The sequence below is a fragment of the Callorhinchus milii genome, unplaced genomic scaffold (assembly GCF_018977255.1).
Source record: "Callorhinchus milii isolate IMCB2004 unplaced genomic scaffold, IMCB_Cmil_1.0 Scaffold24, whole genome shotgun sequence".
NCBI classification, from domain to species: Eukaryota; Metazoa; Chordata; class Chondrichthyes; order Chimaeriformes; family Callorhinchidae; genus Callorhinchus; species Callorhinchus milii.
Window position 1 is genome coordinate 4,281,042 of NW_024704765.1, and position 144,179 is coordinate 4,425,220.

Sequence of the window (144,179 nt, forward strand, 5' to 3'; positions counted from 1 at the left end):
GAGTGGAGGGAGGGGAGGGAGTGATGTTATCCCGGAGGGGAGGGGGGAGAGGGGGGGAGGGGAGGAGTGATGAGTGATGTTTCCCGCGGGGGGGGGGGGGGGAGGAGTTATCTATTTGTGGAGTCTGTACTCAGTGGTAGAGCATCGCTTGCAAGTGAGAGACCTGAGTTCATTCCAGGCAGGGGCGAACTTGGGCAGTTCCTTACTCACACAGAGCTAATAAAATCCTCCAAACCAAAACAATAATAAATGGTCATTTTCAATCACGACTGTGTGGGACATGCTGGCGCAATGGCTGCGCGTTCGCCCACAAATATACAGTCAATTCACTTACAGTGTGTTCTGTGAAGCGCTTGGGACGTCCCCGACGTGAAAAGCGCTATATCAATGCAAAGATTTATTATATTATTATCCCGCGCGGGGGGGGGGGTAGTGGAGGGGAGATGGTCGGCCGGGGGTAGCGGGAATCTCACCGCAGCCCCGCGGGAGCTTTAATATCCCTCTGAACAGCGCAGCCGGGACTGACGCCTCACCCCGGGCCCCGGGCCTGACCCGGACAGCACTGAGTGAGTGAGTGAGCGAGTGAGAGAGGGAGGGCCTGAGGCCCCGGAGCCCAACGCTGCCGTTACCTGAGAGCGTCCGTCCGCCATTGTCCGGGAGGGGCCTTTGACCCCGGAAGCGAAGAGCTGGTGACCGCGCCCCCCCCGGGAGCTACTCCTGAGCATGCGCAGTCACGCCTCCACCTGCGCAGCGCTCACGCCGCTGCCGTACCGCACATGGCCACCAGGTGGCGCCGCACTGACCCTCACCCACTGCACCCAATCGCCAATGCCCAAAGGCATTTGGATTTTCTTGTACCTTTTAATAAATAAATAATAATAATAATAATAATCCTCGCATTTGATATAGCGCTTTTCACGTCGGGAGGACGTCCCAAAGCGCTTCACAGAACACACTGTAAAGTGAATTGACTGTATATTTGTGGGCGAACGCGGCAGCCAATTGCGCACAGCAATGTCCCACAAACAGTCGTAGATTGAAAATGACCAATTTATTATTGTTTTTGGTTTTGGAGGGATTATTATTAGGCTCTGTGTGGAGTAAGGAAACTTGCCCGAGGTTTCGCCCTCTGCCTGGAATTGAACTCAGGTCTCTCACTTGCAAAGCGAGTGCTCTAACCGCTGAGCTACAGGTCTCCACAATAATCCTTTTGCCTTCGATGCAGCGCCTGAGCGCGTCTTCGAGACCGCCTCAAAGTGCTTCGCTGCAGACGCTGCGAAGTGCATCGCGCGGGCGAAGCGCGGCAGCCGAGTGCGCACCGCACCGCAGCGTCCCGCAAACGGTCGTGGGTTGAGCGTGACCGAATTATCATTGGTCTAATAATAATCCTTGTATTTCACGTTCAGCGCCGCGTCGCGCCCTCGAGATATTTTTTTAGATCTCTGTTGGAAAGCCTGATTCCAGTGGCTACTGGTGAAAGGTGCCCGGCCTTTGGCAGATGCTGTTCGGGCGGATGTTAAAGATCACACAGCCCCATTTGAAAAGAAAAGAGGGTTTCTCTCTCCCGATGTCCTGGCCAAAAATCCCCAGATAAAACAGATTATTCACTTCATAGCTGTTTTAGGCTATTGCTGCGAATAAATCGGTTGCCTCGGTTACCTGCAAAACACAGTCACTACATTTTACAATAAATCCTGTGAAGGCTTTGAGATGTGTCTCCCTGCTCACTCCTTAACATGAAAGGTTCTGTATCAAGTGTGTGGATTATTATATATGATTAAAATTGTTGATTCTCCCACATACAGAACTTTGCAAACATTCCTTCCTGGCATGCAGCTCATCATCTACAAACTCAGAACTCTTTTCATTGCCAGGAACTTATCAAGTTCCTTCCTGGTTCTTTATTCCACTTTTATGCCTTCCCAGCGTATCTGCAATCATTTTTTTCGAAACTTTCATAAATTCAAGCAGAATAACAATAAAAACAAACAAAAAAATTGCATTTATAAAGCACCTTTCACATCGGGAGGACATCCCATTGCGTCAAGAGATTACAACTAAGTTTGGGGTTGGATTCAGGAGGGGAGGGGTCAAGGGGGACTATTAAATCCTCTCCGTTCCTCTTTTTATGTATACATCCCAAAATTTCCTTCTCTCTACTTGGGACCCTCATATCCAGTGCTGGTGTCTAACTGTCCCTGAGACAGTGGAAAGGACTCCAGGCGTATGTTGTATGATCACTGCTCTCTGAGTCTGCCCCACACACTGCATTATCAGATGATTAAATAATTTCGCCTGAAGTAGGTTTCAAATGAGAAAATAGATAAAGATGTTTCATAACCATATTCAGCCCCAGTTCTGATTGAAAAATCACAATAATTGGGGAACTTTGGGCACAGTGAGCAGAGAGGAGGGGTAAGGAGAATTCCATGGCCTTTGATTGCGGGCAGAAAGATGGATTTTTAAGAGAGTTTTACAGTCAGGCAGAGAAGATGAAGGAATTTGGATACGAGTCTTGATTTGAATTCAAGTCCCAGAGGTAAGCCCCAGCCACCTGCCTGTCTCCATTAGTCCATCACAAAGCTACTATTGGATTCAACAGCAGCACCTGCCGTCTGGCCAAGCAGAAGCCAGTTTCTTTCTATCAGTGGGAGCTGGAAGAACTGAAACAAATGGTGATTTATTGAGGGCTCTCCTCCTTTAAACCCATTCCAGATGCAAACGCAAAAATCAGAATGGTTTTCTTCAAGAGAGATGACAGCGTTGCAGACTGGGAATGCCACTGTCTCCTATTTCACATGACTGTAAATACAGCAAGCAGGAATTCCCATATTTTACTGAGAACGTATGGTGGCACAATGGGTATGACTGACTCCGAGTGGGAGCTCATCCCAGTCGCTCTGTTTGCTCACGCTCTAGGTCTCAGTCTAACTCAGTCGGTCATGTTCTCGGCTCGAGGTCAGAAGGTTCTAGGTTCCAGCCCCCGTATAGGGACTGGAGCACACAGTGCAGGCTGACCCTCCAGTGCAGTCCTGGGTAACATCTTTTAGTTCCCACTAAACAAACTCAGGGTATCAGGTTCATTACTGCCCAGCTCTCAGCTGTTGCTCTTTGCTATTGATTACAACAAAACTTTAACATTCACGTTTAGCTTCAAAAACCTCAATTGCGAGAGGTTATTTTTCGCCATTCTTTTCTCTAGTTGCTGTATAATTTATGGACTTGGCTATTTTTACAGCATGGTTTATGTGTCCGCACACATGGCATGAAAAGCAGGCCACATCCGGTGAGGCACAAGCTACAACACAAGAAGGATGCACAGATACAAAAGGAATGGTGAAAAAGAAGATATATCTGAAACCACTGCCGATATAATAACCTCAGAGAATGTTACAGCACAGAAACGGGCCCATCAAAACTAGCTGATAACAAGGGTATCATTTCATATGAATGAATGAAAGGGTATCAGTCATGGGACGGAATCAGAGGCGAGACTTAGACACTCAGAGAATTGGGCCATTTAGTTTTGACTGGTGATGTTTGTGTAATTTTGAAGCTGAAGTGAGACCAATCCACTGGCATGTTTGGGGGCTGCCTGGCAGTGACTGAGAGCCACTGGAATTCTCGAGTCGGGGGGTGCATGTGTCACATGGCCATCCTGACTTTACATGGCAAGAGAATATTTGGGTTGTTTATGAAAGAGGCGAGTAGCTGAGCTGTCACGAGGGGATGACCTTGTGCTGATGTTGTGAATGACAAGGGATCTCAGCGAAAAAACCTTTTGCTCCTTCGAGGGCTTTGTTGCCAGTGCACGGAGCTACACAGACCAGAGGTCACAGGTTCAATTCCCTCTCCGCTCTGTGCTGAGTTACTGAAATAGAGCAGGTCCACAGAGACAGAGACACAGGGCGAGTTAGCAACTGATTGAAAATACAGAACTTGAGAAGGGAGAGGAGAGAATTAAGTCTCTCCTGGATGCTGCCCTGTGTGAAGGGTGCTATATAAATGCAAGTTGTTGTTGATGGTGATGGCGGTTTCATGGCCGGCAATCCCCGAGACATAATAGGTCATTCACTTTGTGGCTGTTTGTGGGATGTCGCTATGTACAAGTTGGCTGCCATATTCGTCCGCAAAGCAGTAACTATACTTTACGGAGAATCATGCGAAGCTCTCCCAACATGGAAGGCGCTGTAACAAATGCGAGAATTGTTATTTTTCGAAAATATATCTGTGCGATGATTTCACTGGAAATGTTATTGAACCAACGCGACAGGTGGGGGGAGTGGGGTTGGGGAGGGCTGGAGGAAATTTCCGGAGATGTTTCCTATTCCCTCCCACCGCTCTCCCCCACCCCTCACCTTGTTGGACGCTGGCACTGTCCCCATTGCTATGCCCCGCGGAGTGTGAGGACCGCGTCAGCACAGCTAGACATTACCCACTGTCATTACCCGTGCAGCCATGCCCTAGCCCAGCCATCCATACCATCTGCCACAGGAGAGGAGAGAGCAATTGACTTCACCTGACTTAATTACCCCCAAAATGTGAGAACAAAACAGAAAAAAAATTCCCCCCAAATCTCCAAGTGTTTCTCCAGTTACTGAGGAACAAGTGCGGAAATCAGGTTGTCGTCTTGGCAGGCTTCAGGCGAGTCAGCCACACACGGTCACTGTGTGCCCTGCTGCCCGGTCTGACTGTACAATAAAGAGGCTGATTTGTCACGCAATTTAATCAGTTAAAAAGAGGACACGATGCATCTTGTGACTGCAGTGAATCAGCCTAAACACAGCTCTCACTTCACTGAGGAATGAGGAGGGAGGGAGAGCGCATCAGAAAACAATTGCCTCTCGCTCGCTGCCACACTCAGTCAAGTCAGTGATCTAACGCTCTCAGAGTTCTCTATATTCTGGGATAGAAACCCCACATACATTCAGCCCCCTCCACCACTCTCTCTCACACACACACACATACAAAGCAAAACATATAATATACGCACATATCCCCGATCAGCACAGGTTAGAGACAGAGTAAAGTCCTCTCCACTGTTCCTCCACATTCCCAGATCAACAACAACAACAACACATTACACAAATAATCCCTCCAAAAACCCCCAAAAAAAAAAAATTGGTCATTTTCAATCTAAGACTGTTTGTGGGACATTGCTGTGCGCAATTGGCTGCCGCGTTCGCCCACAAATATACAGTCAATTCACTTTACAGTGTGTTCTGTGAAGCGCTTTGGGACGTCCTCCCGACGTGAAAAGCGCTATATCAAATGCAAGGATTATTATTATTATTGTTACATTTGCATAGGGCCTTTCACATCAGGAGGACGCCCCAAGACGCTAGACAATCAGTGTTTTGGACCTGAGCTGGGGGTCAGGAATGGGGAGTCAGTGGGACAGGAGGGTGATCGAAGGCAAGGTCGAAGAGGAGGGTCTTGACCCAAAAGCTCCCTCTACACTGCTTGTCCAGGTCGGAGAATCTATCACTGGCACCACAAATGATACCGCAAGCCTGAGCCAGGCTTTTTGTCTGTGGCAGAAAACAAAACTTCAAACCAGATGAAACTTGAAATGCAATTTGTCTGTGAGGTCATTTTTGTTTTTTTGCACAAAGAGAGATGGAAATCTCTCAGCTGGTGTTGTTATTTATTTTTGTGGATCACTGCTTTTACCTTGAACCCTGGTCACATGTCCCGAGTATCCCGGTGCCAGGGGCGGTGTGGAAATTCCTTCAGTTCCAGGGAAAGGGATGCGGAGCTCACAAAGCTGCCACTGTGCTGGGGGCCGCCCATGCTACAAAGGAGGCCTTGAAGCCACTTCTCGCTTTTTTTCCGCCTTGTGTCATCATGTGGTTGCTTCCCACGTGTGGACGAGGCAAAGAATATCAGCCCTTGTCTGAGACTCAGATCAGCCCCAGGTGGTAAAATGAAGGACAGGCTTAAAGATAATAGTCCGAGGCGACATGACAGTTCCTGAAATTAATTGCTGAACCTGTTGGCTCGTATGTTATCTCTTCCTACCCCCTTCCAGCTTCCCTAAAATATTGCCCTTCCTTACGTTTCACCGAATTTGCATTTCTGCAGTGCCTTTCACAAAGGATAAAGCACTTCATAGAGACAACGGGGAGTAGGGAGGAGCGAAAGGAAAATAATAATAATCCTTTCATTTGATATAGCGTCTTTCACGTCTTCTAGACGTCTCAAAGTGCTTCACAGAAAAGACTGTAAGGTGAATTCACTGTATATTTGTGGGCGAAATGTGGCAACTAATTGTGCACAGCAGTGTGCCAAAAACAGTCATGGATTGAAATGACCAATTTTTTTTGAGGGATTATTATCAGGCGTGTGGATAAGGAAACTTGCACAAGATTTCACACTGCTAGGAATTGAACCCTGATCTCTCACTTGCAAAGCAAGTGCTCTAACCACTGAGCTACAGGACTCCATTTAAATTCAAGGGTGTTGACTAAAAGCACAGCTAATGAGACTGTGAGAGAGTGTGCTCCAGATTGATAGACTATCGCTCCCCTTTTTTTCTCTCTTTCTCTCTGTCCGCTTTTCTCTCGCTCTCTTCCCTCTGTAAGACAGTCATAGCCCTGCTCATGATGGGTCTAGACTGAGCAACAAACTAGCACTACTTCACAGAATCATAGAATTTACTATACAAATGTAATTTTGTTGTTGCTGTTGCAGCACAGAAGGAGGCCATTCAGCCCATCGACTTTGTGTGCCGGCTCTTTTTGGAAAGAGCTATCCACTTCAATCCCACTCCCCCACTCTCTCCACATAGCCCTGCAAAGTTTTCCTCCCCAAATAATTATCTGCTTTTCTCTTACAAGTTGTTATCAATCGGCTTCCACCACCCTTTCAGGCTTAGGATGGTTGTCTCCAACCAATGCTGTCTTTCACCCGGGATGGACAATACAGAGGGAGCTTTACTCTGTTTTTAACTCAACCTTCATCATCAAACCTGGTAGCTGCTGCCAGGCAATTTGCCAATTTGCTATCATAGGAAATGTAGTTATTCTTTTACTCCAAATCAAACACCGAACAGAGGCAGAAGATTCTCGCAGGATTGGTTCTTTGACTCCTTGGTCTGAGCCACTGCAGCCCCAAGTAAGTGAGACAAGGTGGAGTCAGTGAACTGTACTGATTGATCGATGGATCAAGGCTTCTCTTTGTCCCAATTTCCTGACATGATCTCAGCTGGTTATCTTGTTCTGATAAGAGCATGTCAGGCTGCTTGGCTACTGGGAGCATGCTCATTCCTGGCTGGGTTAGATGCCCGGCCAAATCCTAAAACAGATTAGTTGCTTCACAGACAATAATGATTGTTTCTTTTTAATGAATACAATCTTGCAGCAAACAAGTTATTCTGAAATTGAAATTGATCTATTTATATGGTTCAGCTTGTGTGGTTATACTGTATTAATTATATTTAACAGCCCGAGATTGCCTTGCTTTTCTGAAATAAAGTTCCATACAGTTAACTTAATGATACACTTATCAATTAGATACATGATAGTAATTGACTGTAGTCAATGAATGATGTGCTTGGTCATTTTTTAATAATATTGACATTGGTCATGAATGACAGAAGCCTCAAACTCGAATAGCCTTTACAGCGAATTTACTCAACTGCAAACCTGCTTTACAAGAAGGCCCTGGAACCAATTCAAAACTGTATCTACAATTCTCACATGAGCACAGGAACTTCACTTACTTCACTGTACAAGCATAACCTGTCTCTGACCCTCCCCACCATCTTTCTGCACTGAGTTAGAATCAGTCCACCCTCTCTGCTCTTTCTAACCTGTTGCTGAACTATGTTATGACACTTGCCTCCTCATCTCTGTTTCTCAATAGAAATAAGCAGTGATTGTAGTACGAGACGATCATTAGACTCATCTCTTGCAGCTCACGTTTTGAAGGGCCTCATTTTCGTACATTTATGGCCCATCAAGCAGCTTCTGCCTGATCCCATCATTGTCTCCATCGATCCCTCAAATCCAAACCTCCTTTCCTAGCATCATGACAACAAAGACCAAATCATTACTGTGAACAGAACCCGCCTTCCCTCCCGGAGACAAACATCAATTTCCAGAAATGTTGATGAAAAGTTGGACATTATGTGAGAGGCATTGCCATGAGGGCGTCAATTCTGTGTGAGGATACTGCGGTTGTAAGCTTTTCCGTCTTTCCTCCTCTTCAAAGAGCCTACCCTCCAGCACCTTGTCACTGCATCACNAAAAAGTATTTCACAACCACTTGTTGCCCTAAATACTCCCATTGATAAAATAACTGCATGCATGACTGAGAGGCTTTGCGTAATGTCTGTCATTTGATCGTCGTTACTTATTAGATATCAAACAAAATAGAGACTGTTCAAAATAGGACTCAGGAGTGTTAAAGTGGGGGAGAGACAAGACTTCCTCAGTGTTATGTTTGGGCTATTTGTCCCTGTCTAAGATCAATGGTGGAAGAAGCCATAATAAATACGCATCACATGGTCCCACTTAGATGCAAAACTCAAGTTTCTGCACATGACAGTTTGTGTATTCATCCGTCCCAAAGGTCAATCCAAAAAAGTTATCCAATCAAAAAGAAAATGAAGTAAAAGTGCAGATGTTATAGAAGCTGATTGACATTTCTCTACAGAAGATTTCAATTAATCATGGAAATGAAACATCATTTTGTTTTATGTCAATAAATTATCTCCCATTCAGATTATCTCTATAAATCAAGCTTTCTGTCTTAATCTATTTTTAAAAAATTCATCATTGTTTCATTTTGTTATTTCAAGCAATACTTAATTCACTTTTTAAATAGCTTTGATAAAACCACAGCATACAGAGAGCACCGTTACTGTATACCACATAGAGCTGTGTTACTGCACAGCACAAAGAGCTGTGTTACTGTAACAATAATATAACAATAATCCTTGCATTTGATCTCGCGCCTTATCACATTTTCAAGATGTCTCAAAGGGTTTCATAGAATATACTGTAAAGTGAAATATGGCAGCTAATTGCGCACAGCAGTGTCCCACAAACAATCGTGAATTGCGTGACCAAACTATTTATTTTTCTGGAAGTGATTATTATCCTCAGAAGAGCGATCTGCCAATCAACTAACAACCGGGTTCCTACTTAGTACTAGGTAACCAACAATAACAACACCTTGCATTGTATAGCGCCCTCCATGCCAGGCGGCATTTCAGAGAGCTTAATAATGGTGAAGCCCGAGACTGAGCCAGAGGGAGAGGGAAGGTGACAGTCGGCACGGACGAAGAGGAAGGCTTTCAGGCGCAACCTGAAGATGGGGAAGCAGGGGCCAAGGGGTTAAGGGAAGGAGTTCCAAAGTTTCAGGGTGTAGTGGCTGAAGGCACGGCCGCTGTTGGTGGAGTAGAGGATTCGGGGGAACGGAGGAGGCTGGACCCAGTAGAGCAGAGGCACCAGGTACTGCTGTGGGGAGAGAGGAGGTTACAGAGATTAGGGGGGTGCCAAGGAATCGGGGGATTCAAACACTAGAGTGTGGATCTTGAAGTTGATCCGCCCTGTGACAGGGAGCCAGTGGAGTTTGGCAAGGACTGGTGTAATCGGGGTACGAAGTTTGGTGCGGGTGAGAATGTGGGTGGCAGTGTCTTGAATGAGCTGAATTTTGTAAATAGTGGAGGAAGGGAGACCGGCGAGGAGGGCATTCTAGTAAGGAAACTTGCTTAACGTCTTGCCCTGCCCGGAAATCGAACCGAGGTCCATGGAGCTTGTGAGGCGAGTGTTCTAACCACTAAGCTATAGAACTTCACTGCGTTACACAGAGCTGTGTTACTGTACAGCACACAGAGAGCTGTGAGGGGACACTAACTCACGAAGGACTCCGTAATAACCGAGTGGTCAATTCCTGAACACGCTGAACATCGGTTGCCACGGAAACCCAGATTTACACTGTACTCCCCCTCCACGAGCAGGAAGCCTGAGAAATTCACATCAGATATTTATATTGATTTACATTCTCCCATAAAATGGGGGAGTGAGGATTTTCCGCTGGTTTTAGAATAACAAGCTGGAACAGGTGAGCTCCCTGCAGCCTGTCTGTCACAGCACTTGGCGCTGGGAGCTGCCAATTCCTGCTTTCTTTGCTCAGACAGTTTCTGACACAGGGTCAGCTGCCAAGCGCCCAGCAGCTGCTCTCATAAGCGGGGTGGGGTGGGGGGGGGGGGGGGGGGGTGTGGGGCTCTGCTGGCAAAGCAGATCCGCCTGACTCAGAGCCACATCAACGGGATTCGGACAACGCTGGGCACAATCGCCTGCCGCGTTTCACGCACAAAATATACGGTCAATTCACTTTACAGTGCATTCTGTGAAGCGCTTTGTGATGTCTCAAAGATGTGATAAGCCGCTATACAAATGTAATTTTGTTGTTGTATATCAAATACAAGGATTATTATTGTTATATTATTGGCTGCAGCGGACTCCTGCCACCCTACCCAGCACACTGGAGTGGGATCGGGGTAAGAGCATAAGGACATAAGAATTTACTAGGCAAAAGAAAACCAAAGACCATCTAGTTTGCCTTCCTCCATCCTGGCAGTCGCTTGACATTTTGTGTCCTAAACTGTATACCAAGATATTATTTTCCAACATCGTATAATAGTCTTAAGATATCTACCAAAAGAAGCAGAGGGGAGGTTAGAAGAATTTCTTTCACTCAGCGAGTTGTTCGAATTTAGAATGATCTGCCCGAAGTCCGATTCAATAACAGCTTTAAGAGAGAACTGGATAGGTATCTGGGGAAGATGGGTTTGCAGGGTTATGGGGAGAAAGCTGGTGATTGGGGTTAGTGAAAGTGACTTGCTCTGTCAAAGAGCTGGTACAGACTCGATGGGCCGAATGGCCTCCTTCTGTGCCGTAACATTTTATGAATCTATGAAATAAAAAACATAAGTCTATCTAATTTGTTCTTGAAACAAACAATATTTTCTGCTTCTACGGTCTCCCCAGGGAACCTGGTCTATACATTTACTTACTCGCTCACTGAAGTAGTGTTTCCAAAGAATTGTTCTGAATTTATTCTGCCTTCAATCGCAGGCCATGTCCTCTGGTTCCACTATTCAGTACCAGTACAAGATAAAACAACTTGTCAGGGTCTTCATTATCTAGTCTTCTCAGAATCTTAACGTTCATAATCAATCAACCTTCTCTTCTCCAGTGTGAACATGCCCAGTTTACCTAAGTGCTCCTCGTAGTCCAGTCCTTCCATCCCCTCAATTATTTTGGTTGCAATCCACTGTATCCTCTCAATCTCTGCAATATCCTTTTTCTATTGTGGTGACAAGAAATGTACCCAGTGTTCCAAGTGCGGTTGCAACAGTGATTTATAAAGTGGCAGGATTACCCAACTATTTCGGCTCAATATTGATGCAATGTTGGACCTCAGACTCTCACATCCTTCATTTAACAAGAGAGAACTATCCCATGACAGAATGGGGGCTGCCACTCCAACTATGAGATGAGGGGTCAGCATGGCGAGGGCATGGGTCCAAGCTATATCCAAGGCGTGTGCATGGACGAGCGATAACATTTGCAAAGATGTGTAAGAATGGGATGAGGGTTCAAAATCAATCAATAATAATTTGGTCACTCAATCCAAGGCTGTTTGTGGGTAACTACTGTCGCGTTTCGCCCACAAAATATACAGTCAATTTACTGTTACAGTATATTCTGTGAAGCGCTTTGAGATATCTCAATTACGTGATAAGGCACTGTATCAAATGCAAGGATTATTATGATTATTATTATTATATTGACCCACAGCACTGAGCGTTATGGTGTGAGACCCTTTACTCCAGACTAGATGACAATCCCACTGAGCTCAGGAGATCCCAGTGATCATTCCAACCCCTCACAGCTGGAGTCCCGTAGATCAGTGGTTAGAGCACTCGCCTTGCAAGAGACACCTGGATTTGATTCCTGGCAGGGCGAAACATTGGGCAAGTTTCCTTACTCCACATGCCTCTGTTTGTCTAGCAGTCACTCAATCCATGATTATTTGTTTTGCAAGCGAGAGACCTGAGTTCAATTCCAGGCAGAGGGCGAAACCTTGGGCAAGTTTCCTTACTCCACACAGAGCCTAATAATAATCCCTCCAAAACAAAAAACAATAATAAATTGGTCATTTTCAATCTACGACTGTTTGTGGGACATTGCTGTGCGCAATTGGCTGCCGCGTTTGCCTACAAATATACAGTCAATTCACTTTACAGTATGTTCTGTGAAGCGCTTTGGGACGTCCTCCCGACGTGAAAAGCGCTATATCAAATGCGAGGATTATTATTATTATTATTATTATTTGTGGGACACAGGCGTGCACAATTAGCTGCAAAGTTTTGCCCACAAAATATAGAGTCAATTGACTTTAAAGTATATTCTGTGAAGCGCTTTGAGATGTCTCGTAGATTTGATAAGGCATTATAACAAATGCAGGGATTATTATTATTACATGTGGCCTCAGTGACCGGGATGAGGAGATCTGACAGGCAGAGAGCAGTCTCATTGACTGGGAGAATGGCGGGTCCCGGAGGTGACAGAGTGCATGCAATGGTTACACACAGAGGCCGCTCGGATACAACGGTCGGATTATGTGGCAATTTAGATGAACACGGGGCTCTGTTTAATGGCAAATCCTCCAATTTAGATCAAAGTGTGCGATTACACAGAAACTTTACATAAATGCTCCCCAAGAAAGAGACAGAAAAGGCTGACAGTTGCCATGGAGAAGGGCTGTGCCTTGGTGCTGCCGCCTCCTGGTCCCGTGGTGTCACCGCAGCGTACTCCGTTGGAACAAGGGAGGGAACCGAGGTCTCGTCCCATCGTCAGGCAATAGAGGTACAACTGAACCCCAGTTAGTGAAGAGGATCTTGTACGTGTTTACGGTATTTGTCTTCATCGTATAAAATCCGACTTATGCATAACTTTGCATCAGTCGAATACTGTCAAACTTGCACATGATAACGGCTTCAGCAAGACTGCCCGTTCCATACTCTGAGTAGACGTGAGTATTAAATGCTATTAATACTAAATAATAACGTTATTAAATGTTATGGTCCCGACTGATACCACTAACGTGAATTTACCTGCAGCACATCAAATCTGTTATAAAAAACATATCACACCCTTCCCCCCTCCACCCCCCCCACCCCCCACCCAGCGCACCCATCACCCAGTAAAGAGTGGAGAGTTTTGTGCTGTGAACTTAACCATGAGCAACTGAGTGCTAGACTTTCCAAACTTACTTCGCGAAAAGAGAGAGAGAGACCTCCCTCTCCTGATCTGGGGTAAGAGCGTAAGGAGCTAGTAAAAGACTGAGATAAGGTTCAGCTGAATGGTCTGTCTTTGCTGGAGCATTCAGAGGTTCTAGGGGTCGAAAGGGTAGATGGAATTTTCCGTCCGTCTTTTTTTTTAAAAAGAGAAATTAAGAGTCATTTTCTCCTAAAACAGGCTGTGAAAGATAGAACATTAATCCCAAGGTGATACATCAAAGAGGCACTCATATTATGTGTTCCTTCAGACCTCATTAAAAACCCTGAAAAGAATTAACTTTTTGTGCCTGTAATACTGGAAATATAATTTAAGGGCAGAATTAATCGCTGAACAAAGCTGTTTGGAATACGATTTGGACAGAGTTGGCACATCCAGGTGGTGACGTGTTATCTCACCCGATATTCCATGTGGGAATCTCTGGATTTTCCACGGCGCTGACATACAACTCATCAGCAAACAGTTCCGAGCTTTTCTCACACTTCAGATGTGCCCCCAGGGGCCAGAAAAGCCTGAAGTTTTATCTTCCGTTAGAGAAGGTCAGTTTTATAAAACTCTCTTTATTTTCCTCCTCCAGTTGAAGACCAGCGACTGAGGAGTGAGTAGCATCTCTACACATCCCCCGCTCCCTGGCTATTGAATCCTAACCCAATGTACCGGCACTAAATACAACAACAACAACAAGATTCCATTTATAGAGCGCCTTTCACGTCGGGAGCACGTCCCAAGGCGCTGTGCAGTCAGGTCAGGACCCGATCAGGGGGGAAATGGTCAGGGTGAGGGGAGGGAAGGGAGGGAGCGAGGAGGGGGTAGAGAGTCGAGAGGGGAGCTGAAGGCACGGTCAAAGAGAAAGGTCTTGAGACTGGCCTTGAAGGAGGAAAGTGAGGAGGCGGCGAAGGCACTGGGGATAGAGTTCCAGAGCCTCGGGGCTGAGAGGCTGAAGGCCCGGCCACCGATGGTAGGGCGGTTGGGGCGGGGATGTGGAGCAGACCGGAGCCAGAGGAACGGAGGGTACGGGCAGGTAGGTAGGGGGATAGTAGGTCGGAGAGGTAGGAGGGAGCGAGGCCTTGAATGGCCTTGTAGGTGAGATAATAAATAACATTTCTTTACACAGGATGCTGGCAATGTACAATTCTCTGCCACAAGTTGGAGGTCATGGAGTTTTAGGTTGGGGCGTGAGGAAGAGAGAGCAAATGGGTGAGCAGGATTGAATTTGGTGACTACTTGACTTCAATGTTCATATCCCTGAACCTGCTCCATCTTGTCCTACTGCCTTGAAACATCAGAAAGAATTGAACTTTCTCAATCCCATTTTAGAGACCTCTATAAGGTTAACCTCTCTTCCTGTCTTCAAAACCCTCCTAAAAAGTTGCATCAATGGCTGTGCTTTTGTTAAATACCCCCATGCCCCTCCTTTGCCTTTCTCAGTGATACCCAATTGCACACAGCAGTGTCTTAGAACAGTTGTGGATTAATTGACCAAATTATTATTTTTATTTATTTATCTAATTGAAGGGATTATTACCCCAGGAAAGTGATCAGCCAACTAGGTTCCTACTTACTGCTCAGTAAACACAGCCATGTGCTCAGTAAACACGCCCCTCCCAGAATTGCACCCGGGTCCTCTCGCTTCCAAAACGAGCTCGCTAACCATTCTTCTAAAGGACTTCCTGGTATCTCTGTCCTTGTGCAGAGCCACAGAGGAGTACAGCTTCTCTCTCTCTGTATCTAATGATTTCTGCTCAGTGAGCATCCAACACTTTGCTCCACATCATTAGGCAGCTCCTATCTGCTCAGGGCACTGCCCAGCTCACCACAGAGAAGGAATCTTATCGGCTCTGTGCTGCAACCGGCTGATAGCAATCAGTGCCTAAAATCTAATTCCAGCAACACACACATCATCTCCACACTAGCAAGGCAAACTCTCCTCAGCGCATCTGTCTACGAGTACCAGAAACATTCTTCCCAAACCACTCTGTCTCGCAGCAAAGACACAAGATCACAAGAGAGGTTTCAGGGAGGTTCTTCAGCTCAATTAAAATAATCCTATAATACTAATAATAATCCTTGCATTTGATATAGCACCTTATCACTCGTCCTCACTTTCAAGGCCATCCACGTCATTTCCCCCTCTTACTTCTCTGACCTGTTAACCCCCTATCAACCTGTCACGTCTCCCTCCATTCAGCAGGCTATGGCCTCTCCTGTCTGACCCGCCCTACCATCAGCGGCCAGGCTTTCAGCCTCTCTGGCCCCATCCTTTGGATTTCCATCCAACAATCCCTTTACCTTGCTCTCTCCCTGCCTCCTTCAAGGCTCGACTCAAGACCCTCCTTTTCGACTATGCCTTCAGCCACCCTCCTATCTCTCTGCCCTCCCTCATCCCAACCCTGCCATTCCCTCCACTCTCGGGTCCTGATCCCCGACTGTTCAGTGGCTTGGGATGTGCTCCCGATGTGAAAGGCCCTTTATAAGTTAATTTTGCTGTTGTTATTGTTATCACGTCTTTGAGATGTCCCAAAGCGCTTCACAGAATGTACCTCAAAGCAGCCACTATCACCCCCCACCTTGAAGAAACCTTCCCTTGATCCATTACAGCTATCCAGTTACTGGCCCATCTCCCATCTCCTTTATCTGTCCAAGGTTCTTGAGAGAGCTGTTGCCTCCCAGCTTCGCTTTTCCTCTCCTCCCACTCACTCCATGAGCCCCTCCAACTGCTCTAGTCAAGGTCACAAATGACATCCTGATCATGTGTAACCAGGGCTCCCTCTGCCTCCTTGTCCTCCTTGACCTCTCCGCCGCTTTTGACACCGTGGACCATTCAGTCCTCCTCCACTGCCTCTTCTCCCACCTCAACCTCCAAGGTTCTGTCCTTGACTGGTTCAGGTCCTACCTCTCACACCGCCTCCACTTCGTTTCAACAAACGGCTTCCCTCCAGCCCCCACACCCTCTTGTGCGGGGTTCCTCAGGGCTCTGTTTTCGGTCCCCTCACTCTTCACCCTCTACATGCTCCCCCTTGGTGACATCATCCGCAGACATGGGGTAAATTTCCGCATGTATGGGGGTGACACCCAACTCTACCTCTCTGCCTCCACCCTCAACTCCAGACTACTGGTGTCCTATAATAATAATAATCCTTGTATTTGATATAGCGCTTTTTCACGTCTTCTAGACGTCTCAAAGCGCTTCACAGAATAGACTGTAAAGTGAATTGATTGTATATTTATGGGTGAAACACGGCAGCCAATTGCGCACAGCATTATCCCGCAAACAATCGTGGATTGAAGTAACCAATTTTATTCTTTTTTTTGAAGGATTATTATCAGGCGTGTGGAGTAAGGAAACTTGTCCAAGGTTTTGCACTGCTGGGAATTGAACCCAAGTCCCTCACTTGTGAGGCAAGTGCTCTAACCACTGAGCTACAGGTCATTGCTCCAAGGCCAAATCACAGGGACATAGCACTGGGTGGGGGGAGGGCGGAGGGTGTTACCCTGACACCAACAAGATTAAAGTTGTAAGTATCTGTGCACTGCTGGGCAGAGAACCAGGCTCACCACCCCCAGGTAGCCCGAGGTGATGTACCTATATGGAACTTCCACTTTCAGCAGCTTTCTGGCCTCCTGACCGTCAAGGGAGACAAAAGCCAGGCCGCGCACCACAGTCAGGGCCACTGACTTGATTGCCTGCCAGGCGAGAATGGAAATCATGAAGCCCACCATGAATAGTGTTACCATCCTGCAGAGTAAACCTATTGTCAGTGAGTGCACTGCCAAGGGCACCATCGCCAAAACCTCTGGATCTCGCACCCATTGGTGATTGATCCAGGTGGCGAGGGAAGCCCCTCCCCCCACATTGAGGATGATAGTCGTGTATCCCTGCATCGTTCTCCAGTGGTCCATCTTAGGGTAACACATTGAGAGCAGGAGAGAGAGCGTCAATGTGAGAAATGGACCCAACTCATCAATGGCGTCCCAGAACAGGTATGTTACAGCTACCAGCAGCACAGTAAGTGCTATTCCACACACAACATTCTGGCAAGGAGAAGACAGGTTAACACCAGCATCAAGAAAACCCTCCCTTTAACCACATCTAGCTCTGTTCCCCCACCCCCACATCAGCATAGAAATGGAGTAACAGGGACACAAAGTGAAGCTCCCTTAGTCTGCACTGCCACTCAGCACTCCCAGCTCAGGGGCACCACTGATGTGAAATCCTGTTCTGACAAGCATGAAGTTGGACTGTGCCCAATGAACTCCCGCACACTGAGCAACACTACCTCGAATCAAGGTCCAAGGTCTATGGAACCAAACCCAGTACCTTTAGAAGAAGAAGGGAAAAAATAATAATAAACCTTGTATTTGATATAGCTCCTTATCACGTCATTGAGACGTCTCAAAGCACTTCACAAGGCACTCTGTAAATGGATTGACTGTATTTTGTGGATGAAACACAGCAGCCAGTTTGCACACAGCAGTATCTCACAAACAGCCATGAAATGAGTGACCAATTTTATTTGGGCGATTGTTGGCCAGGGCACCAGGAGAAACTCCCTGCTCCAATAGTGCTATGCGATCTTTTACATTCACCTGAACAGGCAGACAAGCTTGGTTTAATGTCTCATCCAAAGGATGGCACCTCCAACCAATGCAGCACAACCCCAGCACTGCAGTAGAGGGTCAACTTAATTGTAAAAATGGAAGAGAGCGCTTCTCAGCTAAAGCCCTGTTACCACAAACCTCTGATGTTTAACTCACAGTTAGGATTGGACAGTGGCACTGCTTACCAACACTGTGTGCATTCCACTATAAATCCGGCTCAGGGACACCAAGGCACAGATGGTCATAGCCACTTGCAGCCCCATCTCAAAGGGGCACTGCAAAACACAACACAGCACAAGTTAACTCACAACATTCCACCACTCAGCATTCCCAGTTCAGTAAGCATGGGTTAGAGCAGGATAAAGCTCCCTCTGCACTGTCCATCCAGGCTACTCCCAGCTCAGGCTAGCAAAGGAGAGATATACAGTAAAGTTCCTTCTGCACTGTCCGTCCAGCACTCCCAGGTCACTTGCAAGTGTAATGCACTCCGAACCCTTACAGGCAGCTAATGGAAAAGACCTTCATTCGATCAGCCTGGGCCAGACTCAAATTCAGACCTTGTACACTGAGATTTCAGAGCCTGATCTGTGCTTGGGGATTCCTGCAATTGGTAGAGAAGCATTCGACTTTTCCAAAGTAATGGATTGTAATAGCACAACTTATGGAACGTAAGAACCTAAAATTGAGCAGCTTCAGGAGTTGGTAACTGCTGTGCTCCTGAGCAGACAAGTGATTAACCGATGTTTAACTGTACTCTCCAGGGCTTCAAAATGCTCAGATATTCTTGTCTGAAATAAGTGACTATCTATTCTATCTCTGTCTGTGAGCACTTGCTGAGCCTGGCAGCTCCAACACAGGGGACTGAGACGCACCAGCTAATCGCATTCCTTCCATCCTCCAGTGTGAAATAAAGATCTCGCTGTACACAGAGCCCCTGAGGCAAGATAGCCTTCATTCAACCCAAACTCATTGTTCAGAGCCATGCCACTCGCTCACTCACTTACTCACTCACTGCCACCTCTGAACTGTCCCAAACTGGCAGAGAAACAGTTTGCAAAGAATCAGACAAGAAAGCTTGGCCAGCCCAGTGGCTGCAGTTTTTCCTGGTTTTGCCCTGGAAAGAACTGTAGCAAAGAGAGAGAACACTAACTTTCACCTAATAATAATAATAGTCCTTACATTTGTTATAGCACCTCATCACGTCTTCGAGACATTTCAAGGCACTTCACAGATACACAGTAAAGCATATTGTAAAGTGAATATATTGAACGTGGGTGGGGTGGAGGGTGGGGGTTGCTGAGCAGTCAGTACGCTCCCCCAAGTACTGCACTGGAGTGTCAGCCTGGACTGTGAGTGATGTGCGCTGGGTGGGTGGGTCAGAATATTAACATTAACACAAAATTGTGACAATCAGAATTACAGCAATTTTAAATAAAAAAGCCAAGGCCATTTCTGATATAATGACAGACCCTGTGAAAATGATCCTTTCCTGGTTAATCCTCACCCGGCCTGCCCCACCATCGGCAGTCGGGCCTTCAGCCTCTCAGCCCCCATCCTTTGGAATTCCATCCCACATTCCCTTCACCTTTCTGCTTCAAGGCACTTCTCAAGACACCTCCTCTTTGACCAAGACTTCAGCCACCCTCCACACCAAACCTCCCTGCCCTCCACCCCTCCTGATCCCAACCTCCAGCTTGGATCCAAATCCCTGAGTGTCCAGCAATGGGGTAGAGGTCAGGGGATGATGGATTAAAGAGGTGTTAATGATGCAGAACAAAGGATGGGAAAAGAGGTGTTAATAAATTCTGTCGAAGGGTCATGGACCCGAAACGTTGATGCTGCCTGACCTGCTGAGTGTTCCCAGTGACTTCTGTTTTTGTTTTCAGATTTCCAGCATCTGCAGTATTTTGTGTTTTGGAAAGAGTTCATAGTCCGGAGTCCATCAAAGGCACGGACATTTTCCCGGTTCCCTGATTATTATAAAGGATAAATACAAAAGCGGCACCGCACTTACTCCTGTCACTTCTTGGGTTGGTGCCCAGGGTGACCTTATGTTAATTAAAAAAAATAAGAATTTGGTCACTTCTATTCCGTGAGAAGCATTATTAACTTACTGCCCAGACGTTGAGGACTCTCAAGATTTCCTTTCCCAGTGGAGCCGCGAACAGGAACAAATACTAGAAGAAATGATTCTCAATCCTGTACTTTTCCTGAGGAGCCTGGGGTGAAGTGAAGAGAGACCATTAGCCAATATTAATGGTGTTGGATAACAGCCCTATGGTGAAACGATCAGAACTCAGAATAACAAATCCTACATTTCAATCAGTCCAAAAAAGAACATTTTAATTGCATGTCGTGGCTCGACATTTGTGGAAAAACCGTGGCAACAATTTGCATATAACAAGGCGCTACACAACCTTGTTATGTGCAAATTGTTTCCAGAATTTTTCCACAAATCCCATGAAGTGGATGATCAATTTATCTGAAGGACTTAATGCCAGAGCATCCTTCTCTTTTTCCAAGACGCTCAGGAGATCTTTAACATCAACCTGAGGGCAGACACCACCTCAATTTAAAGTTTCGCCTGTATGCCCTCCACCCAGCACAAATGAGCACATTCAAGGTGGGAGAAAGAGTGTAGTATAAAGAGTGGCACTAAAGGGTTTTGCATCCTATCCTTAACACTTTGGGGTAAAAGAAAACAATGAGGGAGAAGTGAACACCCCCCATCACCCACACACACTGACGCACATTGTCTGTCCACACACATACTGAGGCACACTGTCTGTCCACACACACACTGACGCACATTGTCTGTCCACACACATACTGAGGCACACTGTCTGTCCACACACACACACTGAGGCACATTGTCTGTCCACACACACACTGAGGCACACTGTCTGTCCACACACACACTGAGGCACACTGTCTGTCCACACACACACACTGACGCACATTGTCTGTCCACACACACACTGAGGCACACTGTCTGTCCACACACACACTGAGGCACACTGTCTGTCCACACACACACACTGACGCACATTGTCTGTCCACACACACACTGAGGCACACTGTCTGTCCACACACACACTGAGGCACACTGTCTGTCCACACACACACACTGACGCACATTGTCTGTCCACACACACACTGAGGCACACTGTCTGTCCACACACACACACTGAGGCACATTGTCTGTCCACACACACACTGAGGCACACTGTCTGTCCACACACACACTGAGGCACACTGTCTGTCCACACACACACACTGACGCACATTGTCTGTCCACACACACACTGAGGCACACTGTCTGTCCACACACACACTGAGGCACACTGTCTGTCCACACACACACACTGACGCACACTGTCTGTCCACACACATACTGAGGCACACTGTCTGTCCACACACACACACTGACGCACATTGTCTGTCCACACACACACTGAGGCACACTGTCTGTCCACACACACACTGAGGCACACTGTCTGTCCACACAAACACACTGACGCACATTGTCTGTCCACACACACACTGAGGCACACTGCCTGTCCACACACACACTGGAGCACATTGTCTGTCCACACACACACTGGGGCACATTGTCTGCCCATACACACATTTGGGCACACTGTCCTCCCATACAAACACACACTGAGGCGCATTGTCTGTCCACACACACACTTGGGCACACTGTTCCCCCAACCCCAACACACACACACACCAACTGGGGCACATTGTCTGTCCTCCCACGCACTTGGGCACACTGTCTGTCCACACACACACTGGGGCACATTGTCTGTCCACAGGCACACTGGGGCACACTGTCTGTCCACACACATTGGGGCACACTGTCTGTCCACACACACTTGGGCACACTGTCCTCCCCTCCACACACACACACACCAACTGGGGCACATTGTCTGTCCACACACACACTGGGGCACATTGTATGTCCATACGCACACTGGAGCACACTGTCTGTCCACACACTTTGGGGCACACTATCTGTCCACACACACTGGGGCACACTGTCCTCCTACACATTTGGGGACACTGTCCTCCCCTCCACACATACGCACACACACACACACACACACACACACACACACTGGGGCACACTGTCCTCCCCTCCACACACACACAGACACATACACACTGCGGCACACTGCCTGTCCACAGATACATCGAGGCAAACTCCACTACCAATGAATGGTGTGTGCGCACACACACTCTCTCCATCGCCCGGGGTATTGGGATCTGAAGTTTACGGTGATTGTTAATCCCAATGTTAAAGGAATCCAAACAGCCACAAACCAATGAGTTATTGCACTTACTGAGCAATTGGCCCATTGTTTTCACGGTGACTGGCTCTCCGAGCTGCCTGGGGTGCATTCGATGCCAGAACACACTTTGCCAGTTCGCCTCCTTCCTTATAACCATCTCCAACAGTTTTTTCTTCAACACAATGCACCAAGACACAAAGTCTCTGTAAATCTGCCACCAACTCGCCGCTGCAGAAAAGATAACATTATGAGAATTGCAGATTAAATCTGTTAATGTGACAGGAAGCGAGAAACACTCTCACCTGTAAACCTAGCTTCACACTCATTCATACAGGTAATACCTGTGAGGGTCACCTGACAGCCTTTGTAAATCACTGTTTGTGTTTGTCAAACTAAAGGTATTTACACCTGTAAATGGCAGCTCAAAGCAAGTCGCCTTGAAGTAACAAACAGGACAAAGTCCAGCTTCGATCCTGCCACTGAACACAAGCTCGCCCAGGCACAGCGCACAGAGCAAACCATTGGGAAGAAAGGCTGCAGTGTTGGGCAGGGAGGGGAGGGCGGGCAGATGATTAGCGAAGATTCATGGATGGATCATTATTTCTGGAGTTTGAGCTTGATTCCCTTTGGGGATCAGGGAGTCCCTGTATGGGAATATCTCCCCAGGAGATAGAATGGGTGAGGTACATTCCATGACGGGGAACTTTTGATCATGTAGCCTCCTGCACATGTCCAGCACTCTCTCCCTGGGACTGGTCACCTTTCCTCTGGACACCCATTTCCTTCCTTGAGAACCTTCAATCCAGAGGAATCAATGGAAAACGGCATTGAGCACCACCTGCAGGCAATCCCGTTGAACTGCTCCACTGTGTTTCACACACAAATATTATAAATTACTTTAAACAATTTGCACTTCACATCCCGTGTGAAAAGATGGTTAGATCAGACATGCCTTCTTATTTAGTGAAGGATTAGGGGCAGACTCCAAGCATGGTCAGAAATCTGCTCGCTGTTACCAACTCTCTGATTTATTTATCCATCCATTCAGTGGTTTTCTTTGACTGAATTAAGTTTCTATTCTCCTGGGTGATCTCTTTCTGAGCCATGTCCCACCCCAGGGAGTAGGTCAGGCCTGATACCTGCTCCTGGCGGCATGATTAATAATAATACTTGCATTTGATGCTGCGCCTTATCGCGTCAAAACGTCTCGAAGTGCTTCATACAGCGAAATACTTTGAAGTGCAATGACTTTTATGTAAGTAAACGTCAGCTTATCTGTACCAGCAACATCCCACACACAGCAATGAGATGAACGGCCAATTAATCTGTAGTTTTGTTAGGACTTGGACGAAGGAGCAATGTTGGTCAGGGCATTGTAAGTGTGGTCCCTTTTGCTATTACTGAGATGTTCGGAGCATTGAGGGCAGGTAAGTTGGAATGTATTGTGTATGAGAGCAATGGTTCAGTGTAGATGGCGCTGTGTGCTGCGGGTAGCAGCTAATTTATACAGAGCCACACCTGTACAGTCTACAGCCTGACCTCAATAATTGGAAAACTAATGAAATCAATCTTGGGAAGCAAAATAGAAGATGGCCTGCATGGTAATAACGTAAAAGGTGACATACAGCAATGTGTAACAAGGGGCAGATCTCACTAGAATATCATAGACTTTTTTTAAGAGGCCATAACATCCCAAATTAACAGTCATAAAGGGGTCATGCTCGGAGTAAGTTAAACTCAGACACTAGGAAGGATTTATTTCTCCAGCTCAAGTGCTTGACTCTTCTCCCCGGCATCTGACAACAGGGCTCACTTAGTGCTGGCAACATTTGGGAATGATTCTCTACTCGCTTAATCTGATCCCCACTCTCCCCATCCACCCCTCAGGTAGGGTACCTTGGCCCCCACACCAACACGCCTGAGATCAGGAAGTCAACTCAATGGTAGGGAGTAAGGAACCAGAGAGGGGCCCTCCCCCATTGCCTGGCACACTGGCACTGCCACATGCTGAATGCCCAGGAAAGAAACACAACTGAAAAACTATAAGAAAACAATTCGGAAGTACTATATTTTCCAGAGAACTGTACACCAGAACTGGAAGCTCAGCCAAGGTCCAGCTTGTGTTTCCCTCTGGTTCAGCCTATCTCAATTGTGAGACATTTCTGCCCCCGTTTCCCTGTGACTGTCTGTCAGTTTGGCAACTGAAGGCGGTACAGGGAAGCTGTAGACAGAGGCAATTATTATAAGCATTATAGTTACCACTTGGAGTGGTTTACAGCAACACTTGGCTGGTTGGTTTTATATATATATATATAAAACGTTGGATTCCATGTTAGGCTTTTAATTGTTACTCAAAACAAAGTCATATCTCTTAAAGGGACAGTACCTCTCGCACTTTGTAGATTCAATTGTCACAATTTTCTACCTTCAAAAGCAACTTGCGTCCTACAACCAAATAGCACAGAGTTTACCTTGATCAACTAGCAACGCCCAAAGCTGTGTTTTATTCTATTTATTGCAACCATCTTGTTGTCACAGGTAATTACTGGGATGGCGGGGAGGTATGTATGGCTGTGTGTGTGTGTGTGTGGGGGGGGGGGGGGGGGGGGGGGTGTAAAAAGGAATACATAGTTTTGGAGATACATCAACCATACAATCGCTGTCATTTTAAATCGCTGTCGTTTGAAGCTCGAGGATGGAGAGGAGTGGGGGGTTTAATATAAAAAGAGACATTTTATCTACAAGTGAATTGAAATTTTGACATCTATAGGTTTAATTTTTAAAATCTATATTTTCCAAAATTTCCATGACTCAGTCTGGCTCTATATCAGAATTCCGGGGGAGCATTCCCCTCGTGATAACAAAAGGCAACCACCATAAAATCACATTGCACCAGGGATCAGCTCGGTCTCATTCGCTGTTGCAAGACAACTTAGTCGGAGTGACTTTTTCACGAACACTGTATGTGTGAAGTTCTGTTGTTCACGCCGCAACATTATGGACTATATTTCTGTGATGATGTGACACCGGCGCTGAGATTGTTACTCTTTCATTTTATAAGGTGGACTGTATAAAGTGTGGTGTTCCAGCAGGGAACCCACCTCAGCAAGGAAAAGGGGGAGAGAGAGAGAGAGAGAGAGGAGAGATAAAGGAGAGATGGAGACATAAATCCCTTCCTTCCAGAGAAAGATCTAACTATTGCATATTGTACAGAGCCGCATATATATATATTCGCCCACAAATATACGGTCAATTCACTTTACAATCTATTCTGCTATATCAAATGCAAGGATTATTATTATTATTATTATTATAACTGCACATAATCACTACAAACCAACATCAAGCCATCTTCCTGCTATTTCCAACAGTCTGCTTGTATCTTGCATTCGGTGCTCTACATATTCAAGTACCACCTCTTATTGTATTCATTTCAAATCAACAGAAATACATCTCTTTCTCTCTCTCTCTCCCTCTCTCTCTCACACACACACACACACACACGCCAGTCACTCTTTATTCCTCTACTTTATGTAATAACTAAAATAAGTTTGAGGGGGTTTAAGTTTTACAAACTAATATGTAAACACACGTATGGACGAAACTCGCGTCTTTGGAGATTCATATCTTGTATGTTACCGAAAGTTTATTTTCCACCTCAATACATTGTGATAAATCTCCCTCTTGTGTCTTGTATTTCTATCATTCCTCTTCTCCCTTGTCCGCCTGTAATTTGTACATCGCTGTCTATATATCTTATTACTCCCACTAAAATCGAACGGATTTATGAAGATGTTCCAAACTTTAATCCGGATCTGCATTCGATGGAAATCTCAGGGGAGTTAGAATTTCAATTCATACACAAATGTTTTTTTTTACTTTCCTCTATCCAATATTTGGAATCTTTTCCCTATAGATGTTATGCGTAAGTCAGTAACACAAACTATAGCCCATTGCAAACACATTCACACACGTACACTCACACACTCACTATCTCTCTCTCACGCACATACTCTATCTCTCTTCCTCACACACATGGACACTCTCTCTCTCTCTCTCTCTCTCTCACACACACACACAAAGTGTGAAACAAGTGTGGCTTTCCTCATGTGGCCTGTTATATCTTCGCGCTGTTTTCCACTCGAGCAAAAAAAAATTCACAACTGTTAGGCAGCTTGTCTTAAAAAAAAGTGCAATACACCATGTGAGCGGATCATTTTTTTAAAAAAAAGTCAAATGGATATAAATTCCTGGAATTGTCCTGAAAGGCAAATTCTCAGATGCCACCCTTCAACCCCTCTGCACACAGACTGTCTGTAACAATGCACAGTAAGTGTGGTCTACATTCAGATATCAGTAGCTACTACATACCTGACAGAGAACACAGAGAGCGATTGGAGATCACTATTCCGGTGGCATTTGACACAACTTTGGCTATTGAGGTGCGCATTGCCTGAGCCGAGAAGCTGATCCATCGGGGTCTGTGTCCCCTTCTGCCCCGGGAGCAGAGCAGTCCCACCAGGCAGGGGCAGCCACCCGCCGCTTATACACTCCTTTCTTCATCCCTCTCTCCTTTTCCTCTCTCTCCATCACCATTACCCATTCTATCTCCATTTCATCCTCCCCACACACAAACACAAACACACACGCACACACACTCTCTCTCTTCCCTAGCTCTCTCTTCTCTCCACTTTCGTCCTCCTATTCTCCCATCCTCTCTCTCTCTCTCTCTCCCTCTTCCCCTCTCACTCTCTCTTCCTCTCTCACTCATTCATGTGAAATCGCCATTTCATCCCCGATTGTTGCAGAAATGCTGTGAGAGAGTCGGCCTGCCCCGCGCTATTTGTCTCCGTGTGGCTGCCCCGCCGAGTCTGCATTCACAAACCTTCATAATAATACCATATTAATGGTCGTGAACACGCACAAATTAGCCAGTGCTGAGCGCCAGCCTCGCCATTCTCGCCCCCTCTCCTTCCTGCACCTGTGCCGTGCGGCACGACTGAAGTTTGAATGTGTTTCAGGACATTGACACTAGTTTGGTCACGGTGGCAGAAGCCTTTGATTTTTTTTGCTGTGTTACCCAGAGCCTGGGATTGGAGGGGGGGACCTCCACCTGTTGCTGAGCCGATGTCGGGCAGTGATTTATAAACAGGCGCAGCTCTGAGGAGCACCTGAGCAAACGGCCAAACCACCCCTGACCCAACCGGTCAGCCTACCACAGTGTGTTAGGAGAGGAGAGCAAGCTCTCTTACCTCAACACACCAGGCAGAAGCCCTGTTCAAGGCTGTTACCAGTGATTTTACACAAGAGAAAATAGTCAATCCCCTTGACAGTATCATCTGTGAAGCGCTTTGAGACGTCTCGTAGTCGAGACGTCAACTGCAAGGATTGCTCTTGTTATTACTGAAACACATTCCCTTTCTGAAAAGGAAATAATGATTACAAATTTAGGAGTAAACGGTTCATGTGTACTTCCCACATCGTTGATGAACAAGCGAGGCGAGGCCCCAGGAGGTGAGGTGAGGAGATGTAATTGTTCCCTCAACTGTCTCTCTCAGTCAGTTCTTTGGCTGTTTCCGACTTTCCTATTTATGTCACATCTCATCACCAGGTTGATGTGGAGAAAGTTATTAACTGGAGATGAATTGATTCCCTTAGATGATCAGTCAGCACAGAGTGAACCAGGCGGTGGTAATAACCCCCCCGCCACGACCCCCAGCTCTGGAATAAAATCTCAGAGATGTGTACCTTGTATCGAGTTGTTAGCAAATTGGACTTTGGGCATGAGTTAGCGAAGCCTCGGCGGTTCCTGGGCCGATCTAGGAGCGGGGTGGTTGGGTGGGGGGGGGTAGTGGGGGTGGTCTGGGTTCAGGTGATCAGGAAAAACCAGGAAGAACTGCCACATCTGCTGAGTCCTGTTTGAGCACTCGCCTCGCCAGCGAGAGGTCTCTGCTGTGCGCAATTGGCCGCCGCATTTCGCCCACAAAAACACACAGGCAATTCACTTTACAGTATATTCTGTGAAGCGCTTTGAGACGTCTCGATGACATGATAAGGCGCCGTATCAAATGCAAAGATTATTATTATCATTATTATTACTGCTATTATTACAATACATGAAGAAAACGGCACATCCCAAGCGGCTGTCGCAACTGCACTTTTCATGTTGAAAGTTATTCCGTTCGATTCTCACCTCAACTTCCAGCTGTTATTAGCGATGTGGGACTTGAATCGAATAGAAATACAAGCGGGGAAACCACGCAACTTGTACAAGAACATCACTGACATTTTGTAAAGTCGCCATAACATTTAATAAAGGAATCATAATCATCGATTGGTTCCCGGCTTGAATTTCCAATGAAGCGATTAACACGTTGAGAGAACAACGGTCAGAAAGAGGAAATTAAATATTAACTTGTTTAATGAACCTTTTTTTCGCGAGTGTCGGGGAAATAAGTTGTAGGACAGATGGTTGTGTCACCTCGGTGAGGGTGAGGAAGGTTGGAGACTGTGGATCAGAAACACATCTGTTCTCGGGCTTTACACACACACACACACACAAACATACCACATACACACACACATATACATGCACGCGCACACATACACACACACACACACACACTAACAGAGACACACAAACACACACATATACACAGCATAACAAAGGTTCGGGACACTCTGGCGTCGTATCCAGCTGGGAGGATGCAAAGATGGAAAAGCTCTAAAACAGTCACCTTCTCTAAAACCATTTGATCTGTCCCCATTTATCCACATGGAGCAAAAGCCAAGTGAATACGCACAATGTGAACGTCAGGCCCTTGTCTTGCTCCCTGCCTAGAGTGCCGCAGGAGACATCCAACATCCAAACCATTTGTTCTGACTTGTGTAGTATATCTCACCCTTGCCGGACATTGATTGCAATGTTAGCCATTTATTACCAGCGGGTTATATACAGCAGAGTTCAGAGGGAAGAGGTGAGAGGACGAAAGGATAGCTCGTAGCTCTGGAATCAGAGGTTGACTGAGAACAAAATGATGTTATGGAGGCTGAAGTTCCTCCTGAGTGGGATTGGTGCAGAGAACTAACCAGTTACTGTATCTAGTTATCTCTCACACTCACACACAACACCATCTAGTTTAGCTGCAAAGAGAGATTCTGCGCGGGTTTTATATCTTATAGTCATTAAAAGATAATCCATTCAAATAATAATAATAATTTGGTCACGCAATTCACGACTGTCTGCAGGACACGGCTGTGCGCAATTGGTGGCCGCGTTTCACCCATAAAATATAGTCAATTCACTTTACAGTATATTCTGTGAAGCGTTTTGAGACGTCTTGAAGAGGTGATAAGGCGCTATATCAAATGCACGGATGATTATTATTATTATTATAATACCTATGATCTTATAGCTTACTTACATATCACCATCATTATTATTATTAATAATATTATTATCTTATAGCTTCCTTACACATAATTATTTTCAATTTCTTCCAAACCGCTTTTGCCATCTACATAAGGTGCCCATCACCAGGATTGCTAATCAGTGACATTTTATTAGCAGAATATCTTAATAAATTAAACCAATGTTCAGTAGAGCCCGGGTCTTCTTGAAAACAATGTTACACAGAGCAATGTCATGCGCACTACCAGTCACAGGAAAAAATATTGTTGTATGGTAGAGGTGAGGAATAATATATATTAAGTGTTAAACTTGGTGTCAAGTACTTGATATGTTATTTTATATAAAAAGGAACTTTTGCAAAGATCCAATGAGGTATGTGACAATGACCAGTTGCCTCGCCTGAAGGAGACAGAGAGGTTTGTTTCTACTTTGTGCTTGAGACATTTTTAATAATAATAATAATCCTCGCATTTGATATAGCACCTTATCACGTCTTCGAGACGTCTCAAGGCGCGTCCCAGAATATACCGTAAAGTTGATTGACTGCATCTCTTATGGGCGAAACGCACAATTTAGTTGACAGTCTAGTCCGTGTGTGTATATATACATATAATATATATGTATGTAATAAAACATCTGTTTGGTTGAAAACGAGGCGGTGGAGTAATGAATAAAATTAGGGCTTATCTGGAGTGCAAGTCTCCCTCCCGCGATTGGCGCGTCAGCTTGTCAAAGTGTCCGTTCCCTCCTCATGAATAAAAGACAAGGCTGGAGCCTATCACACACAGCCCAAAGCCCCCTCTCTCTTCTCCCGCACAGTACAGTGCGCCAAACTTGGGCGCCTTAGTGACTGCCAGTCTCCTGCAGTCTTATCTGTGTTTAAAGAGAGAGAGAGAGAGAGACAACATAACCAGCAGCAGCCACCTGCCTCCCCAGCAGCACTCAGTGACGCTCACTCTTGCTTTCCTGCTCTCCAGCCCCTCTGCGAGCCTCGAACTCCTCACAACTCGAAACTTTTTTTCTTGCACAAATCGCCCCAGCCCTGTGTGAGGTTGGCTTACAGCGAAAAGGCGCCACAGAGAGAGAGAGAGGAGAGAGAGAGAGACTGCAACCCGCCGCTTCCTGCTGTGGTCCTGAGTGAAAGACTTTCAGATTTGTTTAAAAACTCTTTCTTTTTTTCCCCCCACCTCATTTGTCTTTATTATTGCTGTTATTACTATTATTGGTAGTGGTATTATTATTTGCCTCGGTGTTGAGTTCCAGAATGGCTTCTCTAACGGGAACGGTCCCGAGGATGATGCGCCCTGGACCAGGCCAGAGTTATCCGAGAACCGGTTTCCCTTTGGAAGGTAGGTTTGCAACCGCTAACCAGATACTAGTTATAATAACTAGTTATCTCCATCTCCCGCACTCATACACAACACCATCCAGTTTAGCTGCAAACAGTAATCCTACGCGTGTTGATTTGACCACTCAAACATCACTAAACATTTTGAAATAATTATGCAAGCTTCACTTTGCCTAGATGTGTGATATAATCTGTAAAATGCGCTTAGTAAATGCCTCGGATGATGTTTAATAATAAACAAAAACAGGCTGCGAATGCAGAATTAACCCGGGGAGAGGGAGAGAGGGGGGTGGGGTGGAGAGAGAGAGAGAGAGAGATTATTACCTAATTTTATTCCAAGTTTCTATAACATTTCTGAGCACGTGCCTACTTGGGAGAGAGTCATTTTATGTGGAGTTTTTTTTTAGTGTTGGTTGTGTGTGTGTTGGGGGGGATAAATAGGTGCTCAACACATACAAGTCGTGCCTAAGGAGCGATGGGAAACGGGCACATTGCACGCAGCCGGCAAAACACACAAGCGAGGTGGATTTAACAGCGAGCACCATCCAGCAAATTCAAGTTTAACAACAGCCAGGAGAGGGATAAAGGGATTACACCAATATTTGCACAACATGGCTCGGAATAATGAAGCGAGCAACTGTTACAATTTCTAAGTGTCTACTGGATGCAGAAATCGCCACTTAGGAATGTTCTCGGGCGAATGATTTGAGCCATAGTTAAGTACATGTGCGGGGGACCGTCACTTTAAATTAGCAGCGCGTGATTCACATTAGGAAATGAAGAGGGTTTGCAAGCTGATGTCTCACACTGTAAGCCACAAGCTCATTCCCAGCCGTGTCTGTGCGTGTGTGCGTTTCAGCCCGTTTCACCCTTTACCCGCCTAATACTCCGCACTTCAATTAGCAACGAAAACAGGTCTCAAAAGCAACGTGTTGTTGTTCCTTGAACGAGAAACCATTTTTTTTTTAAAAAAAACAACACTCAACAATAATTCATATGAACCGAATCGCAACGCTCGAACCGGAATGAAAGATACGCTGCTTCTATATGCTAAATGTTCCTTTCATTTACAATTTAATATTAGCAATCATCCTATGTATTTTATATATAATGTATAAATATTGCATGACTTATGCAGGCATTGCTATTAAAATGATAGGTTTGTGATACTCTGGTGTAATTAAACCTGTGCTCTTCTAACTATTTAATATGCATTAAGCGATCATGTGTGTCAAAGGCTATTAATACTGCTTTTCTTTTAAGTCTGTGATTTAATATTATTTAGATCGTAGCTCAAGAGCTCTGCAGAGAGACTATTTTATTATGAAAACATAACCTGCTGAATTACTGCTAGTTTATACCTAGTAATCTCTTAACACAATAGCCGCTTCCTTCAACGATAGCTTACAAACTCCAACCACAGGTCCCACAAACATACAGCTGTTTGTTACCCCCCACCACCATGTTTTCTCTCCCTTTAACATACACCCAGTGCCGGATTATAAAGTGCAGATAACAAACAGCCTGAGCTGAAGGGATTTTGAATGAACAATTACATTTGATTTGTAAACAAAAAAAAATGATGTGTGGCAAAAAAATTGCAGATTGGAATAGGGTTCTCTGGTAAACAACTTACTAGTGTTTTTTTACAGATGTTTGTTTCTATCAACAATCTTCATATCAGGTGAATACACTCCCTATAAGACAGCAAACATGTCCTGTATAAGCACAGTCTAGTTGTGTGTCCACTAGCAGCATGTTTGACTGTTTCTCTCTCTCTCTCCACACCCTCACCAGTCTCCACACCTTTGGGTCAGGGGCGAGTCAACCAGCTCGGCGGGGTGTTCATAAACGGCCGGCCTCTGCCCAACCATATCCGCCACAAGATCGTCGAGATGGCCCACCATGGCATCCGGCCCTGTGTCATCTCCCGGCAGCTGCGAGTGTCTCACGGCTGCGTTTCCAAAATCCTGTGTCGCTATCAGGAGACCGGCTCGATCCGTCCGGGAGCTATTGGGGGCAGCAAACCGAGGGTGAGTGGAGGAAACGGCTGAGGCCAACCAGGCCACATGGGGGAAGGAACCAGGCAGGAACTGGACTGTGTGACACATTGCTAACCATTCATATATCTCTGCATATATTAAAAGTTGGCTTCGCAAACGGCTCTCAATTATTGAGTCTGCGTTGTAAACGCAGCCATTTGGACTTTTTTTTTCTGTAAAACAATTCGAAGCGTTGAGAACCTCACGCATCCCATCCACTGCAAATACAGACAGAGTTTAGTGACAAAGCTCATTCACAATGCACAAACCGTGCCTCCCAACCCCAATGTGTGTGTGTGTGTGTGTGCGTGTGCGTGTGCACCTCCTGTGTGTGCCAAATCTGACTCGGTTTCTAAGCTTCATTTCTTCCTTACCCCCCCCCCTCGACTGTGTAGTTGTTTTCATTAAAAACCGCAAGAAAGTGTCAGGAAACTTTACTCCAAACTTAGGGTTTCTCTAAATACAAAAGTTTGGTGATAAACATTAACAAGCACTCTCCCCGCCCTCAACTACTGGATACAAGTAAGCTGGTTTCAAGGCAATTTGACAATACCTGCAGTCACAGGCTCTGTTTTTAACAGGAATCGAAAGAGCTACACAACACACACACACAACTATAGATTTTAAATAAAACCATAAAAAAATCAAATTCCGGGAACAGGACCCGGACAATGAGACTAAATGCTTTTAATAAAACAATTTCCATCCACAAAAAATTATGTTGGCATTAGTGAGGCAACAGAGATATTCATGGATATATACATATATATGTATGACAAAGCTCGTTCAGAGAGAGGGCAGCAAGTGGAGCTGGAATAACTTCTCACAAACTATATCCAGATTAGATAAAGTGAAAACTGAACCATCGATTCTTAACCGTAATTAAAACAAATCGCCATTGATCCGTGTGTACATTTCAAGTAAGGAATCAAATGATCCCCGCTTTGAGTTTCAGAAGCACTTTACAATGAAATTAAAATTTGTCTGTGTTTCTCTGTCTCTCTGTTCCCCACTCTTATTGCCCCCCAAAAGCAGGTAGCAACTCCTGACGTGGAGAAGAAAATCGAAGAGTACAAGAGGGAAAACCCAGGGATGTTTAGCTGGGAAATCAGGGACAAACTGCTGAAAGATGGGATCTGTGACAGGAGCACAGTGCCTTCAGGTGAGGAAACTTAGTCAATAACACCCCCCCCCCCCACTGTCCTCCCTAGTAACACTATCCTCCCCCAAACATGCACAGGTACCTCTGATCTGGCACCCCCAGCAGTTACATCATCATTGTGATCCTGGTCACATTCAGAAAGACAGTATCCAAACACCCCAGAGATCTCCTACAGTAAAGTTTGCTATTGTTGGAGTGTTTGCACCCAATATTCCGTAATATTACCGATGATGAACCCCCTTCAAAAATCACAGGTCCTAAACGGTTGAATTATTTTAAATAATTCATTAGAAGTTACTGATTCTATCTTATTGGAACAGTGAACGAAACGCATATCCCAAAGCACAAATTCTCATAGAAATTGCCCAAAGACCCCCAGAAGAACCAGTTCTTTGTGGCTTAGAGTTGCTGGAAATCAGGGTGCTATTCATTGATTTTTTTTTAGAGGGGGTCTAATATCTCTCGCCACACACACACACACACTACCACCACCACACATGTACATTTCTTCGCAATAATTTTTATTTGAAAGTGATTGAGATCTGGTGGGTGGCGGTGGTCGGTTTGGAGAGAATCTCACCTTGAAATCGCAGATCACTGGTTGGTTAATTTCCAATCTATGAAATTGACAAGTAAGTAGGTGTGTGAGGCGGCAGCCGCGGCTGGTGTGAGCATTAATGCTGCACTAATGCTCGCTGCTAATAGTAGGTGAACTTTTTTCTAAAATCTCACTAAGCCATTCATTTACTTCGTGTTTTCTCAATATTCTCCTGCCATTTAACAGCGCTCTGTACAGCAGGTGTCGATGACTGCAATTAGAAGGATCTAACTTTTTTTTCCCTTGAAAAAAACTACTTGCATAGTTATGAAATAACACCATTTTTAAAGCGAATTATAAAAATATATATATATATATATATGAATTATCAGTGACAAATGGAGTTAAGGAAGAGAGCTTAGAATGAAGTAAGATTGAGCACAGGATGTCTGGGTGACGGCGGGCTGTGTGGTTGAAACAAAGTTTAAATGTCGATAATTCCAACTTTTTAGTAATTTAATCAATCGCTCTCTTTTTTTTCCCTTTGGCAGTGAGTTCCATCAGCCGCGTGTTACGGGCCAGGTTTGGGAAGAGAGATGACGATGACGACATGGAGAAAAAAGAGGAAGACGGGGACAAGAAAACCAAACACAGCATTGACGGTATCCTCGGTGACAAAGGTAAAACATTTAAGGCTTTTGGGGGCTGTTTTTATTCGATTTTCAGTTACTTAAAGCCAGCTGAGAGCATGGCTGAGAGGATGACTGTCGCTACCTGCAATTGACCCTCCGTGTGTTGGGACCTTATTTTATATTTAGAAAAATAAATTGATTCTATATTTTATTTATGTGAAGGTGCTTATTGATTAATAATTCACATTACTCCTACCTGACTGAGCGCGTTTCATTACCATCCCTCGGTTTGAATGGAGAATTGTGCCTTGGTTTGATCTTTACTATTACAATCAATGTATGTTCTTTCGTGTTGTTTTGTGTTCTCCTCGGAAGGAGGAAGCGTTCAGTAATGTATCAGCACTGCTAAACTGACAGGCTGAAAGAAACCCCAGTCATTGCCAGCTATATTATATACTCAATGCAAAGTGTGAAGAGTGAGCCTGGCGCTCGATATCTAAATTTCACTGTGTGTGGAAAAAGCCAGAACATGATTTGAACACAAGTATAAATCGCCTCGCCGGGATGAGAAGCTATTTTACACACAGGAGAAGGTGCGTTGGAGGGAAACTTTGTTGGGAACGGGGAAAGTGAATGTGCCTGTGAGCCCAGGGCCAGTGCTGGCTCCCTGTGGCAGTGCAACACTTATCAATTATACATATGAGGGTTGATGGAACGCTTTGTGATGCTTAAATTAATTTGTGTTGTGAACAGATCGCTCCTCATATCTCTAAACGGTCCCTTGAAACTGCGCCTGACAGTTGGCCGCTTTGCCAATCAATAACAATTAGCAATCGGCGGGGCAGTGCCCGTTGATAAAAGCCTGGCCAGGCAACCTTGTTGTGTGCGGTTGATCAAGAGACAAGCAGAGAGAGAGAGAGGGAGAGAATGTGAATGAGAATGAGAGAGAGAGGGGGTGAATGTGAAGAATAAAGAGAGAGAGAGAGAGAGAGAGAGGCAAGGCTATTTATTCTCTGGTTAGAAATAATTCGGTGCACCCGAATCGATTGATATGTGATTATGATTTTAATGTAAAAGGAAGGCAATGAAGTGATTTACTTAGACGGTCTGTTCGAGGGTTCGATGGAAATAAGTTTGATACGGATTTGATATCAAGTTAAAATATGGCGTTTGGTTGGTAAATACACGTGGCTGTTGGGTTTATTAAATATTTTTCTCTCTCTCTCCCACCCTCACACACACTCTCTCTGTCTGTGAGTTTAATAGCTCTGATTCCCTCGGCCCTGGTTTGTTTCAGGGTTATGCTGGTTGTGTAGAAGTCTGATACATGATCTAAGTTAAAGCAACTATTTCATTGAAGAGACTTATTGTGCTGCGAATTGCAATGGTTTGTCATCAAACTTGGGCAGTATGGGGTGGGGGGGGGGGGGGGGGGGGCGCTGGTTTAATGTCTTTAGAGGACGGAGTCGGGGGAGAATATTCAAACAAACACTTACCAACCAAAGAGAGGGACAAAATGCTGTCAAATGAGACGATCAAAGGGTTGACAAAGAGGCCGCTTGAAGACGCACTCTCGCCAGACGTGGAGATGAACTTGGGCACAAAGACTGAGGAGTCCATTCAAAGTGCTTTAAAAGCACAGGACACACAAAGCTAACAGAGCCGGAAAGAAACAACGCGGCAGCCGCAGCCGCTCAGGACAGCTCTCTCTGTTCCCATTCAGCAAACCTGCGACGGAAAAAAAAAACAAGGCCACAAAGGAGCGAGGCCAGAAATAATAGGCAGAGAGAAAAAAGTCGATGAATAATGCAACCCACCCCGCTGTTAGATAGTTTTGTAATATTATTGGGGGGAGAATGAGCGACTGAAGGTGCAAAATGAGTTTAAAGAAACACTTTAGAAGCAGTCTCCACTCATTGGGGATGGATGGATGGATGTATGTGGCCGGCTGGCCCCAGGCCCCGGGACTGTGTGTCTCAGTGTCAGAAATAAACTATTGTCAACACTCAAATCCAACTATCTCAAATGTCTGGCCAGACCGGGCCGTCCAAATGGCACGTGTGACTGACAATTAAGTAAAGCAGTTCTCGGCGCTTTCTTTTTTTTAATTTAAAAAAAGCATATAAAGCTCGACAATATATTTGGCATATTGTGTTCATTTAGTTTCTAGCTTTTTAAAAAAAAATATATCGATCTGCCTCGTGTGCGTGCGCGTTTCGCCCACAAATTACAGTCAATTCACGTTACAGTATATTCTGCGAAGCGCTTTGAGACGCCTCGCTCTTTAAAATGTCTTGTGATAAGGCGCTGTATCAAACGCAAGTGTTATTACATGATTATTATATTGCGGGTCACTGTAATTGTTAAAGTATAAATGTTGGTGTGGGTGAAGCGACAGGAGAGGCAGTTCCCTCTCACTCCTTCACTCACTCACTCACTGTGCTTCCATCACCTTTCGTTTAATTTTACATCGTCCGCCAATTCCACCAGGAACCAATTCTGAGCAATGTTGTGTTATATTGGCCAAGTCCTCGGCTCCCCACAGCTTGTTTGTGAATATTCGTGATAGATGATTGCAGGCGCGTGGGTTGTGTAGAGAGTGCTATCACTCACATATGGGAGTGAATGGTGTAGAACCATTTGCAGCTTTTCATTGGAAAATATTTCACTTTTTAAATAAGAGATTTTGCCCTCGATTTTTTTTTCAATGGAGCTCATAAACTTTGTCCCAAGTTCCCGCATCAGAGAGAGAGAGAGAGAGAGCGAGGGATGGGTTGGGCAGTAAAGCCGGGAAGACTCTATATGATTTTCCTCTCCCTTATTTTTAATTCTTACATTAAACAGCCGGCGGGACCTTACAGCTTCTGCATTTAGACACAGGTTATCTAGAAAAGTTAAAATAACGAGAGAGTCGTGCGGCGTCGGCAGAGATACGAGGAGACGCGACTGTTTCGAGACATTAATATCACTCCGAGGCGCCGCTCGACTTTAATTGAGTTTCTTTATGAATTAACCAGTAAAAGTCATCAAAACTTCTTTTCTTCACGTTCAATGGTTTAAATCGAGTCAAATAAGACGGGCGGAAGCTTAAACGCCTCCCGAAGTAGGGTTTTTTTTATAAAAAAAGTTTAAAGTGAACCATTCCTCGAAGGAACATTTTCCCTCTTATCCCGTTTCTTTTTAGGATTTACTCGATGTTTTAAAAACACACAATAAGTGAATTCCTTCAACTACACCAGTCCTGTTAAAGGCCGCCCGTTTGATACACTGTCCCCTGTGTTCACACCATTGAGCAATGTTAAGCGGAGGGTCACTAACCACAACAGCAACAGCTCCCTAACCAGCTGTGAATATTGCTGTTTATATTAAACAATCTTTATTTCCTCTCGTCTCCAACTTACATATTTTCACACATCTATCTGAGATGCTTGTAACACCTCGCCAGGTAGAATTCATTTAAAAAAAAGTGCTGCTGTTGCTTCAAGCAATTAGTTTTGTACAAATTATTTATATATCACAAGAAGATACAACTATAAACTTGTCTTTATTTAATTTGTGGCTTTGTTGCTGTAAGTCAGGGCCGGTATGCTATAAATACCCCCTCTGCCTCTGTTTTTCTCTCTAAGCATCTTCCTGGACTATTTATTTCTCTCTCTCTCTCTCTCATCTCGCTGACATTTAATAATGTTAAGGCTTATTATGTAAAGTAATGAAAAGTGCAGAGTGTGAATGGGGACTGTGTTTCGGATGGGTGTAATAGCTGCTAGGCATGGTTAGAAATGTATTTATCCCCCAATGAAGCACTGTGGTGACTTATAAGCACAAACGATATGTTGAAGGGTTTTAAGGCAGATTAAATTGGCCCTTTTATTTCTCGTACTTTCATCTTTAAACGCTTCACTTTGGGACGCTCCAGGCACGAATACGCGAGATTTCAGCTGCCTTTATACAGCTAGATTTTATATATATTATTTTTAGGTCTATTTAACTCTGTCACATGCCAACTCGACCCCGATGGTGACAACAACCAACCTCATCCTCCAAATAATGTTCACATTGCAAGTAATGTGGTTTATAGGTACTTAGTTTTATCAGTGAGAGGTGTCACTCTAATCTGAACTAAAAAACATTTTATTGAGAACAGATTCAGAGAGTCTCCGGTTACTATTTGATACATTGATTGAAACACGGGCACTTAGAATTGATAATATCAATCAACAGATACTTCATTTTTTTTCTCCATGAAAACAATCCAAGAATAAAATCAAATCTGTAATTATTGTACAACAATCGACTCCAGTGTAATGTGAGGGGAAGTGTCTCGCACTCCAGGTCCGCTACCAGGTAGATTGTACATACTGTAAAACAGAGTGGTAATGAGAACCATTTAGGGCAGGCTGACTGGTATTATTAAAAGGGTTATTTATGTGGTTTGGGTTCCTGTTAAATTCGATGGATAATCCATTTGGCAGAAGAAAAATGCAGGTGACGAATGCAGTGATTTGCAACATGTTGCGACAATAGCAACTTTTAATTATCGTCTAATTGGGTGCAGAGCAAGGAATGTGCGAATAATTCACACACATGCACACACTCGGACACACACACATTCACACACACACACACGCACATAGACGCACACTCACACATTCCGCTTCTTGAAACTGGTAAAAAGTCAAAGTTGGAGAAAGTTCTTGAAGACTTTATTTCAAGCCACTAATCAAATAAATTGATAATTTACTACGAAAACGTCTCAAAATAGACGCCATCAAGGCAATTGAACAAGATGCGATTTCAAGGGACAAATGGCAACAAAAGGTATTACAATTATCTTATAATTATAAATAAGCATTGAGTTAATAGCATCTGTACACGGTGCTTGCAGGGATTGGATAAAGGGAGAGGAGCTGGGGAAAGTCAGTCTAGATGCATTAATGTGCAAGAAGAGACGGTGCTGAGGGTTGGCTGTAACTGAGTGTGTAGAGGAAGTTGTTGGTTATCTAAACATTTCGACAAGCCAGATGCATTTGGCGAGTGGAATTGCTAATTCACGAAGAGATACACCGCTGCTCGTTGGGGGGGGGCTCCATTCAGACTGTTTTTAACGAGCTGCCACATGTAATTAGGTTGGGGGGAGGGGGTGAGAAGAAATAAGGTTGGGATCATCTTTTGGGCTTCACACCTGGAGGCGTTTTTGTTGTTATTTGCAAAGAGCGCGGATCCATCAGGCAATCTGTAACTGCATTGATTAAACAGCGACCTGCTTGTGTAAATGTGAGCGTTAGGGAGAAAGAGAGAGAGAGAGTGTGTGGCTGGAATGGATACTTGACAAAATCAGAGGATTACCTGCAGGTTGTGAATCTAATCAAACAGAAGCCAGGGAGATTTCTGTGTTTGTGAGGAGATCAGCTGAAATAATAGGGGCCAGGGAACAGACAGAGAGTGTCAGACAATCCGCGCCTATACTCATTCCAATGTGCATATTCAATTAAAGGAAGGATATAACGGCCACACTGGGGATACTTATTACAGAAAGCGGAGACAAATAAGGCGCAATATTGAGACAGCAATTATCAAGGCAAACACTGATACTGAATTCTCTACTAGCCGGGCAAGCGAGAGGGGGGGGAGGGGGCGAAGTTAAAATAAACAAAATAAGCAGTCAAGTTCAATGGATTGGGGGGAGAAGATGAATGGAAGACTGAGGGGTGCAGTGGGCAAGATTTGGAAGACATGTTGAAAATGTGGGGGTGAGATGCAAAGAGGAGAAGCGTGGGTTAAAAAAGAAAGGAATGATAATGTGGATAATGCAAGGAAGTGAAAGAGGAAAGAAATCAGAGAAAGGAAGCAAAGCGTGATAGGATATGGATCCTACTAATTAGCAATGTGAACGACCAGTGCAGGATAACCGAAAGAAATGAAGGATAAATGATGAAGAGAAAGAGAGAGAGAGAGAGAGAGGAGAGAGAGACAGAGAGAAAAGGAAAAAGGAGAAAGCCAATAATTTAATAGCTTGAGTAAGAAAATTGAGTTTTTTTAAAAAATATTTTGCATGTTAAACTATCTTCGGTTTATGTGTCAGAAGTGAGGAGGCATAACGAGAGAATAGGATGAGAGGGAGCGATAGGGCTGCACTTCAAACGAATCCATCCAGCACCAGGGAAGAGTGAGAGAGAGAGATTTAGCTGAAATATGGGAACGTTATTTAGATATTAATAACATATTTTCCCGAGGCATCAGTAGTCCGTACATCTGCACTTTCTTGCAGCTATTTGGCTTGAGGAATTGAGTGAGATACAAATGTTGAGCAGAGATAAGGCAATCAGTACAGCTCCGTCCTATGGCTGCATCACTGCATTAAACCAGGATTAACCTGCTCTTTTCCCATCAAGGCTTTCCCTCTTACCCCTTCTATATTTCATTGCAATTTACATGGGAGGATTTTAAAGAACATATAGCACCCAGGACTTAAAGCTGAAAGGTCTTTGGGACAGAGCAAAGCCCAAATCCTCTCGCAAATGTATGAATTAATAAAGTAAAATGACCAAGTATTTGAATCTTACAGTTTTCCACCGCAGCTCCCAGAGTCACACTGGCTCATTTAGTCTGAACAATGGATATTGGCTCTGCCTTATCCAATGTCCCCTGCTGTTAAAGCTTATACATGTAGATATAAAACAAAGTGCACACTCTAAACTTTTGTATATATAGTGTTTGCACGCTATATTGTTTACTCTGAGTTATACATGTTTAGTTGCATTTTAATAAGTCCTTTTGGAAAGTTCTGATGTGTTGTAGCAAAGGTTGAGCACTCTCTGGTAAATCTCTTCACTGCAGGTAAACTCGCCGTGTTTCACAAAAGATTAGATTATGTAATACTGTATATTGAGTTGTTCAACTCAACTCCAAAGGGCATGTGAGAAGCGAGGCGTCACTACAACAGCTCCCCAAGTTTGGAAGCAACAAAGATGTACATCAAAGTGCCATAATACACTGCAGAGAATTAGTGGGAACTTTACTGTGTAACTCTCCCTTTCGTTTCCCACTAGTTTTTGGCATAATTCCATCAAAAAGGCAAAAATCCAAGATATCAAAGAGATCGAGACTATGAAGACTGTCTAAATAAATGCCATTCACAAAGCACTGCATACAATATTGTCGTGAGAAGCTATGAAGGAATACATAAGGGCCTCAGTGGGTAAACCGCAGCCCAGATTCAAATTGAGACACACAATCCTGGAAGGTTCTAGATTCCCCCTTGGTCTGTGCTGTGTTAGCTGATCTCCACCGGGGCACAGTTGGCCTCAATGCCCCTGGGCTAGGGAAGGCAATCTATCAGCTATGGTTCCCACTCCTGATCGTTATCCACTGACCCGCTTCCTATTGGTACATGCAAGTATGTGGGGGTCGAAAAAGAGCTGCAATGCTCCCCCTCCCACCCCCGTTGAGCACTTGGTTAGTACTGGGACATGCTTAAGAACAAGCGTTAGGGGTGATGTGGGGATGGCCAAAAGCACAACCCGCGTGGAGTCAACACCTTGAGGACAGAAGGGAAGAAATTAGGTGATCACAAAACGAAACCAATTTCTATTTAAATCTGCGCATAAACACTGCTCGGTATTATACCTGGAGAATTGTGATCTATTTACATTGTTATTTAACTGGAACATGTATAAACCTTTCAGCGGCTCAATGTTCAAGCGCTCCCAGACGCTATCCTGCGTGAAGGACGCTATATGAACGCAAGTTGTTGTTATACCTGCAAATACTTTACCTTTTTGACGTTTGTGTACAAACAAATGGCTTTTTTTCTCGAAACCAAGACTCTTGAAGCCAATAAAAGGTGCGACGAACGCTCAGAACTCTCTCTCTCTCTCTCTCTCTGTCCCACCCCCACTTTTCTTCCACCCCCACAACTGCCCAGGAATCATACTCCTGCACACCCACAAGGCCAACGCGCAGGCAGTCAGCTCACAGTCCCCAGCAAGAGACAAAAAGAGGAACAGAGGGGTTTATATGAGGGGTTTATAAACCTGCTGCAGCAAGTCAAATCAGCCCACACCGCCAGCTATTCTGTTAGACGTGGGAAGAGGAAATGATAATTATGTTGTGTTTTGAGGAATATTTAATAGATGCAAAACACGCAGCTTTGATTTGTAGCTGCTTTGTGAGGAAGACACACTCAGACAGAACTCTCTGGTAAAAGATTAAGTTTCAGACTCGGCTGCAAGATCGTGACAAAAAAAATGGATGTCATCTCCTGCGCATTTATAAAGACATTTGTCATCGGGGGAAAAGCCTAGATTAAGCCTTTTGATGGAGAATATTAATACGCAATTATTTCCTAGTGCTTGCCTGACCTGTGAACTCAAGTTGGCAAGGAACAGGGAGGATTGTAGTATCTGTTGTTTAAAGAGAGAGAGAGAGAGGAGGGGGACTAGGTGAGGAGGGAAAGTACGAGTCAGGAAATTGAGAAGCTTATTCCCTTTGATCCTTCTCGCTATTGCTTATCAGAACATTTGTGGTGACACCTTAACAAAGCCGAGTTCATCATATTACAGTCTTCCAGTGCTTTTCCCTGGCTCCTGTTTTCAGCTAATTAAGGACAGTCGCGTTGTGGGACAGGCGAGATCTAAGCACATATTATTTGCTTGGGTGAATCGAGATCTCTGGCGTGTTTTGGGGCTCCAACAATCACAGAGTAGAAACTTAAGAGGTTTGTGCTCAGTGATGGAATGGAAACTGCGGCGGGTTTTATTGTATGCGTGAATTTCCTGTTGGCACAGGCGGTTTTAAATTAAATTGTTCCGCCACCAATATATCAAGATTGGAATTTCCCACGCAAATGTAATCGCAATCTTGAAATATTAATTACCTTATGCCAAGGCACAAACGGCCCATTCTGTGCTCACTTAGGCCGGAAGAGGCTGTCCTGGGTAAGTTGGCTTCTGACTATTTTGCTCAGTTGCAAAGGCTAATATAGTGCTGGGGACTTTTATTGGTTGCCCACATAGAAATGTTGCTCACTCAAATCATTAGAAATAATGTGGTCACTCAATCCACGACTGTTTGTGGGACACTGCTGTGCGCAATTGGCTGTCGCGTTTCGCCCCCAAAATATACAGTCAATTCACATCAAGTTTCTTCTGTGAAGCTTTTTGAGACGTCTCGAAGAAGTGATTATTATTATTATGATTATTATTATGTTACGGCTCAATCGTAAAACCTCATTTCAAGAACAAAACGGGTTATTTTGCAGCTCCATTCCTTGGTGTTAAAATAAATAAACGTGGGTAAAGATCGCAGTGAGAAGGCGGGTTTTAGTTATTAATCCAAACTACAGTTTTTTTTTTGCATTTAAAAATATTTTCACGTTTGGCAATTTTTTTTAAATACAATCATTTTCAGCTGACTCTGTAAATCAACAGATCATTTCGGAAAGAAAATGAGAAGCGAGCCGCCTGTTGGGCTGGGGTTGGAGCTGTGTAAATATTAACGCCTTCTCTCGTTCAGCAAAGCAAAGTGTCCCGAAAGAGCACCGTTAATCTGTTACAGAGATTGGGTAAAGTGATACTAAACTGTGGTTACATTCACTTCACGTCAGCATAAACTTTAGGCCAAAGTCAAGTGTAAAGGATTAGAGCTGAGAAATATATTAGTTTGGGAATCCTTCCCCGGTGCGGAGGTTTGAGCTGTGACTGAACTGTGTGTCTTATCAGGGGCTCGGATCGCTCACACTCACACAACAACAGCAACAACAACAACAACAACAAATTGTATTTTTAAAGCGCCCCTCACGCAGAGTAGCGCACCTCTCCACCTCGGATTTCAGAACCAGTTTTGAAAACGATATACAGTAATTATTAACTACTAACTATGTAATTGCTGCCATGGGATGTTTGCTGGGATATTTGAATGAGAGGAAGGAGAAGGTTAGGGAGAGGGACAACATTCCAGCTAGGAGTGAGTGCAATGACAGGCTGGGCTTGCCTGTCTGGTTGTCCCCAGGCTCAGTTACACCCTGACCGCTCACTCCGAGTGAATATGCCGCTGGGGACAGATGGATTGGTCTCCCTGCTCACTGGTCAGAGAGTGAGGGACCAATGTAACTTTAACCCGTTTCCATTTAATTTCTGTAGTGTGTCAAATAGGGAGTCAACTGGCGAATTAAAAACAGAACTATCTGATTGACCTCAAGATGTCAATGGGTGTAGCAGTGACCTCTAACCTTTAAGAAAACTCATGAACATTAATTTGCAAATGAAGTGAAGACTGTCATATGGCCTGATTGCCAGTTCACCTTTAATAATATTAATAATGATATTTGCATTTGATATAGCGCCTTATTTTGTTTTCGAGACTTACCATCCTTGGCTCTGGAATGTATCTGTGTGAATGAAGTTTTGTTTTTGAAAAAAACATTCCTGCTTCATTGAGGAGTCAGTGTGAAGAATCGAGATCTGTCTTCTGCCCACTGCTAAGTCTCTGACTTTCACACCAGGGGCTCAATGCCACACGGATCCCAAGAGGTGAGTCTAACCTTCTGGAAGAATTTGCAGTGCTGAAGACAGAAACAAGGCAGAACGAAATTCTTCACTTGAAACCTTCAAGCAAACCAGATAGGTTCAACATACCCCACCCTCTATGGGCTGGAGAGTGGTGGGGAATAGTTGGATATGGTTGAATTTGTGGGGGCAACCTCATTCCAGGCCTTCCTCATCAAGACACTGATGAGGAGCCTGGACTCCTGTCCATAGTGACGCCTTAACTTCACAGCCTCTGGAGATTCAGGACCAAATTCCTGAAGCAACACATGAAGAGGAAGGCGGTTAAAGTGACCGTCTGCCTTCACAGTTTGCATGCTTTGCACAGTGTTGCTTTCATGTCACCAATTGGCTGAAAGAGTAGATTCCAAAATATCCAAATACTGAAATCTCTGATAGGAACTTAAATGTCCAGTAAATGTAAATGATTTGTAACTGAAAGAATCTTAAATAGGGACGCAGCCATGCACATACGTGAAGCAGAACACAGCCGATCTATTGACTTCCAACCTGGGAGCAAGTAGTGTGTGTGTGTATGTGTGTGTTGGGGGGAGGGGGGGGGTGCAATGGGGGAGGAAATCCCTCTCTCACAGACCGCTTTCTCTCTTGTCCCCGCTCGCCTAGACATGGTCAGTGCTGAAAAGATGATTGAGGGAATAAAATAGATAGAAGCTCTTTTTAACTGATGAGCGACGCTACAATAAAGTACAAGCGAACGGCAGAGCTGCCCTGCTGGTAGCTTTAATTAAAGACTATTGCCTACAGCCGGGGGCCAGTTCCCCTGAAAGCCGCTTGTTCTAACAAAGCCGCCGCAGTCGCCACTCCGGGGGCTTTACAACATCTCCAATTAGAATGTGAAAAGTAACTTTCTCTGAGCTGACCAAATATTGATGAAATGGCTGTTTACAGGACTCATTGTGTGATGTGAGGCGTTTAGCACACAGCCTGCGCTGGTCTGCGTGGAGACGCACAGAGCGAGAATCAGAGTGTCCTGCTGACGGGGGAGGGGGTACAAACTTTATTCTGTGACTGTTTCAGTCCCCGTGACCCCACTCCATGAGATTTCAGTGCATCTTACTGGTGGGTGGGTTGTTGGGGGGGGGGGCGATGACAAGGAGAGCAAGCAGACCGCTTTCTGAAATGATGCTTTGGAGAAGTTTCTCAGTTGTCCCCGCAGACACTCAGGCTGTGGTGCATAACGTCCTCCTCGCTTACTCGCTCTTTATTGTGATCGCCGGCATAACACAGTCACTACACTTCTCAAATTTTGTAAATTTGCGAAGTGCCCGAACGGCACGCTACCAAACGCAAGGATTATTTATTTATCCATCTTGAACAACGTCCGGCAACGTGTTTGTTTACGATGAGCCCTTCACAACAACAATTATTTATTTTTTTTGGTCAGCCGGGTGTCTAACGCATGCGGAAACCCATCAAGGTGCTTGAGAGTCTCCAAGTCAAGCTGAGATTTCCATGCATCCCACCTACACATGGAAATCCCAGAGATAGATTGTTGGAATGGAATGCGCTCTCTCCCTGGAGGGACGCATTGCGACCAACAACAACAACAACAAACAGATATGGTGTATTTTTTTCTCACGTCGGGAGGACGTTCACAAGCCAGACAACACGAGTGGAAGGGGTACCAACCGGGCTTTTGTAACTAGACAACATTAATTAAGAGGTCTGAACAGAATTAGAACTGAAACGCTTAAAAATAAAGTCTGTAATTTACAGCTGTGATGTCTCGGGTACTCTCTCAGCACCACGGAGAGAATGGGTCTGGAGAGGAACGTATTAATTACTGGTATTGTAAGTCATTAATTAATGCTTTACACGGAGATAGACATCCTTTAGGACAGCAGAGGCTTTGGTGTGCGGTACAAACATACTGTTATTAAATCACCTCGCAGCAGAGAAAAATGCAACTTGAAATATTTATGGATAAACTGCAACTGTTTAAAAAATGAAAGATGTGTCCCTCCTCCCCACACACACAACCCCCTCCCACCACACAAATAACACCACACCCCATTCCCCCCCCCCCCACACACAAAAGCCCCCCCCCCCCCCCCCCCACACACACACACAAATAGGACTGATATTGATGGCAGGGACAGCGGCAATTCTGTGTACAGCACTTTGGCGACAATTAGTTTGGGTTTCGGGGCTATAACTGATAACAGGCCACAATTCCAGGCTAACATTGTGGAACGAGTCCTCTGGTATTTCACTGTAAATTTCCCCAAAGATGTCTCCCCCCCCCACCACCACACACCTCACTTTAAACCTGCCACAAAAAACATCAGCATTGCGCTTGACTAGGAGGGCTGTTTTGCATTTCATATCCATCTCTCCTTCAGGTTTAAGTAGACAAAATAAAAGCTGAGTGACTGTCGGAGCGGGTCAGAGATCTCCTATGTAGCCGGAGGAGACAGGCAGGCCATTGGAGTGAAAGGATACCTGGTCCTGTAGGGGCTGGGCTTGTTTTAACTTTCATTTGCAGATTGAATGAATGGATAAGAATAAGGTGTAGTCTCCCCCTCCCCCAGTGTGAAGTATTCCTCTAAATGTGGAAGCTTTTGGGCAGGGCTGAGCTCAGTAAGAGGGGTAAGCGAGCTGCAGTCTGCTCTGTGCTGGGCTCTGCTCCCCTCGCCAGCATTCCTAACTCAGCCGCTAAAGCGCAGCTGCCTGAACTACCCAAGAAGATCAATGCCCTCACAGCAGGCCATTCCCCCACAACCGTTGCACACTCAAGCATCGCAAAGCCTCCTTTCCCTCTCAGCAAGGCACCCAGAGAGAGAGAGAGAGAGAGAGTCAGAAAACTGATTAAAACAATCCATCCTGAAACCCTGCTTTTAAGGCGCATTCCTCACGACTGGAAACCAGAAAGATTTCTCTTTGGAAAAAAAAGTCCCCAAACCGCACTCCTCTCTCTGTCACCCTCCGATGTTTAACACCTTTACATCCTCACATAAACTCTCTGACCTGTATCACCATCCATCACATCTATTAACCTAACTGTCCACACGAGGCTCCTTGTTAAACTCTGACTTGTAAAATTGGTCAAAAACTAGCGTTTACTTGTTTCCAAGATGACTTCAGGGAAAACGGAAAGGAGGAATTAATTGTGAGGGCTTATCTATCTCTTTAAAATAAGTAGTAACTGTTAATAAATACTTTCCCCGAATGCGACAGGGCTTACTTAGTTTTGTCTAACGAATTTAGCAATACAAACATTGGGAGGATGTGAGAGAGCTTGAGGAGAGGGGTATAATAGCGGGCTGAATGGGGCAATGGCTGGGCGCTCTCGCCATGGTGCGCTCAGCCGCCGGTGCCTAATCCATCCTCCTTTCATTTTCGCCGACAAATGCCAAGAATCTTTATCTATTTCTCATCCCATCAGGCGACTGATTATTTAACAAAAGATGGTGATTGTACAAAGGAGAAAGCGATGAGGACACTTGAGAGTGAAAACACTGCAATGCATCATCCACTCACACACACAGAGCTGCGGGAAGCACTCACACTCACGCTCACAAGGCAACTTTGCGCAAAAAAAATGCTTTTAAAGAAGATTTCGTTCACTGGAAACTCACAAAAGCTAAAATTGTTATTAAGGGACAAATCTATTTGTTTCTTCTCCACTCGCCCTTTGCAGGATTTATTCCACACAAAGGCTGAACAAGTTTGTGAATTCCACGCTTTCTCAACTCACATTCAGATTTAGATTTGTCTAAAAGGTATATTTATTCATTTATTAATGGGTTGATTACTGGCAAGCGACTGGTCCAGAATACTTAACGAACTTAAGGCTTTCAATAGCAAGAAAAGGCAAACGTGGGGAAAGCAAGACTTTTATATTATTAATTTATAATTAATTTGGGAAAGAAAATAAGTACAATTCCCTGATTGTGTAATTTTAACACTATTAATAACCTCCACCCCCCCCCCCCCCCCCCCCCACACACACACATACACACACACACGCACACACATCTCCTCTCTCTTTCTGCAGAAGAGGGAGTGTAGCATTGCCAGCCCCTTCGTTGTGATACATGTACAGCATTATATAATTACAGGACAAATTAAACCTGGAGTGCTGGCGTTTTCAATATTATTATCCGCATTAAGCTCGGTTTACAAGCGCTTTGCGAGGGAGCAAAACGCTTATTTTTTGTCAAAGGCATTTTTATTATTATTATATTTCATTAAAATGATGTTAGCATTTGGCTGGGATAAAGATGTGGTGTGTTGGCGTGGTCGGAGTTAGGAGTGCTCGCTGTAGTAATAATAATAATAAGCCTTCCATTTCATATAGCGCCATATCACGTCTTCGAGACGTCCCAAAGCACTTCACAGATTATACTGTAAAGTGAATTGACTCTGAATTTTGTATTTTGGTACCTGCGCGTTCATCCAATGCTGCTCTGCTCTGGAATAGTATGATTTATTTTTCCTCTATCCAACTGCCACCCCCAGGTCACTGGGTCTGAATCAAATCGGAAAATATAAGTCTGTAACATTATTCACCAACAGCAATAATGCGAGACAACAGCCCAGAACAGCCAATCCAGGTCGATTATTTTACCTGGTTTCATTTAACGCAACAGTGACCTTCCACTATACACACACACACCTCCATCCTCAAGCACTGTAACACCAACCAACTTGGAAACATCCAATCAACTGGTTTACAATCGTGGTTCCAATATTTCCCAATACATCATCACACCGAGTATAAATAAGGTCAGGATGAAGTATTTTGTATAGTCGTCACGTTGTGGTTATGTTCTGACTCTCCGAGTTTGTTGAGGGGGTGTGGGGTGTGTGTGTGTGTGTGGGTGGGGGGGGGGGGGGGGGGGGAGACATGGTGATTGTTTGCCACATATTCACATTCATTACTCTAACCCCATTCCCTTTTCTTCACTTGAACCTGAACAATTTCCATTTACACATTTTTCACCAAAAATGCAACTTCTAACATGAATGTTCCAGACCAAACAGGCTCACAAAATGGATCCATACAGAACGTGAGCTAAGGTACCGAGAAAATAACCATTTCCCAAGTAGAAAGTTTCAGATAGAAGTGTACATAGTAAGTGCTGACACTTGCACTCAACAGTTGATGGAAATACTTATTTTCTCGTTTAGAAATCATCGGAAAATCAAAGGAAATATTTTCTAAAACAGAGAAGTGTGCACTGTATAAAGATGGACCTCATTTCTTTCGGATTCGATCCTCAATCCGATTCATTATTTTGATGTGAAGTGTACAAAGAGGCACTGGGAAATAGTACCTGACTGGAAACAGTGAGATAATCCGTAGGTAATCAACTTCAGATTGCATTCTATACAATATTTAAACTTGGTGACTCGCTTTTGGGCGACAGACGTGGCTAATTCACAGCGAGTACACTGTTGGCGATAAGGTTAGCGAATGGAGGAATGTCAGCGATGCTGTGAGATGCGCTGTAATTTGGGAGCTAACTTGTGTTTTTGCGTGACTTGGCATACCAAGTTGGGCTGGCGGGGCGGGGTGGGGGGGTGGGGGGGGGAGCTGTCTGGATTTAAACCCCACTTATTTGAATTGCAATTTATAATCTGCCGATGGTTCCTGCGACTGGGGGAGTAACGTGCAGCCCAGTGGGCTGGGCTGTCACTCTCTCTCTCTCTCTCTCTCCTCACTGTAATCACTCTCTGATTCAGCATCTCCTGAGAGGAAAACCGAGGAAGGGTGTAGGGGAAGCATTCAAAAGAGAAGCGTGGCTTGGGCTGACTATCAGCTCCTAGATACAGTCCCTCCGTTGCATAATGGATCCATAAAAGGACAATTCAAGAGTCCTTTGTGTCCAGTCTTGAGGTTTGTTTAGCTAATCAGTATTGAACTTAAAGGGGAACTGCATGGCTGATTCCTTACAGAGACAGCGTCCATTTTCCCTGACCTTCAGCCAAGAGGCTCCAGATGACGATTTAAAAAGTATTTTTTTTCTCTCTCGTGAAATCCAAACCTTTCATTTCCCTTTTTCCTTAAAATAAACAACACGGATTTAATCCATCGGGAGAGAGGTCAGCCTGTGTTGTTGTCGGAGCCTTGCGCAGGCTTCTGTGTGTTGCATTCAGGGGCATTAAGTTTGGGAAGTTAGACCAGGTGAGAAGCCAGGAAGATGTGTTGCTTTGGCCCATCCCTCCTGCAGGTATAGAGCAACCACAGCCGCTATCAGAGGGAGCGGGGTTTGTTGCCCCGCGCACACCGACAAAGCTGTGCTGTTTGGGGAGGGGGGAGGTGAAGTGAGGGAGGTGGATCCATAAAAGGTGAGTGAGGTAAGGGTATCAAGTGATAGGGGGCAAGGGCGGGCAATTGGAGTTGAGGTACAGACCAGCCATCATTTTATAGAATGACGGAACAGGCTCGAGGGGCTGAATGGCCTCTTCCTGTTCCTAACCTTCAGAGTGAGTGAGTGAGTGAGTGAGTAGGAATGCTTTTGAAGTTTCACCCACATTTGAGCCCAAATTTCTCATCAGAGACTGCGGTCCCTCCACCCCCCCCCCCCCCCCCCCCTCCACCCCCACCCCTTTTTATCAAGAGTTATGCCACCACCCCCTCCACGAATTACAGGAAGGTGCGCTGATAGTTTCCTGCAAGTGACCTGTACACAACACATTCCAACATCACACTCATTAACAAAATCTGTCTGGCTCCTTCAGAAAAATGGAGGGAGTTATTCTGAGCGATGTGGACTATCATTAGGCGCTTCTTTCACACTATGTGAGAAAGTTCACTCTCCACAGAAGCCTTGGGCACTGCCAGAGACCAGCCTGGTTTGAGTGACACTTTTACTCCTTTGTGGTTTTACCCACATAACACAACCTACCCTTATAACAACTAAACTGCAGTGCGGGGGTCTAAGTTCTATCGTCCGATCAGAAATATCCTTCGTTTGCTGTTGACAGCTCAGTTTACCTTTATGTCAACTTCACTCTGGTCACTGTAGAAGCGTGGAGCGAACTTGCAAATAGATTGAGTGAAAATGAAACAGAGAGAGAGGGAGAGAGAGAGAGTAGGAGAGGTTGAGAAGGTGAAAGTAAAACAGAGAGCGGGAGAGGTAGAGAAGGTTTGGATGTTAAGAGAATGTGGATGGGGAGGAAAGAGAGTGAAGCACTAAATTGACTATGGCAATCCTTTTCCTAAAAAAACACCAGGGCCAAAAGGGATTCAGCGACAGCTGGAATTATAGAGGGATTAACACCGCTCTAAGAGAATACACAGCTTCCCTAATAACAGGTTGCGAGGCACATGTGCAATCAGCGACATACCTTTACATGCTTAGAAGTTTCCCTCCTTGCAATCCAGTGAGCTGCTAGTTGGGGAGAGTTGCTGTTACCTGAGAGCAGTTCAGAGTTTAATGTCAGTCACATAAAGAGCCCAGACCTGCTCGCTCACACTCTGCTAAATGGAGTGTGTGTGTGTGTGGGGGGGGGGGGGGGGGGGGGGGGGGGGTTGGGGGTGTCAAAGAGATACTAACATTGAACTCATATTGAAGACTTGGGCCCGAGGGCAGACATTTCTCTGCCGATTGGGGACAGCCCAGGATGATTCACCTTAACCCAGAGTTCAGACCCTCCCTACCGTGTAACTCAACCCACCCCTAATCTAAACTTACGCTAACTCTTTCCAAGTGTTTACAGCACGCAGACATACGTATATTTGTATATTTAGAGATGCAGTCAAGAGACAGTCAGATCCTCACATGAGGGAGATGGGAATAGAGGGTGTGAGAGGGAGTCTGGAGTAAAAACACAGCACAGACTGGCTGGGCCAAGTGGCCTGTCTCTGTGCTGTATAGACTTTGTATTCTTTGTAATTAAATTATTTAACTAGTTAGTTGCGCCTCTTTACAGTCTATTATAAATACATATCTTGCCTATATATACACAAATTGATAATAATTGATCCAGGCGTTGTGTGAAATGTAAGAAAAATATTAATTTGGTCATACTTGGACTGTGTGTGGGGCACTGCTGTGCGCAATTGGCTGCCCACGTTTCGCCCACGAAATACACAGTCAATTCACATTCTGTGAAGCGCGATGAGACGTCTCGAAGACGTGATAAGGCGCTATTTCAAATGCAAGGAATATTATTATTCTAACGATCATGACCGCAGTTCCCGTATTGGCATATAACATTGTCTGATCCCCTGAGTAAGGTTGGATTCACACCCACGACCAGGAGAGCAGGAGACATCCAATCTGCCCCTTCCTTCCTCATTGTGCCTTTTTATCCGGTGCTGGGGTGACGCTGAATTCACTGCATTTTTTTAAAGTCCATTTGGGGCTATAAACGTTCTTCCACGCAATTGCTGTACGATGGTCTTAATTCAGGGAAACAGAATGTGCTCATGTCCCAGTTTGTGAGTGTAAAGCAGTGAGGTGGCACTCCAGTGGATATTTGTTAGGTCAGGGTGTCAAGGGATATGGATGGGGCAAGAGCGGGTAATTAGAGTTGAGGTACAGATCAGCCGTGATCTTATAGAACAGCGGAACGGGCTCGAGGGGCTGAATGGCCTCCTCCTGTTCCTGTGTTCTGCCACTGTCCCGCAAGTTGAGCAGTTTCTGTTCCAATAATGCACACATATAACGTCAGACCTGCAGTGAAAACCAAACGCATGTCTCGCAGCGCGGAGCTTTCTCTGCCGGCGTTACAAACGGAGATGGCCGCAATTGAAAGGTTAATGATATTAAAGAGAGAATGGCGAACATTGGGAATTTAGTTGGTGACTTGTTCACCTCTCAGTTCGGGCGAGAGAGCAGGGGGGGTTGAGAGGGGCAGAGAGAGGGGCGAGCGGCGCTCCTCAGCCTCTGTTTACCCAATAACAAAGGATTCAAACCAACTATTTACCAATGTAAATTACGTTTACGATCAATTTAAAGATAAAAGTCAACAGAAAAATACATGAAAGTGGAAGTAAAATATTCCCCGCATTACAGAATTGATCAGTGAGTCGCCAGGGTATTAAATTAAAGTGGATTGTGTACATATTTAATTCGATTCGGTTTTATACAGAATTTTTGCAGATTGCTGTTCAGGACACTACCCTTCAAACGGCCCCTTGTGCCGCCTATTGACATTTTACACCAGGGAGTCTGAGGCCAGTGATTGAGGTTTAAAATAAGCTGATTTGCCCTAAGTTGGCGCTGAACAGAGCGAAAGGTCTGTGTATTTTATAGAGTTTGTTAGAGGAGAAAAATCTCCTCTCCATCCCCCCCCCCCCCACCCTCGCAAAACCCTACTGCTTGTCTGGGCTGTAATATAAAATCAGAAAGCGCTTTACTGAGAGCCGTACACACCGACTCACACGGATGGATTTGTTTAAACATAAACTGGGCTTCGTTTCATAGCTTATTATAAATAAACACACCCTGTAGTGGGCAAGGGGCGATGCCTTCTCTACCCCAACAGTGTCTGGGTTAGGGAGAACTCGCGTGGCTGCAGGGAAAGAAGGAAACAGCAAAAGTTAAGAGAAAAAAAACTTCATAAAAGAGGGTTGAGTTTAGTCTGTGGGTTTTTTTTTGAATTGGAAGAGCCTAGGGTCCCGGGTGTATTGCTACAAGTCTGACACTCCATGTGACTTTAATGGCCTCTAAACGCTCAATTAAGTCAGATCCACAGTAGCTGTCAGTGGCTGGGCAATATATCCCAGCGCCTCTCCCTGCCTCCCCCTTCCCCAGAGTCATTAAACACATTGTCTACAATTAGTCCATCACATTCAGAGATGCTGTCAGTGAGACCCGCACAGCTAACCCGCCATCACACTCCTCATTTCAACACCCAGCTCCAACTTCATTCGCTTCCTGTCCCAAGCGCAGTGTTTGAAAAGATCCAATTGCTTTCAACGCACGAGTTAATCATAATTTAAACCGTTGGAATGAGTTTAAAGATCACTTGCGTCGTTTGAAAAAGAACAAACCTCGAGATGCAAACGTTAAGAGTCCAGTCAGCCGAAATGAAATCACAACAATTCTTGCATTTGATGTAGCGCCTTACAATAATAATGTGAGGATTATTACTATTATTAGGGCGTTGAGACATTGAGAGATAATTTTGTGGGCGAAATAAAAAAATGAACTAACCCTCGCTGATATCTGAGAGCACGGGGCTCGCTTTGCAAACCATTCGGGTGAAAGACAAGTGGTTGGATTTGGGGAGTTTACAATGTTTTACTGATGCGCTCTGTTAACAGAGTATTTGCAGGTCCATCCCTATTGAAGACAGTATTCGCTTCCAACTCCAAACGTTTTTTTTTATTCTTGAATTGTGTCCTTTTTCCTTCCCCCCACCACCCACCCCTCCCCTCTTTGATATTGTGGCGAGCTCATGTCTGTCACACACATACTCTCCCTCTCTCTCTCTCTCTCTCTCTGACAAATGCTTACCCCTTAAAAGGGGGCACCTTCTGTTATTGAAGCCTCTGAGAATCACCGTATCAACTATTCAAGCGGATTGATTAACTCTTCCAAAAAGTTTATTAAGAGCCCAGAAAACAATGGGAACTAAAGCCTGGCAGCAAATCGCCAAGGAGTTCATAAACTCGAATCAGTCTCCTCACAAAAGCGGATGCATGAATACCTCGCAATAGCCTCCTTCTGAACAGTGGCACGATCAAGGCAGACAACAGCGTGTTAGAAAGGACGGGACTTCACTTCAATCTTTTTTAACCTATGGATCTGCCCCCTTTCCTGCATTAATGTACATCTGCACTCAACAGAGAGGAGGCTTTCCCCAGTGTCTGGCTGACCTTTTGCTGGCGAGTGCCTGGAATCAACTCTTAACTGCCTCAAAGAGCGTTCAGTCAGCTCCCATCTCCGAGTGAGATATTGTTTGGCTTTTTTTAAACAGCTTTCGCCAATGTTATGGGTTTAGATCTAGTGTGAAAGAAGGAGGTTGAGAGGAAGCCCTACTAAAAAAAAATCAGCTGTTAACTGAGACTTTATCTGTTTTCTCTGAGTTTTCTTTCTAATTGTCAGTCCAACACCCCACTCTCACCAGTGTAAACACAGAGCAGCGCCAGGAGGAACATTGCAGGTCGAAAATGACAAGTTTAACTTTAGAAAGAGATAGAGAGGCTCTACGTAAATGCTAACGGGGGGGGGAGGAGGGGAGGGGGAAGGGGGGGGATTTTATTACTTGCAAGAAAACATTAGTTCTGTATAGACACTGTGAAGGAAAAGTGCTGTGGTGGCTTTATTCCTGGAAAATAATATAATTGAAAGTGTCATAATTACAGTAATAAAAGTGTCATTACTTCAAATGATCTAAACAAGTGGAACATTCGCTCATCGCCAGTTTTCACCTCTTTTTTCCTGAAGGCACTGACTTGTGCTGGGGTGTGTTGGAATGTATCAGGACTGATTGCCAAGCAGCGCTTTATTGTGTGCTGTCCTGAGGGTTAATACCTTCGCAATACTGTTTTTACTTCGTTTGCAATGGTGACACTTTAATTTAATTTATTTTCTGGGAACAAACTCGGGACTTTTCCTCCCAACGTGACAGTATGAGCCAGGGCTTGCACGATAGGAGGACCATCACAGGGCTTTCAGTTATTGCAAGCTATTCACACGCAAACCTTCCATCAAAGTGTGTGTATATATGTGTGTGTGTGTGGAGTGGGGTGGGGGGGTTGGTGAGGGGTCTCCAGATACCATTGATACCGACGTACTGGCTGATTTCAGCCTTCCCTAACCCAAATGCACTGAGGCCCACAGTAACCTCAATGGCTATCCTATCAGTTACTTCCCAGCTCAGTTCCTGTATCAGACTCTGACAAGCCATCTCTTTATACTCCCTCAACTTTATTGTTTTAATTTGAGAGCTCAAATAACAAACTAAGGCCTCGAGAGTACAGCACAAAGCCAAGCCTAAAGTTCCACAACCAGAAACCATCTATTAACAACTTGTGGTTGATTATCATCAAGATTGGGGTTTTAATAACCTGTAAAGTGAAGGAGGAAGGGAGAGTTGGAGAGTTCCTGGAGAATGTAGGAGGAAGGGAAGACTGAGGGGTAAGAAGAGTTCCTGATTTTAATCTGTGGCTGAACCCATGCATGGGATGATCTTTGGAAAAGGACAATTCATCTTTGATTTAGTGCTATTAGGGCCAGAGAAAATGTTATCCATGGAGGGAAAGAGAATAACAACAATAATAGTAATCCTTTCATTTGATGGTGGAAATGTGAAGATGGAAGAATATTTTGGAGTTTTTCAAATTATCTTTGGGGAATCTTTACACAACAACAGCAACAAGGTGTACGTATATACAGTAGTGCCCATTACACGGGAGAGTGTCTTGGAGTCCTGGACATGGGATTAGAGTGAGGAAGGTGAAGTTCGTGATGTAGTTTAATGGACTGAATGGTCTTTTGTCAACCAAATGATTTGGAGAAATACCACAATAACTATTACCGGATAATAATTAGTTTGCCATAGTTGTGTGCAAGTTGTTATTGTTGTCTGCTTGAAGGAAGTTGTTTGGCTCAGTCCAGGGGCTGTGTATAAAGGCAGACTCTGCAGTTTCTCCCTTTGTCAAGACACAGCTCATTCTGGGGGAGATAATTCCATGATTAGTCAAATGTTATCTTCTTCAATTTTAGGTTAAGCTTTTAACACAGACAAGAAGCCCTGCCTCTGATTCTGTGTTTAAAAGTGATTCTGTGCTCATTCACATGTTAAGAGAAGTTGAAGGGAACAGGACCTGGCCTCTATTATGTTGGTTACTGTCTGAGTAAATCACACAGTTACTGTTGCTGTTATTAATTCATTAATTTATTGAGGAAATGATCACACCCTCTGAGCCCTGAATTTCCCTCTGGCAATGGCTGGACAGATCATGGAATTCAAAGCCTCTGCTAATCACTCCCCTTGNTTTTTTTAACCTACTGTGATAATCACAAAGCACAGAAATTTGGTGAGCTCAAAATAAATTGGTTTCACAGAAAACTCGATTGAAAGCATTAGGTGGACAGGCAAGAATATATTTCCACAGAGAAAAAGAATGTAGGCATATTAACGGTGTCTCGTGATGTTGTGATTCCAATATAGTCTAATCCTTTTTTATATAATGCTCGTGCAATTAAAAATCATTTCATGATCTCACTGGTGTCTCTGCGCTGCCAGCGAGTCCAGGTCATGTTTTAGCTTTATGACGGAGAACCCTTTGTCCTGCCTCTTTTTGAATGAGCCAGTGGCCTGTTCACGGCTGAATGAGCAAAGATTGCTCCCTGACTTATGACCTTACGAACCTATACTTAGCAGATTGAAAGACGTACAAGTGCCAGTGAGATTTGACCCAAATCGAGGCAGCAGCACAGCCACGGATAGAACCCAGCTCCCAGAGACCGAATGATTGGGCGAGAAGGTTTTAACACAATTAACACTTTCCATGCTGTCTTAAGACACAGTGGAGTCACCCAGTAAGAGGAACGAACAGTTGATCTACTCAGTGATTTTCCCAGCCACCTCTTAAAGTTCCTTGTTGAAAGATGCAAAGCCCCCTTTCAGAAAGTCCTGTGCAGTGGAGACACAATTGGAAAATAGAAAGAACTTGTATTTTTAAGTCTCAAAGCATTTCACAATTAATTATTGTCAAATGTGGTGACATTTTGTAGGGAAACGCTGTCATTTGTACCAGGAAGGTATCACAAACAAGTACTAGGTGAATAACTGATTAATCTGGGGATTGTTGGCAGGATACCAGGAGAACCTCTCTTCTCTTTTCCAATAGCATGACAGGATTTTTAACATCCATCTGAACAAACAGATAGGACCTTCTTTTAATGTTCATCTGAAGTATGGCATTTCTAATAATCCAACACTCTTTCTGGTGCTGAGCTGGAATGACTGTAAGCTTGAATCTCTGACTTGGTTCTGGCCTTACACCCTTTGGTTAGTGGAGGCAAGAATGTGACTGATTGAACTTACCTGAGTGAAACATTTCCACGAGCAACATCAACAACTTGCATTGATATAGGGCTCTTCACGCAGTGTAGCCTCCCAGAGCGTTTGAAGCTGTTGCACTGGCATGGATGCCCTTGGAATCCAGAGTCAGACTGAAACAGATGAAACCCACTTGTGACAACTTCCTTTCCCCTTCCCATTTCATTTAAAAGTTTAGCAACCCCCACCCCCCAAAAAGCAACTCACTTTGTTTCTTGAACACCTCCACCCTGAGTGTTTTGTGAATGAACTGACACCCTGGAGAGGTGTAGATGGACAGCTGCTGTTCCCATTGCCCAGCACCCAGGATAGCCATAGGTTTTAAATTGTGGGTCGGCTTTGATTTACCAGCCACCCCTTCGAGTTTTTCATTATAAAATGCAAAGCCCCTTTCAGAGAGAGTGTTGTAAAGTGAGGGGTGGGGGGGTGGTGGTTGGGGGGTTCTTCGTTGCGTTGTATAACGCTGATGTGCTGCCTTATCCCTCGAGGTGTAATCACCACTCAGGCACTTTAAACAACAGGTCGGACCCCCGGCTGTGTCAGTTAGACCCGCGCAATAGCTGAGTACATATTAACTCAATTAATTAACTAGCGAGGCAATACATTTTAAGCATTAACTTCCCCCGCGAGACAAGCCCTTTGAACAACCCTGTGGTAAACAGTGCCGTTTGGTGTATTAAAGATCAGTCAGAGATTAACCTACTCTTTCTCCGCAGTTTCACTCAGTATCTGTTTATATTTGCTGGAGCTTTTCTCTTTTGTGCTCAACAGTAAATACTGCTCCAGTCATAGTACTGTTTTGTGTGGCATTTGTGTCAACATGAAATATAGTGAGCGACTGCACTTCAAAATAATGGAGATGAATTGGGAGAGAGAGACACACAGAGAAAGACAGAGTAAGGGGACACAGAGCAGGGAGAGAAAGAAAAAGACGGGGAAAAAAATTGAAGGGGGAGAGGTAAAAAGAGACACACGCATAAAGAGATAAAGAAATGCACTCACATGTAGAGAGAAACAAATGGATAAATACATCATGCATTTAGAGGCAAATATAAACATACATCCACAGGTGGAAAGACACACACACACAAAGAGAAGAAAGGTGGAAGAGATACACACGTATGGAGACACCCATAATAAGAGAAAGAGACAGAGACACCCACACATAATGTAAGACAGAGGGCCAGGCAAAGATTGTAGAGGTTGCTGAGATCATTATTTGGCACTTGGCCACTCTCCCAAACTTTGCTGATCAGACACAAATCTGTTCAGGGTATCACCTCTGATACGCTTTACATGGAAACACAAAGCATTGATCCTGGGAGTTAACTGACTGTCATCTTTCTGCTATTATTAATTTGAGATTTTATTTCCACGTCTGGTGCTTGGGTACCTCCTGCTGCCTGGAGACAGAGGTGGGTTGCAGTTCTACCTGCTGGGGGCATCAGTTACACATGTCAGAACACAGATCCCCTTCCCCAGTAAAGGTCTGTCTGCACCTGAGGCTCAGACATTGAAGAGATCAGCGAGCAAGTAGCAGGTAAATTATGAGGCATCTGACCTGTCATTACATACCATACCTCTGGGTCAGAAGCTTGTGGGATCAAACACTACATTGGGAACAAGCTCAGTCTTGGCTTGGCTGACACTCTAGTACAGTACTGGGGGAGCGTTGCATTGTCGGTGTTGCCATTCTTTGTGTGAGACTTTATACTATACTGAGCTTCTGTCTGCCTGTTCTTCAAGTGAACATTAAAAATCCTGCACCACTATTGGAGAAGAGAAGATTTCTATCGTTATTCTCCCATTATCATGTTCTAACAATAATCCTTGCATTTCATTAGTGCCTTTCACAGGAGGGTACCTCAAGGCACTTTACTGCTAAATTTAGTGACTGTGTATTTTGTAGGCAAACAATTGCGACAATCCTCTGGAATAATCGATTATTCCTGACTGAACTATTTGTGGTCCTCTGCTGTGTGCAAAATGGCTGACCCTTTACCTACACACATAGTTACTCCATTTAGCAGTAATAATGGTGCAGTGCCTTCAGTTTGATATGGCACTAGAGAAAATCAAGTTCCGTCTTACGTTGTAACTGGGATGTAACTCAATCTTTGGGCTCTGTTACCATTGCATCTTTCCAGGACCAGATTTAGTCTTGCGCAAAATTGATCTTGAAAGGCAGTAATGTTCCTGAACTCCCTGTGATTAATGAGGAACCTTCTCATCTTTTTCTCACAATCAGTTCGGCAGGGGCTGAGTTGCGGGTATGGCTTCTGCCACTGTGTATCGAGTGGCCGACAATTTGCCTTGCTTGTCAGTGGATACCTCATCTGATCCAGTCATGATCATCTTGTCTCCCTCTCACACACTTTCCAGACAGCCTCAGTCTTCTCCTAAAATCGGACTGGGAAATTCTGTGCCCCTGAACCATGAACTTTTGCTTCACATTTTTTTTTGCAAAGAGATATCAGTTTCCATGTAACTAATTCTGCCAAACCTCTTGCAGTACAATTACAGACAGCGTAATATGGGATCTTGAACCCCCCAAAAATGATACCTAGTATTATAATGGCCTTATGAAAGAAATGGTCACCACTGACATCATGTTTTACTCTAACAACAACAACTTGCATTTATATAGCACTCTTCACACGGGGTAGCATCCTGGAGCGCTTACAAGTGATACATGTGCGTGCCATGTGCAAGAAACTATTTTTAAAAAGACTACCTTAATTGAGGTTTGTGGAGGAGATATCTATATTACAATCACCCTCTGTGTAAAGATTTGTTTTCTAACCTCTCTTCAATCTTTTTGTACATTTCTTAAATATATGCTCTCATTGACTAACCAACCAATGAGAATAATCATTTAGTATTTAGCCTATTACGTCACCCCTTAACCTCAAGCTCCATTGAAAAAAGCTAACTTTTCAAGACTCTCTGCATAACTGAAAACTTAATCTCTGGTGACATCCTAGTACATCTAGTGAAGTCCTGTAGCTCAGCGGTTAGAGCACTTGGCTCAGGTTTGATTACCGGCCAGGGCAAAATAATAATAATAATAATAATCCTTGCATTTGATACAGCGGTTTTCACATCGGGAGGACGTCCCAAAGCGCTTCACAGAACACACTGTAAAGTGAATTGACTGTATATTTGTGGGCGAACGCGGCAGCCAATTGCGCACAGCAATGTCCCACAAACAGTCGTAGTTTGAAAATGACCAATTTATTATTGTTTTTGGAGGGATTATTATTAAATGTTTCCTTACCCCACAAGCCTCAGTTTACCTAGCAGTAAGTAGGAACCCGGTTGTTAGACGATTGGCGGACCAGGATCAGTTTTCCAGGGGTAATAATCCCTTAAAAAAAACAATAATAATTTGGTCACTCAATTCACGACTTTTTGTGGGACACAGCTGTGCGCAAATGGCTGTGCGTTTCACCCACAAAATATACAGTCAATACACTTTACAGTATATTCTGTGAAGTGCTTTGAAACATCTCGAAGATGTGATAAGGTGCTTTGTCAAATGCGAGGATTATTATTTATTACATCTAAAATTGCACCTTTTTAATTTGCTTTTAGACTGGTTCTATAGTGGGGTAACCAAAACTGTACAACACTACAGGTGTGAATTAAGTAAACAGTTAGGTCACTATTGGCATATGGTGGACAGGTTTGTACAAGTTCAGCATTACCTTGTATTTTAGATTTTTTTAAAGTTGTTTTGAAATAAAGCCAGCGGAGTGAGGATAACCTGACTGGCGGAGGGTGTCAGTCAGACAGATAGGATTGGCACCTCGCCTCCATAGTTAGAGGCATTGTTCACACAAGAAGGTGATTCAATGCTTGCAAAAGTTTGTAAATTGCAATATCCAAAGATAATGGTGATAGGTGGGCTGATCGTTTCATTGACCCAACGTATCCCAACAAGCAAACATCAACCATTCATGAACCGATCAGAAAAACATTAGGCACACTCACTTGGACTTTGTACTATCTCGGATCTCATGTATGCAGAGTCAACAAGATATTCAAATCAGAGTCTGCTCTTGACATATCCGGAGCTGGAAAAACTGTCACCGTGCACAACTACAGAGTCAAACTAGTTGTGCAAAAGTAATGTGAGATGTATAAAGTATCATCTTTAAAATTAAAAATAATCCTTGCATTTGATATAGTGCTTATAAGTGTAAAAACATCTCTAAACACTTCACAGATAATTGCTGTCAAATGTATTGACTGTGCATTTGAGGCAATTATCTGCCTGCAAATGGTCCAACAAATAGTTATGAAGTAAATGACCAATTTATTTATGGTGAGCGCTTCATAGTGATGAAGAGCTGGCTTATTTCCTCCTTACCTAGGCACAACTGCAGTCCTGGCTAAGGTCAGTAACTCAGCACAGATCAAGTCTGGGAGTACTTCTGATGAGGGGAAATTCACAGTTTTGTAATTGTTTTTGAGGGATGATATCCCACTGTCATGACTGTCTCCTGACCACAAAAATATAGCATTTCGCCCACAAAATACAGTGTATTTTGTGAAGCGCTTTGAGACATTTCGAAGATGTGATAAGGCACTATATCAAATGCAAGCATTATTATTATTATTCTCCCCCTGGTGATTGTTGTCCTAACAATTGTCAGTGAGCTGGTGTGCTGGAATGAGGCGGAGAAACAGGATCAGACTGCGATTCTGTGCTGAGCTCCCGAGCCAACCAACATTTAACAGTAATTACAAAGTCAGGTACCTGGTGCGAATGGCAGGAAAGATTTCCCTAACTAGCATCACGGTCCAGTGCCTTAAAAATCGGCATTAGACCACGCCACTTATCGCCATATCATTTCCCATTTTATGCTTTTCAGCGATGTTGGCAGAGGTTCTCCCCCTTCACTCCATTTATAAGTGCTTTCCTCACAGAAAGAAAGAAAACAAGTGTCTTCCTACAGTGTTGCAAATCAGATATTTGTTTGGAGTTCGGCAACAACTTTAATGTGTGAATGAGCTGCACTGTGTGAGCTCAGCAGTGAGAGGTGACCAGCTGAGAGGCCATGGACATGTCCTATTCCATGTGAGGAAAGAGGGGAGGGAAGACCCATTGATGCCTGGCTGGACATTCTTGCTTTTCAAACTTCCTGCTTTTCCACTCAGTGTCAGCCTTGTCAGCGATTGCAAACACACGTGCAACAGCTTCAACCTTTTAACCTGCGTTTTAATGTTATTTATTTTATTGATTTGTTTGACTTCGAAAAGTGTCTTTTTAAAAAAAATCAGAAAAGGAGCTCACTTCGTGAGAAATCTAATTGAATGGATGTATTAATTTTGTGCTAAACAACTAATTGAAAAAGGTTTAGTAATTATGTTATTAACAAGTCCTCGTCAATGGTTGTTCATTACATAATTCAGGATTCCTGTAATTTCCCTTGTACACATGTGCTAACTCATGGCGCATAATGCAGATGTTTACACATGGTTAACACAGGCATATAAAAGACTCAAAGAATGCAGAACATGTGCAGAATATTATCTAAATACCAAATCCTAAATCTCAATATTATAATACTCTTGCATTTCATATAGTGCCTTATTACGTCTTCATGACATCTCAGAGCTCCAGAGAATATATTGTAAAGTGATTTAACTATAAATTTTGTGGACGAAATGCAGCAGCTAATTGCGGTATTGGACAATGACTAGCCTCAAATTTTCATGAATATGCCTCCAATACCAAGGAATAGTGTGTGATAACAGGAAATGGATCAGTACTGCCACTAAGCAACAACCAGGAACAATACCTTAGGATGATTTCACCTCCTCCTCCCCCAGTGACAGATCCATGGATGTGAGGAAATTGGCAAAGAAAGATGCAGAGTCCAGACAAGAGAGGGTTAAAGAGTTTAAGAATGCATCATGTTCCAGTTGCTGGGGAAAGCAGGTCAACACAGCTGAGCAAAGCAGCGGGAGGCTGTTCTCAGCAGGCATATGGGCCCATTCAGCTGCATTGTCCTGCCCAGAGCGTTCATCAGGCCTCAGAGCCACCTTTGTGCCTCGACTCAACTTCACAAATGCAGCTGGGCAGATTTCCACTTGTAAGTGACTATGAGGGGCACCAGCTTCCCCACTGCAAATTACCTGCTACTCCACAGCATCCCAGGCCACCTATTTCTCACTCGCTGTGTATTGTGACTGGAACCTGTTCTTTTTTCTCCCTCCAGCCTGCTTTCAGCAATTTCCTCCCGTTTTCATCACTTTCCTTTCTCATTCCCTCCTCTTCTGGCTCACGCTGGGTAGTGTTATTATGGGTGGGCTGTTTACAGCAGTGAGTCTAACTAGGGGGTGTTAGCAGGGTATCTGACAGCAAGGGTATAACAGACCCGACCTTGTTCTCACCCAAAGTCCACTCACTTGCACCTGGTTCCCTGTGGCCCTCTGATTCTCTTATAAAATCCTTCAATATTGTTAAATCTTTCAATCAGTTGGACTTTGAGCGAAATTCAGCATAGCTCCCTGTACGAATTTGGTGGAATGGCTCAGGACAGATGGATAGAAACGGAAAAAAGCATCAGGGTGAGATGGATGGGTGGGTACGTCTGCAGGGACAGCACCAGCACCGAGAGCAATTTAATACATTCCCAATCAAAGGAGAAATTCAAATATCTCAAAAAAAATCTTCTTCAGAGAGAGATTACAAGAGGTAAATTAGAATTCTGTCCGAGGGTGTTGATGGGTTAGTGTATCTTCTCATGTTGTTTCTGTATAATCACTTCAACATTACTCTTGTGCATAAGCACTCTACCAATGTTAGCACGGAGACAGGTCATGCATAAGGCAGTAATATGTAGATGTGGCACCGGCTGCTTCCAGTCATACAGGGCACACCTTTCCTCTGGTTTCCCCGTCTCTTTCTCATTCTCCTGCTACTCTCTGTCCTCCCATAGTACTCCTTGTACTCGCTTTTCTCATGTTTCATGCCATATCCCTGAGAAACCTTCAGGCAACCCAGATAACCATGGCAGCATTCAAGTATTTAAAATTAAAATGTTCCATTTATTAAAATAACCCAGGAAAAGTAAGAGCACCAAGAAACGGCAGGGAGCGGTAATAAAATAAATCGTAAGGATTATTATTATTATTATAAGACGAATGTGGTATGATGGATTTAATCACCCAATCTTACTTTTCAGTCAGTTTATTTTTAATTCTGTTTCCCCAGCACTACCCCAATAACACCGCCCGCCGCGCCCCCCCACCCCCCCCCACACACCTCCCCCGCGGCTAATCTCCCCATGTGAGGCCAGACAGTGAATATTGTAGGGAATTGTGAAGTTCCACCTCACCCACGCTAATATGAAATTAAAAACCGCAGCCATCCCTGAAACCCCTCCATTCCCCGCACCCCTGCCCTCTCCCCGCAGGATTATGCTCCGATGTTTCCACTCAAAACCAGTTACCAACTGAAGAATTGGAACAAGTCCCGAACTATTCCAGAAAGGGGTAAACCCCAAGACGGTGCCTCAGCCAAAAAGATACACTTATAACATTGCTATTAAACTTTCAGTCGTTCACTCCCCCATCCATCCAACCAAATAAAATCAATGGATAGGCTCAAAGTGTCAAAGGGCCTTCGAGGCAAGGAATAATGGAGGCCCTGTCGCAGGCACTAGGCCTGAGGAGCAGGTACCTTTGTTAAGCCTGAAACAGTCTGAGACCCCATGATCCCACCCCCTGCTGCTTAATGTTTTAATATTCAAACAGCACCTTCCTTCACAAGAGCACCACAGAGAGTCAATATGTCAGCGTTTATTGATATCACACAGGCCTGCACGGGGTTGTCAGTTCTGCATTCAGGCACTAATGGCCCCCTAAGGTGAAGGCCTCTGATGGCTGAAAGGTCTATGGGGCTGTTTTGTCCTAGGTGAGACAAGAAAAGGAGTGCACAGAACACAAATGACAAGGAGCTATTAAACGCCAAATGGTGCTAAGTTTTTTATTTTAAGGGTGGGCGGGGAGTAAAAAGGCACGGCAGACTGTTCAATTGTAGGCAAAGATTATAGGCCTCCATGTTACAAAAGGACTTATCCTCAAGAAAAAAAATAAAAGGCTAAAGTGTTTTTAATTTTAAGAAAGGAGACGGTCTGAAAAATATTAAAGAAAGCAGTTTTTCGTAAATGTTAGAAAGCTAGATTGCAATTCTCAGCGGGGGCGGGCAGGCGGGCGGTGAGGTGGGGGGGGGAATCGGGGGGTAAGTTTTGAGCAAAAGTAGGCCTCAATTTTTAAGTCGCTTTGATATTTGAGATTCTGAACGGTCAATATTTTGACAAGGCGATAAAGTGGGAGAAGGGCGGGAGTAAGGGTTGCAACAATGGAGGGAGGTGCAGCGGGAGGAGAGGGCCCCAATGGCTGCTCTACTCTCCCGCTATCTCTCGGCCCTGTCACACAGCAATGAATGGAGAGCGAGACGCTATTATAGACTTCACAGATGTGGCGAGCAGTGGATGAAAAACCTCCATTACCTCCAGGCCCATTGCAAGGTCAGACAGGAGCAAGAAAAATGGGACAGAAATGATGGGGCAGGAGCTGAGGGGGTGCTGCATCTGCTTTCCTCCAGACCTCGGAGTAACAGGCTGCACAGTCAGCGACTCACTCCACTTCATCCTTTCTTCTGTCTATGATTCTTTCAATTAAAGTGCCTTCTTCCTCCTTTTCTTTACCACCCCACCCTCCACGTCCAGCTCACACCTCCACCTCCCTCTTATCTAATGATTTTCTTCTTTAGTCTTGGCTCAGGAAATGAACATAAAAGTTACATCCCGCTCACTTTTCATGTGCAGAGTTAGACTTCCTCAACACTCTTCTACCCAGCAATTTGAGGTTAGCTATAGCATGGGTTAGGTGAAAAGCACACCAATATACCTAATAACATGGCTCAATCCCTCCCTCAGAAGAGCGCCCCCTACTGCACCAGTGTAACATTTACATTTCTAGGTCCTGGCATTATCTAGGTCTTACTGCCTGAGTTGTTAAAGAATGATCAAGAGACTGACAGATAAGGCCAGTTTCAAATTCCTCCCACTAGCAACTGGGTTTAGACTGTCCAATCTCATTTAACTTTCTAGCTTACAGCCGAACACATGTCTCAGGACTGATTCAAACCAACATCCTAGAAGTGAAAGGCACTGGAGGCACCAGACTCCACTGCCAAATCCTTACCCAAATGTTTCTGACTAAGTACGATGATGACTGATTGTATGCCTCTTATAAAAACCTTTGGATCTTTCTGCTGCTCAGTGCCAAGCACTGAAAAAATATCTGGGTGGGAAATCAGTGTAACTGCTCGTTCTAGGGTTACATGATACCCCCATCTGGACCACTGCATGGCTCGGCTCAGCTGTGAGTCTGGGAGGGGGGGAGGGGGCCTGGGAGCATAAATACACAGAAGACAATACAAGAGAGAAACACCAGCTAAGTGAAAACTGACTGGATATTTCACACCATGTTCAGCCCAGTACCTTGGCCAACAATCCTTCAGATAAATTGGTCATTCATTCCATTGCTGTTTGTGGAACCCTGTACAAAATGGCTGCTGTGTTTGCCTGCAAATACAGTCAAAGTCACTACACTAGATAGCAATAGATAGCTTTGAGACATTTTTACTTTATAGGCATTAAATCAAATTTAATTATTATTATTGCAGAATCAGGAGAAACAATTCCTTCTAATTGTAGATTATTTCAGGATGAGATGGGGAGAGGGTGAGGGTGGTATTGACTATGAAAAATGATATGTAGCCCATTGCTGGCTCCTGGAGCAGTGTCACGCCGAGTTAACGGCAGAACAGCTCGGAGGCACTTCCACCTCCAAACAAAACCAACAAAATGATTGGCGGAACAAGAGGTCTGTCTGAAGTTTTATTTCATTAATGCGTGCTCATGCCTCTCCCCCAACAAGCTGGCAAGTAATTCTCAAGGATTGGCTCTCCAAAGTAACACAGCATTTCTGCAGCTCCTGAGGAGCCCCTGAGTGGGTTTTAATGACAGATTCCACCTAATCCCTTAACACCTTGTTTAATTAAACTTCATGGCCCGTCAGTGATTCGCTCCATATCCGATCATTGCCTCTCCTCCACCTCCTCTTCTTCTCCGAGAGATGTTTTTTCCGTAATCCTAACCACGCCAAAACTCCTCGTGCAAAGACTTCCCTAATGACTATTTGGCTTGTATGGGTTTATTATTGGAGAATGTGGTTTGACTGCTTGACTCCAAGTCACTAATTTACACATTTAGCCACGCACGATTGAATCACAAAAGGTGAATTTTTCCCATCTCGTTGCTCCACACAAGTGGCCACATCACACCTGCAAACTTTGTTTATAAGTCCCCTACCACTATGAAAATCAATTTGAACGACGGATACATTTTAAGCTCTTGAAGAGTTTTTCCCTTCTATATTTCATGTCTAACCTCCATGCTTCCTCTTCTATCTAACCCCTTCCTCATCCTTTGTTCAGATTTCTCATTGAGTTTCCTCTTCTGTCCTCTGGAAAAGAGTGTAATAATAATAATAATCCTTGCATTTGATATAGCGCTTTTCACGTCTTCTCGACGTTTCAAAGCGCTTCACAGAATAGACTGTAAAGTGAATTGACCGTATATTTGTGGGTGAAACGCGGCAGCCAATTGCGCACAGCAGTGTCCCACAAACAGTCGTGGATTGAAAATGACCAATTTATTATTGTTTTAGTCTTGGAGGGATTATTATTAGGCGTGTGGAGTAAAGAAACTCATATGTATAGTTCACTGTTTATTATAGTACAATGATCATTCATTGCAGCTCTCCAAAGAATGTGATAGTGGAGCACAGTGAAGGAAATGCAACATATAACTGGTTCTATTCAACGCCTGAGAAGGAAAGCTGTGGCAGGCCTTATTCTCCTGCTGATCAAGTCTGCTTTTGCAGTTGTGGCTTCCTGCTTGTTTCTCAATCCCTATACCCTTTGTCTGATCCTTTAGGTACCACAAAATATACAGTCAATTCACTTTACAGTCTATTCTGTGAAGCACTTTGAGACTTCTTGAAGACGTGATCAGGCGCTATATCAAATGCAAGGATTATTATTATTACCAATGCTCTTGTTGTCTGGAACTTATTTTGCACATCTCTTTGCCTCAATTCCTCTGTCCCTGCCTTCAAGACGTTATAAAACTATATATTGCATATATACTCCCTTCTCAGTGCTCTTATCAAAATTATCTAAAGCGCTGTATAAGTGCAACTCATTTTTCTTGCATGAAAAACCACTGATGAGTATTACAGTGAAGGGCTTTGTTAATGAGAGTACATTTTATTTGTTACAGCAATTGGTGGTTATATCAAGGATACATTGAGGGGTATGTTATCAGTACAGTATAACACAAAGGATATTTAGGGTGTTACATGAGGGACTCTGTTATATCAGAGCTGTACAATGAGTGTATTATAATCAATGAGGTGTGATAAATCTGAGGGATGTGAGAGTGTGTTCTATCAATGTTACATTGAGAAGTGTGTATACATTACTTGCGGTGTTTGAGGAAGTTTATGTCATGCCGCTGCTTAGCTATGAACTGGTGTGCAAGAATTCCCACAAACTCCGCACAGCTGTCTGTCTGAAAGCATTCAGTGACAGATTTAAATACCCTTAACTCTCACAGGACCACACCCATCTGCCAGTAAACTACACTGAACCCCTGAAATACCTATCAGTCTTAAATAATCTCAAGAACAGCCTAACTAATTTCCTGGGATACACTTCCCTTCTGCATCAATCACTTTAAAAAGTTCTTATCCAGGTTTGTTTCACGCGTACACATGAGAGGATCCTCACTATACATGTGTTTCAGTACAAAATACAAACTTTAAGCCACTGAAATTTCAGAGATTTGTAAGGGGTTACAAGACCCACCTCACTGACCCACCACTGGAGCCCCAATTCTACCACACTGAGCTCCATAGCCAGTTCAGCAAACTTCTAAAGCATGAACCATTTTTTATAAATCAAAGTTAATCCTTTTTGCAGCTGTGCCCATTCCACGGAGGCATTAATAAAGGCAATTAAGGATTCTAATTAATTTTAATTATCAGGAAAACAAACTTAAGACCCTGAGACATCCCCACCCTGCCCCTGTCTGGTTGCAAAGGCGACTGATTATCAGAGCAGGAAAATCAGTTTGAATTCCAGGATGGTCAGACTCAATCACAGTGGTGAATAAGCAGCTCTCTCAGCTGTAAGGAAGTTTTCTGATTCAAATCAATTAAAATAATAATAAAAATAATAATCCTTGCATTTGACACAGCGCCTTATCACGTCTTCAAGAAGTCTCAAAGCATCTCAGAGAATATACTATAAAGTGAATTGACTGTATATTTTGTGGGCAAAACATGGCAGCCAATTGCACACAGCAGTGTCCCCCACAGACAGCTGTAAATTGAGTGACCAAATTATTTTTTTATTATATATTTTTTGAAGGAATTATTGCACCTGGAATAGCGATCCACCAATCGACTAACAACCGGGTTCCGACTTACTGCTAAGTGAACAGAGACGTGTGGAGTAAGGAAACTTGCCCAACGTTCGCCTGCTAGAAATTAAACACATGAAAGCACAAGTTGTTGTTGAGGCAGCAAGTGGTTCTAAATATCTCTCTGCTCCAACAGGCAACCGTTTGGATGATGGTGGCTCAGATGTGGAGTCGGAGCCCGACCTTCCGCTTAAGAGGAAGCAAAGGCGCAGTCGCACCACCTTCACTGCAGAGCAATTGGAGGAGCTTGAGAAGGCGTTTGAGAGGACTCACTATCCGGACATCTACACCAGAGAGGAACTGGCTCAGAGGACCAAACTGACAGAAGCACGGGTGCAGGTGAGTCACAGCTTGGAGGATGAGGAGAATCGACTTGAAAATGTTCATTCTAGCTTCTAAATCCATCCAATGTGGCGTACCAACCTACTGAAGTAACCTCCTCCAGCCCTATTCTAGGGCCCACACCCCCATAATTCTGTCACTAATGAGACAGAAAGGTTTGAGCCAATTCAGGCTTTTGCAATCAGGAGTTCAGGACAGCACGAGATGTGTAAAAACATGAGCAAGGAGGTGTGAGCTAACTGTGGATGTATCTTTTGAAGGGTTAGAATCCGAACCACAAAACAAATCATAATCTTTTTCATGAGCTGCATGCAGTTAGCCCTCAGGGCATCATTTTGGTTGTAGTGCTGAGAAAGAGTTACAAGGTGGGAAATAAAAACCTGACGGAAAAATAGGTGGCACTTTTTCCCAGTGGCAGGGAAAAAGTGGCATATTTTCCCTGGCATATGGCATTGGCAGTGGCAGGGAAAATGTGAGCCAAATGGACCCTTCTATGGTGAAAAGTATGATCACTTGTTTCATTGGGCTCCATTAGGGTGGAGCACATCTGAAGAGGTCCATGAGCAGAGAAGCTCACTCAAGGTCAGGATGTTGCAGGGAAATGTCAAGACATCCAAAAGAGAACATTATTTATGTGTAATAAATGCAACAGCTGTTCTGGACAAATACTTCTGGACCATCCTCATTCTCAGATCCTGGCACCACTTGCCTCCTCCCACCACTTAAAGCCCACCATCCCATCGAAGCATTCCCAACATTGCAGTGCAGATTTTCAATCCCTCTGGGTCTATTTAAAGGTTCCACGAGGTAATCAATCAACATCTCATAAAGGAAAAGAAAGTCTCCAATGTAACCCTTCTATTTATCTTCACCATCTTTGTAATCACCCACCCACTGACCCAGACCAGAAGCAGAAAACAAGTGTCACCCCAGCAATTGGTAAATAGTTATGGCAGAAAAGTACGTGGTAATAATAACACTTGCATTTTTATAGCGCCTATAAAGTTGGAACATCTCAAAGCATTTTATAGGTAATAACTGTCAAATGCAGTGACTGTATTGGGAGGCAAACACAGCAGCCAATTTCAACACAGCATGGTCCTACAAACAGCCATGAAGTGACTAACCAATTTATTTGAAAAGATTATTGATATTCCTGATGCTGAGATCACCAGGAACCTGAAACCTTCCCAGTCTGTGTGACTTACTGCATGACATGGGTGATGTGGGAGGGGATGAAGGTTTTTCAGTCTCGCAATTCACATAATGGAGCCGATTAATTAGAAGCGATCATAATGTAAAAAGATGCCCTGCCTCTATCCAGTGTTGTCTGCTTCCTAACTGCTCACATGATATCCTGAGTAAAATATCTGAAAATGTGGAGCTATTGTGACTGCGTGCTTCTGTCACATTATACATTAATTCTATTTGGGCTGAATGACTGTATTTAAACAGTGAACATGTGATAAGGCATGTTTGAGATCACGGGACAGGCATCCAGAAGTGAAACATCAAGTTCTCCTGAAGCATTCCTCTTTGCATTCACACTGCCACTGTTAACCCTCTCTGACCTCCCTTTCAACAACAAGTTCCCAAATTGCCCAGCAACATGAGCCTGGAGCAGAGGGAGGGGACGGGGGGAGGGAGAGTGAAACTGGGAAGTGATTGTTCTTGGAGGGACAGATGACACTAAGGGGAGAAGCAATCCAAGGCACTGTTGATGACAGACCCACCAGCCTGGCTCAACAGCAGGACTTTTGAAGGGGCAGATCAGTCACCGAGAGCTACAATTTTTCCCCTCTTGGCTCGCGTTACCCTTGCAAGTCAAAACCCCAATTGGTTGGGTGGTCATAGCCGGATAAGCAACGGGAAGCTTACCAGTACAGCGCCTTGAGATGTGCTCCTGACGTAAAAGGCATTATACAAATGTAATTTGTGGTTATAGTCAGAGTTCACAATGGCAAGCTTTGCAGTTTTAGCTGCTTAAACTTCAGCACTCCCCCCACCACCCCCACCCCAAGTCTTGGCTCTTACCTACCTACCTTAATATTCTCTGAAATTAGGTGAACAGTTGTGTCCTTCTGGGGAAAGAGTACGTCCTCCAGCCCCAACAAAATGAACTTTCGGTGCGTAAGTCACGTTCATATTGTGGAAGTCTATCTTTTCAGCATGACCATGGGTTTCCACCTGTACCAGATCCCTGACTTACCCCAAAAATAAATGAGAGAAATTCCACCTGGGTCTAGATTGATGCTACTCTCTTACCATTTCAGATTGTGCAGAATTTGGCAATTTGTTGAATTCGGTCTTTACTTTGAAGCTGGTTTCTATAGTTCTTAAAAAAACTTGCAGAAAAAATACTTAAAAATTAACATTATATTTGGGGATTTGCCAAATCCTGGGTATTTTGAAACACTAATAAAAAAGAGTGGTGCCTGCAGGTGTAATTATCTAATCTACCTAAGTTCTTTGGTGCTGTTAGTCAAGTTCAGTGCCACAACTACACAGACCCTGTAAAACTAAAGGTTATTTTACACAGAAGTCTCTGAGATTTCTTTGAGGAACCATCAATGAGAGTAGGAAATGCAGCGAACCACCCAAATGTGTGTACGGCAGCTAATGAGGCTGTTGTCTATGCTGGCTGCAGTTTGGCTTGCAGTGCTAACTGCACGGTTGCTCGAGATGCTAGCTATAGAGTGTATCGGTCGTTACTCCACTCCATTGCATTTCAACACTTCAGTGCTATCTGTCTTCATAATGCACAGCGAGCTGAGAGTGTGTAGCTCTCTCTCTCTGTCTCATGGATCAGCTACTGCATGTCGGACAAATTGCAGGCGCTGATCCTTATCCTCAGTGCTATAATTAATGCCAGACCTACTCCCATGCGAACACCTATCTGTCCAACTCGCTTTGGCCTCCTGCTCTCTCCATCCTTCACTTTCTCACTCTCGCTCTCTCTCTCTGCAACTCTTGATTCAACCAGCCTTAGCTTACTTTTTTTCTTTCATCCCTTCTCACTCAACTCCCCTTGCTCTATGGAGCTGAGCTCCGCACTGGAGATAAGGCTGGGAACCATCCAATGGCGTAATTTTGCACTGAGCAGTGCATTTGTCAAGTGACCCCTCAAAGCCTGATTTGTATTGAATTGTAACTTCTTCAAAACTATTGCTCCTTCGAAATCAATAATCTCACAAGACTACTGAAGCTAAATATCCTTTATGTTCTATTCTCTTCTTACCTCATAAAAGGGAGAGGGGTAAGGAGAGACCAAGACACGAGGAATAGCACATCAACCCACAGGACAAAGATTAATGCTGATTTTTTTATGACTCTGCTTCTCCTGTGTTCTTCTTTGACGATGTAATTTAATAAGCTGACACAGAGCATGCTTTCAGACAGCAGGGCAGTCTGGCTCTTGTAAGACCGCTCATCTCACTGATACTTCAGGGTGACGCACTGCTTGTCTCAGCCTCCCAGATCAGCCAGAAGTTTATTTGTGGAGAAGTGGATTCAGATTCCTGCTTTTCTGTGCTAAGTAGTTTCCCTTCTGAGGTGCAGACGCTGAAGCCAACATAAAAGGGAAGAGCGCTTGTGGACAAGAGAGGTCAGAGGCCACCTGTCTTGCTGAGAGCCTCTGTGAAATCTACCCAGTAGGGGCAGATGAGAGCCTCTGATGTTGACCTAGAGTAAATAACTCACCATGGATTGCTGTTTGCTTTCTCACAGTTGGACCCCGGCGTACACCCAGCCCTTTATTTTGACTCTGCCATCTTTCAGAATTATTTTTCTCCCCTGTTGTCTTATTCTCCTCCCCGCCCCATCTTATTGTTTCGCACAAATGGCTACTCTTCCATACAGCTTGAGATGTGCCCAAGACCAGAGACCTCTCTGGTTTGGGGAGGGAGATGCTTGATGGATTGAATGGCCTTGTGTTATGCTCTTCTTTCCTTTTTTCTTGGCCAGTGCTTTTAAAAGGATCTGCACCACTCAGTATGCCAGTGGTGTCCTGTAGCTTAGTGGTTAGAACGCTTGCATCGCAAGTTAGAGGACCTGAGTTAGATTCCCGGCAGGGCGAAACATTAAAGCAACTTCCGTTACTCACGCCTCTGTTTACCTAGCAGTAAGTAGGAACCCAGTTATTTGTCAATTGGTGGATTGCTTTTCTGGGGGTGATATTCCCTTCAAAAAAAAATGTGGTCACTCAATCCATGAGTGTTTGTGGGACACTGCTGTGCGCAATCGGCTTCCGTGTTTCGCCCACAAAATACAGTTAATTCACTTATATACAGTATATTCTGTGAAGCGTTTTCAGTCGTCTCAAAGACGTGATAAGGCGCTATATCAAATGCAAGGATTATTATTATTATATCTAGAACCCATGCTGCCAGCCTATACTTATTCAGGATGGTCTGACGGTCAGAGAATGTTTCAATAGCAACATCACCCATTCAGTTAACCCCCGACAATGTGAGCGTTTCCCACTGCAGGTCCCACAGGAAGGAATTCTATCAGACTTTTTTTTAAATAAAGAAGTTTTTTCCCTGGAATGTTCTTAAAGATCTCGTCAATAAATTAATTTAAGATTGCAAAGCTAGGGCGGCACAGAGTGTGATCTCAGCCGATGTGAAACAAAAGAGGTTTGTGTGTAACCGGAGTCGTCACGAGTCACTCCTGCCCACACTCACATCTGTTAATGTCAGTTTTGATTTGGAGTCAACTTTTCCCATTTCCCACTCGTCTCGCATAGCACTCCTTGAAAAGTGGCTGACTCTGCCGTCAGCTGACAAAGACTCAACCCATCTAACAAGCTGAGGGCTGAAGTTCCAGCCAGTAAACCCAGTTTGTCTTAAAACTGATTGCGCAGAATTGTACTGATTCCTTACAGGAAAAAAATGGCTTTCAAATTAAGTCTGCGTAGAATTTCAATCCTCTGATGTGTGAATCTGACTGGCGTGTGTTTGTGTGTAGGCATCAGGATATATATGAGTTCTATTTCCAGAGAACTTAGGTTGGCAAAAAACATATCTTGGTAAACCAAAGTGTGCCCTGGTGAAGCTTAAGCAAATAAAAGCTTCCTTGAGTCCAAAATTCGGAGGATCCACTCTACTGCCTCTAGCCCTTTCCACTGCCATCCATTCCCCACTTCCCCCTCTGGTCCTCAACCATCCCTCATTCCACACTTTTGACCCTACCCCCCACCTCTTCTTTCACCTCCATCATTTCCCAAATGAAGCCCACCACCACCTCCATTTAGTTCATCTCTACCCCTCTACTTCCCTCCCAACTCCACCTCCTTGCCACCCTATTAATAAACATCTTGAATCTCTCTCTGACTACTAGCACCATTCCCACCCCGTTAAAAACAGCTGTCATTATCCTCACCCTCAAAAAACCTTCCATTGACCCATCTCTCTTTGCAGTGCACTGGTAAGCTGTCCACTTTTTGTCCAACTAGGATCACCTTTGGATATTTGGCTTAAAGGGTTATCAGGAGCTGAATAGGAAGCATCCCAGCCCCAATGGCTGGTCCACTCCTCCAAGTCCTGCCAATAAGCCAGGCTGGCTAATCATCAACAGTATTAGCCTAGAGTACTGTGGACCTACCTGGCTCCAGTACCATACCGAGACTTGATTCCACTCTTCCTTTGCCAGGTATATCACCTTCGTGCAAAATTAGGTCCAAATAGACTCCACTTATTTACCCCAAAAGGAGAATTTCACTCTTTGGTCATTCGACATTTGACAAGCAGAGATTTCTCTCTCGCTCTCTCTGTCTGTCTATCTGTTTCCCCTGTCTCTTTCTGACCTGCTCTTTCTGTTTCTGTTGCTTTGTTCGCAGGTTTGGTTTAGTAATCGTCGAGCCAGGTGGCGCAAGCAGGCGGGAGCTAATCAGCTGGCAGCATTTAATCACCTGTTACCTGGTGGTTTCCCACCCACCGGAATGCCAACACTGCCTCCTTACCAGCTGCCAGAATCAACGTACTCCACCACTGGCATGTCTCAAGGTAGGGCCGCCACCAGCTCAACCTTTTACATTCCTGTCTGGCAGTGCTGACATAGTCAAAAGCAACAGTCTCCAATCCAAACTCTTAGCTGGGAATTGATTTATCACACTGAAGGGGATGGACCTCCCACTTCACGCCATTATCAATGGCGAATTCTCTTCAGGCAGTGAGATACCTCCTACACTGCGAGTTTTTGGCGAGGACAAAATCTGTATCCTGCTAAACGGGAATTGAAAGTGCCAATTCAAGAACTGGAAGTCCAACATTGGCCTTGTGGATATTGCCATTGAGAACAGTGTCAGTTGAGGGGGAAGAAATCTGCCTCCAGCACATTCAATATGATGAATATCAAATTACCCTCAAATTGATCCAATGTGTGCTTAATTCGGAATATTTGCAAAATGACAGATTTTTGAAAGCCAACAAATTCAAAACAAAAAGGCCAGAGGATGGAACCGATTCTCCCTCATAATTTGATGATCTTTAGAAATCACATTTAACTTTTGCAAACATTGCAATTTAAGCACTTTCGGACGCTGCCCCACATGAAGGGTGCTATATAAATACACGTTTTTGTTGTAGACCACTTAATACTCGCTAAGTAGCGATCAAGCATCAGTGTATGAAAAATGTTCATCTTCACATTTCTTGTGGTTTTGTGTGACTGAACTCAATCTTTTTTGGGGGCTCTCAGATGGGGGAAGCACAGTACACAGGCCCCAGCCTCTCCCACCATCCTCAATGCACCAAAGCGGATTGGCTGCAGCGGCAGACGGCAGCTCCTATGGTCTCTCCTCGAACCGGCACAGCTTTTCCAGCTATCCTGACAGCTTCATGAATCCAACAGGACCCAACAACGCTATGAACCAGGTCAGCAATGGACTCTCCCCCCAGGTCAGCCTTCACACCAGCAATTTTCCAATGTCTCACTTCAAAGCTGTAAACCATTGCAACCCTCTCATCATATCCCCTTCTCCCATCCAAGTAAGTCACAGGATGCAACCTCAAGCTACATTTGTAGAGGAATTTCCCCCCCCCCCACCATGAATAATGTCTTGTTTTGTTGCAATCCTAGACGTTGAAGCAACATTACCAGCCATTCATTCTGTCACATCCAGAAAAGAACCCCATGTACGTCACACTGAGTACAAAATCTCAGCTCCAAGGAGATCTCGTATTGAGCTGAGATCTCGCGAGTCACTTGGTGTACCCCTGCAGAAGATGTGGTTACCTAGTATAATTCCACCCACCTGCTTGATGATAGCCTGTAATTATCTTTTTAAGCACTTTTTTAAAAAGAATTTATGGACTCTGCCTCAGGAATTGTTTGCAAACAATTAATTTGGCGGCTTGCAACATCCTCCTGACATGAAAGGCGCTATACATGTGTCATTTGTTGTTGTTGTTGAATGGATGTGGTTTGCTCTATTTCGGATGCTCTACTGAATGCAATGGAGTTGGGGCTTCAAATGCCACTCTTTGATCGAGAACGGTTTACGTTTAGGACAGAATATTTTGGAGGCGGTTGTGCTGTCTATGACAACAACTCAGTAGCTGCTTGTGTATTGCAATTACATTAGTCCCTCCATCTCCACAAAGACTCCTCCAGCATCTCTTTATTTAAAGAAAAATTGGGCATGGGAGTGCAGAGTTGATATTAGTGTACTGTACATGGAACGGTTGACAGACAAATAACTGATATTTCATACAGTAAAACTAAAGTATTGCCGTGCTTGCTCCTTGAAATTGTCCCTTGTTGGCTTTCCATCAGAATCCACTCTAAACAGGAAACCAACAAGTTTGTGTGTGAGCCTGTGCATTCATGCAGGTGTGTGTGTTTGTGTGTGTATGTGTGAGTACAAGAGAACAAGCTTGTGGATATGTGTGTGTGTGTGTAAGTGAAAATCTTATCACTAAATACCACATGGAAGTAAGGAGTAAATTATCTGTGATGCCCTGTGACAGCCCAACCTGTGAAAGCAGTTCCTCCTAACAAGCAGAAAATAAGATTGACAGGGTGTGTGAGGAGCTGTACATGAATTTCAATCGGATATTTGGGCACAATTACCTCGTTTACACAGATTTCACTGTAAATTGTACATTGCTTGAAGCACATCTGAAACAATCGCTATTAGTTTCAGGAGCACAGTCAATTAAGGAATTATTAGGAGCAAGTGGTTGTATCTCTGCTTCTTTGAGCTGGGCTTTCCTAACCTTTTGTTCAATGCAGCTTAAAAATGGGCAAGTTTAAAGCAATATTAAAACAGTCCTTGCATTTGATCCAGGGCTCATTATAACGAAAAGTCTCAAAGCTTTTGAAACTGTGAATTTCAAGCTTTTCACGTTTACTGACCGGTATTAAAATGTGTCGACTAATCTGGACTAGTATTGTGCGAGTGCCCAAAATCCAAGAAGAGCGACTAGCTTTATGTTGTTTTGGATGAAGCAGCAATATTGACCAGACTACTTGGAGAAATTCCCTGCTCTACTTCCAAATAGCGCCGTGGGATTGTTCAATATCCGTCTGGTGATTGTTAATAACATTCACCAACAATAATAGCGCTTCGAGACGCTACCCTACGCGAGGGGCGTTATATAAACGCAAGTTGTTGTTATTTGAACAACTGGATTAGGCTAATAGTATGGGAGTAAAAAGCAGTTGCTACCTGTGGAGTGGGCTTTGTGACTATATATACGCTATCCCCATTGCATCCACCGTCATTGCTTCCCCATCCACATCTGTGACATAATATCCAAAGTCTTCTGAATCTATTTGACCTCAATGTGCTGTAAAACGGTTGAAGTTCATGGATCTGAACCACAGCAGAATAGGCCACGTTTGGAGCATTCTCCTTCTCCAGGGATAAGTTCCTTATCGTAACATTTCAGATGTGGGAGTGAACGCCTGCCACTGAGGAAGAAATCCACGAAGAAAAAAAGGACCAGTGATTTGTTGATCCTTAAAGGATTTTCCTGTTTCGGTTACTAACAAGCACTGTATTGAGTAATTCCCCATCATTGACACAGTCTCTGATGTAAATGTTACATGGAAGGTACAGTCTCAGAGGGATGGACTATAAGATCTTGCTCTTCACCCTGTAAAATACATATGTCCGAGGGGACCTTAACTAACAATCTAAAATGCTAAGTTGGATAGAGAATGTACACCTAGGAAAATAATTTCAGATTTGTCAAGACAGCAGAACAGGAGGGCGGTTCAGGACTGTAAAAGGCAATATCAGGACAGACATCAGGTACTCTTTACAAAGAGGGTAACTGACAGCTGGAATGGGTTACCATGAAGAGTGGTAGAGGTTATGAGTATCTAAAAAACAGCTTGATGTTAAGATGGGAAGATGGTAAACCAGAGATTCTGCCAATGCCCAGTGAGCTACTCTGAAACGATACCCTCCATTTCCATTCCTGTTCTGCCCAGGAGCCTCTGTTTTGTTGCACATTCAGCTGCAGCTGTACTCATTCTTGTACTGGCTCCAATTTGAGTTTGTAGCCTGAGTCTTTCTCATCTGCTTCCAAAAGCTGGGAGCTAAATACCATTCCCACCGCTAGAATCACAAGTACTCGCTTCTGCCCCGGAGGTGGGGGTCATCCCGTCTGTAAAATCTTAAACAAATATTATGCTTTTAATTCATTTGAAATAAAACACAGCGTTGCCCCAGGGGTTCAGGGTGACTTGAAGAACAGATAAAGGAGTCTGCTCCACACTAGCTTGGCACCAAGTGAGGAGCCTGGTTTTAAGCCACAGGAAGCTCAGCCAATACCGTTAGCACAGTTGGCTCCATGTCTTCTCTGAAAGGTGAATGTTTGCTCATGAGGTGGGCTTCAAGATCACAGTCGTAAGCACTTTCCAGGCAGTTCAAGGATTAATTTAAGACAATGGAGCACAGGGGGAAAACAAGACTGGTTCCACATCCCACCTCCCTTCCAGCTGTTAAGAGAAAGAAGGGAAGGGGCTGCGCTCACTAAGAAGGATATGATAAATGCTCTGAGGATTAATGCCCCCCTCTCCCATGAAACTACCATGGAATTCCAGAAGAGATTCTGATTGGTAAAAGAGAAAAAAAAGTGCAAAATGCAGCCAAGTTTGCAGCTCTAGAAATAGTGAAACAGATAAATATATTTACAGAGGCTTTTGAAGACAGAAAATGGAGTAGAAACCTGGAATGGCTTAGAAGAGAATTCTGGAGGACAGAGGTGTGGTAGCTGAAGGGAGTAAAGAGTGAGTATCAGACCAGAGTTGGAAGAGTGAAGGATACAGGCGAGATAGGGTGGAGAGAGACCATGAAGGGATTTCAAAACCAAGAGAAATTCTTAAACTCATCATTGAGGGACTGGGAGCCAGTGGACACTCTAAACCCACTGATTCACCTCTGTTTTTAGCAATCGGTCTGTGCTCCCTTTTGTCCTTTGGTGCATTAGCTTCAGCTACCCCGAGCTCCCATTGCGACTTTATTACTTGTACAAAAAATATTTCAGTTCTCAAAACAGTTTGGCAACTCATTCATTCAGTACAGCAATTAGAGACAACAGTCTGTACACTCAAAGACCGCTTCAATCAATGGTCTAAATAGGGCAAGGGTGTACAGCACAGGAATCAGCAGGCTGTCTGACTTTTAACGACTTTAATTACCATATGAAATGCTCAATAGAATTGAGAAAGTAAACCCATACCAATACTTCTATATAAAATGGTGAATCTGATTGAAAAAAGTAATTCCAGAACAATACTTTCAGATATACCAAGACAGAAGGACAAAAGGCACAGATTGAGGGAGATGAAGAGTAATTTCAAGACAGACACCAGGAAGTATTTGTTTACATGGACAGTAATTAATGACTGGAATGGTTTAGCTATAAAAGGTAGTTGAACCCAGATCATTTTAAGAAGCAGCTTGATGCTAAAAATGGAAAAATGTTGTTGTGAGAATTCTGGAAGGCCGAAGTACCATCTCACCCAACATTTCTTGTGATCCTTTGAATTCTCATTGCCTGTCAGGGCAGTAGAAATAACTCCACAACTTTAAGGAACATCAGGGGTATTCCCCCTCCATCTACTCCATTTTAGGGTGTGTCCACTTCTCATTTTGTGCTTGAGCACACATTTAAGGAACAGTGGTAACCCTTCTCCGCTTCCGTCCAGAAATGATCCCACTGTAAGCCCCATTCTGTAATCGTTAAACCCTCTTGCCCCTGGAGTCCATCCAATTTCTCATGACCTGATTCCTCAACAATGGGAGGGCCCTAGGTTAGACAAGCATTCACTGGAAAGTATTTTTTTTCCTCTGGAACAATCTTTTCCTTCTGCAACGGTCTACCCTGACGGCTGAGAAAGCATCCCACTCCCACCTGGCCCTTCATACGCGGTGCCAGCACTGACTTTGTGAGGCTGTGAGTGCCATATGGTCCAAGCTATTGCCATGATCTTATGGCCGAGCTATGGAGGGTTAAGCCCTTCTCTGTCCATAGGGAGCTCTTAAATATTTTTCATGGATTTCGAGCTGAGCTCCTGCCAGAACTGAGAGTTCCTTTCGTCAGCGTCCTTCCCCCTCCTTTTTGGAAAGGTTCCTGTTTTTTTTAACCATTAATCCCAATAACATTTTCTCACTGGTAGCAGCTACTGTATATCCCCACAGACTCTGGCTGGACTGTCATACAGCGAGGTTGTAAACTTGATAAGCGCAAAATTTTTCCTGAACTGTGTAATGCTAAATCAAACCTTTTTTTGTTACTCACTTGAAATGGGTCCAATGTGGGGGTGGAATGAAAGATTAACAAACGAGAGTCAGAGTGAGAGACACACTAAAAATTCAGAGGGTCCTCCTAATTCAAACCTCTAATAGTAGTATGATTAATCAGCAATAACGGAATCAGTAACAGGAGGGATGGGAAAAGTCCCACAATATGAGACCAAACCAATATAACCCCACATAACTCTGTCTGACAAGTTTCTGTTCCCACCTACTCCTGTGAGCTCCTTGTCCAGATTGCTTCACCTGTTTTCAACCCACGGCCATTCTCTCATGATTCTTGTGAATCATTCGCTCGGTCTCAGTAAACTAAATCAGATAGTTGCCTGCGAGGGATTCACCTTATGGCTCCTAGAAATCATTTTAGCCTCAGCCTCAGGTTATCTAATGGACACACAACCTGCAAGAGCTATTGCATGGCTTTTATTCACATAGGTCACTGGAATGACTGGTGCAATATGCTGGAGAAGTCTTTTTGACGTGACAGGCGCTATACAAATGTAATAATAATAATAATCCTTACATTTGATATTTCACGTCTTCTCGACGTCTCAAAGCGCTTCACAGAATAGACTGTAAAGTGAATTGACTGTATATTTGTGGGCGAAATGGGGCAGCCAATTGCGCACAGCAGTGTCCCACGAATAGTCGTGGATTGAAGTGACCAATTCATTATTGTTTTTTTTCTTGAGGGATTATTATCAGGTGTGTGGAGTAAGGAAACTTGCCCAAGGCTTCACATTTGTTGAGAACATCGTGGCTGTTTGTGCATACTGTACGTAAATAAGCTGCCGCGTTCACTTACAAAATAAACTGTCACGCCACTTCATAGTAAATCCTGTGAAGTGCTTTGAGATGTCACCTGAAATGAAAGGTGTAATTATGAAATACAAGGATTAGTATTATTTTATTGTATTAACGCATTCTATGGCACGTTTTGGAGGCACGATCTTTCAAAGGTCACAAACCTAGACTGTGTGGCAATCATCGTTGTGTACTGACATTCCACACAAGCCTCCCAGATGTCATGCTTAGTGACATTGGACAGATATTAAGAATAATTAATTAGATGCACAGACAAAGACAGTTTGGGAAAATTTGCTACAAATTTATTTCCCATTTTTGCACCCTTCTCCTCCCCTCCCCCTCCCTCCCAAATGCATCCAATTTCCGATCCACAAGAATCAGTACGCACCCTACTCCTTTGTCCTAACCCTCGGAGAGTCCAGAACCAGAACACTGAGGGAAAAGCACGAAATGCTTTCTTATCTCTGTGTCCTCACGTCAGTGAAATAGCCATGTCCCTTCAACTGCTCGAAGCCTTCCCATCAAACCTCTCACTGACTCAGGTCAAGCGTGTGAAAGAAATTCAAGACCAGACTGGTCCAAATGATTACATCCATGACCCCCCCCCACCCCCCCCAAAAAAAAAAATCCTTAACAATTCCACCTTTCTCCCAGACTTTCCCGACAATCTCCTCACACACACTGAGAAGAAATATTGCAAGGAGGCGATTATAATCCTCCCAGATGGAAGTTCTTTGTTGAAAGTGTGAGCTTTTCTGGCCAGATTTCCCCCCCCCCTCCCAATATATGTATTTTATTTTATGTGCAAAGAGAAATGTTAGATAAGTGAGAGGAGGAAAATTCGTGGAGGCAGTGTAATTAAAATATCGGATGATTGGATTCAGTGGGAGCGGGAGTGCTCCATTGATGTGATGCCGGTGTCTATCACTGGGGTTTGTGCAGGGGTGGGAATCACACACATTCTGTCAGGCTCTCGCTCCACTTTGATCCAGGGCCCCAGGGCCTGTTGACAACCACTTCTTCAGTTGGAGTGAGTCTTGCTCAGTTATTCTTGGCGAGTGTCTGTGAGAGATAAGGGTGCTGTGGCCGGGCTCTCAATGCTACACAGCTATTTCAAACTGGATAATTAGAATCATCAAAACCACCCAAAAATAAAATGTATGAAAAAAGAGAAATCTAGTTCAGGTCCTTCAGAATATTTTAATACTTTGTGCGCGCTAACGCAAGATGGATTATATTGCGAGATCTTCTTCCCGCTTACTCCTCTCTTGTTCTTTAATTCTTTTTTGCTCCCTTGCTCTTTCTCACACTCACTCAATGTCTTTCTCTCTCGCTCATTCTTTTTTTTTTGTCTCTCACTCAGTCCGGCTGTGTGTGTGTGTGTGTGTGTGTGTGAGAGAGAGAGAATGTGAGTCTCTATCTCTCTCTTTCTCTCTCTAGCTCTCCTCACCCTGTAAGTTCACTTTGACTCTCTTCCAGCGTTGGTGAAACACAGGGAGAGAGTCTGGCGCTGTGAGTGGGCTGACGAACTGCGGCGGTATCGAGGGGGCTCCCGGGACACGAGGTCAGGCCCTGCATGTGTTCCACATTAGTTACAAATACCACACTGGCAGGTGTGAGGCATGTGATTAATCCCTGGCCTCCACGACCCTCGGATCTCACCCTAGGAGCTCAGTGCTGTATGGAGGAGAGATGGAGACTGAGGGGGTGCATTTGTCATTATCCACAATTTTTTTTCGCTCTGCACTTGACGTTTTCTTTGAAGGGCTGAAAGCTACTTAACCCTTTCAGAACGTGGGAAATACTGTATTACAACGAGCACAGAATTCCACCCGTTCAAGTTTCTCCTCCTCCTCCTCTCCTGATAACACTTGCAGGGGCCAGTTTCATGGGTGCTTTCCTATACCTTGCCACAATGGCCTCAAACACACCTCCATTTTCTGGTGGCTACCCAGAGAACTGCTAAAAAGTTGGAGTACGTGGACAATCGTGACAGGAGGATGAGGGCTGCAATGTGTTCTTCATAGCCCACCCCACCGTCCCGATAACCAGGTCTGATAACCTACTGACACTTATTCTCTGAGCTCATACATGGTCTACTCCACTTAGGGCAAAGTACAGAAGAGTGCCTATGGAATTCTAACACAGCAAGAGTGCCTTCAGGAGGAGAGAAATTGATGGAATAAGGAATGTTAAGAGAGCAAAATAATAATAAGAATAATCTTTGCATTTAAAATAGCTCCTTACCACGTCTTCGAGTCGTCTCCTAAAGTACTCCCGATGTGAAAGGCACTATAGAAATGTAATTTTTTATTGTCTCAAAGCTCTTTACAGAATATACAGCAAAATGAATTGACTGTATATTTTGTGGGTAAACACAACAATCAATTTCACACAGCAGTGGCCCACAAACAATTGTGAATTCAGTGACCAATTTTTTTTAAAGGGATTATCGCCTTCGGAAAAGCAATTCGTCAATCAACCAAAAAACAGGTTCTTACTTACTGCTAGGTAAACAGAGGTATGTGGAGTAAGGAAACTTGCCCAATGTTTCGCCCTGCCCAGGACTCTACCCCTGTCCTCTCGCTTACGAACTCATATAGTCTACTCTGACACTCTAATGCCATCATTCGGATGAGATGTTGAACCGAGGTCCCGTCAGCCTGTTCAGGCAGATGTTAAAGAGTCCACAGCACTATTCCAAAAGAAAAGTGAGTTTCTTCTGGTGTACAGGCAAACAATTTTCAAATCGAACTAGTCATTCACTTCATGGCTGTTTGTTGGACATTGCTGTGCACAGTTTGGCTATTGCAGTTACCCACAAAACACACAGTCACACCACTTTACAATGAAGCATTTTGAAATTTTCTCCCAACATGAAAGGTGCTATATCAACCTTAAGGATTATTATTATTCTTTATATTATACCTTCCTTTGCCAAGTGCACAACAAGCAATACAATTCCACAACAAAAATAATTTGCATTTATATATACTCCCACATGCACAGTTGCGTCCCAGAGCGCTTGTCACACACATTTACATTGAGAGAGGATGCCCCAAGGCACTGAACAATCCAGAGTTTGCACTTGAGCTGGGAGTGGGGTTTGGTGGGCGAGGAGGTGAGGACGTAAGATGGTCAGGTAGGAGCAAGATTGACATCAGCAGCAACCTGATGACCTAGAAGTCAAACAGTTTTTCACCCTCCATTTAACATAGAACGGAGAAATATTGACCTAGATGACTGCACAATATTGGGGTTTCCCTATAAATTCTTTGGCCTATTTCCTTTCACCCTTCCTGAATTCAAACCCTGCAATTTTCCTATTACAATATCACGCAGGAAAAACAACTCAAAGTTCTTCAAAGTAAGAGTTGAGAATCCATCTGTGTATGGTTTATGTTCGGATCGGGTTACAATAAAGGTTAGGGCCAGGATTATGCAGCATCGATTAGAGTTAGGATTTGTGCCATAGTTAGTTTTTGGGCTAAAGTTATGGTTGAACTTGGGTCAGAATTAGTGTTAGTATGTGGGTTAGAGTTGGGTCAAGTCAGGATTAAGCAGCGTGGGCTGCAGCTATCAGACCCATGTCCCACCATCTTCCTCTTGGAGAACTCCCAATGGCTAGGGAACTGATGTGCCACAGCGCTGGCGGCACTTTGAGGGTTAAGACTGGTGGTGAGATGTCGCTTCAAAGTCTCAGCTGGCTGGGTGTCTGCACTCAGTTTCCAGCTGAGACCTATTTCACTATTTATTTACATGTAATTATCGCTATAAGGTGCAGATATTAACTCTGTCAGGAGCAATTTGCTTTGACATTTCTCACTCTGCCTGTTCCCCACTGTTCCTGCTTTGAGCTGCTTGCCACTCACGGAATTGTTTGCCGTTGCTCTTCAAACTGTAGCACAGATTCGCAACACCTCCAGGCTCCCACCATTAAAAGCAGCAATTTAATTTGCTCGGGGAACATTCTGGAAAGCCGTATCAGAAAATTGTCTTTATTTTTTTTATTTGTTGGCAAATCTGCCAAGCAGAGATCGATGCATTTCAAGATAAATTTATGTCCAATGTTTTTTTTCAAATCAAAGCCTAATGTGTAGAATTAACCTTTCGTTATTCGGGTGACTGTTGGAAGCTGTCCAGCTATTTGTCATTAGATTGTAAAACCCACAAAATGGTTATGCTTAAATTAACCCCTTTGTTTAGAGGAAAGCTTTCTCTATTTCCCCCCCAACTCGTGTAGTGGAGGGCGGAGAAACAGTTTCACAGTACCCTCAGATACCTTGCCTCAAGCAGCTGTTATTTATATGACAGCAAGTATCAGTGGGGCATTTGACCATGGAAAAGGAGGGGCATTGTAGCTGCAATCCTGTCCTCAGTCAACATCCTCAATCTTCCAGCAAAGTCTGTGGCTAGCGACCAGGATGATTTTCCCGCTTTGCTAGCCCAGGGGTGTTGCTTGAATGGGCTTACTCCAATCTTATTTACCAGGTCACACATACATGCTGAAAGCACCTGAGAGGGAGCAGCATTAGCTCCTCAATCTTAGGAACGGGAGATCCTCTGGCATCGCTGTCAAAGCTCACAGGCTTTGAACAACTTTGAGATGTTTTCCTATGTGAGAGGTGCCATATGTAAGCGAACATTTTGCCTACAAAAATATACAGTCAATTCACTTTATAGTATATTCTGAGAAGAGCTTTGAGACGTCTTGAAGACCTGATAAGGCGCTGTATCAAATGCAAGGATTATTATTATTAAAGTTGTGACTAGCAATAATCTCTCCCATTATCTCTCCTTTCTCGAATAATCTGCATAAGGGAGCAGTCACAGTAGCAAGCCACCCCAAAACTCAGTTATTTTTTAGTGCGGTGTATGCATACCCTGGGGATGCACTCTATATATATTCCCTATTACCAAGGTAATGCATGGCTGGGACTGAATTCTGAGGTTATTTCCATCTCTTGCTGGCTCGAAGATTCTTCTGTAACCAAACTGTGGACCACATGCAGCGATGTAATGCATCTCTGATCCTCCATTACTCTGGGATATTGATTGTGCAATTCAGTAATCCAGCACTTAACCCTTCCCTTAACACTCGCAAAAGGACATTTTGAGTTTAAGGCGAAGTACATCTTTTTATTTTATCTGAAATCTGGGTGAGGGGCCGAGTACAGCAGAGCGGCAGGACTGAGACAAATAGGAGAGCGGATGAAGCCAATCCAGAAACAGTGGTCAGATGACACCAACTTTTAGTTTAAGAGGAAGGGAAGACTGAGGGAAGAGGGGAAGTCTGGTAGAGTGTGGGAGGAATAATAATAATAATAATCCTTACCTTATCACGGCTTCGAGACGACTCAAAGAATTTCACAGACTATACTGTAAAATGAATTGATGGTATATTTTGTGGGGGAATGAAAGAGTTTCACAGATTTGATGTCTTGGGTGAATGAGTTAGAAGTGTAGACAGAGCAAGGAGTCTGGATTGCAGTGCAGAGAGGACGTAAGGAGGAGGAAAAACATTTTAGACGGGGCTATGGAGCTTCAGAGAAAAAAGAGAAAAGTTTTAAGCACTGTAGTATTAATGAAGAAATATGATTAATAAAACTGAAAATGAGTGTTATAGAGTGTGATAGCGCTCCAGGACTCTACCCTGCGTGAAGAGTGCTATATAAATGCAATTGTTGTTGATAAGTGTATTACAGAGATTCTATTACAGTGCTTTAATAGGTGTTACAATAATAATAAATAATAATCCTTGCATTTGATATAGCACCTCATCACGTCTTCGAGACGTCTCAAAGTGCTTCACAGAATATACAATGTGTATGACAGAGAATGTTTCAGTGAGTGTTATGGTGAGTGATATGGAGAGTGTTATAGATTGTATTACAGAGAGAGTTATACTGAATGTTATAATCTTACACTCTGTGAATATTATAGGGAGAATATAGATGTATCACAGGGAGTGTTATAAAAAGTTATAGTGAATGTTACACACAATGTTATTAATTATATTTTGAGTGTTATCATGAGTGTTTCATTGACGAGATTTATGAAGAAGAGTCCAATAGAAATGGTGCATAATGGCTTGTGCATCTGGGCTCAGGCAGGCGTTGTCAGTGGTGTTCAGGGAAGAGATTTGGGAATGAATGACTACTTCAGAAGTTTAGGCTTGATTCCCTTTGGGGATCAGGGATCTTCTGTATGAATTTACCTTTAGGTGATAGAGTGGGTGTGGTGGATACTATGATAGGGTGGGCTTTGTGTGGCTGAGGAAGGAGTGGGACTGATGCACTCAATAGGGTTTTCACATTCTAGGTTGTCATATATTCTTATGCATTCGTTACCAAATATGTACTGATACCTAGTGGCAGAACATTAGCATTGCATCAAATTTTACAACTCACTTTTAGTCACATGCTGAGTAGTTTGGTTTAAATTACACGTATTCTGTCCAAAGCAATCTCAGACCACCCTGCAATTAAATAATAATAATAATCCTTGCATTTGATATAGTGCCTTATCTCATCATTGAGACGTCTGAAAGCGCTTCACAGAATATACTGTAAAGTGGATTGACTGTATATTTTGTGGGCGAAATGGTCCGATCAGAACAGACAGATAAAAAATGATTTGGAATTAGTGAATTCCAGAAATATCATGTCGGGCCCTCTGAAACCACATTCAGGATTTTACTGTAAGGGGCATTGACTGCGTATTTCATAGGGAAATACAGCAGTCAATCTATACACAGCAATGCCCCACAGTGATTGAACAATTTTAGGTGGAGAATTGTTGGCCAGGGCCCCAGGAGAAACTCCCATCTCTTTTCGAATAGCGCCATGGGATCTTTAATGTTCACCTGAACAGGAAGACAGAATTTCGACTTAACATCTCATCCCAAGGACAGCAAATCCAACAATGCAGCGTTCTCCCAGCAATGGGCTGGACTGACAGCCTAGCCTGTGGCTTCAAAGTCTCAATATGAAGTTCAAACACACAGCCTTCTGACTCAGAGAATTTTACCAACTAAACCAATCTAAAACCTAAGTGAAACATCAAACCAGACTTTATGGGGAAAATAACTTGTTTCTGTGTTGTAACATTCCATGAATCAATGCCAGATCCATGCCAGGTATACGCCAACAACAACAAAATTACATTTATGTAGCACCTTTCACGTCGGGAGGACGTCCCAAGGCACCAAGTACATGCCAGGATGACAGTGCTCTCTAAGTGCCAATGGACACTTGCCAATTGTTAAAATTACTGTCAGATCCCTCCATCCAGCATCATGTATAAAAACGAGTGTCTCAAGGAGTCATTGAGGGCCAATTCTTCCCAATGTTTCATCGATGGCTGCCAAGGAAGGGGAGGAGCCAGGACAAGCAGTTCGCTCGCCCAACAGAGCCCGTACCTCACTGGGGAAGGCTTTTCACTTTTGATTAACTCCCTGCAGCCAATTAGCCATGTGACACACAGAGCAGATAGCAAATCATCTCCATCATCTGCTCCTAGGCAGGGAGGACAGGAGCCCAACAGCACAGGGCTGCTCCACAGCCCTAATTACAGCTGCTTATGTCGGCCGTGAAAATCTGCGTAATTGCTCTCTTGCAATCAACGGGGTTTTTTTTGAAGACCAATTTGTTTTTCTAATGAATTTGGTTTTTGTTCTATAGATAGACAATCCTTTTCTCCCTAACAGTCTCCCAACATCAACTCCTCACAAAGTGCTTTTAACCATTTCAGAACCAAAGGAACTCTTTCTCAGAAAGTTCAGAGAGAATTTACCAAATGTTCCGTCTCTTAAAGTGTGAGGAGACGATTCATGGGTACCTCTGCTATCTCTCTCATAATGACCACTATCTATGTCCGAGCCCAGACAATAAATATCAGAGGGTATCAGACCATAAGGGAATCATGGCCTTATTCTGTGCTCAGCAACTGAAGTCCACCCACTCAAACCTTCCACCAGGGGTCTGAATATCCATTAGGAGTCCTGTAGCATATTGGTTAGAGCACTTGTCTCGCAAGTGAGAGGTCCTGGGTTCGATTCCTGGGCAAGCCAAGTTTCCTTACTCCACACACCTCTGTTTACCTTTCAGTAAGTAGGAACCTGGTTGTTAGTTGATTGGTGTATCACTTTTCTGAAGGTAATAAGCTCTTCAAAAATAACATTTAAAAATTTATAATTGTCACTCAATCCACGACTATTTGTGGGATTGGCTGCTGCATGTCGCCCACAAAATATACAGTCACTTTACTGAATCACTTCACAGCAGATTCTGTGAAGCACTTTGAGACGTCTCGAAGACATGATAAGACGCTATATCAAATGCAAAGCATAGTATTATTAGGAGGGGGAACAGTTCTCCTCCCTAATCCATGGGCGCTGAGGCTTATTTTAGTCCCAGTTGTTACCTGAGGCTCTGATCAGCTAACTCACCACAGACCGGGGATCAGACCTATGCCCTTCCATCCTAATAAATCCATTTTGTGCCCTCAAATCCATTTGTCCAGGGCTACTATCCATAACTCTGCTAGGACTATGGGACACTTCCCTGCATGAGGGGTGCTATGTAAATGAAAGTTGTTGTTGACCCAAATCCCAAGCCTGAAGACTGCTCACTCCCATTCACAGTCCTTTACTTCACTCCCTGTAGGAAATTCCAAGTCTGATTATCCCGTCGAGAAGATGACTGGCGACCCCCAGAATTTAACTACCAACCACAGGGTAACAACAACAACAACTTGCATTTATATCGTGCTTCTCATACAGGGTAGTGTCCCAGACCGCTTGACAGTGGCAGAGCACAATGCTGAGCCAGGGGAGAGGGGGAAGGTGACGTTCGGCACGGTCAAAGAGGAAGGTCTTCAGGCACGATCTGAAGATGGGGAAGGAAGAGGCGAGGCGGAGGGATAGAGGGAGCACGTTCCAGAGTTTCGGAGCAACACCAGAACCACTATTGACCTATAAGTGGTGGTTCTGAGCAGGACCTCAGTCGATTTAAAAAAAAATTAAGAGATTGAGAATTAAATTTCCCTCAGTGATAGCTTCTCAGGTGTTGTGTTACGTTGAAATTGGTTGTATTATTTGCTTGTGCCTCGAGTTCAGGCAGCCTTTCACTGAATGTTTCTGGGATATCAGGTTTTCATCTAATTGGAATAAACTATGTTGGTCACAGTTTCATTGGTAATTTGACTACGAAATTAGCGGCTTGTGAATTGCAAACATTCTGTGTCAGATCCAGAAGCCACAGTTTTCTAGACTCCTTCCTTCAAAAGGAACCGACTCATCTCTCCCCCACTCCCAATATTATTTGCTTGTGACCTTTCTCGCTTTGCAATATTCCCCCTGAAGCATTTTGTTTGTGTTTTAATTTTATTTTTTTAAAAAAAGAACTTAATGCTCGCTTCCTCCTGCCCTTCCCTCCCCGCACACACACAGAGAGAGAGAGAGAGAGAGAGACAGACACACTCTCTTTCTCCAGATATAGATTACAGGACTTGACTGATGTAGGAAAGCAGAGGTTTGACTACACAACCCTATCAGTCCTGCACGCACCAAAGCCTCAGGCACATCGACCGCACTGCCACCCTTTTGTACTGGGACTCTCTTTCACGTTTATTGAAACCACAGAGAGACTCGAAAGATCTCAGGAAATCTTGTTTAGATCCAATAATTGCTGGGTGCAGTCTATTAGTTGTGTCCGCAGGGGGTTCTGTGAGGAGTCAACGCACTGTGGCAGGCTGAGAGAGAGATAGAGAGAGAGAGAGAGAGAAAAGCAGACAGAGAAAGAGAACTTTAAACCTTAATCAAAATGATTTGCAAACAGAAGCCAGCAGCTGAATCCCTGCTCTTTTTTTGCAAATGCAGGTCAGAAAAACAACAGCTCCTGTTGCTAATTATTGTAAGGGCTGAGAATTCACATACCTCACCTCTCTTTCTCTCTCTGCACATAAACTCTGCAAGCAATCTGAAATTAATTTGGTCAGAATAATGTCCTAAAGTTAAACAGAGCTGATGAGTGGAAGGGGGGAGTAAACAGAGAGAGTCGCTGTACCTTCCTCAAACCACTTATACTGCAGTCAGCTTCAATCTAATTAACTCGTAAACTAAATCATCAAATCTTGGCAACAAATCTGCTTACTGACCCATCGCTTGTTCTTAATTTCCTTCATCCCAGAACCATCAGCCGAGGCATCCATCACTCACCCTTGTTCCCTGCAACCTTTTTCCCAAAATGTCTGTGTTTCACTTCTTTCTGCTGCTTTCAAAAACCTTCAGGAAAACAGTTCCCTTCGACTGGCATTTTGATTTTGATTAACGTGCTTCATTCACTCTTTTTAGTGACAAGGCACTAAAGCAAAATTCTTTCAATATGAAACTTGCTGCAGAAACGCCTTCATCCAGACAACAATAATAACCCCTTTCATTATTCTCAGAACCAGGATTTTAATTCACATGACATTGTTTAAAGGATGACATCTTTAGGAAGGGATTTCAGCACTTGTAAACCATGCCAACGAGATGTCATTAGGTGATGCCAGTAAATTCAAAATAACAGCTCCACTCCTGATGCCCCACCACCAAAAAAAAATTTGCAAAACAAAATCACAAATGCACTTTAAGTCCCGGTGTCCTCAGGTCGTTGATAATCAGTGATCACAAACTTTGTATTACTTTTGCAAAGCTTCACTGCAAGTTAAGTTCTAAGCACGAACGATTGCTCCTGAATTCTGTCGTCCACGGATGGCTTTATGCAAATTGCTGCACTTTTACCATGTTTTATGAATATTTTACTGTTTTAAGGAATGTTGGGGGTGGGTGGAGGGGAGACGATTTAGTTTTTGAAGGATTTCAAGCTCTGGTACTCTCCCAGCATCTCGTGTCACTGCTTATTTTCTCCAGTATTATTTCAGTTTCCTCGTATTAACCTTGATAACTCCTCCCAGGAGGTGCAGGTAGTGACTTTGCTGTATTTACTCCAGCCCCTTCGCACTGCTGAGCTCAGTAACCTCTACCAGCAGCTACAGCCTGTATTTATGTAGTCCCATTCACGCCAACAAGCATCTCAAAACATTTACCCATTGACGTTGTGGATGCCCAGCAAGAAATGGGAGGGATGCAGATGGGATCGAAGTCAAGGGACAAAGAGGTGGGTCGTTTTGGAAGGCTTGAAAAGCAATGTCAGTTAGAAGCAAAGCAAATGGTTTACAGAAAGAGTGCCACAGGACAGGGCTTGGAGGCTCAGCCACCAGTGGTGGAGCAGAGGGAGCAATAGATTAGAGTCAAAAGCCTCATCATGGCTCGTTCTTCTATGAGGGGGGGGAAGAGTATGGGATCATTGTGATATTATTGGTAAGTTGAGATGGATCATAAAGTTAATTCTTTCAGAACAATTGCATAATTGTTGTATGATGTGAAAGTCCTCTTTCAATCTCGAGAATCTTATTATAATAGGGATCCTTTTTTGGGGGGTGACTCCAGGGTCGTGGAGAAATACCTATAACAGAAATACCTAGAAATGCATCAAGCAGCCCATTCCGAAGTACCCCCAGGGCTGTTTGCGTGGGTTAAATGCTGGATCCTCTCAGATTAACAGGACCCAGAGGCTGAGCGCTTCAGAAGTTGTCAGAATTAATTACTTTTCTTTTTTTTCTGTTTAAAAAAAAGAGGCTATCTCCCAGGAAAAAAATGCCAGGTAGCCTGAGGGTGGCTAGTAACACACTGTGCAAGTCACCTCGCTGCCTTATCTCGCCCTGTATCCTCTAACATCAACTAATACAGACTGTTGAAAGTTATCGAGGGTTCCAAGGCGAAGTCCTTACCCCTCCTGTAGTAATCTTCCAAGCCTGGTTATGATTCTTCTGAGCTGAGTATTATGCAGGACCCCTGTCAATCACTGTGACTGGCAGCTGGCTGGTTTGCAGCTAACTCTCCACCAACCCTCTGCCCACCAGCTCTCATCAGATCAAATATTGCAGATGTGAGGAGGATTATTAATTTTTGTTCACCAATCGTGTGTCCCATTTAGTGAATTAACTCTCGTAGTGGGGAGGGGTGTGTGTGTGTGGGGGGGGGGGGGGGGGGAGGGGGGGGAGTGCTGGAAGGGAAAGTGTTTTTTTTATGTAAAGTTTTTGCTTTGGTTTTAAGCAGTTTTATGTTGTCCTATTTGTGCCTCTCGACGCTCATTCACCATCTTTCCTCTTAAATGTCCACATACCGTGACCACCAGCCAAGCTTTTAACTGCTTCCTGGCTGATGGTTCATTGCAGTTTAATTTGAGATTCAGAGAAAAAGAAATCATCGTGGTTTCTGTGATTGTTATTTGCATGTGGAAGGAGGAGTTAGGAGTTGATCAATGGGAAAGTGATGGATGAGATGAATAATACAATTAATAATCGTTGAATTTAATATGCCATCGATGATGTGAAAACATTCTCAAAACGCTTCACAGGGAATTGCAGTGGTGTGACTGTGTAGCAGGAATTTTTGAAGTACTTACTGTATGTGCATAATTGCCTTTGGGGATCAGGGAACATCTGTATAGAACTTGAAGTAACTTTCCCCATAGGAGGCAGAGCAGGTATGCACAGCCAATTTGCCCACAACAATGTCCCACACCTAGCCAGATTGTAAAGAAGACTGAAGGGACAAGTTACACAGCGCTCAGGTCCTGAGCTTCACTCTCTACTGACTTGCTTTTTAAATCTGGATCAATGTAGTGCTCCCCAGTACTGTACTGGATTGTTAGCCAAAACTATGAGCTCAAGTCTCAACGTGGTGCTTGAACCCACAACCTCTGTCCAGAGGTAACGGTTTTACCGGTGTGCCAGGCTGATAGTAGTCATTTGAAGAGTACATCCTGATACTTTCGTACCCTCTGCCATGGCTCCTGCCATTACTAATTTCTTCTCTCCCTCTCTCAAGCAGGTGATGAGTATTTTGAGTAACCCAAGTGCTGTCCAATCGCAGAGCCAGCATGACTTCTCCATCTCGCCCCTCCACGGCGGCCTGGACACCTCAAACTCTTTGTCCGCCAGCTGCAGCCAACGTTCTGACTCCATCAAGGGGGTGGAGAGTCTCCCCACCTCGCAGTCTTACTGCACCCCTACCTATAGCACAACCGCCTACAGCATGGACCCTGTGGCTGGCTACCAGTACAGTCAGTACGGACAAAGTAAGTTGTCACCTCTTATCTTTCATTAATCTTCCTTAAAAGGGCCGATGTGTGATTGACATGCTGTTTTGGGAGGAGTTGGGGGCTAAACGGACACTGGGAAAGCAGGCAAGTTATTCAGAATTCTAGCCACGTGAGGATTGTGGTATTGTGCCATTCTTCAACAACAATACAAACAACAATTTGCATTTATATTGTCCCTTTCACGTCGGGAGGACATACCAAGGCACCTGTGTGAGCATCGTCAGGATATTCCTTCCTCAGTCCCAACCCTGTCCTTGGCCAATATACATATATACAGCAAGAAATCAAGAGTGTAAACTATGGCTGAGTTTACGCCTTCCCTTGTTCGGGAGTGCTGAGGCTAATTGTCTCTCCGACCACCTTTCCTGCTAAGATCAGTAACTCAGCACTAACTGTAGCTTGTGTAACACCAAATGTAGCACCAACTATGGCCTGACTGCAGCTTAATTGGAATGGACTGTATGTATTTGTGCCTGTTAGCTTGAATGTAACACTGAAATAGCCTGGACTATAAGACTTCCTTTGAGGTGAACAACCTCAGTCTTATTTTGTCTCTTGTTTTGAAAGTTTCCATTTTAAATTAGTTTGAATTTTGCAAATCGATAATGACCACAGATACAGTACTAATAAAAGCAGTTAAATCTTGAGCAGCAAAAGTGTTCAATACATTAAATAAATAAATATGTCTCAGTCAAGGTGTGGAGACAGGCTCAGATGTTAAACTAATAATGTTCTTTAGTTGCCCCTCTGTTGTTCTGGATGGGTTAAAAGGTGCTTCCTTTTGCCTTTAGTCTTCACCGTCCTGCCCTTGCCTTGTCCTCGCCGACCTCTGCTCCCATTCTCCACGCTGCTTCCTCAATCAGCTACCCCTAATGTCTTTAACTTCTGCAATTAAATTGAAACCTTCTGCTGCAGGGTCTGGATCAATAGCAGCTTTCCCTTTCACTGAGAGTGAGCCCTGACCCCACACTTGCCTCTGGATGTGAACAAACATGTGCAGTTGATAAATAAAATCGCCAGTGAGCCCTGATAGTGAGTATCCCAATAACTAGCACCCAGGGCTAAGTGTCAGTCACACCCAGTACGTGTGTGTGTGTGTGTGTGTGTGTGCCCGCGCACTACATTCCATTGAGGCTGTTCCCTTTCTGACCCCACGATGTCAGGGTGTTAACAACACATTCAGAGTTCCTGCGATAGCGCCTGCAGCACTATCAAGACCTTCAAAAAATTAAAGGGTATTGGGCAAAGTACAGGGAAATGGGATTAGAGCAGTTAGCTCCAGAGTAGAGTAACCCAGCACCATCACAGGCATAATGATGAAGGAACAGAATTGGATCAAAGTGGGGAGCTCTAGTGGGACTCAGTAGCCTCATCAAATTCAAAATGGTGTAAGAGCAAGGGAATGGGATTAGAGTGGATAGCTCCAGGGGAGAAGCCAGCACCAGCATAGACACAACAAACCAAATAGCTTCCTTCTGAGCTGTAAACTTTCTACAGTTATAACACACAGTCTACACTGACTCAAAACAGTGTTGAATTGTTGGAAGTGCCATCCTTTGGATGAGATGTTAGGTCGAGGTGCCTTCTGCACGTTAAATATCCCATGGCACTATCCGAAAAGAAAAAGGAATTTCTCAGTGTCCTGGACAACAATTCCCAAGATAAAATTGATCATTGACTTTGTGATTGTTTGTGAGACATCCTGGTTGTGTGTTCACCTACGATTACAGCCACTACACTTTGTAAATGTTGGGAGGCTTTTCAATGACATGATAAGACACTTATCAAATGCAAGGTTTAATATTATACCATATCGCTCCCAGTCATGAGCAAAGTCCTACTATTTGCATACCCATCAAGTCCTGAGATTATCTTGTGACACAGGATACTTTCATACTTTTATGAAACATTATCTAGGCTGGACTTGTATGTTTGCTGCTTAGCTACAAGCAGCAACTTTAGCTGCCTGACCTGTGGTACATAATATCATTTATTTTTGATGAGGGCATAGTGAAAAACAAGAAACACCAAATGTTATTTTAATTTCTCTTCAACATACATACCTTTTTGTTTCCCTTTTTCTGTCTCCTGATGTAGCTGACTCATGCTGTGGGACATTTCCATAAGCACCCTCCATTACTAGGCCCATAGTCTTTATTCAAGCGCGAGCCCAGACATGAATGTTAGTAGGATAATCAACCTTGGACGTGACACAGCCCCGTCCTTATCCTCACTCGACATCCATACATGTAACCTGCTAGTAGCAGGCTTTCTGGATAGTGACGAATAGCAAGAACTCTGGTTGATTTCTCGCTCCTTAATCCAGCCCCAAAGGCCTGGGCTGAACCCAGACTCAAAGGTCCAGACCTAACTCAATCTCAGAGGCCTGGGTCTCACCCAGCCCAAAGGCAAACATCACGGAATTGCCAGTTTTTTAAAAAAATTCATATTTGTCCTTTCTCTGTTATAATGACTGCTCTGTCTAATCAGCTAACACCGGCCTGTTTCATGTCCCCTGCCTGATCTACCCCACTGTCGGTGGGCAGGGTTTCAGCCATTCTGCTCCACTTTGTAGCATTCCATCGTGTAGCCCCTCATCCCCTCATTTCCCCATCTTTAAAACCTGCCTTACGTTTTCTTTTAAACTTTCATAGTCACTTTCTCAGTTCCCGTTAAGCACTCAGTCAGTTGTGTAAAATGCTTTGAGACCTGAGGTGAAAGATGCTGTATAATATAAATGTAAATGGTGGTTGTTGTTATAATGTCTCTCTTCAAATACTTAGCCTATTCTCTTTATATGTTGCTATGGTCTCATCCAAAATGGCCACACAGCCAAACTTTTTATATTCCCATAACTGCACGAAAAAAAATCTTCTAACACCGCCCTTAGCTCCTCACCTAACAAACTTGGGAATTTGCCCCATGTGACCAGGAGTTGCTGATTCTTATTTTTTTAGATCACTATAAAAACTCAGAACTGGTTTGAAACCAAGTTTGGCGAGGGTTGACCTGGTGCTACAGAGCTAACCAATGACATTATGGACACAGATCATGGGGGAGGGGGGAACAGTCTCTGATAATGCTCTATTGGTGGTGGTGGGGGGGGGGCACAGCAACTCATCACTGAGCATCCCGAGGTGCCGTATTCCCGTGATGCGCTCAGCCACCGAGCATGCTCGTTGCAGCTCCACACTGATGCCAAAGGACATCAAAGAGTTGAGCGCAAGAGCATGAAGTGACATTAAATGGAAATGACAGCTCTCTAATGGAACTTTCTGTAGAAAGCTGGCTCCCCTTTGAGGCACGAAAGTAACAAAGTGCTTGATGCTGAAAATATGTTTATTTTATCAAAACTGGTTGCCTTGCGTGGCAGCTCTCTCCCAGTGAATCGTTGGCTGGGTAATGGGGAGGTTAAATAATGGAAAAGAAAGATTAGCCAGAGAAGCAGAAGAGGACACCTTCAAACACAGAAATGCCTTGTTGTTTATGAGGGCATCCAGAGTAACCAGGAACAGAGGAAAGAAAGGGAGTAGCCCATTCAACCTACCAAGTATCTTCCACCATTGTGTTCAATTGTAGCAATCTTTTAATCATATTTCCCCAACTTTTCTTCAAATCCCCTCCTTTCCCAATATCTATCTCTCCTTTTAAATATGTCAATCAATTCCGCACTTATGCCTTCTAAGGCAGTTCATTTCACAGTTTCACAACCCTGTGGGAAAATTGGCTTTGGTGATAACTAAAAATTGTTCCATCAGGACTCGTCACTGGAGTATCACATAGTGCCAGCTCTTCACTCTCTCTGCTGCACTCCGCTATAAACTTAAGATTATGTCCCCTTGTTTTCGGTTATTGAACCAAAGGAAAGAATTGTTCCTACCTAGTTTGTCTGGGACACAAGGGTAGATCTGAGTTTAAATCTTCACAATTCCAACCCCTCAATAACCAACCTTCTTATCCTGAAAATAATCTTTGAATTGTTAAAGGAAAAGGGGAAGAAAGGGCACTTGTGCAAGATACCAGAGGGCCCCATGGAATTATGTCATATTCAATGTATTTTGAGTAGGGCAGAGATATTGACCAGGACACATTACAAAGCCATTGAAATTTTACAGGGAGATGAAAGAAAATTTTAAGAATGTTCTACTTCTGTTTCTGAACAGGTGCAGTCGACTACCTCACCAAAAATGTGAGTCTGTCCACACAAAGGCGGATGAAATTGACCGAGCATTCGGCTGTCCTGGGTCTCCTGCAGGTGGAAACAGGACAGGCTTACTGAGAACAGCACACACCCCCATTGTGCATCCGTGGGGGGAGAGGGGGATCGAAGAAACAAGGGGTCACCTAATGTCTCTGAAGAATGGCTAAAAAATTAAAGGCTGAGACTGGGGGGAATTCTCAGGTGGGCTTCTCCCCACTCCCTCCACACAAAGTAACTGCCATTGCCTATTGGTACATTGTTACTTCAGAACCGGGGTTTTACCCCCAACCAAGCGCTTGAGTCTCGAAATGACTCCTGTAAATTGTGTAACATTCCTTCAATGGTTTAAACCTTTCCTTCGTTTCACTGCCGCTTTTTTTCCTGACTTGATGTGAGAGGCTGACAACCAACCCTAGCAGGAAGCATCAGTGTGCAGAAATAAAGAGAACTCACAATCTGACATTGAACCCTCTCCTATCCTCTTTCTTCGGGGATTCCCCATATCATTGTGAAGTGCACCGAGACCTTCATCTTACGTGAAAGGAGCTGCTTAAGTGCAAATTGATGTTGGACCACTTTTGCTGCAAACAACAGAGCACGGATGTCAACTGTGGATTAAGAGAGAGAGAAAAAAATAACTTGCACACCAGGGAATAAAAAAAAACTTTTCAATGATAACTGACCAAACATGCAGACAAACGCATAGCATGCATACACACAAACTATATCAAAATATATTAAAAAAACATTCCAGATAAAAATATTACCCATGGAATAAATCATGACCGGTAAATGTTTTTTGGGGGACGTCTCATTGTGGAGAGATTCTTAATGAATAATACCTTTGGCCAATCTGACTTCGTTTTTTAATGAAGGGACCACCATTTGTCGGTGTAATGCAGCACCCAAAATGCATTTCCAGTCACCAAGAGGACTACAATTAAAACCAAGAAATAGACTGTACAGCCCTTTACTTCTCCACATGTCAGAGCAAAGCCTTCAATGGGTTTTGGGAAGAAAGAGATTTTGTTGAGATTAAAACCAGATTAATATTAGCGTGCCCAAAGGGTGTGTAGTATTTATATTGGCCTTTGTTCATTCACACACTTCAAAAAATGATGGCGCTGTTCGTAAATGTATTGGGTGGGAGGTTGGGAGGGGGCAAGAATCGTCCTAGTGTTTTACTCGTATAAGAGCCCGTTTTTGATGTGCACATTGTACTATCACCGAGGTCCAGTATTTACAGCAATCGTAAATCAATGATTAGTGAAGGTATATAATAAACTAATTGTAGCATCAATTACATTTCGGGAGTACAATCCTTGTAGTATTATATAAACCACTGTATAGTAAGAGTACCTCTCATCCATCTGTGCTGTGTGTTATATAAAATCCTAGTCTATGTTTTTTTTTAAAAATGCAAGATTCCGCGTGGGTAATACAGAGCAGCAGCATGGTCTGAACACGAATCCTCACACACGCTTACATTTATTTTTCTCCCCTTTGCATTCCTGAACTACAGAATTAAATATCTGTTGTCTCTGTGTATCTAATGTTGTCAGGCGGGGCAGGAGCAAGGATGGACTTGGATTGGGGAGGGAGGAAGAGGGGGTGAGTAGGGGAGGAGGCAGCACTTTTTGAGAACAACACTTTTTTTTACAGTGTTGAAGAAACTTTTTAAGAAGTCTTCCCCCCACCCCCACCACCACCCTCCCTTTTTAGGGACTGCCCCTCTCCCTCTCTCCTACCCCTCTTCCAGAAGGTACAGTGAAATGTTGAGTCCGAACTTCCCTTCAGTCCATCTCAGCTGCGATTTTTAAAACAATATATAGCAACCTCTCAGCAATCAGTCACTCTTTCACAATGTACCTGTGACTTATCCCCCAATGTATTTGAAACCTTTTATGCAAAAATCAATGACTTTTTTTTAAAAAAATTCTGTTCTGCTGTTGCGATTTTGCATTTTGCTCTGTGTAAAAAAAGAAATCTACAAAACTGTACCATATTCTATAGAATCTTGGCATGTTAAATAACTGAATGATTCTGACTCCTTGCCCGTGACCGCTCCCATTCCATATTGAAAAATGTATTGTATGCTCTTAGCCTCTGAAGGAAAATCCCATCTAGTTTTTTTGTGACTGAATTTAATGTAATATCAGGTGTCCTTTATAAGATGCCCCTCCCCCCTTTCAAGGGAGGTTTACTTATTGAGAACTATGAAGCTATGATGACTAACGTGGGAAGGGTTAGAATAGAAGATTGGAGCATTTGAATGCTACAACAATCTCAGCTCCCCACCCAACCACCCACCCAACCCCTACCCACTAATATCAGTAAAAGTCGAGGGGAATAACCGTGAACATTGAACTGAGGAAAAATGTCTCAAATAAATAACAAAAAATGTTCTTTTTTATTTTGGTTGTGCATCTACCAGTGGTCCTTTCGAAAGCGGGATAGCAAGGGTGGGCAGGATATTTGACCATAAAAAGGAGGCTTCACAAACTGTGCTCTGATAATATCCTCACCAGACATCCAATCATGCATTTTCCAGAAGGCTGGTGGTCAGGGGGAGCAACTGGGTACAACTAAAGTGCAGAAATCTGGTCAATTTTCCCCCAGAGTAACCCAGGACACTGAGGGAATTGTAGCCCCGACTACCCAGGCTGAGATCTATCTGTAACACTGGGAACACATTTACCAACAGCAGCACCAAGAGAATGAGAAAGGTAACAGGTCTAGCTTTCAAAATTATGGGAAGCTGCAACGATATGGGAGCTTGCAGTGTGGGGGAGTATGCATCTTTCCTTCAGCTCAAAGGCACCTGATATCCCATTTAATACACCAATGTAGCTTTTTCTTACATCATTCCCTGATCATTGCCTTCTGAGCTTCTTCCCCCACAACTCCTCCCTCTAACCTAAAATCCTCCTTGTTCTCTACTTAGCTCTATATTTTCGTTGAGCATGTATGTATATAAAAATCATTGCATAATTTATTCTGCTATGTTGTTAGGTCTAGCGTAGTAGCAATCTGTACTCGCATTTACATGCAGTTTGTAGGTGTCTGACTTGTAACACTGGCATCAATGTTACCCATTAAAAGTTAACTGAAACTACCCAGACTGAGTGTATGCATTCGCTTTCATGTCCAATTATCCGTACTTGGTTCCTTGTAACTCTCACTCTGTGTCTCAGGTTTTTATAAATTGAGACTCGCCTGATACCAATTCACTCAGGGCATCGTTCCTCAGCTAATATGCAAACATAGAAGGTTTAAAGTAAAGGAGGCCATTCGGCCTATCATGTCCATGTTCGTGTTTGCTCTCCCACTAGAGCTCTCCTGATCCCATCCCCTGCTTCTTTCCTCCATGTCTATACTGAGCTCTATAAGACCAAAATGTCTCAAAGCAATTATTGTGTAGCACAATGACTATTTGTTTATAGGCAAACACAGCATCCATTTGCAGCAGTTAGTTCCAACAAACAGCCATGAGGTGAATGTCTAATCTGGAAGACTGTTGGCCAGTACACCAGGAAAACTCTTCTCCACTACAACAATGCAAATTTACTTTTATACAGTGCCTTTCACATTAAGAGGATGCCCAAAAGTGTCTAACAGAACTGGCTGACACCCAGGCAGGGGGTGAGAGTTGAGGGGGGAGGGAGGGAAATATGAAAAAGAACGGTCAACAAGTTAGGTCTTAAGACAGACTTTCAATGAGGGGAAAGAGTTGGAGAGACTCTGAGATATTGTTCCAGAGAGTGGGGCAGATTATGGTAGGGCGGATAGGGCAGGAGGCATGAAGCAGGCTGTGCTCGATCAGTGAAGGGAATGGACGGGTCACTAGGGTTTGAGGAGGTTGCAGAGGTAGGGTGGGGAAGGCTGTGGAGGGATTTAAAGGTGAGGAAGGAGATCTTGGATTCGATCTTCTGGGGGAATGGGTAACCAATGGAGGTGAGCAAGGATGAATAGAGCCAAGCGAGCATTAGTGTTTTGAGATCTTTAACATCCATCTGAACCGGCAGTTTAGTATCTCGTTTGACCGACAACATCTCAGACAATAGAGCACTCACCCAGCAGAGCGCTGGAGCCTCAGCCTAGACTGATCTCAAGTCCCGATGTTGGGTTTGAACCCACTACTTGGTCTGTAAGTGAGCCAGTGTGACGACAAGGTGAAGAGAAGGTGCTACCAATACCAAGTGCTGTTCACCAATGCCTCGCCCAAGATGGCTGCTTATTTGTATGTATTTTAAGAAACAAAACACATTTTCTGGATGAATATTGGGCGAGACGATTTACGGCCTTACTCCTGACCGTTGACTTTGATTATTTTTCGCGGGCTTCGGTGCCAATGTGCCACACAGGGCAATGCTCACACGTGACGGGCACCCGGACGGCAAAGAGCTTCCAGTATCGTGCACCCAAACATCACCAGCACAAGACGCTTGGAGCTTGTGGCCGTTTAGGTAAGAAAATGGTGGAGATCAAAGCGTGGGATTAGTCCAGGTCACTCGTGTGGCAAAAAAAATCCAGCAGGATTTATGGACTCAAATGTTTCTGTGCTATATTCTTCTTTGATTGTGAGAATACTCAGAATACCCCCCAGTTCCCAGGCTACCAACCGAGCCAATCTTCCATCTAAGTTATACCACATGTTGGAGTTTTGAGCTCATAATTTAGGCAGATACTCTCTTCTTGTAGGATCTCTGATGTCCACCTGAACAGGCAGATAGCACCTCAGCTTAATATATCAGCCAAAATATGGCATCTCTGATGATGCCAAGTACTGCACTAGTGTCACAGTCTTGACTGTGAGCTCAAAGGCCCGATGTAGATTCATAGAACCAAAGAATTTTGCAACCTTTCAGAACCATCTACCCACTTTTTGCGCACACTCTTCGTATGTGAGGCTTAAACTCACAACCCTCTGACTCAGATGAATGCAACCAACTGAGCCAACTTTGAACACTAGAGTGATCCTTGTTCCTCCCTTCTAAACATTGGCCAAATATCCACAGTCCTTGTGAAGATAAGGTGACCAAAGCTGCTCACTCTATTCCCAATGTGGCCTCTCTGATGGGTTAGACAGGGTTAAAATAACCTGCTATTAATCAATGCCCTTGGGGCATGTGCCAGGACTTGATTAACCTGATTAACAACAGCGTTGCATTGACTGCATGTTATTTTGAATCGCTGATAATCACAACCAACTCTTTCCCTTTGCAAATGGACACCCATCTACCATGTGCACATGTTTCATGTTTCCTGCCTTACATTTTATCCACTTTATAAATCCAGCTGTCACTCTTTACCCCGTTGATTTTAACTGGTCCTTCTGAACACCATCACCTTCTGTCTCTCTTTGTCTGGCGTCATCAAAATAGTTTTACTGCAATTCTGAAAAGGTTCCCCTTTGTATCATTTACAAATGACAGCAAACAGCAGGGAACCCAAACAGGCCTCTGTTCTCCACTGCCCCCAGGACAGAGCCGTTCCTTATTCATATCCTCACCTTCTGCTTCCTATTGCAGGTCACTCTTCAATCCAGCCGAGCTAAGTTGCTGTTAATTCCACCAGTCTCAAAATTCAGATGCAGAAACTTAGCAAAAGCCTTTTGAAAATCCAAGGAAATTATATTCACTGGACATCCCTTGGTCAGTAATTCAGTTACCCATTCAAAGAGTTGCAGTAGATTTACAAGGAAATGACCCATAGCTTCTGAATGCAGCCTGACTACTCCATTATGCTCTCTGGAAGAACAGCTACAGCATTCAACAGAACATTATGAAACATTCCAAGTTGCACCAACTGAACTGGACTTTGCAGCTGCATATCCAACGCCCCATTTGAATTATGGGAATAATTTTTCCCATAAAAAGATTATGCTTTTTTTGCTTAAAAAATGAGAATATTGAAAGGTCCAGGGAGGGAACAGGAGGTTATGAGGAAAATGGCTAGAGGAAAATCCAGGCGAAGACTTGGTGAACTGAATGGCCTAATTCTGTGTCTTAATTCTATGATTCTATCCTCCATCGCTCAAGTGTAACAGCTGTATCTGAAACCCCTGAAAATATATTAAGCAGAAGCTCAGCTATAACCTCCCTCATTTCCTGGAGGATTATGGGGTTTGTTTCCACCTGTCCAGGTATTCTGTAAACATTTGTTGAGGTTATTTATTAGCAGACATTTGCACAGATTACGTTGCACAGATGGATTAGAATTTAACCATAGTCTTGGATCATGAAGATTGATGGATAGAATCCATTTATTTATTCATAATGGTACATCCAATTTTCAGATCATTTAACTGGTAAAGGATCTATCTGTATTCTTTATAATGGACAACTAATGTTTTAGACGCTTTGTCATGGTATCTATAATCCATTTTTTTCTTTTCACCTCTTTCAATGCTCAGTTAACTGAACTGACTTTGTAATGAACAACAACTTTCATTTAAACAGCATCCTTCACATCTCAAAACATTTAAATGTACTGAGTACCAAGCAGGAACATAAGAGATTGAAAGATGTTGACCTAAGGCATAGTTGAAGGAGTTCTTTTAAAACAGGGAGTAAGGTATTGTTTCACCCCCAAAATATACATTCAATTCACTTTACAATATATCCTGTGAAGTGCTTTGAGATGTCTCAATGACTTGATAAGGTGCTATATCAAATGCAAGGATTATTATTATCAAATGCAAGTATTAATATTAATATTGTGGCGGAGTGGCTTAAGGCTTACTCAATGATCCCATCCACTTGAACAGGTAGATTGGGCCTCAATTTAATCATCCAAAGATAGCACTTCTGACAATTCAGTGTTCCTTCACTGGAGCGTTAGCCTAGACTATGCCCAGGTCTTGATGTGGGGCTTGTACTCACCACCTCCAACCCAGAGGTGAGAGTGCTACCAAGTAACCCAAGTTGAAACCGAGGGCAATCCATGTTTTCACTGTATACTGTGGTAATTTCCTAGAAGAATACCATGTTTGACCGTGCATTGTCACACTGATAACCTAATTAAATGAAAGGGGTAACCAATTACATTACAACGAGAGTGGTGTGCAATGCGCACCAGGTTGTAGTCTCAAACATTCCTGGAGTGCGTACATTTATGAGGAGTCTCAACTTCTTCAAACATCGCATAGAGTTCATGGTACATTCCAGAAATATTTTCTTTAATACAAACTACTTGCGAGGAGGGTGGGCTAAGGGGTTAAAATCCAACACAAAGCTTGTTGTCAAACTCTTGAGAAGACAAGACGGTGGAAAGCAATTCTAACCCCACTCAAATATTCCGTGTTCACTCTCCTTGACCCTGACTAATCAAGAAGAACAAAACATTTAAATTACTTCAACTTTCTTCCAACAATTTGCCGTGAATAAAAAAAGAGAGCTTTTTAAAAAAATAGTTGAAAAACACACACACACATGCCAAACGCGACCCTTTTATGAATATAAGCGGACTCCTAACAAGCATGAATTCTGTGTATGGGTTCTGAACAAGAGGACAATTTTAGTAGATAATAGGCTATCATACAAAATACAATTTAAATTAAAAAATGCAATTTTCACCTTGGAATGAACAAATGATTACAATTTCTATACAAATTAAGGCATCCAGGGAGACTCTCAGTGCCTCTATCAAACCATAAAATATGACATAATCACCATGAAATATATTTTCAAATATTTTTTATTTTGTCTATTGCTTTTAAATACAATCAGCTTGACATCAGTTATGTTATATCCCACCCTCTAAGAGGAGGCAGCGGGGGAGAGAATACATAAAACCTCGAGATTAAAGAAACATTCATCTCCAAAAAAGAAGAAACATTTTAAAACAAAATTAATGCTGTTGCACTCGAAAGCTCCAGCAGTTAACTATGAAGAATAAATTATGCCTCTTATCTGTTCCCTCCTATCTTGTTGCTATCAACTTACACTTTATACTCCTTGAATTTTGTATTTAAAAGGTTCTCCCCTTCCTTTCCCAACACCGCTGCTCCTTTCCACGTCTCGCCTTGAATAAACATCTTTAAAGGCTACATTAATACTAAAGATTCCATGGTTGGGGTAAAATGAACTTATTTGCTAAGGCTTTTCTTCTGTTATTTTCTTCTTATTTAAGTCATTGCCTCAGCAAGGGCTAGCCTACATTTAGAGAAGTACTTTCTTTGTCTGAGATTCACATCCACATTTCATTTGAGAACAAGCAGTGCTGCTCACTCCTGGTTCTATCTATCTATCTATACTTTCGTGTTCCAAGGTCCTCACGCTACCATCTGCCCACAGCTTTGCTAATAAAGCCACTCTCTACTGTAGAACATAGGAACATAGGAACAGGAGGAAGCCATTCAGCCCTTCCCTCACCTCCGTAACATCACCCAACACCACCACTACCTCACCCCTCAGGCCGCTGAAACTCTTGTTCACGCCTTCATCACCTCCAGGCTCGACTATTCAAATGTCCTGCTTGTCGGCCTTCTCAACTCCTCCCTCCACAGGCTGCAGATAATCCAGAACTCTGCAGCCTGGGTCCTCTCCCACACCAAACTCCGTGACCCCCATCTCCCCTATTCTCGCCTGACTCCATTAGCTCCCTATCCTTCAGAGGATCTCATTCAAGATCCTGGTCCTCACCTACAAAGCCCTCCATGGCCTCACCCCAGTCTACCTCTGTGACATCCTAACCCCTTACCATCCCGCCCACTCCCTCTGCTCAGCCGGCTCCAGCCTGCTCCACATCCCCCAACCCACCCGCCCCACCATTGGCGGGAGAGCCTTCAGCCACTTTGCCCCCAACCTCTGGAATTCCATCCCCCAATCACTCCGCCTCACCCTCTCCTTAGCCTCCTTCAAGTCCCGCCTCAAAACTCTCCTCTTCAACCATGCCATCGGTCATCCCCCTTCCCTTCTCCCTCCCTGACCCCAGCTCGGGTCTGAAATACCGTCCAGCGCCTTGGGATGTCCTCCTGATGTGAAAACTGCTATACAAATGTAATCTTGTTTTTGTTGTTATTATTGAGCCTGCTCCACCATTTCATTAGATCATGTCTGATCTGTACCTCAACTAATCCTTTCAATTCTAAAAATTCTGTAGGTTACAGTCCTGTTCTATACTTGCTGCAAAATAGTTTATTTATTTTGTTACATTGAATTAGCTGATTTCTGTGTACCTGATCTCTGTGTTTCAGCAGCTATAAAATCTAATGCAAGACACTGTGATATAAAGTCATTATGTTGTTCAGCCCAGGCTAATTTGGGGAAACTAATGGTTGCCGCCTTTGAGCCATTTCAAACAAATAAGGCCTTGCCATCAGCCCCAATTCTGGCTTCAGTCTCTGGGAGAGTTTCAGAGCGTACATTAGGCCCCATTTTCAATTTTTGTGAGTCCAAACCATAAATAATGGCAGGTTAATCCCAGTGCATTGCTGTCCCCACTCAAAACCCACATACCTACACCTTCCAATACAAGGTGCAGCTGACTGTATGTAATCTAGGAGCACTGAGGACAGTTATAGCCTTAACTGCTTTGGTTGAGACCAGCTAGCTCAGTAGAGAGGTCAGGATGGCCACCTCACCCCTGTAGATGAATAAACTAATGACACTCATTATCTGTGCTCACACAAGAATAATAGCCACTTGGTAGCAGAGGTGTTTCCAGCACTCGTAGCAAAGTACCCTCACTTGACAGAGCTCCTTCAGGAAAGGAGAAACATGTCGGGTGGTAAACCATTCGTGGGCCATGTCAGTTGCTGTGTATATCTCAGTAGTAAAATGAATGAGATTGGAGACCAAAGATGCTTCAGCTCAGCTGCCTCTTTGCTTTGATCCCCTTCATTAAACCTGTTTTCATTGTTTACCTAAATGTCTTTGTTGTATTTCTGTTGGCTTCTAATTTAATCACCACTCCAATCAGATTGTACAAGTGAATCGGACGCTGTTTAACTACAGCCTGCCTCTCTGACTGATTAATTCATACAATGACAAACACATTGTTCTACCCTGCACATCACATTGCTCCAGCAGTTGGCTGTGCCAGCGCCTCTGCTAGCATCTGGGACCCAGCACCTTTTCTCCAGCACATGCTCTCTTGTGTTAGCTCTTTCACTATTTCTTTTTTCATTAGTACAGAAGGAAAACCTAGCAAGAAACAAGCAAATGATAAACCCCAGTATTTCTCCTTCTTTGTACGTATCACTGTCTCTCTCTCTCTCTCTCTTTGTGTGTGTATGAGCTGTTCTAATCTCTGTATATATCTATCTGTGTGTGACTCTCTCGCTCTCTCTCTCTCTGTTCTTCTTTCTGTGTGTGTTTACCCTTGTATGTGAATCTTTCTCTCCCCACCCCTCTCTCCGTTTGCCACATCTGACAATATTCCCCTGCAATCAAATAACACTAATCTACCCATGGTCTCCAATCTCACTCCACTTATTCCTAGGTTTTAGAAGCGCAGTGTGAACTTCATATCTTGTATAAGGTAGGGCGCGAGAGAGAGAGAAGAAATTATCACTTTACTGCTAAACATGTAACACGGACAAACAGAGCAAACAAACACAGCCACATGAACTAGGTGGAAAAATCATGAGACTTTCAGAGGAGCCACTCAAGTTACCATGGATAGAGAGAGTGTGTGAATCAGGACAGAGAGAGGGGGGGAAACAAGGCATATTACAGTCTCATTTCCTATCCCTGGCATCTCCCAGCTGGTGGATGCTGCCTATATCCGTGTTATGATTAGTCACTAAATTAATAGCTGGCTTTTACTAATCAACGATGATTAAGGCTGTCAGCTGTTGGCCATCATAAGTCAGCCCTGATTTGCAGTCCCAGGCCTGTCACTGTCAGCCCAACTCCGGCCTGCAATAAATTACATTCTTTTATTCCTTGGGATTAGCAACGTTCTGTGGAGACGTTCCAGGTATTCATCATCAATTGTCAGAGGGGTGTGAATGAGGACTGTGAGGGGTGTGAATTTCAGAGCCATCTCTAGTCACAGCGAGATGTTCAAGAGCAGCTGCATAATCACCACTGTCCCTCTGCCTCCTCTGTCTGTTCTCTCTCCCTCTCTCTTTTTCTGTCTTTATCGTTCTCTCACTCTCTTGCTCAGTCTTTTATCTTTCTGGCATCTTTCTATCTGATTTCTGTCACTCTCTCTTGTCCTTTACGTATCTTTGTCTCTTGCTTTCTCTTCCCCACGTGCCCACCCCCATCTCTTTCTCTCTCTCTCTCTGTCAATTGTTCATGTGGTATAAACAGGTCTGAGGACAAAAGAATTAAAGATGGGGTTAGAAAAAATTATTTACACACAGAGGGTGCTTAAATGTGGACTTCTCTGTGACAAAGTCCATATATTTTCAAAAACAACATAATTAGATGGAGTATAATAATGCTTGAAGAGGAAGAATGGTAAAGATTAAATGGGGAAATAGGATTATAATTAGATGGCTCATGTGAAGAAAAACACCAGCAAAGTCTTGATGAGCTGAATGATCCATTCTGTGATTCTGTCCCTAAGTTTCATGTTTTTTTTCCCATATGTAGAGTTCTATTAAGTGCCAATCGCTCTTAGCATCAAGTCAATGGCCTTCTTCTATATCTAATGTGAAATTTCCTTTTATGAAGATTTTTATAATAACAATTAGCTGGGATCCAAGGGTAAACAATTAACAAGGATCCACCCATGGTTTGCAAAGGGTCACAGACCTAGTTACAATGGCATCTAAAGATTGTGCTCCAGTCTGTCAGCACTTTGGCTCCAATAAGTTCTCGGGTTCAAGCCAAGACTTGGAAGTCTGCGTGAGATCCGGAGGTTCTCTTGTGTGGTCTGTGGATTTGCAGGTGGTAATGCCACTAGAGTTGCCTTTTAGACACCAATGATTGTCATTTGATCGTGATGATTTGATCAAGCGCTCTGGGTCACTACAGCACATGAAGGGCGCTATATAAATGCAAGTTGTTGTTATTGTTATTGTTGATAAAGGTGAAGCTGAGCCCCATTTCTGTCATTCAGCCAAGGTCTACACACTCCCACCTTGTAGCGGGGGAGTTGCTGGACAGTAGTCAGAATCGAGGAGTTTGGGCTGATTTTCTACATCTAAGGCTTTGCTGTTCCCAGAAGATGCTGAAATGAAAGCACTATGATCACAGGGATTGGTCTTTTTACCCCAGCTCAGTCATGGCGTGTTTCATTACACAGTCTCAGTTCAGAACTCACTTCCCAAACAGATCTTCAGTTAGCAAGAAAAATGAGTAAAATTTCCTGCAAGTTAGGAACCAGCCACAATTCATCCAACTCCCACCCCCACCCCCATCAAACTGAAAACGTGTTGATAGCTCTCTGGCTCCAAGTCTGACAGAAACACACAGCTGAGAGGCTTCGCTGAGAGAGTGGGAAAAGAAAACTACACAACAGACTGAAGCTGTGCCAAGACACAGCATTTTACAACAAGATTGTTTTAAGAGAGACTGGAGTCCAGGAAGAGTTTTCATGTTATGAATATGGTTGGGGGGAACAGAAGGGGGATAGTGTGTGCATGTCTGTGGTCTGACTGAGACAGTACTAAGGTAGTTTTATTTTGCTTCTAACCTGACCTGGCAGTGAAGTTTACTCTCTATCAAACCTTTTTTTTAAACAGGGTAAATGTCTCAAATTGCTTTACTCAGTATCTATTCCGTCCTATAACTGACCAGGGAGGGCAGGATAGGGCAGTTGATAAACATGTAACTTTGTGCCTTAGCATAACATTTTCATGAAGCAAAATGAGGCACTGGAGACTTGCCGTGCTATTGGAACCCCAATATAAGTCAACACCTTCAGGATGGGTGAAGGGGCTGGAAACTACAAATTATATCAAGTTAAAAAATATTTTTTTTAACAGCAAACCATAACACAAAGCACGCTGTTCAGTAACAATGGTGTAATTTCTCACTATACAGAATATGAACTATGAAAGTGTTGGTCTCGGGGATCATTAGAACCCAGGGTGTCCTCAGTTATAATGAACCCAAAGCTACCAACACCTAGACTTTTGAAGCCTGTGTATTGGGTTAACACCGGGAATCTTATTCTTTCCTGGGCATACGTCATGTTTTACTATAGCCGTTGAGTTGGAGGTGGTGGGGGGGGTGTGGGGGGAGAAGCCAGGGTTCCCATGGTGTATGTGCCCCTCAGAGAGACTCGGACTGCCCCCCCCACTTCCAGCTGTCTCCAGTATGAGTCACCAACTGCTGACTTGTGGGCAGTGAATTAGTGAAATTACTTGCCAAGAATTTTCCTTGATGGTCACGTATATTTCGGATGAAATTACTGGGCTCTGAATTTTACAAATATCAAACAGATTCACTCAACTAAAAATCTGAGGTTTTGGCCCAATGACAATGACAAATGATTCACACTGACTTCTGTGTGTTTGTGCTCAGTTAGTGTCTGGGAGCCAGTTTCAAATTGAGCCTAGCCTGGCAAGTCTCTCCCTTCTGCTGACCGCAAAGGGGATTATGTCAAATATGTTTGACCCAGGTTTGAACCCAATTCCAAGTGGACCGAGGATATTACAGCACAAACTGTCCTGAGCGTGCCACAAATTGGGATTAAGTTGTTAAACTCACTCCAAAGGGTCAAAGGATGGCTGGTGTGGGAAATTGGTAATTATTATTATTATACAATGCCATCCTACTGCACTAGGGGATGCTCTTTGCTGGCTCTAGCTGCATTAGACTCTAAACAAGTGCCGTACATTAACAGAATGATTGATATTTGAAATTACCTGGCTGGGTACAGGTAAGAGGAATCACACTCCATTTGTACTTGTTAGCTCCGAGCCACAGGGAGTGATTATCGATGTCCTCCTCTCTCCCTGTTTTACCTGTGACTCTGGATTGCTGTGGAGTGAGTGACATTAAGTCACATTGCATAATGTGAATGTGTTGGGTTATGTTGTGGTACATTGGATTAACATTATATTAGGTCTCCCTGTGTTACTCTCCGAGATCCTGCTCTCTCAGGCTGAGATGATCCACAAGTTGCTGGGTGACTGAACCACAGGATGACCAAAATGTCGTGATATCTACCCAATTATCTAAAGAAAATCTTAATTTCTTTAAGACTTATTAGACATTGTAATGGTATCATTACTTTTTGGTCACCCTTTGCAAACGAACAGAAACTTACTCATATTTATTTAGATAACTGAAGTATTTTTGCCACCGTGGCTGTTACATCAGTGATCCCACAGCTAATCACGCAGTTAACTTTTCAGTGTACTGTACCCACTTGCAAAATTTGCCACATGGGAGGTGAAGGCGATTTAAAATTGTCTTCACTTCTATCCTGAAGGCACCGATTGTGCTGGAGTTCTTTCTCTCTCTCATACATAGCCCCAACATGCTGCTCTTGTAAGCAGTGCCCTCTATAGATTGTGCCTGACATTCACAGCATCTCATTCAAAGGACCGTTCAACAATGCAGATTTCCGCTAGTACTGCACTGGAGTGTCAGCATAGACTGTAAGCTCCTAGTCCAAATTTAGGTCTTGAAACCACAACCTTCTATCATAGAGGTTTGAGTACAACTAACTGAGACTAACTGCCCTTGTGATACATCCACTGCAGATCAACTTCACGTGATGTGCACAATGTGCAGGAAGCTGACTGGTCTGCAGTGACTGGTCTTGATAACACCTTTTAAGAGAGAAGTAGATAATTATTTGGAGGACACATTTGCAGGGTACGGGGAGAGCGCGGGGGAGTGGGATTGATTTGGATAGCTCTTTTCAAAGAGCCAGCACAGACACGATGGGCCGAATGGCTTCCTTCTGTGCTGTACAATTCTATTTATTCTATGATTCCTGCGGCCAAGCTGACTTGCACTTGAACGAGGCACTTAATAACAGTGTCACCACACAATAATAAAATGATAATAATAATAAAAACAAAAAGAATAATATTCTTTTGGAATTGTTTTAATTTGATAAATGGATCGTTGCTGAAATAGTGAGTCAAAGCTATCAGTCCTGAGGATTGGAGTGAATATGGACAAAAATAGCTTGGTTTAGTTGATAGCATTCTCCCTTCTTGGAAGTAAGGGTGTGTTCAGAAGCCATAAATTACTCCAGCAGATCTATTTGCAGACCTGTTATAACAACGTCTGTAATTTTTTAAAATCTGAGACCCTGTGTTATAATAAGGCAAGTATAGAGTTTGTGGTAAACTCAATATTAGTGAATTGTGAAGAACCTGTGGCCTCAGGGGTCTCTAACTGATGCCTGAGTGTTTCAACACGTGTGAGAAAGCTCATGTTAGAGTTCCAACATGATATATAGATCCCAAGGGTTGGGCGTTACTGATCACACCTGTGGCATACACGTTGCATATCTGAAATGTCCTGGGCCTGCGTGGAGAATGGATTCTGCCTCTTGATTCCCAGCTCAATCCTCAATGGTTCCCAAAATTAATGTCATCTTATTTCAACAGCGACAGTTGGGGGAAAGCAGGAGGGATGAAATATCTCACAGTGAAATCATGGGGGCGTCTTAAACTTCACAGAGTCAGTGGGAGCTTGGCTGCCTCCACAGATCGCTCGGACACGCTTTTACATGACTGGTCAATGACTCTAGATGTCTGTGTAATTCTGTTAAGTGTTTATAATTTGAAATGAGCAGTTTTATTCTCCCCCCACCCCCCACCCCCACCACCTCCCCCGGCAGTGTTCCCAAGAAATGACAAGTGACGAATTAACCTTTTGAGTCAAGAGTAATCTGGCCCTCAGCCCTCTCATGTTCTGTCCTGAACACATTGTACTGTGACCGACTGATTCCATAGCATCTTATGTTCATAGAGATGTACAGCATCATTCCCAGCACACTTTTTATCAGAAAGATATAAGAGTATGGCGTATATGGATGATCCCAAAGACCTTTTGACTGACCTAATTCTGAATCTGGCCCTATTCTGATGGGATGAAAATGTCCTCAGGAGTTTGGGTTTTCTCATCTAGCTTCTGGTTAGAGCAAATTTCCAGCATATAGAAACAGTCCTCACCTGAATCCAAAGGTATATTACATTGGAAATCTCAATCAGATGGGGGCTATAAGAGGTCTCTAAGACTGTAAAGGAGATAAATAGTGTCACCGTGTGGCTACTCTCAGTATAGTTCAGGCAATCCTATGCTGTGAGGCTGTGCACAGGACAAAGGTTTTTCAGTATGAAATACCAGCGTAGTACCTAGAGATCTAACAGCCAAGGGGAGATTTATTACTCAGTCATATATAGAATTTAATTTCAGCTGCTCTGCGGCTGTGCACAGATTGAGGTTTACGGTTACACAATTGAAACCCTTCAAGATGTGAAAGAGGCTACATAAGTGCAAGGTGTTATTGTTGCACAAGCAGGGGTAGTTTTGGCCGGTAGTTTATTTTCAGCACAGACTGATAACAACAACAAATTACACTGTCTAGCCCCTTTCATGTTGGGAAGACGTCCCAGGGTGATGGACAATAATAATAATAATCCTTGCATTTGATATAGTGCGTATAGTGCGTAAACACGTCTTTGAGACATCTCAAAGCGCTTCACGGAATATCCTGTAAAGTGAATCGCTGTATATTTTGTGGTGAAACGCAGCAGCTAATTGTGCACAGCAGTGTCCCAAAAACAGTCGTGGATTGAGCGACCAAATTATTTTTTTTTAATTTTGAAGGGATTTAAGAAGGTCAGAGTAAGACAAAGCCTTCTGGGATCTCCTTTGATATGAAGATACTGCAAATGTGCATAGGTTAATTGTTATAGACAATCAGAGGTGATACGGATGAGAGTCTCATCAGAAGTCATTGGTGGAGTTGGGAACACTTGTGGGGCCAGAGCATTGAATGATAGATACAATGCAGTGAGGGTGATCACTCAATGGTCATTATATCATTCACTCAATTTTTTTCCAGGACAGACAGCACAGCTCTGACATGGTTCCTGTAGCTCAGGGAGGGGAAGCTCAGAGGAGGAGCCAGGTTCGAATCCCATGTTCAATCACTGATAAATCTAGCTACCAATTCATTCTTTTAACCCAGTGCTATTGTTTAGTGTGATCTATAAATTAATATTTGTTAAAATTAAGTTAATGTTCATTTTTAAAATACAATGAAGCATTTAGTGAATTGATTCAATGATTTGAAAACCATCAGTCCTTCATTCGTCATTCAATTTAGTAACTTCAGAAACGCACTCCAGGTCAGCAGAATAGTCTGTCATGTAATCGTGTTTAGTTTTTCTTTGTTTATCCTATTTTTGCACAACCTGCTCTCTGACCAACATATTAATATTTTTTGTTGATCAATTGGATGTCTGACACATGTGGAAACCCATCCCATCTATACATGGAAATCCCAGAGATAGATTATTGGAATCGAATGCGCAATCTCTCACTCTCTGAAGAGACATATCCTGCTTACCTAATTCTGCAAAGTCTTAGGTATAGGTTGGCAAGAGCCAAGGTTTGAGGACTCCAGAGTGTGCGTTGGGGTAACTGCTAGAGTCTAACAATTAAAACTGCATCGCTTGCCATTGATATTTTTGTCCGGCAAGCTTTCCCGCTGCTTGTCCCCAGCAATGCCCTGGAGTTCTGTGGCCCTTCCTGGCTCAGAAACCAAACTACTAAGACTGCCACTGAGGGCTGGCTGGATTCCGACATCTCTTACCAGTTCAGCCCCAAGGAGACTCCGCTTTCCTTCCCGCCAAGAAAGGTAGCCATGCATGAATATTCTCAGTGTATTTTGCACTATAGTTCCAGCAGGTGGCACGAAAGGACAGGGCTGGAGACAGATTTCGGGAGCTTGTTTTCTCCCCTCCCACGATCCTAACTGCTGATTCATTCTGATAAAGGTCCAATATCTGTTATATCTCCAAGTGCTTTTCTTTATATGTGAGCCAAGATGGTGATGGTCAGCAGGGCTTTGTCATGGGGCACAAGGACATTGCAGCTGAGCCTGATACCCAACACACACACACCAACACACACAGAGGTCTCTGCATAACGATCAGATGCAGGACTCCTGGTTGTTTCCGCTCAGTCAGTTCCGGCCTGCTCCACATCCCCCGACCCACCCACCCCAACATTGACGGGAGAGCCTTCAGTCACTCTGGCCCCAACCTCTGGAATTCCATCCCCACTCACTCCGCCTCGTCCCCTCCGTAGCCTCCTTCAAGATCCACCTCAAAACCCTCCCCTTCGACCAAGCCATCAGTCACCCCCCGTCCCCTCCCCTCGCTTCTCCTCCACTGACCCCAGCTCGGGTCTGAAATGCTGTATACTGTCCAGCGCCTTTGGAATTCATATCCACGTGAAAGGTGCTACACAAATGTAGTCTTGTTGTTGTTGTTTCTATCACATCTGTATCTATAGGCAATTGTAGCCTCGACTCATACCATTTGAGGGAGAAAAATCTGTCCCAAGACACTATCCTGAGTGAAGGACAACAACAGCAACACCAAATTACATTTGTATATATAGTATGTATATTGTATATATATATATAGGTGCTATACAAATATAATCTTGTTGTTGTTGTATAGTGACTTTCTCGTCGGGAGGACGTCCTAAGGCGCTGGACACTAAATAGATGCGAGTTGTTGTTGTTGATGTTGGTTTTTCACCATATATATATCTTTTATGTATGTTTATTTCTTTTCATTATTTTTAAAATTTTGGGGATCTTTGCGTTCGGTGAACATGCTTCATCCTGAATCTCCAGCAGGTAGCAGCAGAGGATCGGGTGGAGAGCAGATTCATGTTATCTGAAGATTCTTACATGTCAAAAAACATGGTCTCCAGATAAACTCATCCTGAAGCCAGGCTTAGAGATCAGTGCAACAAGGTGTCGCCTCAGGTGCACTTCTCAGCTTCAACGAGAGTTGCTCCTATTGTTAAAATGGGAACTGATGGCCCAGGGTTGATAACCCTTTTCATATCCCTTCTTAACTTTTCATTCATCATCAGCAAGGATGCCATGGATTTAACAAGAAAAAGCCGATCATGCTGTTCAACAACTGCACTGATGTTTCAGGATTTCTTTAATAATAACAATAATAATCCTTGCATTTGATCACTTCTTTACGACGTCTAAAAGAGCTTCACAGGATACACTGTAAAGTGAATTGACTGTATATTTTGTGGGCGAAATACAGCAGCCAATTGTGCACGGCAATGTCCCACAGACAACGGTGGATTGAGTGACCAAATTATTATTATAATTTTATTTTTATAAGGGATTAATACTCCTGGAAAAGCGATCTGCCAATCAACTAACAACTGGATTCCTACTAACTGCTAGGTAAACAGAGGCGTGTGGAGTAAGGAAACTTAACCAATGCTTCACCCTCTCCGGGATATCGAGGCAAGTGCTCTAACTAAGCTATATGACTCCACTTTAATGTAACTAAGTATGTTTCTTTGTGTTTTTGTGAGGATGGAATAGGCAAATATACATACTTTACAGTGGAGCAAAAGGAGGAACTTATGCTGAACTTTCCCAATTCCAGCTGAGAAAAGAGATAGATCTCGGCCTGTGCATAGTTCTGGGCATCCCATTTTAGGAAGGATGCCAATGTTATGAAGAGATGACAGAGGAGATTCACTTCGATGAGAATCATACTTGTGAGGAAAGACTAGAGAAACAGAGGCTGTTTTCACTCAAACAAACAAGTTGAAAAAGGATCTGATAGAGCTGTTCCGAATTATGAAGTGGTGGGGGGAAAGATAAGACTTTTTTTTAAATCTGAGGGATCGTTGGCCAGGATACTAGGAGAAACTCCCTTCTGTTTACAAATAGTGCTGCAACATCTTTAACATTCACCTGAACAGCCAGGTGGAACCCTGGTGAATGATCAGTTCATCTGGAAGGTTGTTGGCCAGAACATGGGGAAAATCTCCCTGCTATTTTTCAGTTGGGTTGTAGGACCTTTAATGTCCACCTCCTCTACCGGCACGGATGGGAACTTGGCATAAAGGCTCATCCAAGGGCTGATACCTTTGACAATGCGGCATTCACCCAGAACTGCTCTGGAATGTCATCTTGAGCTGTGAGCTCAGGGTCAGGCGTCAAGCTTGAACCCTACATAAGTGCAGGAGGTTGGAAGGAAAATGGCTAACTTCCCTCCCTCCCTAGACAACAAAAATAAATTGTCAAATACTCTTCTATTAAGTTGCTGCCATATTTAATTTAAAAAATACAAATTATAAATGTGACCAGGGAGCAGGTTGTGACTTCAGTCCCGCAACACTACAAACCAGGGAGCAAACACCTTCATAAACTGTCATCAGTTAACATTACAAAAATACATTCGAACCTTCTGTATAACCCAAGCTGTCAATATGACAGTTCATCAATTTGTAATTACCACAAAAGAAAATCAATTTCCTTCATTATGAAGGTTTGACATCCACAAATTGTCCAGGTATTTTACAAAAGAAAAGTCAGGACATTTACATTTACGGAGAGCACATCTCTCCTACAGCACAGCATGCAACCACTCTCTAGCGAGGGAATGGTGGTTGAGGTATGAGGGGAGAGAGAGAGAGAGGTCTGTTCAGCTCTGCCAGGGTCTCCAGAGAGCACGGACGCTGGGCTGGGAGCTGTGCGTGACAGAGTCCTGACAGGACTTGCTGTGCGGAGGGCAAACAGTGCAGTAATGTGGCTCCTCTCCCGCTCCCTGTAATGCCTGCAGTAAGTTGCGAACGCCTGGTGTCCTGGTCTCTGGCAACGACAGAAAGTGCAGCGTCTTCTGTAGACAGCGAGAGTAGCCGGCCTTATAGTCCTGCAGAGGGTTTGGCGTCTGGCAATCAGCTGCTGTGAGAGAGAAACAGTCAAACGTTATAATAATAATAAAATAATAATAATAATCCTTACATTTGATATAGTGCCTTAGCTTGTCTCAAAGCACTTCACGGAATATACCGTAAAGTGTATTTTGTGGACAAAACTATGTATATGTCTTTATGTATAAGTAGACTAATAGACAAATGTTCCTATGTACTGTATAATGTTTATGTCTTTACGTATAAAGCTCCAGCTCATTCACAGACAAGTGTATCTACCATCCAGGAACCAGACTACCAAAACTGCCACAGAAGGCTGGCTTGATTCTGACATTCTGTTGCCGAACGTGTCACCCCGGAGCCAATTCAGCTCCAAGGAGACCTTCTTTACTTTCCTCCCCCCAGGAGAATTTTTTCTCCTGGAGAATTTTTTCTCCTGGGGGGAGGAATGACTAATTGGTCATTTGACATCTGAGAAGCGCGGGTTTGATCCTCATTAGATGAATGATAGATACGAGTAAAGGTCTGGGAGCTTCCTGGTGGGCAACGCAGCTCAGCATGAAATAGGTGAGAGCTTTGCCAACATCTTCCTGTCCGCAGCTGGGACACGAATACCTTCCCATCAGGCACTGGCTGGTCAGTTAGCCTTCAGTTGCAATCACACAGTGCGCAGTCAGTGCCGGCGGAGGCAACGTGTGGAAGACAGACACTCACCGAGCTCGGGGTTGTGTTGCAGGTAGCTGAGTGTGCTCTCCAGGATGACCGCCTTCTCCAGTTTGCAGTTTGCTCGCTCATTCTGTAACTGTGTCCCCAGTAACTGCTTCAGTTGGGCGATGCTCTGGTTGATGCGATCCCGTCGCCTCTTCTCCACCATCGGCTTCATCAGCTGCACAGACACACAGAGAAACATGACCGTCAGCAACTCTGACCCCCAACACAAGACACTCACTGGCAGCATTTACACTCTTTATTAGGGACACAATTGCCCCCCAACAGCTGTCAGACACCCACAAATAAGACTCTGAGTAACAATTACTGTTAAATGGCAATCAGACCGCACGCGCACACAATGCCCTCGTTCCCTCCCAAACTGTTGTGGTTTCAAACGGAATCCAGTTGAAGTGGCTTCGCTGCCTCTCACTTACTCTGCATTTCTCTTTGGCTGTCAGTGGACCCTGACACCGGCCTCTGCTCAGATACTCCACACGGGCGCTGGGAGCCATCGGTGCCAGTCTGGCCAGGAGCAGAGCAGGGAGCGAGTGTGAGTGGTACTGCCTGGTGCAGGGCATTTAAAGCCCCTGTATTTAAAGCCCATGATTAGCATCTGAGTGCGTGAGGCTCTGCCTTCCCACAGGTTCCCACACTCGGCCACCAATCCCCGGTCTCAGGGGGACAGTGAGTGATGGCTCCATTATTTCAACTTCTATTGACCGCTGGCTCTGGTTAAACACATTGCCTGATGGCAGTTTGAGTCTGTGGGAGACAAGGTTCAATAGCCAGAGTCCGGGGTCTCCCTGCAAGATCCTGGGAAACCCCGGGGTCAAAGCCTTCCCACCAAATCCACTGTCTGTCATATTGTTTTGCAATTATTGTTCTGTTTTTGCTCCCTTGAATACTTAAATTCTTAATTCAACCTGCCCTGCACAGCATGTTGTTCAATTGCCTTTAGAGTGAAGGGTCTCATCTGACAAGAGGGCTTGAAGCCCTACTTCAGGCTGGGATTTCTGTGCTGGTTGAGGAATCCTCTGCTACATTGTCCAAAAGGGCTGTCTCAATATTGAGATAGTTTTATCAGTACAACAATAACTTGATTCATATAGCGCCCCTAATGCAGGGTAGTATCCCAGAGCGCTCGACAGTGGCAGAGCACGAAGCCTACCCGGGGGGAAAGAAGGGTGACTATAGCCACGGACAAAGAGGAAGGTCTTCAGGTGTGATCTGAAAATGGGGAAGGAAAGGACAAGTTGGAGGGATAGTGGAAGAGTGTTCCAGAGTTTTGGGGCGTAGTGGCTGAAAGCGCAGCCGATGATGGTGGAATGTAGGGCATGAGGGACACGGAAGAGGCCGGAGCCAGTCGAGCGGTGGGTTGGGGAGGTAAGCAGGTCGGAGAACTAAGGAGTAGCCGGGGCATGAAGGGATTTGAAAATGAGGTGTGAGGATCTTGAAACCTATCCGTTTGGCTAGAGCAGTGGTTATCTTCCTTGGGGTGGGGGCAAAGTGGGTCTCTTTGGGCCTGGATTCAACGGACCAAAAATTTCCACAGGCCTAGCTAAGGACTTCTGCTAAGTCAACTCTCCTGGCACCCATCAACACTGCGCTCAGAAGCCCCTCTGCCCTTGCTGGCCTTCATAGCAGCCAGGGAGACCAACTTTGATTCTGATTGTTTGAATCCCAGGAGCAGAAAATAGCTTCTCCGCTATCTGGGATTCAAACAATTACAATGCCAGTACCGGCATTTACCAGTATTTTCGAAAAATACTTATATTATCTGGGGTATAGGTGTATTCCAGGACAATGTTGATGATGGATCAACAACAACAACTTGCATTTATATTGTGCCCTTCACGCTGGGTAGCATCTCAGAGCGCTTGACTCAGCGTAGCTCAATGGCAGACCAATTACTGGGGATGAGATTCTTCCCGCTCGGCTCCTGATAACTCTGCAAGCCAAAGCCTTGACAGGTAGTGTAGTCTTCACTGGGCAAGTGTGAAGCATCTTCCCCTGACATCCTGCCTTGCAGACCTGGGCTAACACTCCAACCCTAACAAAAACTCCCCTGAAAAGCAACATCTGCCGCAGTAGCGTAGCTGCCTGCTGTAAGATTGGTCAATAAAACATTCTTGGTTTCAGTCACAGGTGGCAAAGAGAGTGCCTCTAAGTGGTGCCTCAGTGGAGCAGTGTGCCTTTAAGTGACGGTGTTGTTCGCACAGTTCCACAATGAAGAGTTTCAGTGGCAAACCATCCACACTATTGTTCCTCTCAATGAGGTTTTTCTTTTGTGAAGAGAGCACAGCTGTGGAGCTGAAGCCTCTAATCTGCTGCTCGTGGGAAACATGCTGCACCAGCCCTCTCACACTCTCCGTCAAATTCTGCCTGTCTTTGCACTTAAGGCAGAATGGCACAGAAATAATTGTTCCAATGAGTATGATTCTTCCCGATGAAGTTCTTCTCCCTGCGTTTTATATCTTATTTGAGCCTGGATCAGATTTTTTTTAATCATTATTTTTTCTCTCCCTGTTGAATACATCTCATCTGTTTAAGGACAAATCAACCAGAGTTGCCTCACCTAATCACTAACCCCACCCCACCCCCAACACCCAACACACGCACGCATGCCATGGAGTACATGCATGGTTAGATGTCTGGCAATGACACAGGAACATGGTCAGTGCACAAAGTCAGGTATCCTGCCCACACTCACTAGGCTTAGACACGAAGAGTGTCACAGGATAGGAGGTGGGCGTGGGTGGGAGGGTGGAGGGGCTTAGCGGAGGTTAATCAGCGCCAGATTGGCTAACAGACGGGGTGTTAAACTGTGGCTTTGCTGTGCTGTTCGGCTGGGTTTCACATGAGGAAAATCTTTTCATCATGCAGTCATTTGAAATTAAGGCAGGAAAGCAAGTATCTGAGATGACCAGGTTAGTGCTAAGCACCTCTTCCACATGTTTCCCAAACTCAGACGCCAATCACTGCATTCAGCCACAAACACTATATCAAATGCAAGGTTATTATTATTATTATTACATGGGCATACCGAGGCCAATTGGAGTTCCACCACTTCCCCAAGTGACAGCCTCCCTCTTCACCTTTGAACCTCTGCATTGATACACTTGGAAAACTTTAAGGAACTTTGTCATCAACAGTGGAAAGACCTAAAGGAGGAATTCCTTCCTGCACACTTTGTGATCTGAATTTAAGGATGGTGGGGAATGGGTCAGTTTACTCTTAATATACCACAGTTATATTCCAGAGGATGTTCACAAGTTTTGTGTGTGTTTTTCTTGTGATTCTTATATTCTTAAACTAAATTTTAGTTCCTTTAGTTCTTTCATTTTTCTTCCAATTGTTTTGTTTTGTTTCTTCTCCAGAAGCCATCAGACTATTTATGGTTCTGCAATTACCCTCCAGTACCTCGCAAAAGCTTATTAAGTAACCTGGAAAAGAAACTGTCCCTATTGATTTCTGATTTAATTAGCCCCCGTCCCCCCAAATAAAGACTGAATCCCATGAGTTTAAACCCAAACCACCTTGGTACAGTATAAAATATCCCTCACATTGTTTCAAAATTATTTTATTTATCCATCCTAGTTTATAACAACAACAAGAACAACTTTCATGTATATCGCACCCTGTAACATGCGGAATCATAAAACAAAAACAGTATTTGCAAAGTATAAAACATTTCATGCAAAACCACATCTCTTGATCACAACAGTCAATTTTGCATTCACTGACCCTCTCAGTCTTCGTGCGGGAAGTATGGTGAGGATGAGAAAGAATGTGTCTCATGACCTTTCTAATTTTCTCCCCTTCTCCCCTAAAGGTACCAACATGAACTAGACATTCGATCTACAGGTCCCTCCCTGTCTCAAGTGACCTTTTTTCATGCGCCAGTAAGACAGTGAGTGTTGATATGATATTCAACCATGAGGTGCATTCCAACCAAGGCGGATCTGGTCTGATATCCACAAGCATGACCTTGACCAGCAGGCAATAGTGATCAGGAGAGGGAACCCTCTGGCTAAATCTCAGCCCCTGTGATTACAGGGTCTTTCTATTGCGTCCAATTAGCCACAGTTGTGGCACGTTGCTGATTTAAATCCTACTCTCAGTTCTATATTCACACTCATAGTTCATCTGGGGATACGGAGGCTTATCTGTCTGCAACAAATAAGCCACCTGGATCCGTGCTATTGGTGCCTGACTCAGCTAGGGAAACAGGATTTGTGTGACTTAGCATCAGGGCAATAAATACTCATCATCTCACTGGCGACATTTGCAAATGATGGACACACTGAAAACCAACCCCACTGAGCTGACACCTCCAAAAGTTCCTAAGTCTCTACATTTCACAGACATTACACATCACAAAGAGCAGGATTCTGGGTCCAACTGAAGCAGCTTTTTGAGAGAGGGAGTGTATGTGCAAAGCCTTTCAACTCTGTCTGGATCTGCTGAGTATTGGAGTGACACGGTCCCTCTTCCACACTTTCCTTCAGCACTTCCAGAGTTGCTGCCATCTTGGGTTGACCACAAGTGTCGGATCTCTTGCACACACTTGTTGTGTATCGCTTGAATTTATTCGGCTGGTGGGATGCTGCAATCAACCAAAAAGAAAGAGATTTGTGAATGAAATGCTAGCATTATTACAGGGGTTACTTCCCAAATCTAACTATTAACAGCAATGATTGAAATTATAATAATAATCCTTGTATTTGATAAAGTGCCTTATCACGTCTTCAAGACGTCTCAAAGCGCTTCACAGAATATACTGTAAAATGAATTGACAGCATATTTTGTGGGCGAAATGCGGCAGCCAATTGCACACAGCAGCGTCCCACAAACAGCCGTGGATTGAGTGACCAAATTACTATTTATTTATTTTTGAAGGGATTATTAGCCCCGCAAAAGCAATCCGCCAATCGACTAACAATCGGGTTCCTACGTACTGCTGGGTAAACAGAGGCGTGTGTGGAGTGAGGAAACTTGCCCAACGTTTCACTTGCCGGGAATCGAACCCAGGGCTCTCGCTTGCGAAGCGAGTGCTCTAACCACTGAGCTACAGGACTCCACAATGCCATTTCTTGTCACAATCTAAGGAGCACTTGAGGAATTGGAAGCTTACTCTGAACTCAGGGCGTGTGCCAGCCTCGGTGCTGCTTCATTTCCATGATGACAGCTTCCTCCAGTTTGCCGAGTGCTCCATGTTCCTCTCCACCAACTTCTTCAGCTGAGTGATGCTGTCGTTTATACGATCTCTGCAGCTCTTTTCAATGATGATTGGCTTCATCAACTGTAATGAAGCAAAAAAAAGACATTGATTGAATTGTCATCAAAATAATTTCCCTCCCTCTCCCCATGCATTATTCTCGCTTGAGGATGTAGACTATTGTCTTGGAGGATAGTTACAGTATCTTTCCCAGTCGTCTTGATGTGTTAAATCAGACGATGAGTGTTGGTAGAATATTTAACCACAGAGGCATCACAGCTGAACCCAACCCTTACCTCTCCCCCTGCCATAATGCATACAGCAACGAGAGATCTAAAATGTGTTCAGGAACTGGAACATTTTCACTGATTCCCCCCCCACTCCCCTTTATAATTCGCAATCAGCAAACTCAGCACCAAACAGGATTGTAACTAATAACAATAATAATAATCATTGCATTTGATGTAGCGCTTTATCATGTCTTTGAGACAGCTCAAAACGCTTAACAGAATATACTATAAAGTGATTTAACTGTATATTTTGCAGGCAAAATGAGACCTTCTGGGATCTGGCTGTCTGTACTTACCCACTGATCCATCAGAGGAACCTTTATTAAAAACTTTACATTTTAGTTTAGCTCTAGAAGTGACGCATTTACACTCCATATTATTTGGAAAATCTGAACTTACTCTACATTTCTCTTTGGCTGTCAGCCTGGAGTACTCTCCGATTAGCAGGAGATCAGCAGGGGCACTTGGAGCCATTGCGCTAAGACTGGATAGGAGCAAAGAATTCTGATCTGGACGTCGCTGGTGCTGCCTCTTGCAGGTCTGAAGACTTCAGCCCCAAAACTCCTGTATTTAAAGCCTGTGATTAGCATCTCAGTGCGTGAGGCTCTGCCTATCCACAGGTTCCCACACTCGGCCGCCAATCCCCGGTCTCAGGGGGACAGTGAGTGATGGCTCCATTATTTCAAGCTCTATTGACCATTGGCTTTGGTTAAACACATTGCCTGGTGAGCAGGTGGAGTATGTGTGAGCCAGGGTTCATTGCTGGAGACTGAGGACTCCCTGCAAAATCCTGGGAAAACCTGAGGTCAGAGCCTTCCCATTCTGGGAGAATGTTGGCCACGGGTAATAAGTGAGGTCAGACACACGTTGCTGTGGTATTTCATTGATGCAAGTCAAAGAGCTGCAAAGAAGAAACCAATCCAACAACATCCTGACAGCAGGCCCTTATCCGCACGTACACCCAGTTCCCCATGACCTTTCATTTAGCTCTTTTCTTTAACCTAAAGAAGACACAATTCAGGCATCCTCCCCAGCTCTCAATATAAAGTGTTGGTAAACCTAACTATTGTATTCAGGAATATGATTCTTATCAAGTCCAACTTCTGCTTACTGAGAGACTATAGTTAAGTGCAGCAACATTTTGTAGGAAAACACAGCAGTCAACAAGAGCAAGAACCCACAAACAGCTAAGGTTATGCACGGATTATTATTATGAGGCAATAATCCGATTAATCTAGAGATTGTTGACCAACAACTTTTAAAATCCAACTGAAGTTGTTTCTAAATGATCAAGGACATATTTGCAAATGTTAGCAAACAGAGACCGGTTCCTGTAGTTAGCTAACAATAGCAGTACATAGCAAACCTCGTGAAGAGGAATAATAAATAATCCTTATATTTCATAAATAGTCCTTATATTTGATACAGCGCCTTTCACGTTGAGAGGATGTCTTACAGCTCTTGATAGGATTTACTAAACGTATAGTGACTGTGTATTTTCCAGGTGAGAGAGCTATTATACAGCAGAGGAATTGCACATAGCAATGTCCCACAAACACAGATGAAGTGCATGAACAATTTTACCAGGCGGATTGTTGGTCAGGGTATACCTTTCTCTTTTCGAATGGAGCCATGTCCACCTGAAGAGCCAGTAACTGGGAAAGAATGAGTTAAGAGTAGTAGCGATGAGCCTTTATTTTAATACAGTGAGAATGTATTGGTGCTTGGGAGGAAAGTTCAGATGAGCAATGACAATAGTGGTATCAATTTAAAGAAGGAGAATGGAGCAGTGTGTCTTTAAGTGGTGTTGGAGTTTGTTCAGCTTCACAGTAAAGAGTCTCAGTAGCTCTATTGTTCCTCTCAATGAGGCTTCTCTTTTGTGAGGAGAGCACAGCTGTGGAACTGGAGTCCCTCTAATCTACTGCTCGTGGGAAACACACTGCTCTGGTCCTCTCACACTCCCCGGTCAGCAGCACACACATGCATGCACACATCCATATGCTCAGGAATAGGAACCTTGGCTGATTTTGCCTCTCCCTAAGCCAAGGGGACTGAAGTCAGTTGTAGCCCTGGATGATATCTGCTAACTGAGTACTGATTCAAAACTGTGATTTAAACCTGGGATATTCTTAGCTTGCGTGCATCATCTATTCATTCGTTCATTTATTCACTGGGTCACCAGAGCAACAGTTTATATTTGCAGGGGGTTGTGCAGTGTGAATGTAAAAATATTTCACATATAAATGCCAACAAAATATACAGTCAATTCATTTTACAGTATATTATGTGAACTGCTTTTAGATGTGTCGAAGTTGTGATAAGGTGCTATATCAAATGCAAGGATTATTATTGTTATTTCAATGATTGCAGTTAGTAGTTAAATTTAGGAAGTAACCACTGTAAAAACGTTCATATTTCACTCAAAAATCTCTTTCTTGATAAAACGCTATATTAAATGCAAGGATTATTATTGAGTCAAACTTTAATGTAATTCACTGGCAGAGCATATCAGAGAGTGGTTGCAGGTGTTCCAAGCAATAGAAAATACGATAACGTTAGTAAATTTGGACTAAATTAGAGACAAAACAAATAAATTCTGTTTCGTTTGGACTTTTATGATCTTTTCAATATATTAATGGTGCAGAAATAAGCTTGGAGATGTACGTTTCGAAGAAGAAAGCAGAAAATTGTAAAGGGACATATTAAGTGATTGGGCAAATTTATGGCAGAAGGAGTTCAACATAGCAGGTACTTGATAAGAATGGATCTGAAATATAAAAAGAAGGAAGTGTTGCTGTAGCTATATAAAACACTGGTCACAACTCATTTTGTGTTTGGTTTTGAACACCTACCTTTGATAATTCCTGTGATGAAGATACTTAGCCTATGATGAGAGGTTGGGTCAACTAGGGTTATTCCCTGGTGGTGAGGAGGTAGAAGGGATGTGATTGAAGATTTTAGTGTGAAATATTAGAAAGTGGCTTTCCCTGGGATACTCTGCAGACGCAGTGTTATAATTTCTCCTCAAAACTCTGAGACTGATTTTATTCAGTTTTGTGCCTCCTTTATTCCAGACACAAGAAAAACACAATCTTGTTTCTAGCGCTCAAATCTCAATAGAGGAGACACAACAACAACAACTTGCATTTCTATAGTGCCTTCATGTTTGTTTGTGGGACACTGCTGTGCGCAATTGGCTGCCGCGTTTCGCCCACAAAATATACAGTCAATTCACTTTTCAGTATATTGAAACACTTTGAAGCGCTGAAATTGAAGTATTTCAGCGAAGCACTTTGAGACGTCTCAAAGAGATCAGAAGGCGCTATTGCAAGGATTGTTATTATTATTGTAGGGTGGTATCTTGGAGGGCTTTAAAGCCAGACAGGGAGCCAGGAGAGGAAAACTGTGAGGCAGATGACAGCACTTGCACAGGTCTGGAACCTTGGCAAGGAGTTCATCTCCACTGTTCTAATACGTGGAACGTGTTACATTTGTTTTATTTTGGGTTTTCATTTTCTGAGCAGTTGGCATTAAAGGGTTAAAATCAGGCACTGCCTTTGTGTCCTTCAAATGGAAATGTTCCTGGCCCTAATTACCCTCTGAGCACTGAGGGGCTGAGCTTTCTCAGGCTCTGGGAATTTCACATGACATTAATATCCTGGGGTGTGAGCGACACACTTACTGTCCAGATGCTCCTCAAGGAAATAGGTTGCAACTGCCCACGATCCTGAGTCACAGCCCAGCACTAATTCCCCGTGTACTCAGCCACACGCCTTTTGTGTCTTGCCGACTGAAACAATTGACTGCAGTGTGGGAAACTGTGAACACACAGTCTTGTCATCTCTATTACCCAAGCCCTCTCTCTCTCTTTGCTATTCTCCTCTTGACTCCATCAAAAGTAAGTCTTGCTCTGCTAAACTTCCGTCCTGTGAGATAGTAGATGTTATTTACCTGGAATTTGGAAAGGCATTTGACACTGTTCCATCGACTACTGTAGAAGATTTTGCCTCCAAAGCCAGTCACTGTGCTTGACAGTAATCACTTGTCAAGCGCTTTAGGATTTTTGACATGATAAGGTGCTATAAAAATGTAAATTCAAAGGTTTAAAACAATGCCATAGGTCCATTAAACTGGTTCAGCAAATGGATGTTTTATGTGCCACAGAGGGCAGTGCTGGGACCACAATTAGTTATAATTTAAAAAATTAATTGGCGAACTGGTATTCTGGCAATTGCATCTAAATTTCCAAATTGGAGACTATTTCAATGTGACAATCAGCTGCCGCATTTCATCCAGAAAATGTACAATCAATTCATTTTACAGTATATTCTGTGAAGCGCTTTGAGATGTCTCAACGACGTGATAAGGCACTATATCAAATACAAGGATTATTATTATGATGATAATCAATGTGCACTAAACCAGAGGGATTTGGAGTAACTGAAGTTGTGGCTCTAAAGGTGACAGATGCAGTTTAACACAGAGACATGTAAAGTGATGGCATTGGGCAGATGAAAGGGCAGTGTGGAATACGTGTAAAATTGTGTCCACCCTGGTGAGATCACATTAGCTTGAATGTGAAACTACACTGTTTGAAGTCATTATTTGCAGTTTGGGCTTTCCTTATTTCAAAAAAGATGATTTGTAAGAGGGATTGAGTTTAGCTGTGACACTCTGTCCATCTCCTTCCCATGACTCAGTTATGTAACCTCCAGACACTGTGCCAACTGAAATAATAAACCTTGCATTTGATATAACCCCTTATAAAGTTTCGAAGCACTTCGCAGGATATGCTGTGAAGTGAATTGACTGTGTATTTTGTGGGTGAAATTACCATTCGAGATCAGGTACCAAAAGATGTCACAGGCAGCATAGGCGAGGATAGGAGAGAAATAGAGGAGGGAGTGATGCTTTCATAGAGAAAAGGAACAACATGGCAATTTTGATGTAACATTTTATTAGGAAAAGGCAACAGCTCCGTAAAATATACAAAACCTTCTCATGAAAACACAACATACACAACACATCAATTACCTGATAATATTCGCTTTTAGTAACAAAGCTACAGAACTCACACATGGCGGAGAAATAACTTATTTTCACACTGTAAATTCACTGAACTTGAGACACTGTGTGTGTGATTATTTTGATTGTCACCCCCAAACACTGCTCAATTCCATAAATTTACCGTCAAGTGAAAAAAAAAATACCCATTCAACCTTCATCTTCCTTCCAATTACATTCCCAAGATTGAAATAATTTTATACATCACCAGAAAAGGAAATGATTACATCACATATTGATTTACAATCACAAGAAAGGACTTGCATGTGCACAATGCTTCAACAAATGAAAATGCTTCAAAACACTTTACTCCAATGACTACTGTAGTGACTGTGATGGAAAGCACAATTGTCAATATGACAAACCGTCATAAATAGTGTTATATTTACAACACCATCAGATGTGATGGGAATGGGAATATTCCTTCACAATGAAGGGACATCAGTATTTCAGGCTCCTGAAATAACACACTGGGTGGAGCACACGTCGCCCACATAACAACAACAAATTACACTTGGACAGCGCCCTTCACGTCCGAAAGACGTCCCATAATGTTATGTTTACAGGCACTCCCGTGTACAGACATCTCAGCTCTGCCAGGGTCTCCAGAGAGCACGGACGCTGGGCTGGGAGCTGTGTGTGACGGAGCCCTGACAGGACTTGCTGCGCGGAGGGCAAACGGTGCAGTAACGCGGCTCCTCGCCCGCTCCCTGTAACGGCTGCAGTAAGTTGCGAACGCCTGGTGTCCTGGTCTCTGGCAACGACAGAAAGTGCAGCGTCTTCTGCAGACAGCGGGAGTAGCCGGCCTTATAGTCCCGCGGAGGGTGTGGCGTCGGGCAATCAGCGGCTGTGAGAGCGAAACAGCCAAACGTTATAATAACAATAATAATCCTTACATTTGATACAGCGCCTTATCGTGTCTTTGAGACGTCTCAAAGCGCTTCGCAGAATATCCCGCAAAGTGAACCGACTGTGTGCTTTGAGGGCGAAACCATGTATGTGCCTTTATGTATGAAGCTCCAGCTCTTTCACAGGGGAGTCGGTGTGTGCATCAGGCACTGGATGGTCAGTTAGCCTTCAGCTGCAATCACACAGTGCGCGGTCAGTGCCGGCGGAGGCAACGTGTGGGAGACAGACACTCACCGAGCTCGGGGTTGCGTTGCAGGTAAGTGACTGCGCTCTCCAGGATGTCCGCCTTCTCCAGTTTGCAGTTTGCTCGTTCTTTCTGTAACTGTGTCCCAGTAACTGCTTCAGTTGGGCGATGCTCTGGTTGATGCGATCCCGTCGCCTCTTCTCCACCATCGGCTTCATCAGCTGCACAGACACACAGAGAAACAAAGACCGTCAGCAACTCTGACCCCCAACACAAGACACTCACTCGCAGCATTTACACTCTTTATTAGGGACGCAATTGCCCCCCAACAGCTGTCAGACAGACGCCCAGAAACAAGACGCTGCGTAACGGTTACTGTTAAATGGCAATCAGACCGCCGGCTGTGCGGACGCACACAATGTCCTCGTTCCCTCCCGAACTGTTGTGGTCTCAAACGGAATCCGGTTGCAGTGGCTTCGCTGCCTCTCACTCACTCACTCACTCACTTACTCTGCATTTCTCTGTGGCTGTCAGTGAGCCCTGACACCGGCCTCTGCTCAGATACTCCACACGGGCGCTGGGAGCCATCGGTGCCAGTCTGGCCAGGAGCAGAGCAGGGAGCGGGTGTGGGTGGTGCTGCCCGGTGCGGGGCATTTAAAGCCCCTGTATTTAAAGCCCACCGTTAGCATCTGAGTGCGTGAGGCTCTGCCTTCCCACAGGTTCCCACACACTCGGCCGCCAATCGCAGCGTTCGACCTGCAAACAAAAGACGTGTGTCTGAGCCCCCGGGGGATTGGCACTGGGCTGTGACTCCTGACTGTGGGCAGCGGCTGCCCATTCCCTGAGGAGCATCTGCACAGTAAGTGTGTCTCTCACACCTCAACTTCTTACTGTCCTGGTGACACTCCCCAGAGCCTGGGAAAGGCACTGTGGCCACAAAGACACAACTTTTATTGCACAGAAGGATATCACTCTTCAAGGGGGTTTTATGTGTTGGGTTTGCTGATTGCCTAATATGTAGCCACTTTTAAAATGACCACTGTGTTTGATCTGATCTCCTGTTGAGACCTTTCAACATTTCCTTCACATTGTGCTTTGGTGCGAGGCTCCCTTGGAAGAAGACACAAGTTAAGACACATAGTATGGGTTCATAAATCACTTGGGAATTTAGAATTACCTTCGCATTTGGTATAACACAGTTCATGTTGGGAGGATCTTCCACTCCAACTTAGATTTCCCCAGGTGAGGAGTTTGAACTCACATTTGGGGAGGCTGACACTCCAGTGCAGTGCTCGGGGGTGTTGCATTGTCAGAGATGCAATCCTTCGGATGAGACATTAATCTGAGATCCTGTCTGCCTCTGAAGGTGGATGTTAAAGATCCCATGACATTTTTTGAAAAAGAGAAGGGGGTTTCTCCTGGTCTCCTGGCCAACAATACCCCGAAATAAACTTGATCATTCACTTCATGGATATGTGTGAGATGTTACTGTGCAACTGTTGGCGGCCTTCTTTGTCCACAAATAACAACAACAACAAATTGCACTTGCATAGCACCCTTCACATCGGAAACACGTCTCAGGGCGCTGGATAGTCAGGGTTGTCTGGACCCGAGCTGGAAACTAGGGTCAGGAGGGGTGGAGAGCATGGATGGGAGAGTGCCCGAAAACAGGGTCGAAGAGGAAGCGACGCAGTTGAAGAGGAAGGTCAAAAATACGGTATATCCTGTGGAGGATCCTCCCAACATGAACTGTGTTATACCAAATGCGAAGGTAATTCTAAATTCCCAAGTGATTTATGAACCTATACTATGTGTCTTAACTTGTGTCTTCTTCCAAGGGAGCCTCGCACCAAAGCACAATGTGAAGGAAATGTTGAAAAGGTCTCAACAGGAGATCAGATCAAACACAGTGGTCATTTTAAAAGTGGCTACATATTAGGCAATCAGCAAACCCAACACATAAAACCCCTTTGAAGAGTGATATCCTTCTGTGCAATAAAAGTTGTGTCTTTGTGGCCACAGTGCCTTTCCCAGGCTCTGGGGAGTGTCACCAGGACAGTAAGAAGTTGAGGTGTGAGAGACACACTTACTGTGCAGATGCTCCTCAGGGAATGGGCAGCCGCTGCCCACAGTCAGGAGTCACAGCCCAGTGCCAATCCCCCGGGGGCTCAGACACACGTCTTTTGTTTGCAGGTCGAACGCTGCGATTGGCGGCCGAGTGTGTGGGAACCTGTGGGAAGGCAGAGCCTCACGCACTCAGATGCTAACGGTGGGCTTTAAATACAGGGGCTTTAAATGCCCCGCACCGGGCAGCACCACCCACACTCGCTCCCTGCTCTGCTCCTGGCCAGACTGGCACCGATGGCTCCCAGCGCCCGTGTGGAGTATCTGAGCAGAGGCCGGTGTCAGGGCTCACTGACAGCCACAGAGAAATGCAGAGTAAGTGAGTGAGTAAGTGAGTGAGTGAGTGAGTGAGAGGCAGCGAAGCCACTGCAACCGGATTCCGTTTGAGACCACAACAGTTCGGGAGGGAACGAGGACATTGTGTGCGTCCGCACAGCCGGCGGTCTGATTGCCATTTAACAGTAACCGTTACGCAGCGTCTTGTTTCTGGGCGTCTGTCTGACAGCTGTTGGGGGGCAATTGCGTCCCTAATAAAGAGTGTAAATGCTGCGAGTGAGTGTCTTGTGTTGGGGGTCAGAGTTGCTGACGGTCTTTGTTTCTCTGTGTGTCTGTGCAGCTGATGAAGCCGATGGTGGAGAAGAGGCGACGGGATCGCATCAACCAGAGCATCGCCCAACTGAAGCAGTTACTGGGGACACAGTTACAGAAAGAACGAGCAAACTGCAAACTGGAGAAGGCGGACATCCTGGAGAGCGCAGTCACTTACCTGCAACGCAACCCCGAGCTCGGTGAGTGTCTGTCTCCCACACGTTGCCTCCGCCGGCACTGACCGCGCACTGTGTGATTGCAGCTGAAGGCTAACTGACCATCCAGTGCCTGATGCACACACCGACTCCCCTGTGAAAGAGCTGGAGCTTCATACATAAAGGCACATACATGGTTTCGCCCTCAAAGCACACAGTCGGTTCACTTTGCGGGATATTCTGCGAAGCGCTTTGAGACGTCTCAAAGACACGATAAGGCGCTGTATCAAATGTAAGGATTATTATTGTTATTATAACGTTTGGCTGTTTCGCTCTCACAGCCGCTGATTGCCCGACGCCACACCCTCCGCGGGACTATAAGGCCGGCTACTCCCGCTGTCTGCAGAAGACGCTGCACTTTCTGTCGTTGCCAGAGACCAGGACACCAGGCGTTCGCAACTTACTGCAGCCGTTACAGGGAGCGGGCGAGGAGCCACGTTACTGCACCGTTTGCCCTCCGCGCACCAAGTCCTGTCAGGGCTCCGTCACACACAGCTCCCAGCCCAGCGTCCGTGCTCTCTGGAGACCCTGGCAGAGCTGAGATGTCTGTACACGGGAGTGCCTGTAAACATAACATTATGGGACGTCTTTCGGACGTGAAGGGCGCTGTCCAAGTGTAATTGTTGTTGTTATGTGGGCGACGTGTGCTCCACCCAGTGTGTTATTTCAGGAGCCTGAAATACTGATGTCCCTTCATTGTGAAGGAATATTCCCATTCCCATCACATCTGATGGTTGTAAATATAACACTATTTATGACGGTTTGTCACATTGACCCTTGCAAAGCTGAGCAGACCTCTGTCTCCTCATACTTCAACCTCCATTCCCTCATCAGAGAGTGGAGTGGGTACAGGCCAATGTTATAACTTCACAGTGAAGATTTGATGGGCTTTATCACAAGTTCCTGATTTTTTTTTGTAAAATTATGCTTTTTAAGCTTTCAATATTTGAAAGTTTTAGTAAATTTAAATATTGGGTCCTGTCGGTGAGCTGAGAGAACAAACGACTCACATCCCACTAATACCTCCAACTTTTGGTCAGATCATGTATCAGCTCAACTGGTGGCATCCCATGATATTTGACAACAGAGGCCATCACAGCCCTGATCCCGTCTGTCCTCACTCTATGTCCACCTGACTGTGGTAGTCCAGTTCCTGAGTCAGGCAGGTTGGTGGTACCCCAGGGCACTGCTGATGACAGACCAGCAAATCTGGCTCAACAGCAGGACTTGGCTGGGCAGACTCGTCACTGAAAGTAGGGATTCTGCCCACTTAACTCCTGTTAACCCTGCAAGCAAAAGCCAAGGGTGGTCCTAGCAGGGGAAGTAGTGGGAAGTTTGCCAGACGGTGCTCTCGAAGGCATTCTTTGCTTTCATAGCTGGTTAAACTCCAGCAGTTCCCTAACGCATACTCTGGGATCCTCATTCAGGCATCTCATTAGACATTTTTGATCCTGGTGTAATCAAATGAAGAATCATGTTTAAAATGTGAGACATTGTATTCCTTCATAGTGAAGGGGATTTAGAATCTTTTATTGTGAAAAGACGTTGTAATCTTATATTTTGATGTTAGCTCTGCGCTGAGCATTGTTCTGGCAGATGTGTCTGTCCCAATCTTGCAACGGGGAAGGTGCGGGTTGCTCTCTGCTGTGAGAGATTGTCACTGGAGAGCAGTGATGAGGGGCTCACATCAATCCACCATTGTGGAGTTCCACAGTCTACAATTTATTCTGTACTGTGTTTGCACGTTTGTCATAATAAAACGTATACCAAATCTCTCTTCTTTATGGTTCAATTGCTCTGCTTGCTGTGAAGGCTGTTCCAAATATAGTGCATTACTGAGTACCTTAAAGTCCAACAACCGTCCCTACGAATGGGTTACTGTTGAGTCAGATGTACCCTTTGCTGCATGTAACCCGTGCTATAGCTGTCCTGGGAGTGCTGTGTAAGACAGTGGGGAGGTTTTCTGTATGTAACGCACGTTATACAGTGGTTGAATTGGGAGATGCTGGTTGAGAATATAGGATGTAAAAGCTGTGAAACAAAGTCCCATTTCTTCAGTAATTACCGTCCTGAGGGAATCAATGGCTTCAGACCATTGATGTAATAGATGTATCATTCGCATCCGACATGTTATTTCCCGCCCGAAACCAGCAGAAGGCGCCAGAAGATAACTAACAGCCAATGCCAAAAAAAAGCCACGAGAGACTTTCGAGATTTTAAGTTAATTCCTCACATAATAATCCTTGCATTTGACACACCTTCAAGACGTCTTAAAGTGCTTCGCAGAACATACCGTAAAGTGAATTGACTTGTGCATTCTGTGGGCGAAACCCGGCAGTCGATCGCGCACAGCAGCGTCCCACAAGGTCACGGGAGTGAGCGACCAAATTATTATTATTATTAATGATTATTTTTTAATTTAACTGTACCACTCCACACGATAAGGCGTCTCCCATTTGTGTTACCCAGCTTCCTTATTAAGCAAGCTCCTTAAGTTTGCGCGGAAATGGTGGCACAATTTTTCCTCCCACTTGGTGATGGGTTTCCACTCGGTGATGGGCGTCACCTTGGCTGACACCAAAAAAAAAACAGTGCAGTTGGGGGCCCTGACCCCGGGGTCGGAGGAGAAAAGTCGGCCGGGATTTGGTGCCCCCGATCCGGAGAGCGAGCTCCCGCTGGACGATCCGTTGGGGCTGTGATACCAGGGTCAAACGTACCGGTGACGCTCACTGTTAAAGCTCAAACGAGGATCTGGGCCACTTGGGTGAGGTCCTGGGAGGCCACACTGGGAGGAGGGAACACTTTTCGGTGGGGGGGGGGGGGGGATGGGGAGAGGGACGGGGAGGGATGGGGAGAGGGACGGGGAGAGGGACGGGACGGAGGGAGGGATGGGGGGGGAGAGAAAAGCGCAAGAGAAAAAGGCTCTTAAAAATATTTGCAAACTATTATTGCTTTATTACCAATAGGAGACATAAAAGTAAATGGACTCAAAAATTCTCCCCCGGTGCCAGTCTTAATGCCAGGCTCAGCTGCAAGTTCCTAATGCCAGGCTCAGGTGCCAGTCCCTGATGTCAGGCTCAGGTGCCAGTCTTTACGCCAGGCTTGGGTAGGTGCCAGCCATGATGCCAGGCTCAGATGTCAGTCCCAGTCTCAATGCCAAGCTCAGATCGGTTACCAGCCCTGGTGCCAGGCTCAGGTGCCAGTCTCAATGTCAGGCTCAGATAGGTGCCAGCCATGATGCCAGGCTCAGGTGCCAGTCCCGATGCCAGGCTCAGGTGCCAGTCCCGATGCCAGGCTCAGGTGCCAGTCCCGATGCCAGGCTCAGGTGCCAGCCCTGGTGCCAGGCTCAGGTGCCACCCCTGATGCCAGGCTCCGGTTCCAGTCCCGATGCCAGGCTCGAGTAGGTGCCACCCCCGATGCCAGGCTCAGGTAGGTGCCAGCCCTGGTGCCAGGCTCAGGTGCCAGCCCTGGTGCCAAGCTCAGGTGCCAGCCCTGGTGCCAGGCTCAGGTGCCAGCCCTGGTGCCAGGCTCAGGTGCCACCCCTGATGCCAGGCTCCGGTTCCAGTCCCGATGCCAGGCTCGAGTAGGTGCCACCCCCGATGCCAGGCTCAGGTAGGTGCCAGCCCTGGTGCCAGGCTCAGGTGCCAGCCCTGGTGCCAAGCTCAGGTGCCAGCCCTGGTGCCAGGCTCAGGTGCCAGCCCTGGTGCCAGCCCCGATGCCACCCCTGGTGCCAGGCTCAGGTAGGTGCCAGCCCTGGTGCCAGCCCCGATGCCAGGCTCAGGTAGGTGCCAGCCCTGGTGCCAGGCTCAGGTGGCAGCCCTGGTGCCAGGCTCAGGTAGGTGCCAGCCCTGGTGCCACCCCCGATGCCAGGCTCAGGTAGGTGCCAGCCCTGGTGCCAGCCCCGATGCCAGTTCCCGGTGTGAGGCTCAGTGCTGGTGCCGGGCGGGGCGGGTCTGGTCTGGTGTGCTGTGGTCCTGCAGCGGCTCCTCCTCGGGCCCGGCTCCGGCTCCGGCTCCGGCTCTCCCGCTGCTGCTGCCCCGGGTCCCCGGGTCCTGTCCCCCCCCTCTCCCCCCTCTCTCCCCGCCCCCCGGGGCTCAGGCTCGGGGCCGCGGCTCTGGCTGATGGCGGGCCCGGCTCCCGGCACCTTCGCCCTCGGCCTGTCGGTCACGCTGCTGCCCGCGGTGACCGGGGCCCCGGCCGGGCCGCTGGGCCGCGCCCTCGTCGCCGGGTACCTGGCGGCGCTCAACGGCCTCCTGCTGCTGCTGTACCGCGGCCCGGCCTACCAGGTCAGGTCAGGTCAGGTCAGGTCAGCCCGGGGCCTGGGCCTCGGCCCGCGGGCCCCAGTGCCGGGGGGGGGGGGGGGAGCAGTGGGGGGGAGTGGGGGGGAGGAGTGGGGGGAGCAGTGAGTGGGGGGAGCAGTGGGGAGCAGTGGGGGGAGTAGTGGGGGGGGAGCAGTGGGGAGCAGTGGGGGGAGAGTGGGGTATGGGGAGCAGTGGGGGGGAGCAGTGTGGGGTATGGGAGCAGTGGGGGGGAGCAGTGGGGGTGGGGAGCAGTGGGAGCAGTGGGGGGGGAGCAGTGTGGGTATGGGGAGCAGTGGGGGGAGCAGTGGGGGGGGGAGCAGTGGGGGTGGGGAGCAGTGGGGTGGGAGCAGTGGGGGGGAGCAGTGGTGGGGGGAGCAGTGGGGTTGGGGAGCAGTGGGGGGTATGGGGAGCAGTGGGGGGTATGGGGAGCAGTGGGGGGGGGAGTGGGGGATAATAATAATCCTTATATTTGCTTCGCGTCTTGTCGTTGAGACGTCTCAAAGCCCTTCGCAAAATACACTGTAAAGGGTAGTGACTGTGTTTTTAGAAGGGTTGGGGGGTTGGGAAGGGGGTTGCCGTGCGGGCAGGATGGGAGGGGGGGGGGGGGTTGGGGGGTCTGGGGAGGGGAGTTGGGGGGGTCTGCCTCATTTGCCGGGGGCTCTGCTGGGGTCCGTGTACACCTCGGCCGCCTCGTAATCGCCGCCTCTCTCCGCAGGTCGCGGTCCGGGCCTGTTTCCTCGGGTTCGCCTTTGGCTGCGGTTTACTGCTGAGCTTCGGAGGGGCTTCGTGGCAACACTTTGGCTGGTAATCGGCCTCCGGCGAGGGCGCCGTGCGCCGCCGTGTCAGGGATCGCGCTCCTTAGCTGCGGCCGGCTCTCTTAATGAGCTTCCGAACGCTCCCGGCGCTTCTCCCCTCGCTGTGCGACGGTCAGCGGTGCCGTCGGGAGACTGTTCGAGGAGGACGTTTGAAAAGAGAAGAGAGTTAGTTCC

The 144,179-nt window shown here is 44.5% G+C and overlaps 4 protein-coding genes, 1 long non-coding RNA gene and 1 pseudogene across 5 annotated transcripts in view; 2 read left to right on the plus strand and 4 right to left on the minus strand.

Moving 5' to 3' along the window:
- The window catches only part of mrps16 (mitochondrial ribosomal protein S16), a 3,355-nt gene extending 2,687 nt beyond the window's left edge, over nt 1-668 (minus strand). The window contains 1 exon segment of the mRNA NM_001292456.1: nt 630-668. The gene's annotated coding sequence lies outside the window, so the exon portion shown is untranslated.
- A 30,165-nt stretch (nt 669-30,833) lies between these two features.
- Nucleotides 30,834-105,894, plus strand: pax7a (paired box 7a). The gene is made up of 9 exons (XM_007897872.2): nt 30,834-30,970; nt 32,767-33,002; nt 34,044-34,173; nt 35,263-35,391; nt 72,585-72,787; nt 78,630-78,795; nt 79,490-79,665; nt 98,308-98,554; nt 102,742-105,894. Exons 1-9 carry the CDS (start codon nt 30,886-30,888, stop codon nt 102,855-102,857), a joined length of 1,488 nt encoding a protein of 495 aa, XP_007896063.1. The 5' UTR covers nt 30,834-30,885; the 3' UTR covers nt 102,858-105,894.
- Nucleotides 105,895-122,984: 17,090 nt separating this feature from the next.
- LOC103181414 (transcription factor HES-5) lies at nt 122,985-124,845 on the minus strand. The gene is made up of 3 exons (XM_007897873.2): nt 124,732-124,845; nt 124,301-124,472; nt 122,985-123,617 (listed from the first exon to the last, which is right to left on the minus strand). The coding sequence occupies exons 1-3, from the start codon at nt 124,807-124,809 to the stop codon at nt 123,358-123,360; spliced, it is 510 nt and encodes a 169-aa protein (XP_007896064.2). The 5' UTR covers nt 124,810-124,845; the 3' UTR covers nt 122,985-123,357.
- Nucleotides 124,846-127,889: 3,044 nt separating this feature from the next.
- On the minus strand, nt 127,890-130,335 carry LOC103181415. Its single transcript, XR_488203.1, has 3 exons — nt 130,205-130,335; nt 129,432-129,599; nt 127,890-128,903 (listed from the first exon to the last, which is right to left on the minus strand). It is a non-coding gene; the product is annotated as an uncharacterized LOC103181415 (long non-coding RNA).
- A 5,010-nt stretch (nt 130,336-135,345) lies between these two features.
- Nucleotides 135,346-136,559, minus strand: LOC103181452 (annotated as a pseudogene).
- A 1,771-nt stretch (nt 136,560-138,330) lies between these two features.
- On the plus strand, nt 138,331-139,464 carry LOC103181453 (transcription factor HES-5-like). The gene is made up of 3 exons (XM_007897926.2): nt 138,331-138,401; nt 138,703-138,874; nt 139,171-139,464. Exons 2-3 carry the CDS (start codon nt 138,706-138,708, stop codon nt 139,428-139,430), a joined length of 429 nt encoding a protein of 142 aa, XP_007896117.2. The 5' UTR covers nt 138,331-138,401; nt 138,703-138,705; the 3' UTR covers nt 139,431-139,464.
- Nucleotides 139,465-144,179: the final 4,715 nt, after the last annotated feature.

Coding starts and splice junctions, on each gene's coding strand:
- pax7a (XM_007897872.2), top strand. CDS start 30,886: ATGGCTTCTCTAACGGGAACGGTCCCGAGGATGATGCGCCCTGGACCA. Junction 30,971..32,766: donor AACCGGTTTCCCTTTGGAAG/GTAGGTTTGCAA, acceptor CACCCTCACCAG/TCTCCACACCTTTGGGTCAG. Junction 72,788..78,629: donor TGACAGAAGCACGGGTGCAG/GTGAGTCACAGC, acceptor CTTTGTTCGCAG/GTTTGGTTTAGTAATCGTCG.
- LOC103181414 (XM_007897873.2), bottom strand. CDS start 124,809: ATGGCTCCCAGCGCCCGTGTGGAGTATCTGAGCAGAGGCCGGTGTCAG. Junction 124,473..124,731: donor CAGCCAAAGAGAAATGCAGA/GTAAGTGAGAGG, acceptor GTGTCTGTGCAG/CTGATGAAGCCGATGGTGGA. Junction 123,618..124,300: donor GCAACACAACCCCGAGCTCG/GTGAGTGTCTGT, acceptor TCTCTCTCACAG/CAGCTGATTGCCAGACGCCA.
- LOC103181453 (XM_007897926.2), top strand. CDS start 138,706: ATGAAGCCGATGGTGGAGAAGAGGCGACGGGATCGCATCAACCAGAGC. Junction 138,875..139,170: donor GCAACGCAACCCCGAGCTCG/GTGAGTGTCTGT, acceptor TCGCTCTCACAG/CCGCTGATTGCCCGACGCCA.